The sequence below is a fragment of the Oncorhynchus nerka genome, linkage group LG25 (assembly GCF_034236695.1).
Source record: "Oncorhynchus nerka isolate Pitt River linkage group LG25, Oner_Uvic_2.0, whole genome shotgun sequence".
In the NCBI taxonomy this organism is placed as follows: Eukaryota; Metazoa; Chordata; class Actinopteri; order Salmoniformes; family Salmonidae; genus Oncorhynchus; species Oncorhynchus nerka.
Window position 1 is genome coordinate 46,888,010 of NC_088420.1, and position 144,179 is coordinate 47,032,188.

The window sequence follows — 144,179 nt, forward strand, 5'->3', positions numbered from 1 at the left end:
TATGCTCTGTATATATTTACCACGGCAGAATCCCTCCCTCTGCTTATAAAGATACATTCCCTCTGTAGATTGTATATGCCTACTGTAATCAGCCTATACTTCAGAGTTTTATGGTTACTGTTCCGATATTGTATATTCTGTATGTGGACTTCTGTATGTTCGGCGTCGTAACTGACTTCAGTGGGTAAATGCTCAACTTCGATGGCCACTGGGATGCTGGTGAAGTGTGCTCTTCACTGGCTGAATCCCGGTTTCAACTGTACCGGGCACATGGCAGACAGCGTAGCGTGTATGACGTCGTGTGGGCGAGCGATTTGCTGATGTCAACATTGTAAACAGAGTGCCCTATGGTGGCAGTGGGTTTATGGTATGGGCAGGCATAAGTACGAACACAATTGCATTTAATAGATGATCATTTGAATGCACAGAGATACCGTGACGAGATCCTGAGGCCCATTGTCGTACCATTCATCCGCCGCCATCATCTCATGTTTCAGCATGATAATGCATGGCCCCATGTCACAAAGATCTGTACTAAAAATGTCTCAATTTCTTACTTGGCCTGCATACTCACCAGACATGTCAACTATTGATCACGTTTGGGATGCTCTGGATCGACGTGTATGATAGCATGTTCCAGTTGCAGCCAATATCCAGCAACTCAGCACAGTCATTGAAAAGGAGTGGGACAACGTTACACAGGCCATAATCAATGTGTCGCGCTGCATGAGGCAAACGGTGGTCACACCAGATACTGACTGATGTTCTGATCCACGGCCCTACTTAAAAAAAATAAGTTATGTGTGACCAACAGATGCATATCTGTATTCCCAGTCATGTGAAAAGCATAGATTAGGGCCTAATTTATTTATTTCAATTGACTGATTTCCTTATATGAACTGTAATTCAGTAAAATCTTTGAAATTGTTTCATGTTGTGCTTATATTTTTGTTCAGTGTATAGTAAAAATGTAAGACCAGACAGAGGCATCATACAGGAGCTTTATACACAAGACGTGACCAGACAGGCGACCACCCATCTCCCTCTCTGCTGGCTGTCCAGCAGGTCGAACAGTGAGTACTGGACTGTCCACTTGTCTAAAACGTCATTACCAATGAATCCTTTTTACCCAGACTTATACACATCTGGGACATTTACTTTTACTTTGTGGATATAATGGGAATGACTTGTGTCAGTGTGCAAATGGAACTGAACGAGGCCTTGGGAATGCATCTCCAACAACTGTGGGCCTGCTGTGTGCATGCAGAATAAAATAATGGACATGGGTTCTGCTGTCACCAAGAGGTTCACCAGACGAATAATAACTTCATTTACAAGTAAAGGTAGGCCTAAAGGGATTTTCCTTTGTAAGCCTACTGTCGAATCATTCCAATAGACAATATACCTTTGAATGCATTTGATTTATCATGCTCGAATTTCATTTTGATTGGACTTTTTTGACCTTTTGAACTGCAGTTTTTAGTCATTTAGATTGTTGGTATGGACTTTTAAACTTGATTTATTGTGTGTGTAATATTTCACGTATTATTATTTGTGTTTGCGAGTGTCTTTGGAAGAATGCGAGTTATTCAGATAAAATGTGTCCACATATACTGTAGTTTTTTTAGTGCTACTTATCAGCGTATCTGGATGCTACATTGGTCTATGGCTGAGCTGATTGAGCAGTGTATCATTTTGTTGGATGAAATATGCCATCATCGGAGGCTTTGCATCTTGGCTACGTTGATATTTACATTTGGTGATTTGTTGTTGTTGTCAATTTCAGTTAATAGCCTATTGCTGTTGTATGGTGAACTCGGGCTTCATCAAGTTTTATTTGAGTAAATCTGGCTTTGATAATAGCCCGTGCTTACCCAGACACTAACCTCAACACAGGTCACTGCCACCTGCACTGAAACCTTGTTTGATTTAATTGTTTTTTATTGTTTGATGTATCCTCTCTCCATTTTGTGTTGAGCTAAATCTGTGGTTCATGGAAACCGAGACTGGGAGAAAATGATCGGAAGGTGTGAACTATGACCTGTCTACGACCCTCCTTCTATGTTCTTCCACTGTCTTGCCTGTGGCAACTGTTACTCAGAGCTACCTATGCTCTTGGTTTAAACCTAAGGTGGTGTAGTCGGAGCTATGGTACTGAATTGAGTTTAGTTACAACCGCTCTCTGGCAGGGTGTGAAGTGTGTGTGTGTGTCTTGGGAAGGGGCTTCTCATGCTAGCTCCATGTCTCTGCTGCTCTTGGGCACCAGGCCATGTAGCCTATGGTTACTGTTACTTTAGCTCAACAAGCAGATGCGGCCCGGACTTGGGGAGGGTTTGAGTCCCTTCAGCTCTGTGTCCATTCTCAGAGCTGAAACTTGCTATCATTCTACAAGACACAGTTTCCCACAAAATCTATCAAATAGACAAACTGAACAGTTAGTTTACTGTCTCTCCCAGTGGATAGATAGAAAGCAGCAAACAGACGGACGTTTCATGTCTCTGTGGGTATGACAGGTGTCTGTGTGTGTGTGTGTGTGTGGGTTCAAAGTCAAATAACACATTCAAGGAGTCAATTAAAAACACAAGTAGTCTGATCTGGCTCCACAGCGGTGACATGTCCCCTCAGAGTGTACTGCTTACTACACAAACACATAATGAGCTAGGCACATCAAAATGTTACTTTTTAATTGCACGAGGTCAAATTTACAGAACTGACAGGAAATATGACAGGAAATTGTTTGTAACTTGTGTTCTTTAAGCCTCATTGGGAGTGCTGCAATGTCACACCTCTATGAGTGAAATCACAGAACAAAAGCACTGACCTGGCTAAGGCTTTCGACTCTGTCAATCAGCACATTCTTATTGGCAGACTCGACAGCCTTGGTTTCTCAAATGATTGCCTCGCCTGGTTTACCAACTACTTCTCTGATAAGTTCAGTGTGTAAAACTGGAGTGCCTGTCGTCCGGACATCTGGTAGTCTCTATGGGGGTGCCACATGGTTCCATCCTCGGACCGACTCTCTTCTTTGTATACATCAATGATGTTTCTCTTGCTGCTGGTGATTCTCTGGTACACCTCTACGCAGATGACACCATTCTGTATACTTCTGGCCCCTCTTTGGACACTGTGTTAACTAACCTCCAGACGAGCTTCAATGCCATACAACTCTCCTTCCGTGGCCTCCAACTGCTCTTAAACGCAGGGGAAACTAAATGCAAGCTATTCAACCAATCACTGCCCGCACCTGCTCGCCCGTCCAGCATCACTACTCTGAACGGCTCTGACTGTGGACAACTACAAATACCTAGGTGGTTGGTTAGACTGTAAACTCTCCTTCCAGACTCACATTAAGCATCTCCAATCCAACATTCAATCTAGAATTGGCTTCCTATATCGCAACAAAGCATCCTTCACTCATGCTGTCAAACATACCCTCGTAAAACTGACCATCCTACCGATCCTCGACTTCGGCGATGTCATCTATAAAATAGCCTCCAACACTCTACTCAACAAACTGGATGCAGTCTATCACAGTGCCATCCGTTTGGTCACCAAAGCCCCATATACTACCCACCATTGCGACCTGTACGCTCTCGTTGGTTGGCCCTCGCTTCATACTCATCGCCAAACCCACTGGCTACAGGTTATCTACAAGTCTCTGCTAGGTAAAGCCCCGCCTTATCTTAGCTCACTGGTCACCGTAGTCACCATAGCAGCACCCACTCGTAGCACGCGCTCCAGCATGTATATCTCACTGGTCACCCCCAAAGCCAATTCCTCCTTTGGTCGTCTTTCCTTCCAGTTCTCTGCTGACTGGAACGAACTGCAAAAATCTCTGATGCTGGAGACTCATATCTCCCTCACTAGCTTTAAGCACCAGCTGTCAGAGCAGCTCACAGATCACTGCACCTGAACATAGCCCATCTGTAAACAGCCCATCTATCTACCTACCTCATCCCCATACAGTATTAATTTATTTATCTTGCTCCTTTGCACCCCAGTATCTCTACTTGCACATTAATCTTCTGCACATCTACCATTCCAGTGTTTAATTGCTATATTGTCATTACTTCGCCACCATGGCCTATTTATTGCCTTAACTCCCTTATCTTACCTCATTTGCACTCACTGTATATATACTTTTAGTTTTATTTTGTTCTACTGTATTATTGACTATGTTTTGTTTATTCCATGTGTAACTCTGTGTTGTTGTATGTGTCGAATTGCTTTGCTTTATCTTGGCCAGGTCGCCTTTGAAAATGAGAACTCGTTCTCAACTAGCCTACCTGGTTAAATAAAGGTGAAATAAAAATAAATAAATAAAAGAAGTAAATTATTGCCACACCGGCAGTCATGAGTCTTGACCGCAGTCAAATTCTACGTGACCATTAAGCCACGGTAATATCCTTTTATGCACTCTGGACATGCGTTGGTAGTACCCAACTAGCTAATGACCAAAATTAAACTAATTCTAGTTATCACCTTTGAGTGTGGACTGTATTATTATGCATACTAGATGGACTGCTTATCTTGTGCTCCAAACGTTCTAGTCTGGGAGAGAACGTATAGGCCTAGGCGATGCTGTTGGTTCATTGATTGTGTAAGGCGGCTTACAGAGTTAGCCTACATTGATAGGGAATTTATATTTGATTTTGAATAGCCTAGTAATAGGGAATTAAAAATATATATATTCATAATTAATAGGCTGACACATTACCTTTTAGCGACAGAATATCTCACAACCGTGCATTTCCATCTCCTCTTCTTCCTTTCATTCCTTTCTCAAGCATGCAGAGATGAGGGTTGTGAATTAAATATGTTTTGTTGTGAAAACATGTTACTGTCGATGTTCCTGAACAGATTTCACTTGGTTTCCAAAATGAAGCACTAGGCAGCTGCAGGAACATGGTTTGAGAGCCCATTGCATACGGAGTTTGTGCCAAATATCACCTGTAGCACAGCGAGAGTCTGAATGCTCCTCATACAGTGGTTGATGCATGAAGTGAAATAAGTGTTGTCATAAGCCCAGACATTTCTATATGCAATCCAGAGTGAAAGCAGAGTTTTGATGGTTGCCACTAAAAAGAGGAGGATCCCAGCAGCTACTATAGTTCTCAGCTGCTCTGCTATATACCGGAGTAGCCTCCCGGCATGATTTAAACTGCAGACGGATTACATTTAGTTTTCCCCTGCCCCTGTTCCTACCCATTCTAAATTTAAACAAATTTGACATATTAGTAAAGACAAGACTCAATTGAGAATAGTCTGATGGGTGAAAATATGATCACTTGATGAGAGAACAGAGTGTGCAGCCTGATGCAAGGAACAGAGCGCTAAGCTTTTTTTGCGAAATTATCTAATAGTCAATAGCCTATAGTCTCATCATGCATTCTTGATTTTCTAAGTTATTCTAAGGTTTGTAATCATTCACAACTAAATTTGTCAAATAACTCAATCTAGTGTTTCAAATCATCACTTTTACACTCAACATAGCCACTTCATATGCACATTCGCGCCGGAATGGGAATAATATATTTTACTTATTTTATTTAAAAATATATATATTTTTATCCCTTTTTTGTGATATTCAATTGGTAGTTACAGTCTTATCCTATCGTTGCAACTACTGTGTAGACTCGGGAGAGGCGAAGGTCGAGAGCCATGCGTCCTCTGAAACACGACCCTGCCAAGCCGCACAGCTTCTTGACACACTGCACGCTTAAGACAGTTGCACCAATGTGTCGGAAGAAACACTGTACAATTGGCAGCCGAAGTCAGCGTGCGCCCGGCCCGCTAAAAGGAGTCGCTAGAGCGCAATGACATCCCAGCCGGCCAAACCCTCCCTGCCTCATCAGTCACCCGGTCACAGCCGGCTGCGACACCGCCTGGGATTGAACCCGGGACTGTAGTGATGCCTCAAGCACTGCGATGCAGTGCCTTAGACTGCTGCACCACTTGGGAGGCCCTCCTTTCTATTTTATTAATTTAAGTTAAATTATATTATTCTTAGTAAAATCATATATAAAATAATGGCACTTGGACATATTCTTGTCAGTTAATTGAACTAGCCTAGAGCCTATGGATGGCGCATAGCCAGATAACATACAGTAGGAAATCAATTTTCTTCATATCATAATATTTATTTAGCCCTGCATAAAATAATTAATGGATTTATTATGATGTTGTATATTAAATGCATTTATTAGCCTTTTTAAATACAGATGTTTGCATCAGCGGCTTGTATGAGTGGAGGCCTGGAGATGCAAAACATGTTTATATGAATTAACCGTCAATTACCGTGAGACCGGTAGTCGTTTGCATGACAATAACCAGCTGATGTTATAACCGCCACAGTGGTTAGCGATTATGGTATGAAGGTTTGGCTTGGAGAGGTTTTTGCCCCACAGACAGCTGTTGTGTTATGCTCTGAAGTCCACAAGAAAAGGGAAAAGGTGAGAGGAGAGCACGTAGATGCGAGAAGGAATTATTGGCTACAATGAGCAAAGTGATGATGCTGTATGTGGCTGCTACGAAAATGAACTACGTGTGCGGTTGACACATTCCGCCACTTTTGTTGCAAAACGTTTCTTAAATGGAAGCAAACAGAACGAAACTAGGAGGGACCTACCTGAACTCATTTTAGATGCAATACGAAACGTTTAGCAACTGTTTGACTAATGATTATACCCCAGTTGTCACCTTGACAACTCAAATTTGTCTCTCTGCCTGTGCACCTGTGTTATAAACTTTAAATTGTGGGCTAGGTTGTAGCAACCTCATGATAGGTATAGGGAAAATGTGAGTATCATGTAGTAGCCTAAACCTGTCAATTGTGGAGTTAGGTGAATAGAATATAAATGACAGTCATCCAATGTGCAGTAATAGAAATAAGGCCATGCTCATAAAAAAAATCATCCTTCCTAGTCTTGAACGGCACAAACCGCTTCCTTTTGGGAAGGGTAGCTTTCATTGTACTATCGAACTACAAAAATCACTTCTCTCCCTCACTAGCTTTAAGCACCAGTTGTCAGAGCAGCTCACAGATTACTGCACCTGTACATAGCCCACCTATAATTTAGACCAAACAACTACCTCTTTCCCTACTGTATTTGTTTTATTTATTTAGCTCCTTTGCACCCCATTATTTTTATTTGTACTTTGCACATTCTTCCACTGCAAATCTACCATTCCAGTGTTTTACTTGCTATATTGCATTTACTTTGCCACCATGGCCTTTTTTTGCCTTTACCTCCCTTATCTCACCTCATTTGCTCACATCGTATATAGACTTGTTTCTACTGTATTGTTGACTGTATGTTTGTTTTACTCCATGTGTAACTCTGTGTCGTTGTATGTGTCGAACTGCTTTGCTTTATCTTGGCCAGGTCGCAATTGTAAATGAGAACTTTTTCTCAACTTGCCTACCTGGTGAAATAAATAAAAATATATAACATTGTAGACTTGTCCATGCAAGATGAAGGAGCCATGTAAGAACAGCTATAGAAAAAACATTAACTATCTGTCCAACTATATTCCACTGACAAACAACAACAATGACCAGTAATGAGCAACATCTGAAGAACCAAACTCTCATGACTCCTGCTCTCTCTCCTTTTTAATATGGAACACCTCTGCAGCTGTCAAACAGTGCAGGGCTCGCTCCCCAGTGATTGACATGGCTGAGTGAGGACACATGGAGAACTAACTCTCACAGAGAGTACTCATGAATAACAACACTGTTGAGGCCCTTTCCGTTTCACCCTTTGACCCACCACATAATGTCCTAGTTAGCAAACTTGCCACTCTGTGTAATACACAAGTTAGACCAGTACCAGTTTATCTGGAAGTACCCCAGAGGGCTTGAAGGCCGGTGCTGGCAGGTATTCCAAGGAGGAGCGAAGTTTGCAGGCTTTCTGTACTGTACTGTAGGTCTTCTCATCTGGAGTTGTGGTTATAGTGCTAATTTGAAGATTATAACTGGAGATCATATGTCACCACAAAATACATAACCAGATTACTTTATTACAAGAATGTTCTAAGACAAAATATAAAAATACGTATTTCCCCCCCCCGACTGAACCACAATGACGTGACAGTATAGCGTAGCTAGCGTAGCATATCATCGGTGAAGAGCTGCTATTTCAAACCTGACAAACACACAAAAGGCTTATCACTTTATGAAGGTCCAATCTTTCATTGGGATTGATACTGACCACCACTTTCTGTCCATTGTAAAAGGATGGTTCCTGATTGATGTGTAAAATAACAAGTGGAGCGCAAACCTATGGCAAGAGTGAGTGAGAGAGACATGAGTGACGTAACTGTTGGTTCCAAGCCAACCGTTGCTTGGTACCAGATGGCAACGCCTACTGTATCTGTTGGTCAGCAGTGTGTGCGTGTGTTTCTGCGCGAGTGTGTATGTGTACTTGATGCAGGGCGGGGGATGGCACCCTTAACCACAATATAAGCTCTCTTTTTGTAAAGGCAGATCAGCAACTGTATTTATTAGCCTTGAAAAAGACAATGGAATAAGTTGGAAAGAAAAGCTTATGTGTGAGACTGGTTTGATAATGATTTGATATATAGGCAGGAAACAACAAATGTATATATGATCAGTTGTTCACAAAGAAAAAAATGAAAAAAATGAACTGCAGTCTATGTGCTTCCAGACAGCTCCCATGCACCCTGGGATGCCAAGTTTTAAAAACGGTTCGAACCAAACTAGTCTAATGTCTCTAATTTGCTCATATTTTCTGTCTTTGTATGCGGCAGTCACACACCACTCTGTGCAATTGATCTTGAGTCATTTAAACAAACAAGCCATACACCTCAACCTAGAGTTTAGCAGTCATATCTTTGTATCAAGAATGTCATGGTCGAGGTTAGGCATATGTAGATAAGGTACTGATCACAGATTTGGCACATCACTGTGCACCTGTTGTTAAACCATGACATATTGTTGAGGCAAAAAATTACAACCAGTAGCCTACAATTAGCTAAATAAAAACTAAATTGATTGAACATGACATTTATTTCAAAATTAATGAAATACATATGCCTATGTAGACTATATCCTATAGGCCTCTGTAGTATGTACAGTTGAAGTCGGAAGTTTACATACACCTTAGCCAAATATATTTAAACTCAGTTGTTCACAATTCCGGACATTTAATACTAGTAAAAATTCCCTGTTTTAGGTCAGTTAGGATCACCACTTTATTTTAAGAATGTGAAATGTCAGAATAATAGTAGCGAGAATTATTTATTTCAGCTTTTATTTCTTTCATCACATTACCAGTGGGTCAGAAGTTTACATACACTCAATTAGTATTTCGTAGCATTGCCTTTAAATTGTTTAACTTGGATCATGTTTCAGGTAGCCTTCCACAAGCTTCCCACAATAAGTTGGATGAATTTTGGCCCATTCCTCCTGACAGAGCTGGTGTAACTGAGTCAGTTTGTAGGCCTCCTTGCTCACACACGCTTTTTCAGTTCTGCCCACAAATGTTCTATAGGATTAAGGTCAGGGCTTTGTGTTGGCCACTCCAATACCTTGAGTTTGTTGTCCTTTAAGCCATTTTGCCACAACTTTGGAAGTATGCTTGGAGTCATTGTCCATTCGGAAGACCCATTTGCGACCAAGCTTTAACTTCCTGAGTGATGTCTTGAGATGTTGCTTCAATATATCCACAGAATTTTCCTACCTCATGATGCCATCTATATTGTGAAGTTCACCAGTCCCTCCTGCAGCAAAGCACCCCCACAACATGATGCTGCCACCCCTGTGCTTCACAGTTGAGATGGTGTTCTTCGGCTTGCAAGCCTCCCCCTTCTTCCTCCAAACATAACGATGGTCATTATGGCCAAACAGTTCTATTTTTGCTTCATCAGACCACAGGACATTTCTCCAAAAAGTATGATCTTTGTCCCCATGTGCAGTTGCAAACTATAGTCTGTTTTTTTATGGCGGTTTTGGAGCAGTGGCTTCTTCCTTGCTGAGAGGCCTTTCAGGCCTTTTTATGTCGATATAGGGCTTGTTTTACTGTGGATATAGATAATTTTGTACCTGTTTCCTCCAGCATCTTCACAAGGTCCTTTACTGTTCTTCTGGGACTGATTTGCACTTATCGCACCAAAGTACGTTCATCTCTAGGAGACACGGTATTTTTTTAAATTTAAATTTTACCTTTATTTAACCAGGCAAGTCAGTTAAGAACACATTCTTATTTTCAATGACGGCCTGGGAACAGTGGGTTAACTGCCTGTTCAGGGGCAGAACAACAGATTTGTACCCTGTCAGCTCGGGGGTTTGAACTCACAACCTTCCGGTTACTAGTCCAATGCTCTAACCACTAGGCTACGCTGCGTGGTCACATGCTGCTTATACTTGCGTACTATTGTTTGTCCAGATGAACATGGTACCTTCAGGAGTTTAGAAATTGCTCCCTAGGATGAACCAGACTTGTGGAGGTCTACAATTTTTTCTCTGAGATCTTGGCTGATTTATTTGGATTTTCCCATGATGCCAAGCAAAAAGGCACTGAGTTTGAAGGTAGGCCTTGAAATACATCCACAGGTACAACTCCAATTCACTAAAATTATGTCAATTAGCCTGTCAATTGGATGTCAATCAGAAGCTTCTAAAGCCATGACATCATTTTCTGGATTTTTCCAAGCTGTTTAAAGGCACAGTCAATTTAGTGTATGCAAACCACTGACCCACTGGAATTGTGATACAGTGAATTATAAGTGAAATAATCTGTCTGTAAACAGTTGTTGGAAAAATTACTTGTGTCATGTACAAAGTAGATGTCCTAACTGACTTGCCAAAACTATAGTTTGTACACAATAAATTTGTGGAGTGGTTGAAAAACGAGTTTTAATGTCTCCAACCTAAGTGTGTGTAAAATCAAATCAAATCAAATGTATCTGTCACATACACATGGTTAGCAGACGTTAATGTGAGTGTAGCGAAATGCTTGTGCTTCTAGTTCCGACCATGCAGTAATATCTAACAAGTAATCTAACAATTTCACAACAACTACCTTATACACACAAGTGTAAAGGAAACTTTGGTAACAATGGTTTTGGGAAGCAGCTCTGACATTTAATGATGGTCCTACAAAGGTTCTAACGATGAACATAGCATTAAAATGCTTTTGGGAAACCGGGCTCAGATAGCTACGTAGCAAGTAAACAGTAATAGTCTTTACACAGGAATCGTATTTCTCTTTCTTTGCCAGAGGTAGCCTACTCAAGGCTTTTACCAATCACTAAGAGTTCTATCTGTATTATTAAAGCCAGGTTTCAATCCATTTCAATTGAATTTCCCGATTGAGCCAACATCTGCTGCGTTTTACCGTGAATGCAAACTCCTTGAACATGGTAACATTAAAAGCTGTATTTCCAACAACCACTGACCGGATTGAATCCCGGCCTTACACTGGCTGCTATAAATGGCTAGGCAATGCTTGACACCGGAACTAGATAAGTGTTTGCTCTCAGTAAAGCTAGCCATCTAGGACATGACTAAACAAAAGCTTGTATGAAAACTTAGCTAGCTACCAAATGAAACTGGATTCTGCGGGCAAGTAAGCATACATGGCTACAATAGCCAGGACAACTATATACTGTAGGCTATATTGCACGTTTCTTTTGTGAAACTATTACTGTATGCGAAATGGCCCCTAGCCTCTCTCGGGACTGTTTTCCACTGAGGTATAATAACAACACTGCGTCCAAGATGTCTGCCTGTTGTTTTCAAGGTCATCTACTCACGTTCGTAGACTGTCTACAGTGCCTTCGGAAAGTTTTCAGACCCTTGACGTTTTCCACAATTTGTTACGTTACAACCGTATTCTAAAATTGCTTACATTATTTTTCCTCTTCATCAATCTACACACAACACCACATAATGACAAAGGGAAAACATGTTTTTCATTTTTTTTGCAAATGTATTAAAAATAAACAGAAAAAACGTATTTACATGATATTTCAGACCCTTCGCTATGAGACTCAAAGTTGAGCTCCGGTGCATCATGTTTCCATTGATCATCCTTGAGATGTTTCTACACCTTGATTGGAGTCCACCAAGGGTAAATTGAATTGATTGGACATGATTTGGAAAGGCACACACCTGTCTATATAAGGTCCCACAGTTGACAGTGCACGACAGAGCAAACACCAGGCCATGAGATTGAAGGAATTGTCCGTAGAGCTCCGAGACAGGATTGTGTTGAGGCACAGATCTGGGGAAGGGTACCAAAAATGTCTGCAGCATTGAAGGTCCCCAAGAACCAGGGGCCTCCATTCTTATATGGAAGAAGTTTGAAACCACCAAGACTCTTCCTAGAACTGGCCACCCGGCCAAACTGAGCAATTGGGTGAGAAGGGCCTTGGTCAGGAAGGTGACCAAATACCCAATGGTCACTCTGTCAGACTTACAGACTTCCTCTGTGGAGATTGGAGAAACTTCCAGAAGGACAACCATCTCTGCAGCACTCCAGCAATCAGGCTTTTATGGTAGAGTGGCCAGACAGAAGCCACTCCTCAGTAAAAGGCACATGACAGCCCGCTTGGAGTTTGCCAAAAGGCACCTAAAGACTCAGACCATGAGAAACAAGATTATCTGGTCTGATGTAACAAAGAATGAACTCTTCGGCCTGAATGCCAAGCGTCACGTCTGGAGGAAACCTGGCACCATCCCAACGGTGAACCATGGTGGTGTCAGCATCATGCTGTGGGGATGTTTTTCAGTGGCGGGGACTGGGAGACTAGTCAGGATCGAGGTAAAGATGAATGGAGCAAAGTATGATGAAAACCTGTTCCAGTGCGCTCAGGACCTCAGACTGGGGTTCACCTTCCAACAGGACAACAACCCTAAGCACACAGCCAAGACAACACAGGAGTGGCTTTGGTACTAGTCTCTGAATGTCCTTGAGTAGCCAAACCAAAGGCCAGACTTGAACCAGATCAAACATCTCTGGAGAGAACTGAAAATAGATGTGCAGCGACGCTCCCCATCCAACCTGACAGAGCTTGAGAGGGTTTGTGGAGAAGAATGGGAGAAACTCCCCAAATACAGGTGTGCCAGGCTTGTAGCATCATACCCAAGAAAATTCAAGGCTGTAATTGCTGCCAAAGTTGCTTCAACAAAGTACTCAGTAAAGGGTCTGAATACTAATGTAAATGTGAAATGTATTTTCTTTTTTTAATATATTTCCCAAAATTTCTAAAAACCTGTTTTTGCTTAGTCATTTTGGGTTATTGTGTCTAGATTGATGAGGGATTTAAAAAAAAAAAATTTTTTTAGAATAAGGCTGTAAAAATGTGGAAAAAGTCAAGGGGTCTGAATACTTTCTGAATGCATCCTGTTGCATCTGGTTTATACGGACCAACATCACATGTGCACTAGCACTCAGTACGCACAGGGAGTAGCGCGAGCAGCGACGACGTCATCCAAAAACAATGCAGATATTGGATGAATATAAAATGTTAATATCTTCAGCTATGTGTGATGAAAAAATGGCCTCAGCAACAATTATTTGAATAATTCAATGGATTTTTTTTGTGCACAAAGGTGATGACTAAAGTGTCTTATTGAATTTTCAAATTTGACTTCTCTATGTGGCCATATATGGAAATAAAAAACATGTCACACCCCAGCCCAATCCCTCAAAGCTGATTAGTCTGTTATGGTTTTAGGTAGGTGTGAGATTGATATACAATCTCATTTTTACCACTGGGTTACATCTACATAGAAGAAAGTACATTAGATGTGGGCCATCTACTCTATGGCACATAATCATTCACCTCAAATCACTGCAGACAAACACAACTGTGTTCTATGAGCAACCATTTTGTTTTAGATCATAGCATCTCACAAAAAAATATTTATCACCAAACTCCAAATTAGGTTGCATATAATTATCAGGCCTAAAAAATGTATAGCCTTAGAGCCAGGCCAAAGAAGTGCTGTGTAGGTCAATTCACAGTTCACTGAGCTGGGTTGAACTCACTCACAATCCTCTCTGTTTAAACAGAGTAGACTAAAGCCAGCCTGGGTCAAGCCAGCCAAACAGAGGAAGAACAGAGCAGGTAAAGAAACAGAGCGAGAGAGTGATAGTGAGATGAGAGAGAGGGACGAGAGAGAGGTGAATGACTACATTTGAATCCTCTTTTCAATATCTGTTCAATAGAATGTATGCTTTACTATAGGCCTGCACCTGTTTTGCTTACTCACAAAATAACAAGAATAATGTATTACACTATACAGAATCATCTCAAAGTGCATCATTATTTGAAAAAAAATACAAATATTAATAAAATATACAAAAAAACTTTTTTTTTAAATGGACACATCTATCTATAGATCTGCAAGGTGCAATCAGTGACTGTATGCCAATTGTTTTTTTTTTGGGGGGGGGGGGTCCACAATCGTTGATGGCGTGCAGCATGTGGATTTGCACAAAATGTCAGTGAGCATTACAGAAATATCCCCCTGCTGTACTCTCCTACACGGGTACTCCCACTCCCTCCTGTGAGAGTGCAATGTTCTGGGACTACCACGCAAATGTGGAATATTTTGGAAATATCTCGAGGGACTAGGGGGAGGTGCTCTAAATTTCAGACTAAAAGTTTCACTGTTAAATGGGAGGGAACACTTCTCCAATCAGAACACCCTGCAGAGGTAACTGTGAGAGCAGGAGTCAATAGACAGCTCTGAGCAGCGTCAGTAAAAAAAGAGGCTAATCATTCCAACTCATTGTATTTCATCATTGTCATTCCTTGTTATTTTGCTTTTTTATCAGACGATAGGATAGGATATTTTCAGTAGCAGTCGTTTGCTAATGAAAAGGCAGGTATATAGATCAGGGGAAAGCAGAAGAGGTAATTGAAGCAATTTCAGCGCATCACTTTTAATGTAGCCTCTTATGGGGAGAATGGAGGACAGCTGGCACAATGAGACTGTCTGTTCTCTGCTGAGAACTGTGTTCAGAGAAATAGAGAGTCAGATGGACACAAGACACTGATGTAGCAGAAGATCTGAGGAGCAATAAGACTTAAGCCAACGGAGTGCCCACCATTTGAACACAATCTGTCCCCACCAATCTGTTTCGATAGTCAAACATTTTTCAAGGACCTCAAGTGCGTGGGTGTGCATGCATAGTTGCAGTATCTGGGTGTCAGGGTGTTTGTGCAGGCTTTAGTACACCATTTCTGTGCTCAATGCATGGTGTGTGCAGGGGCCGTGAGTGGTTTTGGTGGCAGAGGTAGGTATTGCCTGAAAAGAATCACAGCTTTTACTCAGTCAAATTGCACACCATAAACCCCAGGAAAGCTCAGTCTTGAGCAGCACCACAATATATACTTGCAAAGGAATGGTATAGCTGAATAAAAATGAAAGAAGTAGCTAAATAAAATATTGAAGAGGGCAAGCTAAAATTGTCATCCCTTACTTGCCTGCACAATCATTTTGCCAAGCAGGGGAGGGGGATGGCCGCCTCGCTTCGCGTTCCTAGGAAACTATGCAGTTTTTTGTTTTTTACGTGTTATCTCTTACATTAGTACCCCAGGTCATCTTAGGTTTCATTACATACAGTCGAGAAGAACTACTGAATATAAGATCAGCGTCAACTCACCATCAGTACGACCAAGAATATGTTTTCCGCGACGCGGATCCGGTGTTCTGCCTTACAAACAGGACAACGGAATGGATCGCATGCAGCGACCCAAGGAAACGACTCCGAAAAAGAGGGAAACGAGGCGGTGTTCTGGTCAGACTCCGAAAAAGGGCACATCGCGCACCACTCCCCAGCATTCTTCTTGCCAATGTCCAGTCTCTTGACAACAAGGTTGACGAAATCCGAGCAAGGGTAGCATTCCAGAGGGACATCAGAGACTGCAACGTTCTCTGCTTCACGGAAACATGGCTTACTGGGAAGAAGCTATCCGATGCGGTGCAGCCAACGGGTTTCTCCACGCATCGCGCCGACAGAAACAAACATCTTTCTGGTAAGAAGAGTGGCGGGGGCGTATGCCTCATGACTGACGAGACATGGTGTGATGAAGGAAACATACAGGAACTCAAATCCTTCTGTTCACCTGATTTAGAATTCCTCACAATCAAATGTAGACCGCATTATCTTCCAAGAGAATTCTCTTCGATTATAATCACAGCCGTATATATCCCCCCCCAAGCAGACACATCGATGGCTCTGATCGAACTTTATTTAACTCTTTGCAAACTGGAAACCATTTATCCGGAGGCTGCATTCATTGTAGCTGGGGATTTTAACAAAGCTAATCTGAAAACAAGACTCCCTAAATTTTATCAGCATATCGATTGCGCAACCAGGGGTGGTAAAACCTTGGATCATTGTTACTCTAACTTCCGCGGCGCATATAAGGCCCTGCCCCGCCCCCCTTTCGGAAAAGCTGACCACGACTCCATTTTGCTGATCCCTGCCTACAGGCAGAAACTAAAACAAGAGGCTCCCACACTGAGGTCTGTCCAACGCTGGTCAGACCAAGCTGACTCCACACTCCAAGACTGCTTCCATCACGTGGACTGGGACATGTTTCGTATTGCGTCAGATGGAAATATTGACGAATACGCTCATTCGGTGTGCGAGTTCATTAGAACGTGCGTCGAAGATGTCGTTCCCATAGCAACGATAAAAATATTCCCAAACCAGAAACCGTGGATTGATGGCAGCATTCGCGTGAAACTGAAAGCGCGAACCACTGCTTTTAATCAGGGCAAGGTGTCTGGTAACATGTCCGAATATAAACAATGCAGCTATTCCCTCCGCAAGGCTATTAAACAAGCTAAGCGTCAGTACAGAGACAAAGTGGAATCTCAATTCAATGGCTCAGACACAAGAGGCATGTGGCAGGGTCTACAGTCAATCACGGACTACAAGAAGAAACCCAGCCCAGTCACGGACCAGGATGTCTTGCTCCCAGGCAGACTAAATAACTTTTTCGCCCGCTTTGAGGACAATACAGTGCCACTGACACTGCCTGCAACGAAAACATGCGGTCTCTCCTTCACTCTCCTTCACTACTCCTTCCAGACGGCATCCCCAGCCGCGCCCTCAGAGCATGCGCAGACCAGCTGGCCGGTGTGTTTACGGACATATTCAATCAATCCCTATACCAGTCTGCTGTTCCCACATGCTTCAAGAGGGCCACCATTGTTCCTGTTCCCAAGAAAGCTAAGATAACTGAGCTAAACGACTACCGCCCCGTAGCACTCACTTCCGTCATCATGAAGTGCTTTGAGAGACTAGTCAAGGACCATATCACCTCCACCCTACCTGTCACCCTAGACCCACTCCAATTTGCTTACCGCCCAAATAGGTCCACAGACGATGCAATCTCAACCACACTGCACACTGCCCTAACCCACCTGGACAAGAGGAATACCTATGTGAGAATGCTGTTCATCGACTACAGCTCGGCATTCAACACCATAGTACCCTCCAACACTCTCCGAGGGTGGAGAGGAGGATTGGTTACATTCAAGTCTCGAGACCCTGGGTCTCGACCCGCCCTGTGCAACTGGGTACTGGACTTCCTGGAACAGGGTGCATCCTTTCAGGTGGTGAGGGTAGGCAACAACATCTCCTCCCCGCTGATTCCTCAACAGGTGGGGCCCCGGAAGGGTGATTGACTCCGCCTGAGCCCTCTCCTGTACTCCCTGTTCACCATTGGGGGGACAGAGCAGCGAACAGTTTTGACTGGGCTCCAACTCAATCTCAAGTTTGCGGACGACACAACAGTGGTAGGCTTGATTACCAACAACGACTGATCAGAGCCGGCCTACAGGGAGGAGGTGAGGGCCCTCAAGGAGTGTGGTGTCAGGAAAATAACCTCACACTCAACGTCAACAAAACTAAGGAGATGATTGTAGGGACTTAAGAAAACAGCAGAGGGGAACACCCCTATCCACATCGATGGATCAGTAGTGGAGAGGGTAGCAAGTTTCAAGTTCCTGGGAGGCATACACATCACAGACAAACTGAATTGGTCCACTCACACTGACAGTTAGTGAAGAAGGCGCAGCAGCGCCTCTTCAACCTCAGGAGGCTGAAGAAATGGAGTTGTCACCAAAAGCAGATCACAAACTTCTACAGATGCACCGTCTTCGAGAGCATCCTGGCGGGCTGTATCACCGCCTGGTACGGCACTGCTCCGCCCTCAACCGTAAGGCTCTCCAGAGGGTAGTGAGGTCTGCACAACGCATCACCGGGGCAAACTACCTGCCCTCCAGGACACCTACACCACCCGATGTTACAGGAAGGCCATAAAGATCATCAAGGACATCAACCACCCGAACCACTGCCTGTTCACCCCGCTATCATCCAGAAGGCGAGGTCAGTACAGGTGCATCAAAGCTGGGACCGAGAGACTGAAAAACAGCTTCTATCTCAAGGCCATCAGACTGTTAAACAGCCACCACTAACATTGAGTGGCTGCTGCCAACACACTGTCATTGACACTGACCCAACTCCAGCCACTTTAATAATGGGAATTGATGGGAAATGATGTAAATATATCACTAGCCACTTTAAACAATGCTACCTTATATAATGTTACTTACCCTACATTATTCATCTCATATGCATACGTATATACTGTACTCTAGATCATCGACTGCATCCTTATGTCACTAGCCACTTTAACTATGCCACTTTGTTTACTTTGTCTACATACTCATCTCATATGTATATACTGTACTCGATACCATCTACTGTATGCTGCTCTGTACCATCACTCATTCATATATCCTTATGTACATATTCCTTATCCCCTTACACTGTGTATAAGACAGTAGTTTTGGAATTGTTAGTTAGATTACTTGTTGGTTATCACTGCATTGTCGGAACTAGAAGCACAAGCATTTCGCTACACTCGCATTAACATCTGCTAACCATGTGTAAGTGACAAATAAAATTTGATTTGATTTGGTTAGGGATGCTGTCTCTTTTAATCTCAGTTGTGGGGAGGGAGAGGGAGCAGGAGAACCTCACTGACTAGACACCTATCCTCTCTCCGAGGGGTTTGAACTCATCTCAAAGGACAGGATCAGCTGAGAAGGTGAAAAACCAAATCCGCGAGCAGCAAGCACTGATTTCACATGCGCACTGAGGTGGTGGTGCCTTCTGTTTCAAGTAGCAAGGCTTTGAGCATCCTGTCATATCTTCAAATTCAAGCTGAGAGTAAAGTTGAACTTTCCATATGAGGCTGCCTAGCAATTCGACAAAGTGGAAATTAGATCAAGCAAAGCGTGAGCCCTTCTATGTTTTGGAGCTTCCTGCGCTGAAATGGACTCTTCTACAGTAGTTATTGCGTTATTCATAGGCTTAAATAGGCAATGCTTGCTGTATAATCTCGTGGAAAATAAAATGGCATGAACATCTGTAAGGAGTGATCAAGAGTGAGACAACCCAAAGCTTTAAGGAAATAACATGTTGCCTGCTTTTCTCCAAGACATCACAGCAATAGGGACACGGGTCTCTATTTTTAGACACCAATGTTCCGACCATAAATGAACAACTTGCTCCTAAATGTGATCTGATAGTGTGCGTTGCACCTGATCTAGAGTAGCCTACATCGCTGGAGAACATGGAACGCCGTTTACCTTATTCATTTTCCTCAAGGGTTGCAAAGTGATGAGAGGTTTCCGGAAAATCTCCTAGAAAGCGACATGGGAGACATATAACTTTTGCACAATGGAATCCAGAACACTTTTATCTGCTAATAGAGGTCGCTACTCCTGTGAGACTTTATGTCGTTTTTTTGTCTTTGAAATATAATTTCACAGTAATTGTGTCTGTAAATTACAAGTTGAGGAAAAGTGTGGACAAAAATAACTCTGACTATATCCTTTCAAAAATAATAATTTCATCCTATCGAGACCAAATCTCCTGTGCTTTTATGGGAATTAAACACTCCTCCCGCTGTATGCTGCTCAGGGGGGAAATGGCGGAGTCTGAGAGCACTGAGGTAGGTGTGCAATCTTCGATTAATTCATAGGCAACGCTACACAACAACGTGAGTGATGAATAGTCTACTGCGCTGTTACTGTCAGGTTAATTTCTCATTTCAAGCATGGAAAGCACATCGTTCACAAGTGCATGCTGGTACCTCTGCAATATACGTGTTGGTACTCTTTGGGTCCACTTTATGTGTTGGTACTCTTTGAGTCCACTTTTGTGAAACATAGACTATGCCTTGTAAAATGTCTATACCAAATGGCACGCTCCACTCATACAATATTTTTATTCTAAGCATACAGTGACTTCAAACTGTTCATTGACCATTAGTTGAGTACCGTAAACGTAATTGATTCGTGTGACACTGTGTTTAATAGGAGCTACCCTAATGATAGCCTACTCGTGTCTGCCACTAATTATTTTGGCGTGTTGGTAATCCAGAGAAAGTTGCACTCGGTCAGTCACAGGTTAATATTCAGAGAAAGGTGATTTAAGAGGCGCAAGCCCGCGTTTTATAGCTGGTGCGCTGTCCTTGGTCCTGTAGCAACCTCAAACTGGAACGGCTATTTTGGCTTGCTCCCTGAGTGGACCATCCGGCGAAACGCATAGCCGCGGTGTGTAGGGGTGCTGATAAATCACAATAAAAAACGAATTTATATACATATGAAACATTCCACCAAATTACTGCACTAGGCCTTTATTACTCCCTGCATGAGCAGAGAGAGGAGAACAATTCTCATCAGCAGAGCAGGGAGTTTACTTTAGATGTAGTTAATTGTAGCATTCTATGCTTGAGAGTAAAAGTTTGAGGAGCAGAAGATGGGTGGTGAGAAAAAGATGACTCTGGTACCCATATAGTTTTGATACACTTTTTTTTCTTGTCTCTGTCTGTTTTTGCCCATCCTGTTTGTCCATCAGTGAAAGTAATGTTTGTTGCCATGTGTCTTCCTGCTTACCCAGTATGTGACTAGAACAGGTTATTCTGTGTTTGGAGCTGCCTGTTGCTCCACCCCCTGTTGACAGACCATCCCCATTACTCAGCAAAACAAGGACAAAGACAAAGCTGCACAGTCAGAGTGGCTGCCGAGCACAAGACTGAGGAGAAGGACTGACTATCTTTAACAAGGCCAGATCAATATCACTGATAGCCATGAGAGTGAAATCTAAATCTTAAGATATATGTGCACCAGGGAACAGAAGATGACATGGGTTGAGTTGAATGCTCAAATTAGTTTTCCCCCGTTTTCCTCTCTTGATAATATGTCTGGAAGGGAAGGAAATCCTGGATCCTTTTTCTTCCGCTGAGCTATGGGCTGATCAGACAGGCTTCTGTCTGTACACTCCCAGCAGGCATTACAGGTGACAATCAGAGTTTTACAGGCACACCTTCTGTGTAGAATTCTGCATCTTCTGCTTTCCTCAGACAGACTGACAGACATACATCCTGTCAATACTGTTAGTGTTGTCTCTAGACAAATACGCTTGGTCCACTCACCTCTGGTGCTCCATGGGAAAGCCAATGACTGTTGAAAGAACAAATGAGATAGGAAAATAGCAAAGAATATAAACTGCTGCAAGATCTGTTCTTCCCGCAGATTGGGAGCAGAATGCAGAGTGTTGTGCTAACACAAAATCAATTCATTGGCTTTTACAGTTTTATCATCATACAGTATGTCCTTCACCCACTGTTTCTCTGTAGAAGACCTGACTTTTAGAAATCTGCTCCGGCCCCATGATGTCTTTATTGTGTGTTACCATTCTCTAAAAACCCTTAGCAACAGCAGCAGCCACAGCCAATCCGCATCATCCAATCTCAGCGCGTGCAGCCCACCTCGCTGCCCAAGCCTGTGCCCTCTGTCCACCATGTCCCGCGGCCGCCCCATACTCCCCACGCTGCCTCCCTGCCTAGCTGCCCTGGCCGGGGGAAGATGGCCAAGTTCCTCAACCCTGAGGAGATGACCTCCAGGGACTACTACTTTGACTCCTATGCCCACTTTGGAATCCATGAGGTAGGGCTGCCCAGGGGCTGTATGCATCAAGCTTCTCAAACTTAAAGTAGTAATGCTGATCTAGGATCAGCATAAGATTACACGGGGGGTCTTGATTTTAGATGAGCCCTCATACTATTTATTATTATTATTATTAGTATCATTATTATTATTGTTATTATTATTAGTATCATTATTATCATTATTATTATTGTAGGTATTAGTATTCTTAGTATAATTATTATTATTATTATTATTAGTAGTAGTAGTAGTAGTAGTAGCAGTAGTATCATTATTATTATTATTAGGACTAGTAGTATTATTCGTATCATTATTATTTATTTATTTTATTTTTTATTATTATTATTATTATTAGTATCATTAGTAGTAGTATTATTAGTATAATTCTTCTTCTTCTTATTAGTATTATCATTCATATTATTAGTAGTATTATTATTAATATTATTAGTATATTATTATTAGTATTAGTATCATCATTATTATTATTAGCGTCATTAGTTTTTATTATTATTAGTATTATTAGTATCATTATTATTATTAGTAGTAGTATCATTATTATTATTAGTAGTAGTATAATCATTATTATTATTATTAGTAGTATCATTATTATTAGTAGTAGTAGTATAATCATTATTATTATTAGTAGTAGTATCATTATTATTAGTAGTAGTAGTATAATCATTATTATTAGTAGTAGTAGTATAATCATTATTATTATTATTAGTAGTATCATTATTATTAGTAGTAGTAGTATAATCATTATTATTATTAGTAGTAGTATAATCATTATTATTAGTAGTAGTGCACAGTCAGAGTGGCTGCCGAGCACAAGACCCTATCTTTAACAAGGCCAGATCAATATCACTGATAGAAATCTAAATCTTAAGATATATGGAGGAACATAATCATTATTATTATTAGTAGTAGTATCATTATTATTAGTAGTAGTAGTATAATCATTATTATTATTAGTAGTAGTAGTATAATCATTATTATTATTAGTAGTAGTTGTATAATCATTATTATTATTAGTAGTAGTATCATTATTATTAGTAGTAGTAGTATAATCATTATTATTATTAGTAGTAGTAGTATAATCATTATTATTATTAGTAGTAGTAGTATAATCATTATTATTATTAGTAGTAGTATCATTATTATTAGTAGTAGTAGTATAATCATTATTATTATTATTAGTAGTATAATCATTATTATTAGTAGTAGTATCATTATTATTATTAGTAGTATCATTATTATTAGTAGTAGTAGTATAATCATTATTATTATTAGTATCATTATTATTAGTATCATTATTATTATTAGTAGTAGTATAATCATTATTATTAGTAGTAGTAGTATAATCATTATTATTATTATTAGTAGTATCATTATTATTAGTAGTAGTATCATTATTATTAGTAGTAGTAGTATAATCATTATTATTAGTATTAGTAGTATCATTATTATTATTAGTAGTATCATTATTATTAGTAGTAGTAGTATAATCATTATTATTATTATTAGTAGTATCATTATTATTAGTAGTAGTAGTATAATCATTATTATTATTATTAGTAGTATCATTATTATTATTAGTAGTAGTATAATCATTATTATTATTAGTAGTAGTATCATTATTATTAGTATTAGTAGTATCATTATTATTATTAGTAGTATCATTATTATTATTAGTAGTATAATCATTATTATTAGTAGTAGTAGTATAATCATTATTATTATTAGTATCATTATTATTAGTAGTAGTAGTATAATCATTATTATTAGTAGTAGTAGTATAATCATTATTATTAGTAGTAGTAGTATAATCATTATTATTATTAGTAGTAGTATCATTATTATTAGTAGTAGTAGTATAATCATTATTATTATTAGTAGTAGTATAATCATTATTATTATTAGTAGTAGTATAATCATTATTATTATTAGTAGTAGTATAATCATTATTATTAGTATCATTATTATTATTATTATTATTATTATTATCAGTATCATTATTATTATTAGTAGTAGTATAATCATTATTATTAGTATCATTATTATTATTATTATTATTATTATTATTATCAGTATCATTATTATTAGTAGTAGTAGTATAATCATTATTATTAGTATCATTATTATTATTATTATTATTATTATTATCAGTATCATTATTATTAGTAGTAGTAGTATAATCATTATTATTAGTATCATTATTATTATTATTATTAGTAGTATCATTATTATTAGTAGTAGTAGTATAATCATTATTATTAGTACCATTATTATTAGTATCATTATTATTATTAGTAGTAGTATAATCATTATTATTAGTATCATTATTATTATTATTATTATTATTATTATCAGTATCATTATTATTAGTAGTAGTAGTATAATCATTATTATTAGTATCATTATTATTATTATTATTATTATTATTATCAGTATCATTATTATTAGTAGTAGTAGTATAATCATTATTATTAGTATCATTATTATTATTATTATTATTATTATTATCAGTATCATTATTATTATAGTAGTTATAATCATTATTATTAGTATCATTATTATTATTATTATTATTATTATCAGTATCATTATTATTAGTAGTAGTAGTATAATCATTATTATTAGTACCATTATTATTAGTATCATTATTATTAGTACCATTATTATTAGCATCATTATTATTATTATTATTATTCTACTTTAAGATGCTTTGTAAATATATTCTCAGTTCTTACCAACTGTGTTCTTACATGACTCTATGTAAAGTTAGTTCCACTAAAGGCCAGCCCACATTAGACCACTTCACAGAACTGCAGCTCCTCCCTAGAGATGTACTGTGTTCCAGCTAGTTCCACTAAAGACCAGCCAACCAGCCTAACACTTCACAGAACTGCAGCTCCTCCCCAGAGATGTACTGTGTTCCAGCTAGTTCCACTAAAGACCAGCCAACCAGCCTAACACTTCACAGAACTGCAGCTCCTCCCCAGAGATGTACTGTGTTCCAGCTAGTTCCACTAAAGACCAGCCAACCAGCCTAACACTTCACAGAACTGCAGCTCCTCCCCAGAGATGTACTGTGTTCCAGCTAGTTCCACTAAAGACCAGCCAACCAGCCTAACACTTCACAGAACTGCAGCTCCTCCCCAGAGATATCCAACTGTTCCACTAAAGACCAGCCAACCAGCCTAACATCACAGAACTGCAGCTCCTCCCCAGAGATGTACTGTGTTCCAGCTAGTTCCACTAAAGACCAGCCAACCAGCCTAACACTTCACAGGCAGCTCCTCCCCAGAGAGAATATTTCAAGTAAGACCTGTGTTCCAGATGAGAGGAGGGTTTGAATATTTCAAGTAAGACCTGTGAGATGGGGTTTGTTCTGTGACATTTTTTGAATTCACTAGGTCAGATTGGTTTTTATACTTTCTGCTCTGTGAATGTTCCTGACAGACAGAGAATGGTTGATTTGACTTAAGATAGATATGCAGTAACAACCCCACTGTTTTTCAATGTGGACCAGTGTGTCTGAAATGGAACGGTGGGATTACAGTGACTGGCAGATTCATGTTTAATATACTGTATTTCATCCACTCACACTACACTAAGTCTACGTTCATATTGTCAGGGAAGTTAATATGGCTTTGATTGAAAAACACCTTGTTTTTCACCTGGATACACTGTTAGAAGTGGTTTTGACATCTCCCACCCTGACACCAATCATTTGTCACTGAACAGGAGATGCTGAAGGACGAAGTGAGGACGCTGACCTACAGGAACGCCATGTACCACAACAAGCACGCCTTCAAGGACAAGATCGTCCTTGACGTCGGCAGCGGGACCGGCATCCTGTCCATGTTTGCAGCCAAGGCGGGAGCCAAGCACGTGTACGGGGTACGAGAAGCTGTCTCACTCCTTGCTCCCTGTCTGGCCTCGGACTAGAATGTTATCAGGCAGAACCATCATAACCGACAGCGTCAGGAAAAGCTGTGAAGCCTAGCCTGAACAAGCCGCTTGCTCTCCCCAGACCGTGTGCGTGCGTGCGTCGCGTGAGTGTGCGTGCGTGCGAGTGTGTGTCTGTGTACTTGTATCTTTACATGTGTATACTATGCATATGTACATATATTTGTTTATGAATGTATGAGTTTGCCACGGTGCAGACTTGGTTTACCTCAGGTGGTTATTAGCTGTCTGCTTGTCGGGCAGGTTGTCTGGATAAGCTCTCTCTATTTTAGAGCTCTCAGATGCTGAGTTGTGCATTGTGGAGCAGAAGTAATTTCCACTCTAGGCAAATCTGAAAATGCATGCTGGATTTGGGCCAGTAGCTTGTTGACACCCATGTGGTTCTCATTTAGTACATTGGTCTTGGACAGGATTTTTTGTCAGTTTGTGTAACTGTGTGTGTGCGTGTGTGCGTGTGCGCATGCGTGTGCGTGCATGTATATATTTATTGTTCTGGCAATAATCACAAAAAAATGTAATTGGGAGGAAGGGTGTTTGACATGCCTTTCACATTTGTATCACAGGTGACATTTTTTGAAAATAATGACAATTGTCATTTTTAGACCTACAGTGCCTTCGGAAAGTATTCAGACCCCTTGACTTTTTCCACATTTTGTTATGTTACAGCCTTATTCTAAAATCTACACACAATACCCCATAATAACAAAGCAAAAACAGGTTTTTAGAATTTTTGCTAATTTATTACAAATAAAAAACTGATATTACATTTACATAAATATTCAGACCCTTTACTCAGTACTTTGTTGAAAGACCTTTGGCAGCAATTACAGCCTTGAGTCTTCTTGGGTATGACACTACAAGCTTAGCACACCTTTATTTGGGGAGTTTTTCCCATTCTTCTCTGCAAATCCTCTCAAGCTCTGCCAGGTTGGATGGCGGGCGTTACTGTACAGTTGTTTTCAGGTCTCTCCGAAGATGTTAGATCGGGATCAAGTACGGGCTCTGGCTGGGCCACTCATGGACATTCAGAGACTTGTCCTAAAGCCAATCCTGTGTTGTCTTTGCTGTGTGCTTAGAACTGTTGTCTTGTTGGAAGGTAAAACTTTGCCCCAGTCTCAGGTCCTGAGCGCTCTTGAGCAGGTTTTTATTGAGGGTCTCTCTGTACTTTGCTTCGTTCATCTTTCCCTCCATCCTGACTAGTCTCCCAGTCCCTACCTCTGAAAAACATCCCCACATCATGATGCTTCCACCACCATGCTTCACCGTAGGGATGGTGCCGGGTTTCCTCCAGACGTGAAGCTTGGCATTCAGATCAAAGAGTTCAATCTTGGTTTCATCAGACCAGAGAATCTTCTTTCTCAGAGTTTCTTGAGTCTTTAGGTGCCTTCTGGCAAACTCCAAGTTGGCTGTCATGTGCATTTTACTGAGGAATGGTTTCTGTCTGGCCACTCTACGACCATAAAGGCCTGATTGGTGGAGTGCTGCAGAGATTGTTGTCCTTCTGGAAGTTTCTCCCATCTCCACAGAGGAACTCTAGAGCTCTGTCAGAGTGATCAGCGGGTTCTTGGTCACCTCCCTGACCAAGGACCTTCTCCCCCGATTGCTCAGTTTGCCCAGGCGGCCAGCTCTAGGAAGAGTCTTGGTTTTTCCAAACTTCTTCCATATAAGAATGATGGAAGCCACTGTGTTCTTGGGGAGCTTCAATGCTGCAGACATTTATTGGTACCCTTCCCCAGTAACCTTCCCCAGTCTCGGAGCGCTACGGAACATTCCTTCGACCTCATGGTTTGGTTTTTGCTCTGACATGTACCGTCAACTGTGGGACCTTATATAGACAGGTGTGTGCCTTTCCAAATCATGTCCAAACAATGGAATTTACCACTGGTGGACTCCAATCAAGACGTAGAAACATCTCAAGGATGATCAATGGAAAAAGGATACTGAATACTTATGTAAATAAGGTATTTCTGCTTTTTATTTTTAACACATTTGCAAACATTTCTAAAAACCTGTTTGCGTTTTGTCATTATGTGGTGTTGAGTGTATATTGCTGAGGATTTCCCCCCCAATGTAATCCATTTCAGAATAAGGCTGTAACGTAACAAAATGTGGAAAAAGTGAAGGGATCTGAATACTTTCTGAAGGCACTGTGTATATGCCTCTTGTAAGATCTTGTGATCTGTGAACGGTACATTATGCAGACAAAATCTGATTGCCGTTATGTCCCTTAGTCTGCTCTAACATATGGAGTATGTCTAGTTTATAACCATTTTCACAAATGTATTCAACATTACAAATATGAATATGAATCTCAGAAGTGCCCTTTTCATTATAAGAGCTATTGTTTGGAACAATATGCTGCACAAGTACATCGCATTTCCAGAGTGGGCTCTCTGTTAATTCTGAAGGTCTGATACATTTTATGAGCACCAACAACACAGTGAATGGTAAATGGATTCAATTGATTTGATCTCATGGATTTGATCTCATTCCTTGCAGGGTTTTTCTTGATCAAAATGGGGCTTACAGTACCTACAGAAAGTGCAGTGCCTTAAGAAAGTATTCACACCCCTTGACTTTTTCCACATTTTGTTGTGTAACAGCCAGAATTGACATTTTATTCAATTGAGATTGTGTGTCACTGGCCTGCACACAATCCCCCGTAATGTCAAAGTGGAATTATGTTTTTAGACATTTTTGCAAAAAAAACAAGTCAATACCCATTCAATCCCTTTGTTATGGCAAGTCTAAATAAATTCAGGAGTAAACATGTGCATAACAAGTGACATAATAGGTTTTATTGACTCACTCTGTTAACATAATTTTTGAATGACTACCTCATCTCTGTACCCCACACATACAATTTTCTGTAAGGTCCTTCAGTCGAGCAGAGAATTTCAAACACAGGTTCCACCACAAAGACCAGAGAGGTTTTCCAATCCCTCGCAAAGAAGGGCACCTATTGGTAAGAGGGTAAAAAATGTAAAAAAGCAGGCATTGAATATCCGATCATGCATGGTGAAGTTATTCATTAGACTTTGGATGGTGTATCAATACACCCAGTCACTACAAAGATACAGGCGTCCTTCCTAACTCAGCTGTTGGAGAGGATTTCACCATGAAGCCAATGGTGACTTTAAAGCAGTTAAAGAGTTTAATGGCTGTGATAGGAGATAACTGAGGATGGATCAACAACATTGTAGTTACTCCACAATACTAACATAAATGACATAATTAAAAGAAGGACGCCTGTACAGAATACAAATATTCCAAAACATGCATCTTGTTTGCAATAAGGCACTAAAGTAAAAAAAAAAAAAAAATCACTTTATGTTCTGAATACAAAGCAAATCCAACAAAACACATCACTGAGTACCACTCTTCATATTTTCAAGCATAGTGGTGGCTGCATCATGTTATGGGTATGCTTGTCATCGGCAAGGACTAGGGAGTTTTTGAGATAAAAATAAATGAAATAGAGCTAAGCACAGGCAAAACCCTAGAAGAAAACATGGTTCAGTCTGCTTCCCAACAGATACTGGGAGATAAATTCACCTTTCCACAGTACAATAACTTTAAACACAAAGCCAAATATGCACTGGAGTTGCTTAGCAAGATGACATTGAATATTCCTGAGTGGCCTTGTTACAGTTTTGACTTTAATCGGTTTGAAAATCTATGGCAAGACTTGAAAATGGCTGTCTAGCAATGATCAATAACCAACTTGACAGAGTTTGAAGAATATTTTAAAGAATAGTGTGCAAATATTGTACAATCCAGGTGTGCAAAGCTCTTAGAGACTTACCCAGAAAGACTGCCAAAAGTTATTATAACATGTATTGACTCAGGGGTGTGAATACTTAAATAAATGAAAATTGCAAATAATTTAAAAAATATTTTTTCACTTTGTCATTATGGGTGAGAATTTAAAAAATATTTAATCCATTTTGAATTCAGGCTGTAACACAACAAATGTGGAATAAGTCAACGGGTATGAATACTTTCTGAAGGCACTGTATCTAGGTAAGACAACCACATATCAGCATCAAATATACAGGATACCAACATTCAATTTCAGGTAAATAATTAATAAATAGCATTTAGCAAGAAAATCATTATAATTCATATCTGAAATCTATGAATAAAACATCTGAGAACAGTGATATTTTACACACACATGAAGGTACCAGAAGCAATCATTTCTGATGACAAAGCACAAATGTGAAAATTTGGTCGATATAGTTATCATCCCTTCTCACCTTCACCTTGAATCCACTTCAATCAGTGTAGATGGGGAGAAGACAAGTTAAAGACCATTTTAAACCCCTGAGACAATTGAGACATGCATTGTGTATTTGTGCCATTCAGAGGGTGAATGGGCAAGACAAGAGATTTGAGTACCTCTGAACGGGGTATGGTAGTAGGTGCCAGGTGCACCGGTTTGGTGGGTCAAGAACTCCAACTCTGCTGTCAAGAACTGCAATGCCTTGTATGTCAGGAATGGTCCACTTCCCAAAGGACATCCAGCCAACTTGACACCACTGTGGGAAGCATTGGAGTCAATGGAACGCATTGGAACATTTTTGACACCAGAGTACATGCACCTGATGAATTGAGGCTGTTCTGAGGGTGTGTGTGTGTGTGTGTGTGTGTGTGTGTGTGTGTGTGTGTGTGTGTGTGTGTGTGTGTGTGTGTGTGTGTGTGTGTGTGTGTGTGTGTGTGTGTGTGTGGATCATCTGGTCAAATTACTGTTCTTCCAATACCGATACTGTGCAACACTTAGTTGAACAGTCTGTATGCAGATATGTGCCTGCCTTTAAGCCAACCTTGTGGAATTGATTCCTTAGAGGTAGCTATGTGACAATTGGAGACTGTCTCCAGGGAGGAGGAGCTGTGTGACTGCCTGTGGGTGAGAGACAGTTTGAGAGACAGTTCATTGGGAGCTGGGAGGCAATGTGAGGGACATTCAGATCTCTGTGGGTGAGAGCGCCCACTCAGGCATGGCACTGAAGGTAGGTTCTGGATCTGTCACTGTCTTCGAGCAAAGGGAGAAATCAGTGCCAATTAGTGTGAGCTGACACACACACGTGCACACACACACACTCACAGGCTACACATTATCGATGACATTCTCTCCTCTACATGCCATTTTACAGCAGGCCAGGCCTGGGGGAACAGATGTGTGTGGCCAGTGGTGGCAGGCTGGCAGCTGACTGATTACCATGGGCACTGCTACTAATGGGCTGTAGAGGTCCAGCTGTGCCCAGGTTGACAGCTCCAGAACAGCAATGCAAAGAGAAGGCAGGCCACAGCTGGGTCCTTCTACCCCGGCATTACCAAGGGCTCCAGCATTAGCCAGCTTCACCCTGTCCTCTCTGTTTTCCAGAGAATAAATGGGTGGTGTAGAGCATGAATCACCTCGTACAGCTCAGAGATACTTGCAGGGTTGGGGAGTAACTGATTACATGTCTTCGATTACACGTAAACTGGTTACAAAAAAACTGTAATAAATTACATTACCAGCAAAAATATTGTAATCAGATTAGAGATACTTTGAAAAACAAGATGATTACTTCTTGGATCACTTTTAAATTCAGAAAGGATGTTTGCAAAAAGTACATGACAACTTTCTGTTTTCTCAATGACATTCAATTCATAATTGAAAAAAGGTAAAGCAAAGCAGTGTGTCACAAACAACAACACAGAGTTACACATGGAATAAACAAACATACAGTCAATAATACAATAGAAAAAGACTATATACAGTGTGTGCAAATGAGGTAGGATAAGGGAGGTAAGGCAATAAATAGGCCACAGTGGCGAAATAATTACAATATGGAAATTAAACACTGGAGTGATAGATGTGCAGAAGATGAGTGTGCAAGTAGAGATAATGGGGTGCAAAGGAGCAAAATAAATATAGTGAGCTGTGTCATTTTGTAAATGGATAGTCAGTTTTACGAGGGTATGTTTGGCAGCATGAGTAAAGGATGCTTTGTTGCGAAATAGGAGGCCGATTCTACATTGAATTTTGGATTGGAGATGCTTAATGTGAGTCTGGAAGGAGAGTTTACAGTCTAACCAGACACCTAGGTATTTGTAGTTGTCCACATATTCTAAGTCAGAACCGTCCAGAGTAGTGATGCTGGACGGGCGGGCAGGTGTGGGCAGCGATCGGTTGAAGAGCATGCATTTAGTTTTACTTGCATTTAAGAGCAGTTGGAAGCCACGGAAGGAGAGTTGTATGGCATTGAAGCTCATCTGGAGGTTAGTTAACACAGTGTCCAAAGAGGGGCCAGAAGTATACAGAATGGTGTCATCTGCATAGAGGTGGATCAGAGAATCACCAGCAGTGAGAGTGACATCCATTGATACAGAGAAAAGAGTCGGCCCGAGAATTGGGTTGGCACCCCCATAGAGACTGCCAGAGGTCCGGACAACAGGCCCTCCGATTTGACTCACTGAACTCTATCTGAGAAGTAGTTGGTGAACCAGGCGAGGCAATCATTTGAGAAACCAAGGCTATTGAGTCTGCCAATAAAAATTTGGTGATTTTCAGTCTAAATCCTTGGCCAGGTCGATGAATACAGCTGCACAGTATTGTCTCTTATCGATGGCTGTTATGATATCTTTCAGGACCTTGAGCGTGGCTGAGATGCACCCAAGACCAGCTCGGAAACCAGATTGCATAGCTGAGAATGTACGGTGGGATTCGATATGGTCGGTGATCTGTTTGTTAACTTAGCTTTCGAAGACCTTAGAAAGGCAGGGTAGGATAGATATAGGTCTGTAGCAGTTTGGGTCTAGAGTGTCTCCCCCTTTGAAGAGGGGGATGACGGTGGCAGCTTTCCAATCTGTGGGGATCTCAGACGATATGAAAGAGAGGTTGAACAGACTAGTAATAGGGGATGCAACAATTTTGACGGATCATTTTAGAAAGATAGGGTCCAGATTGATCAGCCCAGCTGATTTGTAGGTGTCCAGATTTTGCAGCTCTTTCAGAACATCAGCTATCTGGATTTGGGTGAAGGAGAAATGGGGGAGGCTTGGGCAAGTTGCTGTGGGGGGTGCTGGGCTGTTGACCGGGGTAGGAGTAGCCAGGTGGAAAGCATGGGCAGCTGTAGAAAAATGCTTATTGAAATGTTCAATTATCGTGGATTTATCAGTGGTGACAGTGTTTCCTAGTCTCAGTGCAGTGGCCAGCTGGGAGGAGGTGCTCTTATTCTCCATGGACTTTAGAGTGTCCCAGAACTTTTTGGAGTTAGTGCTACAGGATGCAAATTTCTGTTTGAAAAAGCTAGCCTTTGTTTTCCTAACTGCCTGTGTATATTTGTTCCTAACTTCCCTGAAAAGTTGCATATCGCGGGGGCTATTTGATGCTAATGCAGTATGCCACAGGATGTTTTTGTGCTGGTCAAGGGCAGTCAGGTCTGGAGTGAACCAGACCAGATCTGTTCCTGGTTCTACATTTTTTGAACGGAGCATGCTTATTTAAGATGGTGAGGAAAACACTTTTAAAGAATAACCAGGCATCCTCTAGTGATGGAATGAGGTCAATAGAAAGGCCTGCTTGCTGAAGTGTTTTAGAGAGCGTTTGACAGTGATGAGGGCTGATCGTTTGACCGCGGACCCAGTGCGCACGGCATGACTGTGTCCCTGCTTTATTCATGTGAAGGCTTTCAATTGAATTCTCTAAAGTTGATAGAGGATAGCCTTTATTATATAAAAACTTCTTTATTGTATAAAAACTAAATTTTTGTCAGTTCAATAAATCAAGCACATTGGAAGTGCAGTGGGCGCAGTTGGGCGCTCCTGGTGGGGTTCCAGTCTATGTGCCTCGGGCCCCTAAAGTGTGGCCATTGTGAAATCCAGACAGGTCGGCAGACATGGGGTGAGCTGCTTTTTTTAATGCAGGCAGAGATCAAGCTGTACTAATGTGCTCTGTGTTTGTGTGTTCGTGTCAGTGTCCCTTGTGAGTGTGTCTGTGTTAAAGGGGGAGAGAGAGAGAGAGAGAGAGAGAGAGAGAGAGAGAGAGAGAGAGAGAGAGAGAGAGAGAGTGAGAGGTTCTTCAGGTCCTGCTTCCATTGGTAGGACTGCGGGCAGGCGACTTGTGAGTAACATTACCCATTACCTGAAGTACGCAGCTTTGACAGCTGGGCACAGGAAAGGACAGACTGTTATATTCTTTGTTTCTTTAACTTTACTAAAGAGCACTTCAAGTTCTGGTCTCCCAATGCTAACTACCATCTCAGACCCCACCTGGTTGGACATAGTTAGAGAGTGGCATATTCCACCATTATGATCCAAACATTCTCCACGTGTGATGCACAGTGATAACTTAAGCCTTTTTCATTCCCGTAATGAGTTCAAGCATCTCTTTATTTTGGTGATCACTGGTATTAGTGGCAAAATGTTTGAAATTATTTATGTTTTGCTTTTTCCCCAGATTGAATGTTCCAGTATATCGGAATACTCTGAGAAAATCATCAAGTCTAACCACCTGGACAGTGGTAAGAGCTGAAGGTCTTTCTTATTCACTGTGCCTATTCACTATTCTCCTCAGAGATGCAGTACAACAGGGATGTGTGGCAGAGTGTCTGAAAGTAATAGGGGAAGTTGTGTGCGATAGGTTAATTTAAAACATAATATGAAGGTAACCTCTATTCTCACTTATCTGTAGTACGGTCATATTTTATAGGGGAACAACAACACATTCATGGTCACTCAGCTATCAAATCAAATCAAATCAAATGTATTTATAAAGCCCTTCTTACGTCAGCTGATGTCACAAAGTGCTGTACAGAAACCCAGCCTAAAGCCCCAAACAGCAAGCAATGCAGGTGTAGAAGCACGGTGGCTAGGAAAACTCCCTAGATAGGCCAGAACCTAGGAAGAAACCTAGAGAGGAACTAGGCTATGAGGGGTGGCTATGAGTCCTCTTCTGGCCGTGCCGGGTGGAGACTATAACAGAACATGGACAAGATGTTCAAATGTTCATAGATGACCAGCAGGGTCAAATAATAATAATCACTGTGGTTATAGAGGGTGCAACAGGTCAGCGCCTCAGGAGTAAATGTCAGTTGGCTTTTCATAGCCGGTCATTCAGAGTATCTCTACCACTCCTGGTGTCTCTAGAGAGTTGAAAACAGCAGAATGTGAAGAAGAAAAAAAATCTAATTTCAAGAAGAGGTAAATGTTTGCGGCTAAAACAATATTCCCAGTGCAATAAGGTGCAATATATTTGAACTTCATTTAGTTTGTCTCAGAGGAGTTTTGCTTCAGAGCCCAGTCTTCAGTCATCATTGATTTGATCTGAATGACAAAAATAGCTTGTTGTGTAAAGAGAACAGAGATGTTTAATCTCTGTGCTGTAGCCAGGGTCACCTAGTTTCCCGTTATACACTAAACTCCTTGCCATTATTGCATTACACAATTTTGGTCTCTACCAGACATCAAATACAAAGTCAAAGCGTACCCAAAAGCACTTCAGCCCAACTTGAACAAAAAGGGGACTTGATAATCACGAAAAAGCTTTCCTAACCACAGGATACTTCAACAGGTGACTATGCCAGCAGCATACCACCCTGTATCCCACTGATGGCTTGCCTCTGAAACAAAGCAGGGTAGGTCCTGGTCAGTCCCTGGATGGGAGACCAGATGCTGCTGTAAATGGTGTTGAAATTCCAATCCCAATGCCCCAAGGCATTGATGGGAACATTGCCCTGTGTTGGGTGCCCTCTTTCGGATGGGATGTTAAACGGGTGTCCTGACTCTCTGTGGTCACAAAAAAATCCCCTGGTGTGATTAGAAGGTTTCGGGTAAAGGGTTAGAGCAGAGTTTCCTACACAGCTGATTCAAATGATCAAAGCTTAATGATTAGTTGATTATTTGAATCAGCTGTGTAGTGCTAGGGACAAAAACAAAAAAAACGGCACCCCCTGGGGTCCCGAGGACCGAGTTTAGAAAACCCTGGATTAGAGTTATGGTTGGTTCAATTCTTCCATTTCAGGAAGTAAACTGAAATTGCAATATCAATTCTAAATTTCCTCATTGCCAACAATGAGAAAAAAATCAGAATTGGAATTTCAGTGTACTTCCTACATTGAAATGGAGTTGGGTTAGGTTTAGGGTTAAGGTTTAGGGTTAAGGGTTAACGGGTTAAGGTTTAGGGTTAGAGGGTTTGGGTTTAGAAGAGACCGGTATAGCTGCCCCTGCAGGAGCAATTCACATGGGTGTTCCTGCTGGCCCACTGACCTTCATGTCTTAAAATAGTGATGGACTGCCATTTCTCTTTGCTTATTTGAGCTGTTCTTGCCATAATATGGACTTGGTCTTTTACCAAATAGGGCTATCTTCTGCATACCAACCCTACCTCTTCATAACACAACTGATTGGCTGAAACGCATTAAGAAGGAAAAACATTCCACAAATTAACTTTTAACAAGGCACACCTGTTAATTGAAATGCATTCCAGGTGACTACCTCGTGATGCTGGTTGAGCGAATGCCAAGAGTGTACAAAGCTGTCATCAAGGCAAAGGGTGGCTACTTTGAAGAATCTCAAATATAACACTTTTTTGGTGACTACATGATTCCATATGTGTTATTTCGTTGTTTTGATATCTTCACTATTATTCTACAATGCAGAAAATCATGAATGTGATGTGTGATAAATGGCACAAGAGGGTCATGACACCAAAAAAGTGTCAGTCAGTCAATCGGTCATTCATATAGATGATTTGTTGTGCAGTTTCCCTTATCTTGAACTCAAGCTGCAGCTGTGCTTTTCTGGCCTTGGCCTTCTCTTCCTCCTTCCTGGCTTCCTCCTGAGGCTTCTCCCTTCCCTTACTGGCTGCTTCATTAAATAGTACCCACAAAACACAAGTCTCAACGTCAACAGTGAAGGGGCGACTCCGGGATGCTGGACTTCTAGGCAGAGTTCCTTTGTCCAGTGTCTGTGTTTTTTTGCCCATCTTAATCTTTTCTTTTTATTGGCCAGTCTGAGATATGGCTTTTTCTTTGCAACTCTGCCTAGAAGGCCAGCATCCTGGAGTCGCCTCTTCACTGTTAATGTTGAATCTGCCAGTTGAGGGATTGTGACGTGTCTGTTTCTCAAACTAGACACTAATGTACTTGTCCTCTTGCTCAGTTGTGCGCCGGGGCCTCCCACTCTACTTCTATTCTGGTTAAAGCCAGTTTGCACTGTTCTGTGAAGGGAGTAGTACACCGCGTTGTACGAGATATTCAGTTTCTTGGCAATTTTTCACATGGAATAGCTTTCATTTCTCAGAACAAGAATAGACTGACGAGTTTCAGAAGAAAGGTCTTTGTTTCTGGCCATTTTGAGCGTGTAAACAAACCCAAAAATGCTGATGCTCCAGATATTCAACTAGTCTAAAGAAGGCCAGTTTTATTGTTTCTTTAATCAGAACAACAGTTTTCAGCTGTGCTAACATAATTGCAAAAGGGTTTTCTAATGATCAATTAGCCTTTTAAAATTATAAACTTGGATTAGCTAACACGACGTGCCATTGGAACACAGGAGTGATGGTTGCTGATAATGGGCCTCTGTATATTATTATATACAGAGGCCCATAAATATACAGAGGCCCATAGCTATAATAGTCATTTACAACATGTCTACACTGTATTTCTGACCAATTTGATGTTATTTTAATGGACCAAAAAATTGCTTTTCTTTCAAAAACAAAGACATTTCAAAGTGACCCCAAACTTTTGAACGGTAGTGTACTTAATGAGTATATACTGCATACTATATACTATTAGTTAATTTTTGTATACTGTAAACGAATGGTATCCTTTCAGTTGAGAGTACTAGCGCATGTCTACTGGAAGTTGATGCTGTTGCTATGCAATTTATGCTAGCTTGTTAGCGTAAGAAATTACTAGCTAGACATCTTACGACTTCGTTAGCAATGTCCATTGAGAATGCACCACGACTATACCACTTAGCTAAGCTAAGAATGACGTGAATAATCAAATCAATAAATGTTTTCCTCCATCTGTATTTGATATTTCATTATTTGTGTCCATTCCTATGTTTAACCCTAAATGACTCATCGGCACGCGATGCACTGTATGTGGCTCGAGACAGACATACCACACACAACTATGTAATAGTTAATATACTCGCAAGTTTGATGTATTAGTATCCACCTAACATTAGGGAGCTAGCTAATATACATACATACAAGCATCTGCTGTAATGATATGCTATGCAGTTTAAGGCTAATAGTGTAGCTAACAAATAATCAGCCAACATAACATGTAACATAATATATTTGAAAAGTAATTACTTTTTTATTTAATTGCTCAACATTTTCTTAACATTTGTAATAATTAGTTAAAGCAATTAATATTTACATTTTGTATTTACATTTGTATCATCTCTCATTGGACTTTCTTCAAATCTGCAAATGTTGCGAAGCCATGTCCATTTTCTTGAAGAATTGCATTATGGGCCCTAAAAGCACAGCAATAGTGTCCACTGCTTGTATATTTCGAAATTTGGCAAATTTAGTATGACATCTGGGAACTTTTGGCATGCTAACTATATCCATACTATGACCAATAGTACTCAATACATTTTTATAAGAACAGTCTAACTTTACACGCATAAAAACTGTGGATGGAAACGTGCTTAATGATTAAAATCTTTCTGTATGAATGTATCTTCCCAGCTAGCAAATCATTTTCTGAGAACCGTGTTTCTTACAGCTTGGGTAGAACATGTGGTTCTTTGCATATAACCTTCCCACAACTTTCTGGATTAAAATAAAATAGAAATTGGTAATGTTCTAGGAATGTTCTCCAACTGGTTTGACATTGAGAATGGTCTCAAATTGTTCAGAACACTTTAAGAAAGTAAGTTGAGACCCCGACTGAGTTAGAAGCAAAGCTTAAGTGATTGTGTTCTGTGCTGTGGTGTTGACCTCCTATGTACTCTTCACATAGACCTAATATGATTGGCTCCATGGTAATGGTGTGTTATGGTATGTCTTGCAGTTATTACTATCTTCAGGGGCAAGGTGGAGGAGGTGGAGCTGCCAGTGGAGAAGGTTGACATCATCATCTCAGAGTGGATGGGCTACTGTCTCTTCTACGAGTCTATGCTCAATACCGTCATCTTTGCAAGGGACAAGTGGCTGGTAGGCATGTGTGTGTGTGTGTGTGTGTGTGTGTGTGTGTGTGTGTGTGTGTGTGTGTGTGTGTGTGTGTGTGTGTGTGTGTGTGTGTGTGTGTGTGTGTGTGTGTGTGTGTGTGTGTGTGCACATGCATTAACCAGACATGCTAGCAGAACGAACAACGCTCAAACCTCACAGACTTAACCAGGGATGAAAACCATAACCTGGCTCGGTGTTTGGTTCTTCTCACATGCAGCACAGCTGATAAATGACATGTCTTGTGTGCAGGATTGATTGCAGGGTGTTTTTCCCTCCCCATATTTCACACAGAAACCCGGCGGTCTGATGTTTCCCGACCGTGCTGCACTGTATGTGGTGGCCATCGAGGACAGGCAGTACAAGGACTTCAAAATCCACTGTGAGTGTGTTTGTGTTGGTGTATGTTTAGTTGGCCCTGGGCCCTCACATAAGTCCTGCTGCCCGTAACTCGCTCTCTATTCCCAGGGTGGATCTTACCTGGCTTATGTTTCTGCTTCGCTAATAGACCGTGAATGTAGAACAACCATAGTAGCACATGCAAAAAAAAAGACACACACACACACACAAACACACATTCACACACACACATTAGTGTTGGTGCATTTGAACTTTTCAAAGGCATAAGTGGTGATTGATCTGATATTATAGGTCAACAAACCTCTCCATCTCTGTGCTAGCCCACACTAAAGCTCTCCTGGAGGATTTTGGTGGAATTGTTCATCTTAATTTCAGCACAGAGACCAGAGACAGGAGCCATGGCAGCAGAACAGAGGACAAGAAGCAGAAACAATACACACACCCATTCCACATACACACTGCCACAACTAAGGAATTACACACCATGAGACAGAGCTCCTTAGGCTTACAGAAACCCAGGCCACATGACTGAGCACTGAAGAGAAGTCCAGCTAATGCTGTTTCGCTCTCTGCGTGTGTAGAGGGATGTTTTAGGGAAAGGAAAGCTTTGAGAAGAGATAGAAGACGATTGGGGCACATTGTCCATGTTGGTCCCAGTCTGGTTCCAACAAACAGATGCTTATACTGTAGATGCCTTTTGGGAAGAGATGGCATGCTGGATCACTTAGTGCTCTAAAATAATGTTCTGTCTTCATGAGAGAAGGGCTGTATTCATTAGGGCATATAATAGCATAACATTTTGCAACAGAAAATGGAAATGAGCATTTCTTATTGGAGAAAATCAGATAGTGCCTCCCTGTTTCAGTCCATTTTCTTATGTTTAATGCTTAAGGAATATGACCTAGGACTAGACTACTTCAGTTTTAGGGCATGAGAATGCACATCAACAGCTGAGGTGCGACCTGCTCATTATTCCTTCCTCCTCCTATCGTTAAACTTAAGTGGTTCCACTTTAATGGGACACAATAGAGATGCTTACACACACACACTATCCTATCTTAAAGATGCACTCCGGGATCTAAAATCATACAAACATTTGACAGTCCATCTTTAAGTACTGTGGCCATGCATAATCTATGATCAGTTAGCCTGAGGATAAAATATATTAGGGAAGAGAAGGAGAATCTCTCTGTTTACTGCAATGCACTGCACTGCAGTGATGGTTAGCCGGCAAAGTGCAACAGAGTCTAAGGAAGCTGTCTACCCGACCCTATAGAAGGGCAATGAAATACTGTAAATCCGACCTAGAGAGGGACGAATACAACGTCTGTTTCTGAAATGGCCCTCAATTCCCTGTTTAGTCCACTACTTTTGACCAGAGTCCTTGGGCCCTGGTCAACTACATAGGGATTAGGGTGCCATATCGGATAGACACAATGGATTCCTCCCTCTCTAGGGAGGACTTATGTAATATCCCTTCTTCCACAAAGGTGTTCCATAATGAGCTGTGTTTCCACAGGGTGGGAGAACGTGTATGGCTTTGACATGACCTGCATCCGTAACGTGGCCATGAAGGAGCCCCTGGTGGACATAGTGGACCCCAAACATGTGGTCACCAACTCTTGCCTGATCAAGGTCAGATATGTCTTCACTTCACGTGTGTGTGTGTGTGTGTGTGTGTGTGTTTGTGTTTGTGTTTGTGTGTGTGTGTGTGTGTGTGTGTGTGTGTGTGTGTGTGTGTGTGTGTGTGTGTGTGTAGTGGCAAGAAAAAGTATGTGAACCCTTTGGAATTACCTGGATTTCTGCATAAATGAGTCCTAAAATTTCATCTGATCTTCATCTTAGTCACATCGATAGACAAACAAAGTGTGCTTAAACTAATAACACACAAACTATTGTATTTTTCTTGTCTATGTTGAATACATCATTTAAACATTCATAGTGTATGTTGGAAAAAGTCTCTTCTGCTGTTGCTCTCCTCTGCTGTCACCCGGCATCCGGCGAACTGTCGTGCAGTCCTGAACAGAACTACAGAGCTCACTCTGCTTCCACCCGGCATCCGGCGAACTGTCGTGCAGTCCTGAACAGAACTACAGAGCTCACTCTGCTGTCACCCGGCATCCGGCGAACTGTCGTGCAGTCCTGAACAGAACTACAGAGCTCACTCTGCTTCCACCCGGCATCCGGCGAACTGTCGTGCAGTCCTGAACAGAACTACAGAGCTCACTCTGCTTCCACCCGGCATCCGGCGAACTGTCGTGCAGTCCTGAACAGAACTACAGAGCTCACTCTGCTTCCACCCGGCATCCGGCGAACTGTCGTGCAGTCCTGAACAGAACTACAGAGCTCACTCTGCTTCCACCCGGCATCCGGCGAACTGTCGTGCAGTCCTGGACAGAACTACAGAGCTCACTCTGCTTCCACCCGGCATCCGGCGAACTGTCGTGCAGTCCTGAACAGAACTACAGAGCTCACTCTGCTTCCACTCGCTCTGGAAGATGTTACCTTGAAGATAGGCTATCCAGTGTAGTCGATGGTTCTCAGTTGTGATGAGAGTAGTAGAATACGTTGGTTTGAAGAGTAGTAGAATGGTCCCACTTAAATGATATTTTCTAGATACTTTACTTAGGACAGCTAAACAGCCATACCAGTGATTGTTCGGGAGTTGACGTTATTGTCTCTACCTCGTGTTGAGATTTCAGAGTTCAAACCATTTTGGACGTGATTTGCAGCTAAAACGTCTCTCTGGTCTGATATGTTCATTCTTAACCCACCGTTTTATGCAGTTAATTCAAAAGTGGCGGTTCGTGAGGCTCAAACGCTCTCTGACCTCACTCAAGGGGTGGTGACTACTCACTTGTACAAAGTTATAGAAACAATTTCCTCTTATAGTTTCTAAGATCACATCCCTCTCTTAAAAAAAACACTTTCATAATTTTTCATATTTCATACACAAGGTAAAGGATGGAGACTTCGTGCATATAGTGTATTTACTTTTCAAGTTACAGTATCTCCTTAATAGCATTTTGAATGACATCACAAAATAACAACCAAAATGACATTATTATTCTTTTGGTCGACTCTGAACATTCCCCAGTATTCGCTTTAAAATGTGTTAGTTTCGGCGGGGAAACAAGGCACATTCCTGTGGGAATTTGGAGAGGGAGAAAGTTTAAAAGTTCTAATCCTTGATTTACATCAGGGTGTGAACTGTCAACCCCCCACCCTCCCCACGAAGGAGAGGGGTCATCCACTGCAAAGCTGATCCGACCCATCCTCACAGGACAGTCATGACACTGTCTATAGACACTATAATATGCATATATACAGTAACAGTCAAACGTTTGGACACATCTACAGTTGAAGTCGGAAGTTTACATACAGATTAGCCAAATACATTTAAACTCAGTTTTCACAATTCCTGACATTTAATCCTCGTAAAAATTCCCTGTCGTAGGTCAGTTAGGAACACCACTTTATTTTAAGAATGTGAAATGTCAGAATAATAGTAGAGAGAATTATTTATTTCAGCTTTTATTTCTTTCATCACATTCCCAGTGGGTCAGAAGTTTACATACACAATTAGTATTTGGTAGCATTGCCTTTAAATTGTTTAACTTGGGTCAAACATTTCAATAGCCTTCCACAAGCTTCCCACAATAAGTTGGGTGAATTTTGGCCCATTCCTCCTGACAGAGCTGGTGCAACTGAGTTAGGTTTGTAGGCCTCCTTGCTCGCACACACTTTTTCAGTTCTGCCTACAAAGTTTCTATAGGATTGAGATCAGGGCTTTGTGGTGGCCACTCCAATACCTTGACTTTGTTGTCCTTAAGCCATTTTGCCACATCTTTGGAATTATTCTTGGGGTCCTTGTCCATTTGAAAGACCCATTTGCTAAGCTTTAACTTCCTGACTGATGTCTTGAGATGTTGCTTCAATATATCCACATAATTTTACTTCCTCATGATGCTATCTATATTGTGAAGTGTACCAGTACCTCCTGCAGCAAAGTACCCCCACAACATGATGCTGCCACCCCCGTGCTTCACGGTTGGGATGGTGTTCTTCAGCTTGCAAGCTTCCCCCTTTTTTCTCCAAACATAACAATGGTCATTATGGCCAAAAAGTTATATTTTTGTTTCATCAGACCATAGGACATTTCTCCAAAAAGTATGACCTTTGTCCCCATGTGCAGTTGCAAACCGTAGTCTAGCTTTTTTATGGCGGTTTGGAGCAGTGGCTTCTTTGTTGCTGGTTTCAGGTTATGTCGATATAGGACTAATTTTACTGTGTATATAGATACTTTTGTACCGGTTTCCTCCAGCATCTTCACAAGGTCCTTTGCTGTTGTTCTGGGATTGATTTGCACTTTTCACACCGAAGTACGTTCATCTCTAGGAGACAGAACGCGTCTCCTTCCTGAGAGGTATGATGGCTGCGTGGTCACATGGTGATTATACTTGCGTGCTATTGTTTGTACAGATGAACGTGGTACCTTCAGGCGTTTAGAAATTGCTCCCAAGGATGAACCAGACTTGTGGAGGTCTACAATGTTTTTTCTGAGGTCTTGGCTGATTTCTTTTGATTTTCCCATGATGTCAAGCAAAGAGGCACTAAGTTTGAAGGTAGGCCTTGAAATACATTCACAGGTACACCTCCAATTGACTCAAATGATGTCAATTAGCCGATCAGAAGCTTCTATAGCATGACATAATTTTCTGGAATTTTCCAAGCTGTTTAAAGGTAGAGTCAACTTAGTGTATCTAAACTTCTGACCCACTGAAATTAAAGACACAGTGAATTATAAGTGAAATAATCTGTGTATTAACAATAGTTGGAAAAATTACTTGTGTCATGCACAAAGTAGATGTCCTAATTGACTTGCCAAAACTATAGCATGTTAACAAGAAATTTGGTTGAAAAACGAGTTTTAATGACTCCAACCTAAGTGTATGTAAACTTCCGAATTCAAATGTACTCATTTAAGGGTTTTTCTTTATTTTTAATATATTCTACATTGTATAATAATAGTGAAGACATCAAAACTATGAAATAACACATATAAAATCATGTAGTAAGCAAAAAAGTGTTTAACTAATCAAAATATATTTGAGATTTGAGATTCTTCAAAGTAGCTACCGTTTGCCTTGATGACAGCTTTGCACATTCTTGGCATTCTCTCAACCAGCTTCATGAGGAATGTTTTTCCAACAGTCTTGAAGGAGTTCCCACATATCCTGAGCACTTGTTGGCTGCTTTTCCTTCGCTCTGCGGTTCAACTCATCTCAAACTATCTCAATTGGGTTGAGGTCGGGTGATTGTGGAGGCCAGGTCATCTGATGCAGCACTCCATCTCTCTCTTTTCTGGACAAATAGCCCTTACACAGCCTCGAGTTGTGTGTTGGGTCACTGTCCTGTTGAAAAACAAATGATAGTCCTACTAAGTGCAAATCAGATGGGATGGCGTATCGCTGCAGTAGCCATGCTGGTAAAGTGTGGCTTGAATTCTAAATAAATCACAGACAGTGTCACCAGCAAAGCACCCCCACACCATCACGTGTCTTCCTCCATGCTTCCTTTTGGGAACCACACATGCGAAGATCATCCGTTCACCTGCTCTGCAGCTCACAAAGACACGGCGGTTGGAACTAAAAAGAACCAAAGAACAGATTTCCAACAGTCTAATGTCCATTGCTTGTATGTTTTGGCCCAAGCAAGTCTCTTCTTCTTATTGGTGTCCTTTAGTAGTGGTTTATTTGCAGCAATTCAACCATGAAGGCCTGATTCACGTAGTCTCCTCTGAACAGTTGATGTTGAGCTGTGTCTATTACTTGAACTCTGTGAAGCATTTATTTGGGCTGCAATCTGAGGTGCAGTTAACTCTAATGAACTTATCCTCTGCCGCAGAAGTAACTCTGAGTCTTCCTTTCCTGTGGGGTCCTCATGAGAGCCAGTTTCACCATAGCTCTTGATGGTTTTTGCGACTGCATTTGAAAAAACGTTCAAGTTTTTTAAATGTTCTGGATTGACTGACCTTCATGTCTTAAAGTAACATTTCTCTTTACTTATTTGAGCTGTTTTTTGTGACTGCACTTGAAGAAAGATTGACTGACCTTTATGTCTTAAAGTAATGATGCACTGTCGCTTATTTGAGCTGTTCTTGTCATAATATGGACTTAGTCATTTACCAAATAGGGCTATCTTCTGCATACCAACCCTACATTGTCACAACACACCAGATTGGCTGAAACGCATTATGAAGGAAAGAAATTCCACAAATGAACTTTTAACAAGACACACATGTTAATCTGCACATCTGCACATCTACCATTCCAGTGTTTAAATTGCTATATTGTAATTACTTCGCCACCATGACCTATTTATTGCCTTAACTCCCTTATCTTACCTCATTTACACTCACTGTATATAGACTTTTTGTTTTCTTTTGTTCTACTGTATTATTGACTATGTTTTGTTTATTCCATGTGTAACTCTGTGTTGTTGTATGTGTCGAATTGCTATGCTTTATCTTGGCCAGGTCGCAGTTGCAAATGAGAACATCTCAACTAGCCTACCTGGTTAAATAAAGGTGAAATAAAAACATGTTAAAAAAAAATGAAATGCATTCCAGGTGACTACCTAATGAAGCAGGTTGAGAGAATGCCAGGAGTGTGCAAAGCTGTCATCAAGGCAAAGGGTGGCTACTTAAAGAATCTCAAATATAAACTAATTTGGCTTTGTTGAACACTTTTTTGGTTACTACACGATTCCATATGTGTTTTTTCATAGTTTTGATGTCCTCACTATTATTCTACAATGTAGAAAATAGTAAAAATAAAAACCCCTTGAATGAGTAGGTGTGTTCAAACATTTGACTGGAATTGTATTTATATTCCGGACTGACATGGTTTGTTCTGATATTTTTGTATATGTGTGTATTGTTAGATATTACTGCACTGTTGGAGCTCGCAACATAAGCATTTCACTGCACCTGCGATAACGTCTACAAAATCTGTGTACCCGACAAATAAAATGTGATTTGATTTGTATATGTGGGTAAGATTTGTTGAGGCCCTGCAGTGTTAAAGCCTACAGTTTAATCAGAAAGCACTGACTCAGCGTTGTCTCTGGGCTCATGCAGAGTGGGATTTACATAACCAGTGTTACTGTTATTTTTATAATGGGCCACCAGCTGAGATCTACCCCTCAGAATAAATAAAAAAACATGACTTTAAAAACATAAGCTCATTCAACATTAACCTATTAAAAAACATTCTGTATCAATGAAGTTTGTGCAGTAGGCTATAGGCTGAATACATTATAATTGTATATTGGCTACACTTGAATTGCCCTGCCAATGTTATTAACCTCACACCATTTTAAAAGTATATTTCAATACGTGATGTACTGGTAATAGATCATTTGTTGTATTACTTCTTGTATTTTTTTTAATTTTTCTGGTGACTGATGGTGCCTATATGTGATGGTCAGTCTCAGCGGATGGAAAGTGGGAGCGAGATGGAGTGTGTGTGAGAGTGAGAAGACCCTTAAATTGAAATTGAAAGAGAGCAGCTGATAGGCTGCCTCTCACCGTCCCTCAGCTCTTCATCCTTCCTCTGACTGACCACAAAACTGACACCGGCGAAGTTCGAGGAACACTTTATTTTTGACTCATGCACAAATTCATGTTGTTACTCGTATGACCAGGGAACGTGAAATCCTCCTCGATATTGGAAAGACACATGTCGCTAATAACAACGCAAGTCTATCGATACACTTTGTAACGCGAGTGGATGGGGAGCGCGTTTTATATCTTATAAAAGTGTTGAATAAAGTGACAGTGTTGTATTCAATCTTAAACATGAAGTCAATCATAAAAACAGCAGATATTGCTGTACTCGTTGACAGTCTCTCTCTAGTTATGGTTTTTAATGTTTCGAAATCAAATCTCACACGTTAGAGTCGACTATCACCTTCGCTGTGGGCTCGTGGAAGCTGCAGACAAAGTGATTTGATCTCATTGGTCAGCCGTAGACTATTTGCACTTGATTTGCTCTCCGGGCCGCCGGGTATGCGGAGTTTGTACCTTCAGACATGAAATGGTTGAAAATGGGAACACTTCGAGTACCTGGCTCGCAGGGCAGCTGAATCAAGTACAAATAAAATAAAACATGGTTTTTGTTTGGTGATTGACTGACTAGGAAAGCAAAGGAGATCGCGATCGAACGGTTGGTGATCACTGGGTTAAAGGGACAGTAAACAATCCACATACCAATCACAATTCAGAGTTCTATGACCTCAGCTGTAACTAGACAATATGTCACCGTAACGTGATCCTTCACATGCTGGCCATCCTTCACTACTAGGTACAGGGATTGTTCCATGCATGATGCTATGCATCTATTCCCATGTCTAGACCGCTAATTGTGTAGTTTGTCCGAGGTGCCCTTCTTATCTCGTTTATTGATTGGATTGTTCTGCCCTTTTCTCAGTTCAGATGTTACATAACTAAAATGTGTTTATATTGAACTAAAGCCATTAGATTGTAATAAGAGGAAGCAGGGAAATAATCTTTGAAACAGTCAGTGTTTTATATTCAAGATTTTGACACTGGTGCCTTATTTGTCCTTCGCGCCTGTAAACTGAAACCCCTTTGAAAAGAACAACCCACTCACAAGCTGTTGCATGTCTTCTAAATGGATTACAGGATGAATAGTGTCATTAATCTTGTACACAGACAGTGTGCAAAAAGGAGCTTAGGCTGTTAAAAAGATGAAATGAGTGCCTCATGTTCAGAACTTTACCTTTACTGTGAGTGAGATAGAAAGAGCTGAATTGAATTGTTGTCCTGCACTAAGCTGGGATTTGTTGGCGAAAAATAGCAGGGGAGCTTGACTTTGTATTGCGCACTTTTGTTGTTTGTTTGTTTACTGCTGATCGCGCGATACATAAAAGTTATTTTTCCACTGCAACTATGTGGGTCTCACCAGAACAGAGAGCTGTGTTCCACTACCATATGCTCTCCTCTCTCTCCTCTCTCCCACTGCAGAATCACGAGGCATCAGATACCCTGTTCAACTATGTGGGTCTCACCAGAACAGAGAGCTGTGTTCCACTACCATATGCTCTCCTCTCTCTCCTCTCTCCCACTGCAGAATCACCAGGCATCAGATACCCTGTTCAACTATGTGGGTCTCACCAGAACAGAGAGCTGTGTTCCACTACCATATGCTCTCCTCTCTCTCCTCTCTCCCACTGCAGAATCACGAGGCATCAGATACCCTGTTCAACTATGTGGGTCTCACCAGAACAGAGAGCTGTGTTCCACTACCATATGCTCTCCTCTCTCTCCTCTCTCCCACTGCAGAATCACCAGGCATCAGATACCCTGTTCAACTATGTGGGTCTCACCAGAACAGAGAGCTGTGTTCCACTACCATATGCTCTCCTCTCTCTCCTCTCTCCCACTGCAGAATCACCAGGCATCAGATACCCTGTTCAACTATGTCTCACCAGAACAGAGAGCTGGTCTCACCAGAACAGAGAGCTGTGTTCAGGCACTACCCCATATGCTCTCCACTCTCTCTCTCTCTCCCACTGCAGAATCAGCTGTGAGGCATCAGATACCCTGTTCAACTATGTGGGTCTCACCAGAACAGAGAGCTGTGTTCCACTACCAATTGCTCTCCTCTCTCTCCTCTCTCCCACTGCAGAATCACGAGGCATCAGATACCCTGTTCAACTATGTGGGTCTCACCAGAACAGAGAGCTGTGTTCCACTACCATATGCTCTCCTCTCTCTCCTCTCTCCCACTGCAGAATCACCAGGCATCAGATACCCTGTTCAACTATGTGGGTCTCACCAGAACAGAGAGCTGTGTTCCACTACCATATGCTCTCCTCTCTCTCCTCTCTCCCACTGCAGAATCACGAGGCATCAGATACCCTGTTCAACTATGTGGGTCTCACCAGAACAGAGAGCTGTGTTCCACTACCATATGCTCTCCTCTCCTCTCTCCCACTGCAGAATCACGAGGCATCAGATACCCTGTTCAAATATGGGATATGAACCAGGGAGGTCTATAAAGGAGCAGGACACCAGTACAACAGTGCCCTGACAATAGTTACTGCCTTGGTTCTCCAGCCAAATGACCCCATCTTCTCCTCGTTCTCCCCCCTATAGTGGGGTTTCCTTGGCTGGTCCCTCTGGGGGGAGGGGGTACTGGGGTTTGGTTTCAGCTGCGTGAACCTTGAACCCAAAGGGAGAGGTTGGAGCAGAGTAGCAGAAAGCAGAGGCTTCATCCTTGACAGAGAGAATAAGGGACTCTGGGATAATACAGGACACAGTGCTCAGAGGCACCGCCACATAGATCATATGACACGCATATAAGACCTGCACCTGGACACACTCACACCTCTCATCTCCTTACAATACTTACTGTAAGACTTGACCAGCCTCCCATGGCACACTGCTAAATGGCCACCCACAGAGGAAGAGTTAGGCCTACAGATGTAGAATCTTAATTTGACCTGTATTTTCGCAGCAAAACAAATCCTGCAGCAACATAATTTTGCTTGATCAGTGGTTAGGCTATTAGCTGGTCCAAATGAGGGTACATGAAAAGTGGAAGACTGTTAATATAACTGTGTGTTTAGTACGGGTTTTCAGTGAATTTATGTAAGTTTATGTAAATTCTCAGCAACAAAAGAGTGATAAAAATATAATCCTACATCTGTACATGTACAATGGAGAAACCACTGTGCGTGCTGGCAGTGAATGGTGTGAATAGAACCCCAATCACTATGGATTCTGTATGTGATTAGCATTAAAAATGCTAGATGTAGATGTAACAGAACAGTGTGGTTATTCTCTCTCTTCAACAGGAGGTGGACATCTACACAGTGAAGACTGAGGACTTGTCCTTCACTTCAGCATTCTGCCTTCAGATCCAGAGGAACGACTACATCCATGCCCTGGTCACCTACTTCAACGTTGAGTTCACCAAGTGTCACAAGAAAACTGGCTTCTCCACCGGTACGTCCTCAACTCTCTCTCTCTCTCTCTCTCAACTCTCTCTCTCTCTCTCTCAACTCTCTCTCTCTCTCTCTCTCTCTCTCTCTCTGTCAACTCTCTCTCTCTCTCAACTCTCTCTCCCCCCCCCCCCCCCACAGGCTTATATAATATATTAGGAACTGGGTGCTTCGATCCCTGAACGCTGATTGGTTGAAAGCCGTGGTATATCAGACCGTATACCATGGGTATGACCATTTTTTTTTTAATGCTCTAATTACGTTGGTAACCAGTTTATAATAGCAATAAGGCACCTCAGGGGTTTGTGCTATATGGCCAATATACTACGGCTAAGGGCTGTATCCAGGCACTCCGTGTTGCATCGTACATAAGAACAGCCCTTAGCCGTGGTATATTGGCCATATACCACAAACCCCTGAGGTGCCTTATTGCTTAAGTATACTATGGTATAAATACTATAGTATTTACTGTACTGCTTTTGCTGATTTTACTGTAGTATTCATTGTAGTGTTTTTGCAGACTAGAGTCAGCAAAAACACTACAGTGAATACTGTATTTTTACTGTAGTATACTGTATTTTTTTTACAGTTAACTATAGTAGAAATACTATAGTAAAAGTACTGTAGTAAATACTATAGTAATTAATGTAGTGTTGTTGTGGATTATAGTATACTGTAGTATTTACTGTAGAGTTTTTGTTTAATTATCTTTGACATAGAAGTGGAGTCTTTCTCCTTGAGGAAATGTACTGGAGAAATACTAAAATACAAATTGTTCACAACTTGTAGGTAGGTAATTCTGGGGTCTGAATGGATAGTTCAGCACTCCACTATTTTCTATAACCTGTATGGAACACAATATGATCTATACTTGGCATGTATGTTTCTCACTTATGGGTGGCACAAATTGAGATATGGGGAAGGGCAATGGGCAGGGTACTGTATATGCAAATTAAATACTGAAGTATTTACAATAGTTAAACTGTAGTGTTTTTGCGGACTGTTGTATTTTTGTGGACATTACTGTAGTATTTACAGTAATGTATATACAGTAGTATTTACAGTGTTTTTTTGTGTGAATAATGCTGTAGTTTTTACTATAGTATTCTACAACATTCTATAGTAAATACTATACATGATCAAGGGATACTACAGTGTGTAGTGCATTATTCTACAGTATACAATAGAATTCTATAGTAAGTATTGTAGTATTCTTTTCATGTGGGAGGCCAAGCTCCCTGGCATCCAGGACCTATATACTAGGCGGTGCCAGAGGAAAGCCCCAAAAATGGTCAAAGACTCCAGTCGCCCAAGTCATAGACTATTCTCTCTGCTACCGCATGGCACGCGGTACCAGAGTGCCAAATCAAGGACCAAAAGGCTCCTTAACAGCTTTTACCCCCAAATCAAATCAAATGTATTTATATAGCCCTTCGTACATCAGCTGATATCTCAAAGTGCTGTACAGAAACCCCAAACAGCAAGCAATGCAGGTGTAGAAGCACGGTGGCTAGGAAAAACTAGAGGAACCAGGCTATGAGGGGTGGCCAGTCCTCTTCTGGCTGTGTCTGGTGAAGATTATAACAGAACATGGCCAAGATGTTCAAATGTTCATAAATGACCAGCATGGTCAAATTATAATAGGTCTGGGACAGGTAGCACGTTCGGTGAACAGGTCAGGATTCCATAGCCGCAGGCAGAACAGTTGAAAGCACGGCCAGGTGGACTGGGGACAGCAAGGAGTCAGCTGACTGCTGAACAAGGAGTCATAAGACTGTTGAACAATTAATCAAATGGCCACCCAGACTATTACATTGACCCCCCCTTTGTTTTTACACTACTGATACTCGCTGTTTATTATCTATGCATAGTTACTTCACCCCTACCTACATGTAAAAATTACCTCGACTAACCTGTACCTCCGGACATTGACTCGGTACCCCGTGTATATAACCTCGTTATTGTTATTTTGTTGTGTTATTTTTTTATAATTTTTTACTTTAGTTTATTTGGTCAATATTTTCTCAACTCTTTCTTGAACTGCACTGTTGGTTAAGGGCTTGTAAGTAAGCATTTCACAGTAAGGTCTACTACACCTGTTGTATTCGGCGCACGTGACAAATAAAGTTTGATTTGTTTTGATTCATTAGCACTCTTTGTACTCTAGTACTAGCATCTCTCCAGTTCACTGTGTTGTTATCAGACCAGCTCCTGACAGACCCAGGGTTTCATCCTTTTAATTGGCAGCAGCAGATTACAGGCTAGGAGAGTCCTGTTGCTCCCTGCCCACCATCCTGCCATCCTCCCTGTGGGTCCCATCCCAATCTGTATTCACAGACAAAGACCATCCTTTAATGAGCTCTTTGATGAGTCAGAAAGGCCTGGAGTACAACAGCAAACACTGATACCACTGGAAATTAGAAGACCTTTGAGTCCCCAGTTGATTTGCATGATCCAGAGAAGTTGTGTGATGAGCTCAGTTCATTCGGCAAGAATCGTGTTTGGGTTTGTCAGTGAGCAACCTCTAGTGGTGGTATGACATAATCACTCCTCTGTGATTATATGCATAATGTCTACAGTAGTTCGCCTTCATCAGAGTTTGTGATGCAAATAGAAGACTTTAAACTGTGATTTTCTGTGGCTTGCATTATGCAGAGGCAGTGGCTAGATGACCATGTGTTGTTACTCTTAAAAGTGGACAATGTCTTACTTTTGACCTCCAATCATATACAGCTCTTCCAGCTCTTCTTATATTGATTTGAGCCTGTCCATCAAACCAAATCCCCTGAGCCAATGCTAAACCTGGCTAGCCTCACTCAACCTCTGATACACATCTAAATGCGCACATGGAGGCCTAAGTCCTCTATGGCCATTGATTTCCTATATTCTCCTGTAGGACAGGTATTTCTAGTTTCAAGTTTATTCGCCACATGCACAGGATACAGCAGGTGTAAAACAGTACAGTCAAATTCTTACTTGAGAGATCTTTCCCAACATTGCAGTGTTTATATAGATAATAGAACAACACAAGAAGTACGATATATATTGAAGAAACACGAGAATGCAAATATATACAGGTATCTTATTCAATGTACAGGGGTACTGGAGTGGTTGAGGTGGGTTTATACTGTACATAAAACGTGACTGGTAGTAGGATATACTATACATGTAAACATGGATGAAAAGTGACTGGTAGTAGGATATACTATACATGTAAACATGGATGAAAAGTGACTGGTAGTAGGATATACTATACATGTAAACATGGATGAAAAGTGACTGGTAGTAGGATATACTATACATGTAAACATGGATGAATAGTGACTGGTAGTAGGATATACTATACATGTAAACATGGATGAAAAGTGACTGGTAGTAGGATATACTATACATGTAAACATGGATGAAAAGTGACTGGTAGTAGGATATACTATACATGTAAACATGGATGAAAAGTGACTGGTAGTAGGATATACTATACATGTAAACATGGATGAAAAGTGACTGGTAGTAGGATATACTATACATGTAAACATGGATGAATAGTGACTGGTAGTAGGAATATACTGTATAAATACTTATGGTAATACACTAATGGTAATATATACAGCACATGGAAAAAGAGCACACAGAGAAACTCGGACATATGCTGTTGGAAAATATCACCCATTGATCCATCATAACAAACACAGCCTTATCTATTCCGTTCAGGTTCCCACTGAGAACAGCTTTCATAATCTGTGTGTTTATGCAGCATGATCAGCAACTCAATTCATCCATGAGCCCTCAAACGGCATGCCTTTAAAGTCTGAGGTACAAAGTTATCCCAGGACAGCCGGCTGAAATTCGATTAAAGTTGTATTGACCTTTGAGCTTAACAGCGCAGGCACAGGTGGGCGCACGTTGTTTTGGGCGGGGGTATTGGCTATCAGCAGTATGCAGCTGGAGTGAAGCTGAGACACACAAATACAAACACACGCATGTGCGCATATCGTTTATAGACCCATACAAACACACATGTCCAGTCAGGTTCAAAATGATTGGCACCGTTGATAAAGTTGAGCAAAAAAATATTACAAATAGTTAGCTATATTGTAGGCTCCAACATGTTTTATTATTATATTATTTTAGAATACAATTGATCAGAGAAAGAGATTTTGTTTAACAAGTCATATTTTATTTTCTCAAAAAGATAGGGGTCAAAATGATTGGCACCCCTGTTTTCAATGCATTCCAATACCTCACCTTGCGAGGATAACAGCACTGAGGCATTTTCTAAAATGTTTTATGAGGAGAACACATTGGGAGGGATCTTAGACCATTCCTCCATACAGAATCTTTCCAGATCCTTGATATCCTTTGTCTGCTCTGATATCCTGATTTGAACCAGAATTTTAGCATGACCGATCCTCAGTGCTGTATCTACGCTTGTAAATAGCATGATGATCATATAGTGAATCACGTATATTCACAGTCAGAACCATGGGTAACATTTTTTCAGAACCAAGAGATTAAAAAAAATAAAAAATAAAAACTTTGTCTAATGTTACAAAAGTTGTGTCTTCATGACTAATAAGTGCATCAGAGGTCCAATGTCAAAGGTGAAAAGTTACATTTGTTAGTTTTTGTTGGGGGGCAAAACTTTGGCTAATGATTGTTTTGGTTTTAAGGGTCAGGGGTCATGTCCACTCTAAGAGCCAAATGAACAGCACACTTCACTTGAGTTTCTGAACAAATCTCCCATTGACAATAATGCATTATTTATGTGAAAATATGAATTAAACATACAGATCTGAAGTTCAGATTTGGCCCTAACTGCATGCCTGTCTTCCTACAGCCCCTGATGCTCCGTTCACACACTGGAAACAGACAGTCTTCTACCTGGAGGACTACCTGACCGTAAAGAGGGGCGAGGAGATCATTGGCAGTATTAACATGAAGCCCAACGAGAAGAACATAGTGAGTGTTCTGGAATCTATGACCAGTAAAAAGTCATTCAATTTGAGACACTTGTAGGGGCGGTTTCCAGTCTTGGACTAAAAAACAAGGTTCAATGGAGAATCTGCATTGAAAATGCTTTGTAGTGCAGGAATAGTGTTAATAGTGTTCGGGAAACTGCCCCATCTAGGGACCAGAGTCCTGGGGCCTCATTTATCAACCGTGCATACATTTCATACTAAATTCTGGCATATATGAGCATTACATCCCCGACCTAGAAATTGCCCTCTATTTACCTTTTATGGTAGCAGAAACGTCATCATTTACTGTATGATTTGAAAATGTTGGAAATGTGCCATGACCGTTTCTAAAAGAAACACAACGGCAAATTTGATGACATTTCTGTAGAGGTGTGAATAGAACATTTTAATATTTTGCAGTGACTTAGTCAAACGAAAAATGCATGCTCCCAATAGCAAGTGCCAAACACTGGCCGCACATTCTGCAAGATTGATTGTCTATTCGACCGATTGTAAAGTAAATGCTACAGCCCACACTTCTATGCAAAATAAAAATTGTTCTTCAATAACTTGTTGATCAATAGATGATTGTATTTCTCCTGCCATGGTATAGGCTTTGAGATGAAATAGGCTGATTTCACGCTCCTATCGCACACCAATACTGTAGCCTACCCATACTGTCAAATAGTTTAAATAGGGTATCAGTCTATTTACTTTCAAGCATGCTTGGCTGTTGAATGAGTGAAGGATGAATGGTAGCCTAATATGTGTTGTGTAGCGAGAATAAACAAGTCATGTCAGAAAAGGAGATGTCCTGCAATGTGATTATGATTGAGGCCTATTTAATAAAATATGAAGAAACATACGGCTACCTACATGCTGCTGTGTGATCTCCTTACCAACGGCAAATGCATCATTACGTTTGAATGTTTTTATTAGCCTAGCAGTGTGCATAAAACACAATTCCCCCCAATACAGTTGTCCAACCATTAGAAGTTATGTGTACGCATGGTCTGAGCTGTGCGTGGAGATGCACACTTTTCCCATCAAGTTCAAAATGTATAAATGCCAACCTTTGTGGGAAGACTGGCGCATGCAAGGTTGAGTTTATTTTGTGCACACGCACCTTTGATAAATGAGGCCCCTGGCCCCTACCTACTGTATGATAACTACAGACACAGGTAGAGGTCATACATACATTTGTACTTGTCTAACAAAATAAAGTCATGAGGTCAAATCAAGTCATTTCAGGCAGGCGAGGCATTTAAACCAACATTATATGGCTAGAAAGAAACCCAATTCCACTACTACCTCTCCACAATAGACTGCTTGTTTGAACTTCAATCATCATCTTTTTGATAGAGGTCAAAGGAGAGAGAGCACTAATCACTCCCAGACCAAACAGCAGATGAGGATAGCAACAGCATCAGTGCCCCACTCCTGATTGAACACTCAGATTTCTCTCTCTTTTATTCCCCTGGTGAATTACCTCTCTCTCTCTCTCTCTCTCTCTCTCTCTCTCTCTCACAGCGCGACTTGGACTTCACCTTTGAGCTGGATTTCAAAGGACAGATATGCGAGGCAGCCATCTCCCACGACTACAAGATGCGCTAGCTAGGTGTCCAATAGGGAGAAGCCGGCGCGCTGCAGCCCCACAAATACACAGAGGGAAAGAAGAGGCACTCCTCTCGACAACAGACAATAATGAGGATGGGATGGAGGGAGGAGAGGGAGTGCATTGGAGGGATCAGAGAGGGTGGGATGGAGGGAGGAGAGAAGTTCAGATAGAGGTAGGAGATGAAGGGATGAGAGAGGGTGGGATGCAGGAATCAGAGAGGAGATAGAGAGAATAGATGAAGGGATGAGAGAGGATGGATGGAGAGAAATGGAGGGATAGGCTAGATCAGAGGATGATGATGAGAGAAGCTCATCAGCGCAGGGCTGACACTCCAAGCAATATCAACATGCTCACATTGACACCTCTAACTGGCACGTTACTGTTAGGCCAACTGTTCAGAGGACAACTTTGAATGTAACACCTTATGAATTCAAGAATGTTCTAGTCATTATGAATGTTATTGATTGATCTATACTGTATGTGAGAGGTGGCAACCAATGTTATCTTCTACAGCAAGTTTGGAGCCCATATGATCAATTACTGTATTTTTCAATTTGAGCACATCTGGGACATCATGTCTCGCTCCATCCACCAACGCCACATTGCACCACAGACTGTCCAGGAGTTGGCGGATGGAGCGAGACATGATGTCCCAGATGTGCTCAATTAGATTCAGGTCTGGGGAACGGGCAGGCCAGTCCATAGCATCAATGCCTTCCTCTTGCAGGAACTGCTGACACACTCCAGCCACATGAGGTCTAGCATTGTCTTGCATTAGGAGGAACCCAGGGCCAACTGCACCAGCATATGGTCTCACAAGGGGTTTGAGGATCTCATCTCGGTACCTAATGGCAGTCAGGCTACCTCTGGCGAGCACATGGAGGGATGTGCGGCCCCCCAAAGAAATGCCACCCCACACCATGACTGACCCACCAACAAACCGGTCATGCTGGAGGAATGTTGCAGGCAGCAGAACGTTCTCCACGGCGTCTCCAGACTCTGTCACGTCTGTCACGTGCTCAGTGTGAACCTGCTTTCATCTGTGAAGAGCAGAGGGCGCCAGTGGCGATTTGCCAATCTTGGTGTTCTCTGGCAAATGCCAAACGTCCTGCACGGTGTTGGGCTGTAAGCACAACCCCCACCTGTGGACGTCGGGCCCTCATACCACCCTCATGGAGTCTGTTTCTGACCGTTTGAGCAGACACATGCACATTTGTGGCCTGCTGGAGGTCATTTTGCAGGGCTCTGGCAGTGCTCCTCCTGCTCCTCCTTGCACAAAGGCGGAGGTAGCGGTCCTGCTGCTGGGTTGTTGCCCTCCTATGGCCTCCTGATGTACTTGCCTGTCTCCTGGTAGAGCCTCCATGCTCTGGACACTACACTGACAGACACAGCAAACCTTCTTGCCACAGCTCGCATTGATGTCCCATCCTGGATGAGCTGCACTACCTGAGCCACTTGTGTGGGTTGTAGACTCAGTCTCATGCTACCACTAGAGTGAAAGCACCGCCAGCATTCAAAAGTGACCGAAACATCAGCCAGGAAGCATAGGAACTGAGAAGTGGTCTGTGGTCACCACCTGCAGAACCACTCCATTATTGAGGGTGTCTTGCTAATTGCCTATAATTTCCACCTGTTGTCTATTCCATTTGCACAACAGCATGTGAAATTTATTGTAAATCAGTGTTGCTTCCTAAGTGGACAGTTTGATTTCACAGAAGTGTGATTGACTTGGAGTTGCATTGTGTTGTTTAAGTGTTCCCTTTAATTTTTTGAGCAGTGTATATAAAATGTGTATTTGCAGTCAGGCGAAGTACTGTAGCTTTTCAGGTAGGTGCAAAATAACAGTATGAGAGCTCACATTTGCGCAGCTTGCACTCCAAAGTGGTGGTCTGTGGTTTCTGTTAGAGCTGTGATGTCAACATTGTAATCAGTATAGACCGGGGCCTTTGTCTAGATGCCTGCAAAAGCTCCTGGCTACAAAGCCTACATCTCTAGTGCTGTAATTTATCATACTATAGATAATTAGGTAATCACAATTTTCAACAATAACCATGATCTCTTAAGTCCTGTAAAATGGTTGATGTGGAGACACTGAAGCCACACCAGGGGAAGATCTTCATTCCATAATTCTCATGTCTTCTTGCCTCGCCTCCTCAAAACCCATTGGATGAGAAAGCCAGAGGTCCCGTCCCTCTGACCAGCTCCACTGGGTTTTGAGATGCAGACGAGGAGAGAGGACACAAGGATTATGCAATTGAGATCGCTCCCAGCATTCAGTGGGTGGGGCCTCACATCGTTACCATTTTTTCCTCTGGCTCCACTGATCTCAGCTCTGCGACTGGCCTGTCCTCAGAGCCTCACAGCTCTCATCAGTTAGTCCCGTCCTTAGATCAGTAGCAAAGTGTTCATTCTGGCCTCTCTGCTCGGTGCGTCAGTTGACAGCAACTCCTTCCCTTAACCTGTGGTCTTACTAAGGTCATCTCCAAGGCAACAACTGGAGGTGTCCTCCAGTCCAACTGTGACCTCTCCTCGCAGTTGTGTAGTACTGTTACACCAGAGGTGTCAAACTCTTTCCACGGAGGGCCGAGTGTCTGCAGGTTTTTCCATTCAATTAAGACCTAGACAACCAGGTGAGGGGAGTTCCTTACTAACTAGTTACCTTAATTCATCCCTCAAATAGAAAAGGTGGAGTGAAAACCCGCAGACGTTCGGCCCTCCGTGGAATGAGTTTGACACATGCGTTTACACCATCCTTCCTTTACGCAGCCAAGATCCTCACTCCCAGTCCCCTCGCTCTCCCATGCCTTTCTGTGAAGCTCATCAGCACAGCACTTATGACTGTTTAGATGATATAGGACATGCCATGTATGAATAGACCAGTGGCCAGTAATGAGTGAGTCACATTTGATGGATGTACAATCTGTTCAGTAAAGTGTCCGACTATGTTCAGTTTCATGTTGAGCGCTTACTTGTGAGAGCATAGATTTGTATAGTATTCTATTGCAGATGCTGTGCTATACACACAGTAGATGAATAATAAACTAAACCTGTAGATTAACAAGTTGATACTGGATCAAAAGCAAAAGTAGTTAGAAAGACTAACTTCAATAGAATCCATTTAATCATTTTCAGTAGCATGCACTGTTGTCTTTGGAATTAAGTCAGTGATTTAAGCTAACTTTAAGATTTGGCCTTTAGCAGATCTAACACAACTAGTATTATTCCAGTTTACCGCTCATGGCATTCAGTTGGTTATTTACACCAAGTACTAAAACAACATGGTTGCCCATTTCATGTCAGCTACTGAAATTGTGCTGTGTGTGTTAATTTGGTATGACAATTCTGAGTTGAAAAAGTTATATTCAAGCTTTGTATTGTATTGTTAATTTTACCTCCCGTCATGTAACAGTTAAATAAAAGTTAATCGCTCAAGATCAACATTGTCCACTAGGTGGCATCTGAAATTCAAGTTTCACAATTGCATCCACTTTCCTACTTCAAGGAAGTGGTGTTTTAATTTGTTACATTATTTCATTTAAAAGATCACTGAAATATACAATATCTGTTTATTATTCAGAGAAACCATACAACATTTTTCCTATTTACATTTTCACATACATTATTGTGCAAGAACACAGGCCCAGTAGCGTGGCGCAAATGCAACTGAATTGGTTCATTTAGAGTAGTCATGGCGCTATGGCACACTGTCAAATACATAAGGAATACTCTATATCAGAGGGCTCCAAATTACAATCTCAGTATCCTTCAACATCACAGAACATACACATACAGTACAGTACGTATCTAAAGATACCTCTAGTCTCTCATACGGATCTATCGGTATCTGAGGTACTTTACAGGTACAGTGATGGCATACATTGCAATGTGTTAGATTTAAAATGGAACATTTGTTCAAGGATACTTGGCACAATATACATTCTTATGGAATTATTAGGAGAACTGTTTTAGTGCGCCCACAAACAAATACTTCTAAGAGAAGGCAAATCTCTTGGCAAAATTAAGCAAACAACTACAGTACAACAGAACTCATTCATAGAAATAACACTGTGCCAATTACATAAAAAAGCTAAATAGTGGTGACGGTTTATATGCAAACGCTTTGAGGTATAGTATGTCAGAGCTTTACTACCTTCCACTGTCAATGCAAAGTGTAAAACAAACATTTGTGTAAAAGGAGAAGCTGCCAATTAGACTTTCTAGACACGTACAGATGTAGGATCTTCACTTGATCACTGCTGTTGCTGAGAATTTCTGTGCCCCAGAATTGACATAGATTCACTAAAAACTCACATTATATTAACAGTATTGCACTTTTCATGTAGCCTAATCATGTAGCCTAATCTAGCAACATTACGTCGGCAGAAAAGTTAATGGACTAAACGTTCAAATGCTGCGACAATACTGGTCGAATTAGGATCCCACATCTGTAGTTGACTTCTGGTAAATCGTCCCGACATTACATATACAACACAGTAAACCTTATTACATTTGAGGGATAAGCTAATCTATTCATCAAATTGATCTGAGATGATGTCCAAATCTGACAAATGTTATAACCCTTCCTTACTATTGGAAAATGTTAAATTGGTCCTGAACGAAATTCAGATTTCACGAAACCTAACCCAACTATTAACAAGGTTTACTTTTATTTTTTCAGTACATTTGTCAGTGTAAACTGTACTGAATTAAATATAAAAGTAGTATAGTTACTGGTTTTGACTTAGCTAGTTGAAAATACATTTTCATTAAAAATAAGTTGTCATTAAGGAAAATCTATATTTTATTATTGTAGTGCAAGACTGTCGTTTTAAAAATGTCATTATCCATGTATGGCTGTGTCAGCACCTACCCTGGCCCTTTCATCGTGTGAAATGCTAAGACATGTTTATTTTTTTACCCCCTCAAAGACGTGTTTTTGTTTTTAAAAAACCACAGATTCAAGAAACAGGTGTTCACACCGTAGGTGGACTGGGTGACAGTGAGAGGTATAGTGCTGTAAATCTTTGAGTTCTGAAGGAACTCTAGTCAGAATATACTGTATACATAATTAGGTGAGTTCACCATCACCTTGTGTGTTGAGTAGCTAGTAGACTTCTTGTTGCTAGCAGCAGGACCTCTTCTTATGTGAAGAGCCGTTTACCAGTTGGACTGTCTTCTCCTTCTCTCTGTCCTCCTGCTCTTTCAGAATTCTAGGGGACACAGAAGAGATTTTACTCAGAAATGAGCCAAAGTCACATACTGTAGGTTAATTGTTTATTACAGAGTGTGAGAACCCAACATAAATTACAGTGCAATAGACTTGACTAAAGAAATGTCACAACATTAGATTCCGATACTATTATTGAAGTTGGGAGCATTAACTGCTAGGATAAAGTTGTTTATTATGTGTGTTAAGTGTGTATTTAGGAATGATATGATTGGTCATTGTTTTCCTTTCTTTCCCTGTACTTGTTAATATCAACACAGAGTTTTTTGTACCTCCAGACACATTTGGCCTAAAGTGAGCGTCAGATTTCACTGCAAACCACATAAAGCCTAGCTTGGATGAAGCCCAAGCAGACAGTTATTACATTTTTGGCCTGACAGTATTAAGCTTGCTTTTCCCTTCGTATAGCCTTGCTAATGTCCCACATTGAAATGACAAACAGTCATGTTAAGACAATAGTAAGAGGTGGAAGTAGTAAGACTTATGTCCTGTTAAAACGCTGGGCAGAATCCCACACAGCGCTCAACTTAACTCACCTTGCCAAATGTACCAGAGAGTGTACAACATTTTGTCCAGAGCAAGCACTGCACTCATAGAAAATCAACTGGCAGTCCTGCAAAGGAGATTTCATAACTGTCATTAGCAAATGAAAGACCGGGAAGTCAATGGGATGTACAGTAGAGTGCTCTGATTGGAACTGGCTGTAGTAGGTCGATCATGCTCTCCTCTTTCACACAGCCTCCTACTCAGGCCTGTTTAGTAACATTAAAGGTAATCATTGTCTGGACTAACGGCCATTGGAGCAAAATGAAAAATAAGAGCAGCTCGACTGATCTAAGGCACTTAGCAATTATCTATCACCATAGAAACTACAGACCCAAAAGGGGGAAAAAAATGGAATATACAAATATACAAAATTATAGAGGGATGATAGAAGTTTTTTTTAAACTCCTAGACCTTTAAGGCCAACACACACATCTTGTTAAAAAAAATAATTAAAAAAAACAATTTTCTGTTGCTTTTTCTTATTCAGTGAGAAGATGGCCTACTACTTTGTGGCTGTGGGTACTGAGAAGCCTGTGGGTTGAAGACAACGCCCAGGGAATTGCCGATAGACAGACCTTGGCCAATTTTTCTCCTACTCTCGTCTGAACCTCCCGCTCGCTCTCCTTGTCAGTTTTGTTTCCCAGCAGCATGATGGGAATATCCTCGCCGGCCCCCTCCTGTGAAGAGAGATGGAGATGTTGGGCACTGATGCACTCCATTAGGGCTAGAACCTCAGCGGTCTCTTTCAGATACCCTGTGGGTGAGTAGCATTCAGCGTTGCAGGTTTTTAACATCAGTGTTACACTGAGCAAGGTCACGGACAAATAACGGTACAACTTCCAGGTTGGAGCGAGCGGTCGCATCCGAGCGCGTCGGTCTGCAGGTAATATAACTTTTCATTACATTTCATTATAGTACAACGGTTTGATTTGTCTAATCTTAGCTAGCTACATAGCCGTCTTTGTATCAAAGATAATTGCGTAATTATCGTATTTCGTCGTCCTAACATAGTCTACACTGCTATCTGCCCAGCAGCTAGCCAGCTAGCAAACGTCCACCGTCTTCCGAATAGCAGCACTGTAAAAACTATTACACTCAACTGAACGACTTGATTAGTGTAGTGTAGTGTTAGCTAGCTACATAGTTGTCTTTGCTGTCTTCGTATCCAAGATAATTGTGTAGTTTAGAGTGTGTAGTCTTAGAGTGATTATCTTAATTTACAGAGGTTAGCTAGCCAGCTATTTGTCGTCCTTAACGTAGGAGACACTGCTAGCTAGCCAACAGCTAGCCAACGTCTACCGAATAGAACTTCCTCACTCAACAACCCGGTCGCATTCGCTCCACAGGTAGTATCACATTTTCATTTCATTTCATTACAGTACAACGGTTTGATTTGTTTGATCGTAGCTAGCTACATAGCTAGCTACATAGCCGTCTTTGTATCAAAGATAATTGTGTAGTCTAGAGCGATTTTCTAGGTTAGCTAGCCAGCTATTGTCGTTCTTTTAACGCATAGCGTAACGTAATCAACGCTGCTAGCTAGCCAGCTAGCCCCGAATAGCACCACTGTAGAAACTATCACACTCAACGGAACGACTTGATTAGTGTAGTGCCAACAACGCGCAGCCACTGCCAGCTAGCCTACAAAGTCAACAACGCAGCCACTGCCAGCTAGCCTACTTCAGCAGTACTGTATCATTTTAATCATTTTAGTCAATAAGATTCTTGCTACGTAAGCTTAACTTTCTGAACATTCGAGACGTGTAGTCCACTTGTCATTCCAATCTCCTTTGCATTAGCGTAGCCTCTTCTGTAGCCTGTCAACTATGTGTCTGTCTATCCCTGTTCTCTCCTCTCTGCACAGACCATACAAACGCTCCACACCGCGTGGCTGCAGCCACCCTAATCTGGTGGTCCCAGCGCGCACGACCCACGTGGAGTTCCAGGTCTCCGGTAGCCTCTGGAACTGCCGATCAGCGGCCAACAAGGCAGAGTTCATCTCAGCCTATGCCTCCCTCCAGTCCCTCGACTTCTTGGCACTGACGGAAACATGGATCACCACAGATAACACTGCTACTCCTACTGCTCTCTCTTCGTCCGCCCACGTGTTCTCGCACACCCCGAGAGCTTCTGGTCAGCGGGGTGGTGGCACCGGGATCCTCATCTCTCCCAAGTGGTCATTCTCTCTTTCTCCCCTTACCCATTCCATGCTGTCACAGTTACCAGCCCTTTCAAGCTTAACATCCTTATCATTTATCGCCCTCCAGGTTCCCTCGGAGAGTTCATCAATGAGCTTGATGCCTTGATAAGCTCCTTTCCTGAGGACGGCTCACCTCTCACAGTTCTGGGCGACTTTAACCTCCCCACGTCTACCTTTGACTCATTCCTCTCTGCCTCCTTCTTTCCACTCCTCTCCTCTTTTGACCTCACCCTCTCACCTTCCCCCCCTACTCACAAGGCAGGCAATACGCTCGACCTCATCTTTACTAGATTCTGTTCTTCCACTAACCTCACTGCAACTCCCCTCCAAGTCTCCGACCACTACCTTGTATCCTTTTCCCTCTCATCCAACACTTCCCACACTGCCCCTACTCGGATGGTATCGCGCCGTCCCAACTTTCGCTCTCTCTCCCCCGCTACTCTCTCCTCTTTCTTCCTATCATCTCTTCCCTCTGCTCAAACCTATCTCCTGATTCTGCCTCCTCAACCCTCCTCTCCTCCCTTTCTGCATCCTTTGACTCTCTATGTCCCCTATCCTCCAGGCCGGCTCGGTCCTCCCCTCCCGCTCCGTGGCTCGACGACTCATTGCGAGCTCACAGAACAGGGCTCCGGGCAGCCGAGCGGAAATGGAGGAAAACTCGCCTCCCTGCGGACCTGACATCCTTTCACTCCCTCCTCTCTACATTTTCCTCTTCTCTCTCTGCTGCTAAAGCCACTTTCTACCACTCTAAATTCCAAGCATCTGCCTCTAACCCTAGGAAGCTCTTTGCCACCTTCTCCTCCCTCCTGAATCCTCCTCCCCCTCCCCCCCTCTCTGCAGATGACTTCGTCAACCATTTTGAAAAAGAAGGTCGACGACATCCGATCCTCGTTTGCTAAGTCAAACGACACCGCTGGTTCTGCTCACACTGCCCTACCCTGTGTTCTGACCTCTTTCTCCCCTCTCTCTCCAGATGAAATCTCGCGTCTTGTGACGGCCGGCCGCCCAACAACCTGCCCGCTTGACTCTATCCCCCCTCCTCTCTTCTCCAGACCATTTCCGGAGACCTTCTCCCTTACCTCACCTCGCTCATCAACTCATCCCTGACCGCTGGCTACGTCCCTTCCGTCTTCAAGAGAGCGAGAGTTGCACCCCTTCTGAAAAAACCTACACTCGATCCCTCCGATGTCAACAACTACAGACCAGTATCCCTTCTTTCTTTTCTCTCCAAAACTCTTGAACGTGCCGTCCTTGGCCAGCTCTCCCGCTATCTCTCTCAGAATGACCTTCTTGATCCAAATCAGTCAGGTTTCAAGACTAGTCATTCAACTGAGACTGCTCTTCTCTGTATCACGGAGGCGCTCCGCACTGCTAAAGCTAACTCTCTCTCCTCTGCTCTCATCCTTCTAGACCTATCGGCTGCCTTCGATACTGTAAACCATCAGATCCTCCTCTCCACCCTCTCCGAGTTGGGCATCTCCGGCGCGGCCCACGCTAGATTGCGTCCTACCTGACAGGTCGCTCCTACCAGGTGGCGTGGCGAGAATCTGTCTCCTCACCACGCGCTCTCACCACTGGCGTCCCCCAGGGCTCTGTTCTAGGCCCTCTCCTATTCTCGCTATACACCAAGTCATTTGGCTCTGTCATAACCTCACATGGTCTCTCCTATCATTGCTATGCAGACGACACACAATTAATCTTCTCCTTTCCCCCTTCTGATGACCAGGTGGCGAATCGCATCTCTGCATGTCTGGCAGACATATCAGTGTGGATGACGGATCACCACCTCAAGCTGAACCTCGGCAAGACGGAGCTGCTCTTCCTCCCGGGAAGGACTGCCCGTTCCATGATCTCGCCATCACGGTTGACAACTCCATTGTGTCCTCCTCCCAGAGCGCTAAGAACCTTGGCGTGATCCTGGACAACACCCTGTCGTTCTCAACTAACATCAAGGCGGTGGCCCGTTCCTGTAGGTTCATGCTCTACAACATCCGCAGAGTACGACCCTGCCTCACACAGGAAGCGGCGCAGGTCCTAATCCAGGCACTTGTCATCTCCCGTCTGGATTACTGCAACTCGCTGTTGGCTGGGCTCCCTGCCTGTGCCATTAAACCCCTACAACTCATCCAGAACGCCGCAGCCCGTCTGGTGTTCAACCTTCCCAAGTTCTCTCACGTCACCCCGCTCCTCCGCTCTCTCCACTGGCTTCCAGTTGAAGCTCGCATCCGCTACAAGACCATGGTGCTTGCCTACGGAGCTGTGAGGGGAACGGCACCTCAGTACCTCCAGGCTCTGATCAGGCCCTACACCCAAACAAGGGCACTGCGTTCATCCACCTCTGGCCTGCTCGCCTCCCTACCACTGAGGAAGTACAGTTCCCGCGCAGCCCAGTCAAAACTGTTCGCTGCTCTGGCCCCCAATGGTGGAACAAACTCCCTCACGACGCCAGGACAGCGGAGTCAATCACCACCTTCCGGAGACACCTGAAACCCCACCTCTTTCAGGAATACCTAGGATAGGATAAAGTAATCCTTCTCACCCCCCTTACTAGATTTAGATGCACTATTGTAAAGTGGCTGTTCCACTGGATGTCTTAAGGTGAACGCACCAATTTGTAAGTCGCTCTGGATAAGAGCGTCTGCTAAATGACTTAAATGTAATGTAAATGTACATGACACACAATCCGTAACGATAATGAATGGTAACTTGTATCGTGCCTCTTTACAAATATCTAGTAAGAATTACAATAATTAGCGCATTTGAGCTGATATTGTATATAAAATATTCTGTAAGCCTACATTGAATGTGCTATTGAGCAGGAGGAGGCTCTCCGTATGATCTACGTTTCTCTGAGCTTGTATGTGTAGGCCTGCTATTTCAGAGGTGAGCAGTGAAGTGCTTGGGCTCATCTTACCTGTACACTGGTCAGCCACTGTCTCACAGCAGTGAAGCTCTGCTCATCAGTGATGTCATACATGACTACCACACCGTCAGCCTTGCGGAAGAACTGCTTGGTGATGCTGCGATACCTGAAGGGGTGGAGAAGGAAAACTGAGAACTCCCATTTGTACCTTATCCTCAAGCATAACAAAATAATTATGGAATTTGATCTTATACTAAAAATGTTGTCTCATTAGATACTATTTTCAAGTGTCATGTGCAACATGGTCTCATTAGAAAATACTGTAAAAAAGAAAAAAAGGAAAAGCACTGCAGTAATATTTCCCTTCACTGACATTAGCAATGTGCCATACAGCATAACTGCATGTAGCAAAACAAAAGCTGCTCAGGTAAAAAGTTGAATGCGTGTAAATTCACTTAATATGGTCAAGCTCCCACCTCTCCTGTCCTGCTGTATCCCACATCTGCAGCGCCACCTGGCTGTTGTCCACCGTTATCGTTTTCACACTGTAGTCTATGCCTGTTGATGCAGGATGGACAAGATAATATTCCTCTGATTTAAGTCACCCAAGTCATTTACTAGATTTTTCCTTCCAATTATATATTTTCTTGTAATTTTCTGTCAGTATTATTTGTAGAAGTGCTGGGTTTGTAGCAAAATAGAAAAGGTTGAACAATGTTGAAAGCAACCAACAATTGATTTCCGGGCAAACTCTGGTAGAACAAGGAACTTCAAAAGGATATGTCCTTCTCTGAGTTTTTGAAATGTTACTCCCATCGATGGTTGCAATCAACAATATTTGTCCCCTGTGCTCAAATAGAAAAGGAGAAACATGTTTTTTTGTCAATGATTGCATCACAATTGCGTCAATGAGAGTTGAGAGTATATTGCCCATTGTTCTAGAGGGACCATACAATTCAAAATCCATCTGACTCTCTCCTAAAAATGACTATTTTCAGAATCAAATAATTTTTGTGTGCTTCCAAACAGGGTCTAAATAGAGAGGAGATTAGAGTTCTGGAGCTGTTCATACTAGGATTCTGAATAATTCAGTATGCTCGCAGTCAGTCAAAGAACAAACTAGGTTAGGGTGTGTAAAAATCTACTGTACAACAGAAAGGCCAATTGGAAGTATCCAGTTATGGTCTGTGTGACTGCAAGTCAGTCAATACAACAGTACCACAATATGGTTTATCCGCTTAGGCTGTTGCCTATGTAGTGCAAAATCAACAACAGTTGGCCTTCCACAGTGTAAGCAATCAGCATTTAAAAGAGCTTAATGAGTAAAGCCAGTATGAGGTGTGAGAGGGAGGGTGAGGTCAGCCAGCCACATGTCTGTGGGCTCAGCTCTGCCCTGCCCTGGGTCATGTTGATTAGAACCACACCGTATCAAAACAGTTTGCAACATAAAACTAGAGATTCTTATTCTTAAGTCCAGGTAGTTCCTCCCGGGTTTCCGTCCACTTTGTTCCGTTGGTGCCTAATGAAAATCCTGCTCTGCAGTAGAAAAGGAACCCTGGAGGCGCCAGCCACTACTCACCCACGGTGGCAGAGGTGCCTGGGTAGAAGCAGTCGTCACAGAACCTCATGAGGAGGGAGGTCTTCCCCACGCTAGAGTTCCCTATCAGAACGATCTTAAACAGGCGGTCCGGGGGTGGTGCTGCAACCTCCTGGAAACAACACAGAGAGATAAAGCAGAGGGAAGAGGTCATTCTATAAGTTTCATTGCATTTTGCCATACTCCCTTTTGTGCTTAAGTTAACTTTTCCTCAAGTAATAAGCAAGATATTTCAGATTGCGGCTATCCAAGTCGACATATGCTGGGAGAGGGTATACTAAAACGATGACATGGCCCTAGCAGATGCACCAAATATTTGAGCAACATATTTTAGCATATTTTGAATACATCATATACACCCTAATTCTAAGTCCACAACACAACTACTATCCTAGAAAACCATCAAGTTGTACATTTCTTGAAATACAGTGCATTCGTAAAGTATTCAGACATACAGTGGGGCAAAAAAGTATTTAGTCAGCCACCAATTGTGCAAGTTCTCCCACTTAAAAATATTAGGCCTGTAATTTTCATCATAGGTACACTTCAACAGACAAAATGAAAAAAATAAAAATAATCCAGAAAATCACAATGTAGGATTTTTAAATGAATTTATTTGCAAATTATGGTGGAAAATAAGTATTTGGTCACTTAAAAACAAGCAAGACTTCTGGCTCTCACAGACCTGTAACAACTTCTTTAAGAGGCTCCTCTGTCCTCCACTCGTTACCTGTATTAATGGCACCTGTTTGAACTTGTTATCAGTATAAAAGACACCTGTCCACAACCTCTAACAGTCACACTCCAAACTCCACTATGGCCAAGACCAAAGAGCTTTCAAAGGACACCAGAAACAAAATTGTAGACCTGCACCAGGCTGGGAAGACTGAATCTTCAATAGGTAAGCAGCTTGGTTTGAAGAAATCAACTGTGGGAGCAATTATTAGGAAATGGAAGACATACAAGACTGATAATCTCCCTCTATCTGGGGCTCCACGTAAGATCTCAGCAAAAATCCCAGAACCACACAGGGGGGGGGGGGGACCTAGTGAATGACCTGCAGAGAGCTGGGACCAAAGTAACAAAGCCTACCATCAGCAAGGGCATTGAAGATTAAACGTGGCTGGGTCTTTCAGCATGACAATGATCCCAAACACACCGCCCGGGCAACGAAGGAGTGGCTTCGTAAGAAGCATTTCAAGGTCCTGGAGTGGCCTAGCCAGTCATCAGATCTCAACCCCATAGAAAATCTTTGGAGGGAGTTGGAAGTCCGTGTTGCCCAGCAACAGCCCCAAAACATCACTGCTCTAGAGGAGATCTGCATGGAGGAATGGTCCAAAATACCAGCAACAGTGTGTGAAAACCTTGTAAAGACTTACAGAAAACATTTGAACTCTGTCATTGCCAACAAAGGGTATATAACAAAGTATTGAGATAAACTTTTGTTATTGACCAAATACTTATTTCCACCATAATTTGCAAATAAACTCATAAAAAAATCCTACAATCTGATTTTCTGTTTTTTTCTCTCTCATTTTGTCTGTCATAGTTGAAGTGTACCTATGATTAACATTACAGGCATCATCTTTTTAAGTGGGAGAACTTGCACAATTGGTGGCTGACTAAATACTTTTTTGCCCCACTGTATACATGTTAGCCTTATTCTAAAATGTATTCAATTAATGGTTTTCCTCAATCTACACATAATACCCTATAACGACAAAGCAAAAACGGGTTATTCAAAATTTTAGCAAATTTATTTAAACAATGGGTTAGGGTTACAGAAATAACAGAAATATCTTGTTTACATAAGTATTCAGATCCTTTGCTATGAGACTCAAAATTGAGCTCTGGTGCATCCTGTTTCCATTGATCATCCTTGATGTTTCTACAACTTGATTGGAATCCACCTATAACGTCCCACAGTTGACAGTGCATATCAGAGCAAAAACAAAGCCATGAGGTCGAAAGAATTGTCCGTAGAACTCAGAGACAGGAATGTGTCGAGGCACAGATCTGGGGAAGGGTCTAAAAAAAAACATCTGCAGCATTGAACACATTCTTAAATGGAAGTTTGGAACCACCAAGACTCTTCCTAGAGCTGGCCACCCGGCCAAACTTTGCAATTAGGGGAGAAGGGCCTAGGTCAGTGAGGTGAACAAGAACCCGATGGTCACTGACAGAGCTCCAGAGGTCCTCTGTGGAGATGGGATAACCTTCTAGAAGGACAATCATCTCTGCAGCACTCCACCAATCAGGTCTTTATGGTAGAGTTTCCAGACGGAAGCCATTCCTCAGTAAAAGGCACATGACAGCCCGCTTGGAGTTTGCCAAAAGGCACCTAAAGGACTCTATTTATTAACTAAATTCTCTGGTCTGATGAAACCACGATTGAACTCTTTGGTCGGAATGCCAAGCGTCACATCTGGAAGAAGCCTGGCACCATCCCTAGTGAAGTGAAGCATGGTGGCAGCGTCATGCTGTGGTAAGGTTTTTCAGCGGAAGGGACTGGGAGACAGTCAGGATCGAGGGGAAGATGAACGGAGCAAATTACAGAGAACCTTGATGAAAACCTACTCCAGAGCGATCAGGACCTCAGACTGGGGTGAAGGTTTACCTTCCAACAGGAGAACGACTCTAAGCACACAGCCAAGACAACGCAGGAGTGGCTTCGGGAGCTTGAGAGGATCTGCGGAGAACGGGAGAAACGCCCCAAATACAGTTGCGCCAAGTTTGTAGCATCAAGAAGACTCTAGGCTGTAATCGCTGCCAATTGTGCTTCAACAAAGTACTGAGTAAAGGGTCTGAATATTTATGTAAATGTGATTTAAGTTTAGCAGAAATTTCTGAAAACCTGTTTTTGCTTTGTCATTATGGGGTACTGTGTGTAGATTGAGGGAGGGGAAACAATTTAATCAATTTTAGAATAAGGCTAACTTAACAAAATGTGGAAAAAGTCAAGGGGTCTGAATACTTTCCAAATGCACTGTATATAGAGTAAGTTCCTAGATGACATTAAATCATGAAAACCTCCTGAAACATTCATTCAACACAAGTAGCTAAACCTGTTGCCAGGGTAACTGTGGGGTCAAGTCACTCAAAGTGAAAAACCCAACCCTGTGACCGCTGTTCTATCTCAGGTCTGCTCAGACAGAAAAACAGGACTTTGAAAACACATTGTGCTGTACATCCACCTTCACCCCTCTCTATACGGGGTCAGGAGAACCAACAAAAACACACTGACCTATAAACAACCCTGAAGGACTGAAGAGGAAGGTAAGGTTCTTTTAAAGGGAAGGTTACTAGGCCAACTGACACCTTCTCATTGTCTATTGATCAGAGACAAAACAAAGCCTGTCCACATTATGACCAATCAACCTCGTCTCTGAGCATAAAAGTCTTACGTTCACCACGGTCTCCTTGCCGACAGGCTGGCCCCTGGGGGATGTAGGCGTCTCTGACTCTCTGGTGTCAGCTGGCTGCTGCTCCCTAGTCGGAAGAGAACTTGGAGGATATATTGAGTTCATCTGCAGCTCTATGTGTTCTTCCTCCGCCTCCTCGCTCCACTCACAGAGCTGGGCATGGTAGTCATCCTGCAAGAGCTGGGGTAGGTGGTCCTCCTCTATGGAGATGATCCTCTGTAGGGGTATGTTGGGGGGTTTGGAGGCTACCACATCCTCCAGGCTGTAGCCATTCACTCCCCCTGGGCTCTTCTTAGAGTGGGGGAGCCCTACCTCTTCCTCACTGGAGAGACAGGGATGAGATGGTAATTGGAGGGACAAATGTGAATTGGCTGACAATTGCTTTTTTTTTTTGGAACATAACGGTATGACTGTAGAATGTGAAGCGACTTGCATATTTATATAAGCATTTGCATATTCAGAACAATGTAAATACAGTACGGACATGTTCTGCACAGAGTTACAACTGCAGCCCTATTGAACAGCTTTCTGTCCTACATTTGCATTCTGTGTCACGTGCTTTGTTCTACTTTGTGTAATACCATCTACTTAGAAAATATGAATCATTCACCATTAATAACTACTCAAACTACAGTCAGTCATACTGAAGTGTGTATTGTAGGTGAATTGAACATTTGTATAAATGAAGGCCTCCACGACTGAATCAGACAGTATTCACTCAATTTGTATTAAAAGCATTTCAGAGCAAACGGTTTACCATTTAAAGGCCTTTTTGTCAAAGGGATTCAGAGTATTTGATCCAGGCCTCGGGTTCCAAGCAGGATTTTCAACAGTATTCCTCAGTTTCTGCAAAACAAATTTAAATCTACAGTTGGATTGCAATTGGATTAAAAAAAATGTTTTCTAGGTTCCATGCTTTTTCACATTTTTAGGATTGATCTATCAAACAGAGCAGACAGACATGGGATTTCACAAATGGACAATGAAAAAATGCATGTGAATACTTACTTGATACGAGGACATATCTCGTTCATCTCGTAAGTGTTTGTTCATTTCCCTGGAGACAATATAACAAGGAATGGGTTCATTGCAAAAAATAAACGTTTTCTAAGAACAAGTGATAAAGCGCTTCGAGGAGTTTGCCTGAGGTCAATGCTATATGCTTTGCTATCTGCTCGATGGATGCGTGGCCTTGGTTTGTAGTGAAAATGACATTGTACACTATTGTACAGTATGCTATTTGCTCATTGATTTGGAGAACAGTGGCCCCTGGACTGATATAACCCATTGCCTCTCTCCTAGTGTGCGTCTGTCTGTCTCCACTCAGCCACTCTTACCTCAGCAGGTCAAGTTGTTTCAGCAGGCTTGCTCGCTCTCTCTGCAATCCCTCTGTGACCTGGTACATTTCCCTGTGTTGGAAAACAAAGGAGACCCAATCAGGATCCCAGACAGTCAGCTAGCCGACCAGACAGCCAGCCACAAACAAGCAGACTTACCTCTCCCTCTCCTTGTGCAGGCGTGACGACTGCTCCTGCAGGAGGCCCAGCTGATCCTGGGCCAGGCTCAGCTCCTGACTGGTGTGCTCCAGCTCTTGGGCCAGATCCTCATTGGTCTGCTTCAGCTTCACATTCTCTACCTTGGTCACGTGCTGCTCGCTGTGAAGCTCCCGACACTGACACTCCAACTGGGGGAGGGGGACACAGGGGAGAGGGGCCACAGTCACACAGAGGAGAATGGCAGAGGGGACAACACACAAAACACTACGGCCAAAAGCAGACACCCTACAAAACGCACTTTCATCTGATCATATACAGCTTTTAAAACAATTTCCCAGACACTACTATGCAGTAACAATCATAGAATGATCGTCCTTAGCAATCAGTCTCTATTGTGTGATTGCTATGATACACCGAGCATTGATGAATGGAAAAGATGAAACAAGTGATATCTACCACCCTGGTCTGACCCACACACATCCATTAAATCCAGGAGCTGTGTGAAGACACTCATAAGGCTGCTGTCTTGACTGTAGCCTCAAACACTACTATCACTGTTCTACATATATAAGCCAAAGTGCTCCAACAGGAGATCTAAAACAATAGATTTTTTAAATTGAGCGACACTGCGATGAGGCCAGCCAGCATAGGATCTGGATGCCTCCTTTACAGACTGTTGGCAGCATAGAAATAGAATCTCTAGAACAGACATTCCCATTAAAGTCAATGTTCTGCCATTCTATTTCCATGATCGGCAGAGAGGAACATGAAATGTGAATTACATTTACAATAATTAGAGGCGCTCAGGTACCTCTGAGAGAAAGCCTTGGTGACTTGGGTACAGTAGGAACTAAGGCCTTATTCCCCTTTGTAAAGCAAATGAAGAAGTACTGGTAAGACTAATTGTTGCCAATTAGTTTACTCCAGTTAGGGGAGATAGGGGAAAATAGTGGAAATTATGCAGACAATTACATTGATGAAAGCCACAATCTGTAATATTAAAGCTATTAAATAAAAAATTAGACTAATTTCCAATAGACAAATTAGTCTTAAAAGCTTCAGTGGTGTTCTGTTTGTGAGAGTGTGATGGTTACACATGATCCTCTCTTAGTTTCCATTAAAGAATATGCTGCAGACAGACACTCAGCAACAACTCTTAGAGTCTACTAATAATAACACCTGGTGACAATTCGGTCACCAAAATTAGATTTAAATCTAAAATAATATGTTTTGCACAGTGCAAATCTACCCATCAGTGTGATGCCTGTGATCATCAAGGACTCATCATTCGTGTCCTGACTCACCCGCCTCTGTTTCTGGAAGATCTGCTCCAGCTCCCGCTCCTTACTGGAGAGCTGATGCTCTAGGTCCTGGCTCCTAGACAGGAAGCGCTCAGAGTCCTGCAGGGGGGAGAGAGAGAGAGAGCGGGAGGGAGAACAAGAGGATCTTCCCCAAAACTGAGGTTACTAACAAGGCGTATGCAGTGGCAGATCTCTTCCTTTACCTGCAGGAGGATCCTGTCCTTCTCATTTTTGATTTGCTGCTCCATTTCTTCATATAAGCGCTGGATCTCGTCGTCATGTGTTGCTGCTTTTCTGTTCGGATGTAGAATTCTTGTTAATGCTAATAAAGCATTTTCCATTAGCTTTGGCAGCACATAAGAAAATGGGCCACTCAAGCGTTATCAAATGTTTAGTTAAGCTTTCAGTCTGCCATTTCAAATCATACAGTAGGTCAACTGTAAGCTGGTATGACGCATTCCAAACAGGCATAGCAACAAATAACAGGTTCAGATGAGTACCAGAAAAAAAGTATTATTATTTGCAGTGTAGTTCACATCTGAAAATCAAAAAGGATAACTATAATTACTTAACCATTCAAGGCCTGACCACTCCGGCCAGCTTAATATTTAAAACATTTAATCCCTGCGTCTCTACAGCTCTGAATAGAGCAAGAAAGACGTTCACGAGTTTTGAAACAGCTGCAGTGTGAGCCACCTGTCATAAAACCCAACCATAGCAGCCTCATCCAACATTTGCATTCCTTTCACTTAGAAACGGCCTCAAAAACAGGTTGTTGTTCAGCTATGGGTAACTATGTAATGCACCACTATGGTACAAAAGCTAAGCTGTGCTCAGTTGAAACATGACATAATAAACCAGTAGGTAGAGATTGTCAAGTAGTATTCCTTTGAGTAAAATTGCTATGATCATTGTCTGTCACAATTTGGAGAAAGTGAGAGTTTTGGGAGCACATTCACAAGCACTTAATATTGCTTTGGAGCTGGGAGGTTAGGCACATCCCAACGGTGGACTAAAAGTTTTCCACCCACACTGTAAAACTTTAACACTTCTCCCTTCCCAAGGCAGCACTAGCTCTTAATGTGTGGAATTTAGCAGGCTTAACTAAGGACTACAAATATGTCAGTCAGAAAAAGTTATACTTTTAGTAATAAACATATTTTTTTAAAGGGGGAGAAAAACACAGAAAAAACAGATACCTGGGGATGATCATTCTATAGATGCCCTAATGCAAAAAAGGTTTAAATGACATTCATATCGTAGCAAGCATATACAACAAGCTACTTTGCCATTTGTTACTCCTGCAGAGGTTATCTGTAAAGGAACATTGAGCTAGCCTGGTCTCAGATCTGTTTGTATCATGTAGCCAATGACTATTTGAGTTGGCAAGACCGCACAAACAGATCTGGGACCAGGCTACAGTGAGCTACTAATTGCTTAAATTCTACATAGGTACCAATACCTGAAGAATGGCGATATTTCTACCTTTTAAGGGCGCTCTCCATCTCCCTCTTCTCCTGGTTGGCCTCTTTGATCTGGAAGGTGACCCTAGCCAGGAACTCCTCAAAGTTGGACAGGAGATGCGGCTCATCTCTTCTCAGCTGGGCCCACAGACTACGCACCTCACCAGGTCTGATGGGAAGGGGGTCAGAACAAAGATTAGTCTGAATGACAAGACCTGGAATACAGTCTGTACTCAGGTTTCTGTGTAGAACAACTGTACTGAGGTACTTCTTGGTGTGGGGGAAAGAAAAAGAAACACTTTAAGTCGAATGATACTTTTAGGTCAATGTGAACCATGTAGGCAGGCAGGCAGTGGGTAGCTGTGGGCTGCCTGCAGCAGTGCTGACTTGCAAAATTGACATTTGGTCAAGATGATCTTAGCCTAGAAAATCCCATTTCCTGTTAGTTGAAAATAGTGCTATTTTGATACAACAGTTTAAACACAATCTTCGTCTGTGCCATGGTCTTCACGTCAGTGTTCAGATAATGACTGGAATCATTTATTTACGTAATTTTTTGGCAGGGCAATATGTGGAAAGACCAATTGAGAAAATGATTTCATACAACGCATGTTTGATGGATCTCGGTTCATAGAAATTTGGACTGATTGATAAGACTCCTATACAAATATGGAAACTTTCTAATCCTCACAGTAGAGTTACATGCCGTGTCAACTTCAGGAAAACACACCGGAGGTTGAAGCAAATTGATCTGATGTAAATTGTCAGCATTCCTTTCTGGTTCTAACCCAGGTTTGCAGACTGTCAATAGGATGTACTTATCAAGTTGACATCCTCACCTACTACCGTTTACTTTTATTGAGCCACATTTGTTTGCTAAAGGTGAGTCTAGTCATGCATTAAACGAGGCCCGGCTCTCTCGTTTCTCTCCTCTGAATGCCTGGAGTTCAAATGGCCAAAAGCACTGGTGCCAGCACCCACCAATGTCTGGAATACATCCATAGACATGAACGTCAGTGACGATAATGATTTGTTCAAGGTTAAATAACCCAACTCAATTTAGACAAACTTTTCCAATGTGAGGTTTTTTGGGTAGACGAGTGACCCCAGGTATTTCATCTGTTTTCTACTTAAACATGTCTGTAGACGTTATGCTTGTTTGTTAAGCTTATAGAATGAGAAATATCAAAGCAAGCATGATTGAAACAGATTGGCTAGCACTACTTTGGAGCGGCAATTTAGCGCTTTTTGTTTTGCACAGCTGACTTCAATCAATCTAATCCTTCTAAAGGAATAGACTGGTCATTTGAGAGCATTATTGAGGGTTGGACAAAGATTCACATAGTATGGACGTCACAGACAAAAACAAACACTCACTCCTCAAAGACGTTGCTGGCGCCCAAGCTCTCCATGAGCATGCAGAAGTGCCTCTCTTCCTCGTCCTCGCTGCCCATCAGCCTCTCCTCCCACTGGGTCTGGTAAAGTGAGTCTGGGGGGCCCTGGTTGGCTTCCTTGGCAATGGGGCTGGCCTCCCCCATCCCTTCTGTTACAGAGATCCTTCGGCCAAACAGGAATTCACCTGGAGAAATAAAGAGTCCAGGAGATGATTTATAATACCCTTTACTCCCTCTCTTTCTATGTATCTGTACCTACTCAGAGCTGCATAATCTGCTTGCACTAGCACAGTTCATGTTATTATGTAGAAAGGGAAGATGCATCAAATCAAACTACATCACTTTTTCAAAACAAATCACTGAACATCCAACATACATTGGACAGTAGAAAGCGAGAAGAGGACATAATCAACGTACTGAACCCTGAGGAGAACTCCTGCAGGGTGAGGTATCCGTTGCCGTCAGAATCCAGGGTGTCGAAGACATTCTCCAGCTCCTCTGCACTGAGGGGCAGCTGTCCATGGAGCCGCTGCGGAGCAGGACACGCAACACAAATCAGGTGCCATGGACACAACTGGGGACCTGAAGGACTCAAGAGTCTTTACGTTAAACGGACACCGTAATTGGGGGAGAACATGCTCATAGTAACAGAATAAATGGAATTGTATCAAACTCAAAAAACACACGGCTTCCATGCGTTTCACGCAATTCCATTCACTCAATTCCAGATGTTATTGCGAGCCATTATCCCTCAGAAGCCTCCTGTGCCAACAATACAGTACGGTACAACAGCTGCCAGCCAAGCACAAAAACCTGGGAACACACTCAACAGTATCATCAGCATCAGAAGAGAAGGTCATGTACCCAAGTACAGGAGAGCAGATGTTCTTCCTGTTCATAAAGTGTAGGATGGTGTATCATTTGCATTCACACAACCGATGGAACGTGAGTTCATGACAAAGGAACCGTTAACAACTAGGACATGCTGCTCCATAAAACATTTATATTAATAAACTTGACATTCATTCGTTCAGATTGAACTCAAAACATTATAGAAATGAACATTTCTGCCCAAAGTCAAAAACAAACAGTCAGCATTCGCCCAAACTGCCATTTACACGACAAGGCCAAGCTGTGTGTGAAAGCAAACAGACTATGAAACCGTGAAAATAAGCAGTAAAGACCACAACGATGCAGAAAAGTCTAAGCCGCTGCCTCACCTCTGTGAGCTGGGCATGTCTATGTTTACACCGAAATCACTTGTGAAATTTGTGGTAGGAACTCCTTGTTAAACTCTCTTATCTGTGCTGAACACATCCCTTATGTCAGCAGACAGAGATCACAGCCGGAGACACCACTGCCACCCTAATGGTCACGGTGTGAGAAACATCGTAAGGCTGTTTATGCAATCAGCAGAAACAGAGTAATGCTGGCAGTCGCTAGAAAACATTCATGAAATGTATTTATTTTATTTTAAAAAATGGATGTGTTCATAACTTTTCCAAATGACTTTTTCTATCCACTTTGCCCTTATGGATAAACAAGGTAAGCCTAATCAGGCATCGTAAATACCCGACTACATCTAAAACCAACTTGCATATGGCAGAGAAATACATTTCTACACAGGTCGTATAAGGATAGACCAGCAGAAATGCATTTCAATTGCATAACACATTCACGCAGACAATTGTAGTGTATTACACAGGAGTGCACACAGTTATGCACTGCCGTTATTACAAACAAAAAAATGTTTGGCCTGAATTCATTACTTTCACAACTCAATAATGAACACGGGGAGTTGGTATAGGGACATTTTTTGTATATCTCCATTAACATCGGATCAAAGGGATCTATTCTATTGAGACTCTCGTCACGGCGTGGGCTCACAAGTGCTCGATCAAAGGAATACTCTGCCCATCGATGAATATGTAAGAAGCGTTCGGATCTGCACAGTCACGCAAATGAAGTTGCTGTATGACAAAGCACGGCTCGGTGTGGCTCTTTGCTGCCCGTATGTCTCGTGGGTTCCTGTCACTCTTTCACATGCTCTCCTGAATAAGATAGATACAGGCTACGTCCTCAGAATCATCTCTAATGAGCACGCCAGAGATATAAAAGTGTCCCATTTAATTCTATGGAGCAAACGCAGGCCCTGTCCTCCACATGCAGCCTTGTGAAATGACCAGATTGTTGTCTCCAAATCTAACAAAGGGTCTATGGAGGATTTGTTGCTGTTGTTAGGTTTGGAATTATTTATCATAATGTACAGTGCCTTCGGAAAGTATTCAGACTCCTTCCCTTTTTCCAGATTTTATTACATTACAGCCTTATTCTAATATTGATTTGTATCAGTCTACATACAATACCCCATATTAACAAAGCAAAAACAGGTTTAGAAATTTTTGTAATTTATCCTTTTTTTTTTTAATGAAAAATAAAGTATTCAGACCCTTTACTCAGTACTTTGTTGAATCACCTTTGGCAGCGATTACAACCTCGAGTCTTCTTGGGTATGACTCTACAAGCTTGGCACACCTGTATTTGCGGCGTTTCTCGCATTCTTCTCTGCAGATACGCTCAAGCTCTGTCAGGTTGGATGGGGAGTTTCACTGCACAGCTATTTTCAGGTCTCTCCAGAGATGTTTGATTGTGGTCAAGTACGGGCTCTGGCTGGCCACTCAAGGACATTCAGAGACTTGTCCCTAAGCCACTCCTGCGTTGTCTTGGCTGTGTGCTTACGGTCGTTGTTCTGTTGGAAGGTGAACCTTCGCCCCAGTCTAAGGTCCTGAGTGCTCTGGAGCAGGTTTTCAAAGATCTCTGTACTTTGCTGTATTCATCTTTCCCTCGATCATGTCTCCCAGTCCCTGCCACTGAAAAACATCCCCACAGCATGATGCTGCCACCACCATGGTTCACCGTAAGGATGGTGCCAGGTTTCCTCCAGACGTGACGCTTGGCATTCAGGCCAAAGAGTTCAATCTTGGTTTCATCAGACCAGAGAATCTTGTTTCTCATGGTCTCAGAGTCTTTAAGTGCCTTTTGGAAAACTCCAAGCGGGCTGTCATGCGCCTTTTACTGAGGATTGGGTTCCTTCTCACCACTCTACCAAAAAGGCCTGATTTGTGGTTGTGCTGCAGAGATGGTTGTCCTTCTGGAAGGTTCTCCCATCTCCACAGATGGACTCTGGAGCTCTGTCAGAGTGACCAATGGGTTCCCAGTCACCTCCCTAACCAAGGCCCTTCTACCCATTTGGCCAGGCAGCCAGCTCTAGGAAAAGAGCAGGAGTTCCAAACTTCTTCCATTTAAGAATGATGGAGAGCACTGTATTCTTCAGGACTGTCAATGCTGCAGAAATGTGTTGGTACCCTTCCCAAAAACTGACACAATCAACAATGTGAGCTCTACAGACTATTCCTTCAACCTCATGACTTGGTTTTTGCTCTGACATGCACTGTCAACTGTGGGACCTTATATAGACAGGTGTGTGCCTTTCCAAATCATGTCCAATCAATTGAATTTACCACAGGTGGCCTCCAATCAAGTTGTAGGAACATCAAGGATGATCAATGGAAACGGGATGCACCTGAGCTCAATTTCATAGCAAAAGGTCTGAATACTTATATAAATAAGCTAGTTCTGTATAATTATTATTTGTATGAATTTGCTAACATTTCTAAAAACCTGTTTTCGCTTTGTCATTATGGTGTATTGTGTGTAGATTGCTGAGGATTTAAAAAATAATCAATTTTAGGATAAGGCTGCAAAAGAACAACATTTGGAGAAAGGTCAAGGGGTCTGAATCCTTTCCGAAGGCACTGTATGCCATTGTCAACAGTAGTCATTCAGATGCCCTGACAAAAGCCTAAATTACAACAATTAGCTATGGGAGCTGGTGCATAGGATAGGATGCATCCACAGAGTAATCCACAGAGTACCATGTATTCTCTATCAGAGTAGGTCAAAGGAAACAATTATGCTAGCACTAGGCTGGGCCAATTCTTACTGGTTTCTCAGGGTAAAGAGGCTAACAGGAAATATGAATTATTCTTATGAATTAAGCAGGTGGGAAAAGCCTCAAATGGTACAGAATGCAACTCCAACAAACCCACCACAACTCATGATTGATTCTTGCTCTGAAGGATCAAAACACAGTTAAAAAAAACAACTACAACAACTTGCAATGTCAATCAATATCAAAAGTCAATCAGTTGAAATGTGTTACTCTGAAATAATGACAAAAGTAACATCTAGGGTATACATGACTAGGTAACTAATATATACACAGTAATAAGGATGGGAACATGCATAATGCTGGCGTAGCCTAAAATTGTCAATAACTCCCATGGGACGGTTTGGTCACACTCAGTGAGCCCCATAGACAGTAGGTGATCTCACCTGCATGTCCCGGTGGGTGATGAAGCCTTTGTCCTCGATGTCACAGATCTGGAAGAAGTCCTGGGTCTTCTCCAGCATGGTGCTGTGTCCTGTAGATCTCTCGTCGCCTCCAGCCTCACAGTCCTTCCAGTCACACTCGGCCGGGCTCTGGTCCCAGTCTCTGTGCCGAGGAGCACTCCTGGATCTCACTTTGGGGGTACTGGTGAAAGCTGCCATGGCGTGTGTGGTGTGGCTTCTCTCGCTCCCTCTCCCCCTACTCCTTCACATGGGTCAGGTGTAGTCAGGTCTAGACAGGGGTTGAGAAAAGAGACCCAGAGTAGAGACGCAGGTTCAGGCTGCAGCACAGAGGCTCTCAGCAGCGATGTCACCGCTTGTCATCTCTTAGCAACCGCCTCTTTAATTAGTCGATGAAGCCCAGGCTCTGAGCGAGAGAGAAAAGGTAAAATGGATCCCTTCAAAATAACCCCGTCTCTGAATGATGGAGTGTGACATCTCAGACTATGGTCTTTCTTCACATAGCATTGTATGTTGTTCATTTTGTGGTGATAACATAAACTAGGTCTTAATACAATATAATGACTTGTAGTCTAATAACGCAGCCAACTAAAAAAAAAACGTACAGTACAACAAGCCTAGAAGGAGCGATGCAAAATTCATAGCTCACAAGGAGAGAGTTAGCCTGCTTTGAACACAACAAAGAATGGTGCTAAAGAGAAGAGCCCATAAACAGTTTAGACAAACAGATCCAATTTAGGCAGACTACTGGGACAAAGAGGAGCACCGAGTGTGTAACTAGATATTAGGCCCATCTTCGAAAAACCCACAAAGTAAAATTCACAGAGCAGATGGCAGAAGTCCCAAGTTCGAACTTAGTTCCCTCCCCCCCATCAGTGGGAAGTAGCATGTTCTCTATCAGAGTAGTTCAAAGGAAACTATGCTAGCACTAGGCTGGGCCGATTCTTACTGGTTTCTCAGGGTAAAGAGGCTAACAAGAAAGAGACATTATTTTGAATTAAGCATCCAGTCCACAGGGGCAAAAGCCTCAAATGGTACAGAATCCTACAATTCTTACAACACAGTATCATGCAATGCATCAACATAGACCTTTGAGACTGTTGACCTCTCAATCCAACAAGGTTGACTGTGTTGTGCGTCCACAAAAGACCACAGTACTACTGTTCTCTAGGTATGGCACACATTGTGACCACAGCACGCACGAGTGAATGGATTGATGATCGGCGACAAGTTGAGAGCCGGAGGAGTACTTTGGCCTGTCTGGAAGGGCCGTGCATGGAAATATTGACTGGTAAAGGCACACGACGGTTAGGTCTATATGGGCTCCTGTGTGCACTGGTATGGAAGACTGCCTTAAAGGGGCTGACCCCCTCCTGTAGGCTGCAGGCTGAGTCACTGCAGGGCAGGCAGAGAACAGACAGCGCACGGCCACACATACACACCAATTCAGACACACACACACACACACACACTTCAGACTGTCTGCAGCTGGAATACATGTGCTCACTATTCCTCCTCATGCTCCAACTAACTTAATGTCTGATGCTCCACATCAACATTTTTGGATGGTTATTTTGTTGACAAAAAAACCTGCTCACTCCAAAGTAAGACAAAACTTTGTAGCCTAAACCCTGAAAGCCGAACCAGAAGATTCTGAACACTATTAAATATAGAATATGAAACACTTTTTATTGTGCATTGCTCTGAAGTTGACACTTTTCTTTTGCACAGGACCAGTAATCCTATAATTTTTAATCGCGTGACAACACGACTATCATGAATAGACATGCTCAGTTTATGATCTCGACCAAGAATCTCATCATCCTGGATGCATCTCGACCCACAGGGATCAGACAATATTTGACACGGAAGTTGAAAACTTGAGATCTTATGTAGTGGTCTCATAACAATCCACATGGCATGATGACACGTCGCCAACTCAAACATAGGCTATTTACAATGCAATGAATGACAAATAGTACACCCTCTGTTGAATAGAATAAGAGACCGTGCGTCTTAGCTAGGAGTCTATGACCTACAATGTAGGCTAATGAGAGAAGTAGAACAGAGTAGAATATGCCTTGTGCAGTTTCCATAACAATTGAATTTCAAACAGTCTAAGCTAAATGTTGCTGTAAGCTATTGGCTTGTTTCAATGGTCAACTTAGGAAAATAACCTGCTGTACTACTTTGCATACAGTTAGCTAACTTATCTTCCAAGTTGCTGCATCAAACCAGAAGTAATTCAGGGAGGCAACATAGGGCCTTCAATGTATGACATTATTTGATTAAGCGAGATACTAAAATAGACAACACTAAATCAATATAGGAAGCAAAAACTGTGTAAAGTCACACATTCATTAAAGTAAAAAAAAAAACAACAATGCACTAAGTTCAACAGAAAATTGTGATTGCCTACAAATAGGCTGCCTATGAAAGTGACTCACCCCCGGAGCAGAACTGTTACTGGGCTACCTCTGAAGCGCTCAGACTCTGTGCTGCCAGTCTCACTACTCTACATCTTTTATTTGAACTACACTGCTCAAAAAAAAACACTTAAACAACACAATGTAACTCCAAGTCAATCACACTTCTGTGAAATCATACTGTCCACTTAGGAAGCAACACTGACTGACAATAAATGTCACATGCTGTTGTGCAAATGGAATAGACAACAGATGGAAATTATACACAATTAGCAAGACACCCCCAATAAAGGAGTGACTCTGCAGGTGGTGACCACAGACCACTTCTCAGTTCCTATGCTTCCTGGCTGATGTTTTGGTCACTTTTGAATGATGGCGGTGCTTTCACTCTAGTGGTAGCATGAGACGGTGTCTACAACCCACACAAGTGGCTCAGGTAGTGCAGCTCATCCAGGATGGCACATCAATGCGAGCTGTGGCAAGAAGGTTTGCTGTGTCTGTCAGCGTAGTGTCCAGAGCATGGAGGCGCTACCAGGAGACAGGCCAGTACATCAGGAGACGTGGAGGAGGCCATAGGAGGGGAACAACCCAGCAGCAGGACCGCTACCTCCGCCTTTGTGCAAGGAGGAGCACTGCCAGAGCCCTGCAAAATGACCTCCAGCAGGCCACAAATGTGTATGTGTCTGCTCAAACGGTCAGAAACAGACTCCATGAGGGTGGTATGAGGGCCCGACGTCCACAGGTGGGGGTTGTGCTTACAGCCCAACACCGTGCAGGACGTTTGGCATTTGCCAGAGAACATCAAGATTGGCAAATTCGCCACTGGCGCCCTGTGCTCTTCACAGATGAAAGCAGGTTCACACTGAGCACATGCAACAGACGTGACAGAGTCTGGAGACGCCGTGGAGAACGTTCTGTTGCATGCAACATCCTCCAGCATGACCGGTTTGGCGGTGGGTCAGTCATGGTGTGGGGTGGCATTTCTTTGGGGGGCCGCACAGCCCTCCATGTGCTCGCCAGAGGTAGCCTGACTGCCATTAGGTACCGAGATGAGATCCTCAGACCCCTTGTGAGACCATATGCTGGTGCAGTTGGCCCTGGGTTCCTCCTAATGCAAGACAATGCTAGACCTCATGTGGCTGGAGTGTGTCAGCAGTTCCTGCAAGAGGAAGGCATTGATGCTATGGACTGGCCCGTTCCCCAGACCTGAATCCAATTGAGCACATCTGAGACATCATGTCTCGCTCCATCCACCAACGCCACGTTGCACCACAGACTGTCCAGGAGTTGGCGGATGCTTTAGTCCAGGTCTGGGAGGAGATCCCTCAGGAGACCATCCGCCACCTCATCAGGAGCATGCCCAGGCGTTGTAGGGAGGGCATACAGGCACCTGGAGGCCACACACACTACTGAGCCTCATTTTGACTTGTTTTAAGGACATCACATCAAAGTTGGATCAGCCTGTAGTGTGGTTTTCCACTTTAATTTTGAGTGTGACTCCAAATCCAGACCTCCATGGGTTGATAAATTTGATTTCCATTGATCATTTGTGTGATTTTGTTGTCAGCACATTCAACTATGTAAAGAAAAAAGTATTTAATAAGAATATTTCATTCATTCAGATCTAGGATGCGTTATTTTAAGTGTTCCCTTAATTGTTTTGAGCAGTGCATGACAAGAGCCATTTGCCCTAAAAGAATACAACTTATCCTGGGTGTGCTGGTCCACCAGCAGGTCAAAGTCATACTGGAGTTTATGACCACAGGTAAAGTTATTGAAGAGTACCAGAATGAACAGTCGGCAACCCCTTTTGACCGCTTCACTAGGTTAAGCCTAATCAGCAAGTGTTTGGATGTTGAAGTGCAACAAAATAGCAAGAGGGAGCCAACCAACCTTTGCAAGGGAAAAAAAAGTTACGAAGCAAACTTTTTTAAGACAATTACTGGATTGTGGAAACAGGATAAATGTGTAAATATGATGTGGTAACAGAGCATTATTCCACCTCCTACCACCCCAATTCATCCATCAAAGTTTGAAAAGTGCAGAATGGGTATATTGTCATTTGACAATTACTTTTCACTATGACATAAGTAACTAGGTCAATGTGTGGTAACTAAACCACTTCCTGTCTTGATATGTGATCTAATCTTTGTTCTTGGGACTGTACAAACAAACGCTGGCCTGCCTATCAGGCCGTGTCAGTCAGTGGTTTCAGCACATCCGACCTGGTCATAGGTTTTTCAAGTTTACCCAGTCAGATAACTGGCAATTGAAAGTCACTTCCTGGTTTAGGCCACTTCTCAGTTTAACCATCATGGATAGTGAAAAATTATACAATTCCAATGTGGTGTAGTGCAATTGTCTAACAGGTCTGCAATGTAATCTTGTGATGCAATGGCAAACCAGTGTTGCAGGTCATCATAAAAGTAATGACTGGATGAAAAATGTGGTTCTGATCTGCATTTTCTAAAGATGTAGTAGACTAACCTTTTTTGTGAACTTTAGTGATAACCCATTCATGTACAAAATCAATCAACAATATTCTGGCTGGCACAGTGCCCAGCACACCCTATGAGACAGATGCCAAAATCACTGAATATTAAGTTTAGACCTCTAACAGGTCATCAAACCAGAAGCGTGTTCATTACGCCGATTTTGTTGCAAAACGTAGAGGGACCTAGCTGAATTTGTCCAATAGAAATTTGTTCGGGCTAATGATTAGGCCTAGACCCGACCGCATGTGACACTTCCAGTTCACAACACGTAAAAAACAAAACAAAAATGCCACTTTTAAAACAACTGGGAACTCGGAAATCTCGACTTCCTACTTGGAAGTCGGAATAAACGAACTCCGACTGTGAAAAATATTTTAACGGTCATCCAACTCGGAATTGCAAGTCGGGAAACTCTGGCATCTTTCTAGTTACGACTTTCCGAACTGAAGATCACTGACGTAATACATTGGCCTTTTTTTGTTGTTGTTTAAGTTATCAGTTGTCTGGAAAGCACCAACAATAAATCTAATTGTATTGGTCGCATACACATTTATCAGATGTTATCGCGGGTGTAGCGACATGTTCCTAAAATTAAAAAGCATTCTTGTCACTTCAGCCAAAAATAACATATTTAGCACCAAGGCAAAATAGAAATGAAAGAGTTGCCGACAAAGTTAACAAAGAGTGACCCTTCTCAAACTGGTAACGTTACCCGCCACTTGAACCAGAATCTGAGGAGAACGTCTCCCGTAAACCCAGATTCTGGTTCCCCCGTCACTGCAGATAGTTGTCCAGTCCAACTAGCTAGCTAAAGTAGGCTACTTTCTAAAATAGTAAGCGAAAGTAAAGTAATACATTACCATGTGTTACTGGAAGGCACTAAAGACAGTCAAACGTGTATCTGTCACAACTTCAACAAGCTGCATTTCCTCTGTTTACAACATAACTGGAGGAATTTCACAGACCTGCCTGCGGGGAGGGACTCCAAGTCGATTCGCGTCTGTAGATATAGGGCAATTCCATGGCAACAGTGTGACTCAGATTCTTTAAATTGAAATGTTATTTCAAACTAAAAATCAGTAATTGCAGTTAAACGAACCACATCTATGCACAATGACTACTTTTAACAATTTCCACTGAACATTTGTACAAAAAAACTTTACTTTAAGAACAATGCTGATGCAAAGTAACAGTGAGTGTTCGTGCCATCATTCTGTTACCAAAATGCATCTGCATTGTTATTCAAGTATATGTGTTGTAAACTTTTCAGTGGAAAGTAGGGTTTGTTTTTATGTCCAAAAAAGCCATTTTTTAATCTCAATATCAAATCATTTCTGGGTAACAATTACATACCTTCCTGTGATTGTTTTAAATTAAAATGGTCAAAAAGAATCCCCCCCCCAAAAAAAGCTTCTTAAGCAAAGAGCAATTTATCAAGCAAGAATTTTGCTAGGACTGTTTGGGAGTGGACTGAGTGGGTAGAGGAAAACTGAAAACCAGCTGTAATTGGCAGAGTGGTTTGGAACTCTCTTTCTTATTGGTCTATTCTAATTCACCAGGCTTGCCAAAACTCCTTCACACCATAACAGGCTCAAATTTCAGGTGTTCGTTTCAAACAGCTCTTTATTATAATTTTCACAATTTCAGTATTATTCCAACCTCATAGTGTAATATATATGTATATATATATATATTAAAGGCCCAGTGCAGTCCAGTTAAACAAAAACCAATGATTGCAAAGTTTGACACATTTTAAAGTGAAAAATCTGAGTCTCAATGTCACCCTCATGGAATTGAACATGGAATTGCCCTATAGTAAAGTGCCATATTTGACTACCTGGTTTTTCAGGTGGGATTATCTGTCTAGAACAGGAATGTCACTCTTTTCCCACATCCCGAGCAAAACAGGTGATTAAACTAATTGCAATTCTAAACAGAAGATCATGATTAGTTGATTATTCATGATTAGTTGATTATTAGAGTCCGGTGTGTTAGCCGGGGAAAAGTGAGACACCAGTGAAGCCCCTAAGGACTGAGGCTGCCCATCCCTGGTCCCTAACAAATCCGGTGCAGCAGCTGGACTTTCTCAAATCATGTTATGCATATATATGCAGTGTACACTATCCAGAGAAGAAGAAGAAGAAATGAATGAAAATGTGTTTTTTGACATCATAATCAGACCATGACCTCCATGATCTGTATGCCTCACATTTGCAGCTGAATCCCATTCACAGCTGGCAACTAATTACAGAGGCTGATTAATTAACAGAGCGCTATGACAACCCTGACACTTTTCCTCTTCAAAGCCATAGATACCTTTGAAATGCTTATTGACATGGGCAATAATTTATGCTCACTTACTCTTCTCCCCAGACGAGACAAGCATTATAAATAAAATGGTCACTATGTTGATGAATAAAACAATAATAAGTTGTTGTATAGACATTTAGGCCTACTCCATCTCAAAATAAGGAGAGCATTCAATAACCTGAACATTCTTGGAAAGAGTTTCCTGGCTTTTGTCCATTCGACAAAAGCTTATGTCCTCTTGGCTTGCAATGATGCTCCATATGGGATGCTGATGCTTATCTTAAGATGCCAACAAGTTGTGTCAAATGAAACAACACCTCAAATTGATGGAACGTAATCAATTGGTCTAGTAGTGAGAACATGACAGAATAGCTAACTAAGATACTCGTAATGAACAAGGTGGGTTGTAATGTCACACTCAATGTATTTTTGTTATTTTTTTTACAGAATGGTACAGTATTTGTATGGTGACTGTACTCAGCAGATCAGAGGTATGAGTTGTAATGCCGGCAATGTTCAGATGAGGGCATTAGAGGAGCATGTACAGTACCATACAGCCTGTATAAAATGTATGTACACTAGAGCTTTCGAGAATTAAGTACAGAACAGTATGGTAAAGGCCTTTGTGAATAGGAAACAGAGACGTTATGCATCTTTGATTCGAGGCATTGTTTTTGGAAAACTGAGGTTTGTGCCGAGCATCTGGAAACTGCATTAGTTTTTCATGTGGAGGAACATATAATCATCCAAACAGAATTATACCCTCTTAAGTTAACTGGACCAAGTCTTTCATAGCCTTTAGTGAGAATTCATTTGTCTTTGAGAGAATCAAAGACCAATAAATCAGAGTAGATAATGGTTCCATGGTTCATGATGGCTATGAAACTGTATCTATAGACATTTCTAAATAGGTCAAACTTGGCATTCAGTAGCAGTATTACTTGCAGGCAATTAGCCAGGCTTGGCAACTGTATATACTCTGACAAAATAACTCATTTAATTTACAGTAACACTGGCATGTATCCATAAACAACTTTTGATTACATTTGAACCTTTGACGGTTGATCGTTATTTAAAATGTGAATGTTCATCAACTTGCCAAAGTGCTGTTTTATATGTGGCTGTTTCACAGATATAATCCAATAAATGCTGCATGGATTAGTCTTGTGCCGGTGGGGTCTCCACTTCAGGCAAGCAGCCTGATGCTATAAAAATGTGTCCGCTCCATCTCACAGCAGCCAAGCAGGTGTAAAAATACTCTCTCCAGCCATGTCTGTCACTGGACTAGACTAGGCCTCCAGAATGTTCCACATATTTTGTGATGATTAAGGCCCTAGAGAGCTTTGAACATCTTCTGAAATGTTGTTTTGTGAGTCTGGTGCTGCTGACAGATACAGGTGGGATTCCACATTAGATTCTAAAGCCAGATGCATGTAAGGAGTTTTGAACAAAAAATATTGCCATTGCAAGAAAGTACACAGACAACTATTTTAGGATGCACAGCACTGATGAAGGTTGTGATGGTGACTGCACTAGAAGCTAGGCTACAGGCCTCCTCTATATCTTGCTTACACAATTGATGGCTGTGAAGAGCACCAGTTTCCGCTGTCTTCCAAGGGCTCAAGGTTTACAGCTTTGACTCATCCAGCCCTAACACTTCGGGAGGAACTCAGGAGACTGAAGAGAGGAACGGGAAGCTCTAGAAGTCATCTGAAGCTTACCAAAGAAAGGCACTACTAGACCCCTGGGAGCCATCTCACTGAGTGGAGAGGAAAAGCAGACCGCAGGAAGAGAGTGACAACGCTGCCAGGTCAGGGTCACACCGCACGGGTATAAAGGGCGTGGAAGGACTGACATCACACTTGGAGTTTCCCTCTGTCTCGCTGAGAATGAGAGGGGCAGTGGCCAGGGTCTGAGGACCAACCACGGTATCCCTGTTTCCGGAGAGGATACAGGAGAAGAGCCCACTTCTCTTTCAATCTGCTACATCACAAAAGAGAAAGACAACAATATAAACCATGTGTAAAGAGCAACCCATGCCTAATTGTTTTAGTGTACCACTGCAGTCTCTGCACTGCGAATAAATAGTCTGGTCATGAAAGGCTAGTCATGGCTCACATCAACTCCATCATCCGGGAAACCCTAGACCCACTTCAATTCGCATACCGCCCCAACTACCCTATGTAGAGCTTACGGTCGGGTGCAGAGCAGTTGCCATACCAGGCAGTGATGCAACCAGTGCAGCTGTAGAACTTTTTGAGGATCTGGAGACTCTTGCCAAATCTTTTCAGTCTCCTGAGGGGGAAAAGGTGTTGTCGTGCCCTCTTCACCACTTTCTTGGTGTGTTTGGACCATGATAGTTTGTTGGTAATGTGGACACCAAGGAACTTGAAACTCTCGATCCGCTCCACTACAGCCCTGGTACTGTAGCTACTAACGCACCTACTCATTCAAGGGTTTTTCTTTATTTAGACTTATTTTCTACATTGTAGAATAATAGTGAAGACATGAAAACTATCAAAACTGTCAATGTGTTTATGAAATATTGGAAATATGAGGAATCATTTGCTTATTACCACCCCTAGGTGGCAATCTTTAGCAGTGATAATCATGGTCGGTGGCAGAATTTTCCGTTGAGCACCTGACAATGGCTTCCATGCCCTAACTCTGACGTTACCCTGCAAGAGTGTCATTTTTATTTTCTTCCATTTATAGTTGAGCAAAATGTTTGACTTAAAGTGAATTAAATAAATATATTAAGTGAATAAATCTACACTAAACAAAATGCAACAAGTTATAGTTCATACAATGAAATCAGTCAATTGAAATAAATTCATTACTCCTAAAATATGGATTTCACATGACTGGGAATACAGATATACATCTGTTGGTCAAATATACCTTCAAAAAATGTCACGCCCTGATCTGTTACTCCGGTTCTTGTGCTTGTCTCCACCCCCCTCCAGGTGTCGCCGATCTTCCCCATTATCCCCTGGGTACCTATATCTGTTTTCCATCTGCCTGTTTGTCAAGTCAACCAGTGGTTTGTCTCAGCTCCTGCTTTTCCCCAGTCTCTCTTTTTCCTCGCCCTCCTGGTTTTGACCTTGCCTGCCCTGTCTCTGAGCCTGCCTGTACCTTTACCCCACCTTTGAATTACCGATCTCTGCCTGACCTGAGCCTGCCTGCCGTCCTGTACCTTTGCCCCACCTCTGAATTACCGATCTCTGCCTGACCTGAGCCTGCCTGCCGTCCTGTACCTTTGCCCCACCTCTGAATTACCGATCTCTGCCTGACCTGAGCCTGCCTGCCGTCCTGTACCTTTGCCCCACCTCTGAATTACCGATCTCTGCCTGACCTGAGCCTGCCTGCCGTCCTGTACTTTTGCCCCACTACTCTGGATTATCGACCCCTGCCTGCATTGAGCTGTCGTTTGCCTGCCTTGAGCTGTCGTTTGCCTGTCCCTGTTGCTGTAATAAACATTGTTACTTCGACACAGTCTGAATATGGCTCTTATCTTCAAACCTGATTTAAAAAAGGTAGGGGCGTAGATCAGAAAACCAGTCAGTATCTGGTGTGACCACCTTTTGCCTCATACAGAGTGACACATCTCCTTCACGTAGAGTTGATCATGCTGTTGACTGTGGCCTGTGGAATGTTGTCCCACTCCAGATTTTTATCGCTTTACTTCTGACTTGTATGATTAACCATGTGACAATGATTTTGACAAAGGAAAATGTTATTGAAATTAAACTGTTCCACAAAAATGCGCATCTAAAATGTTTTTATTAATAATACCTGGCACACAGATCCGTAGAAATGGTAGGATAAATTGTATGCTTCCCCATACTTGAAACTCATGAACCACCTATGGCTTTTAAATATAACACCCATCAAAAAAAATGTGCACGCGCTTGAGGTCCCTTGAGAAAACGTGCATGCCTAGTTCTGGCGCCTGAAATGCGTAGATGTTGTAGACCCTCCACAAGCCAGCACCACTTTGGCACTCAACGAACAGGCAGTATTTCTGGTGGGCGGAGACTGTAACGTAGGGAGACTTAAAGCCGTTCTACCTCACTTTTACCAATACGTCACATGTTCATTATGGGTGCTGAAACTTTGATTCTACCCACAGAAATACATACAAGGCCCTCCCTCGTCCTCACTTTGGCGAATCTGACCATGACTCTATTTTCTCCTGCTTCCTGTTCACTTCAATACGGAAGTGGTCTGATGAAGCAGACACAAGGCTACAAGACTGTTTTGCTAGTACAGACTGGGATATGTTCTGGGTTTCATCCGAATGCATTGAGGAGTTTACCACAGTCACAGGCTTCATCAATAAGTACGTAGACTATGTTGTTCCCATTGTGACTATATGAACGTATCCAAACCATAGATTACAAACACTATCCGCGCTAGGCTAAAGGCTAGAGCTACCACTTACAAGGAGCGGGGAGCGGACATGGACGCATACAAGAAAGCCAGCTACAACCGACAAGACTTCAAACATGCAAAAGGACAATATAGGAGAAAGGTGTAATCCTATTACTATTACACCAGCTCCAATGCTTGACATATGTGGCAGGGCTTGCAGACAATAATGGATTTACAATGGTAAACCCAGCCGTGAGAAGCTAATTGCCTTTTATGCTCTCTTCGAGGAATACAACACTGAGTCTTGCGTGAAAGTCCCTGTTGTGTAGCCCTTTACAGGTTGAAAATTGCAGATTTGGACACTAAGCGCCTACATTGGAACGCCGTGGCTGTACAGTAACATGCTATACATGACGCTAGAGCTCTGGTGAGGCCTGTCCCCTCCAAGCTCATTGCCAAGTTTGGGACCCTGGGACTGAACATATCCATCTGCAACTGGATCCTGGACTTCCTGACTGGCCGGCCCCAGGTGGTGATGGTAGGCAACACCTCTGCCACGCTGACCCTCAACACGGGGGCCTCTCAGGGGTGTGTGCTTGGTCCCCCTCCTGTACTCCCTGTTCACCCATGACTGCGTGGCCATGCACGACTCCAACACCATCATCAAGTTTGCTGTCGACCCGACGGTGGTAGGCCTGATTACTAACGGTGATGAGACAGCCTACAGGGAGGAGGTCAGAGACTTAGCAGTGTGGTGCCAAGACAATAGCTGATCTTGGACTACAGGAGAAGGAGGGGAGAGCACGCCCCCATCTAAATCGACCAGGGATGCAGTGGAGCTGGTCGAGAGCTTCAAGTTCCTTGGCATCCACATCACTAATGATTTAACATAGTTCACACACACCCGCACAGTCTTGAAAAGGGCATGACAGTTTCTCTTCCGCCTCAGGAGGCTGAAAAGATTTGACATGGGTCCTCAGATCCTCAAAAAGTTCTAGAACTGCACCATCCAGAGCATATTGACTGGCTGCATTACTGCTGCGTATGGCAAATTCACCACCCTGCAGAGGGTGGTGTGGACAGCCCAGTACATCATTGGGGCTGAGCTCCCTGCCATCCAGGACCCCTATATCGCAAATTGCTAGACTCCAGCCACCCACGCCATAGACTGTTCACTCTACTACTGTCTGGAGCATCGGCTCTCGGACCAACAGGCTCCAAGACAGCTTCTACTCCCAAGCCATAAAATTGGTAAATAGCCATAAGACTGCTAAATAGTTCATTAAATGGTTACCCGGACTATCTGCACTGACCCTATCTTGCATTGACTTTACGCACACTCACAAGACTATATACAGTATACACTCTATATATATATACACACACACTCTATATATACACACACACACACACACACACACACACACACACACACACACACACACACACACACACACACACACACACACACACACACACACACACACACACACACACACACACACACACACACCTGCCTTCATGTACATATCTACCTCAAACACCTTGTACCTCTGCACATTGATCTGGTACTGGTACTCTCTGTATTTAGCTCCACATTGATCTGGTACTGGTACTCCCTGTATTTAGCTCCACATTGATCTGGTACTGGTACTCCCTGTATTTAGCTCCACATTGATCTGTAACTGGTACTCTCTGTATTGAGCTCCACATTGATCTGGTACTCTCTGTATTTAGCTCCACATTGATCTGGTACTGGTACTCTCTGTATTCAGCTCCACATTGCTCTGGTACTGGTACTCCCTGTATTTAGCTCCACATTGATCTGGTACTGGTACTCTCTGTATTTAGCTCCACATTGATCTGGTACTCTCTGTATTTAGCTCCATTCTTATGTATTTGATTTCTCTTGTGTTACTATTTTTATTTTTATTATAATTTTTTAACTCTACATTGTTGGGAAGGCTCATAAGCAAGCATTTCATGGTAAGGTCTACACCAGTTGTATTTGGCGCATAGATTTGATTATCCCAGGATGCGGTAGTGGTTGGCCTGCAGTCATTCGGCAACCTGGCTCGTAACCGTAGCCAAATTAAAGCTTAGGGCTGCATGCAGAGTAATTTGCTTTCCTCGCTGCTATTGCCTCTTATCGCACAAAGCTTTATTGTGCAAGACAAGCTATTACACGCACCATTTTCAGCCTGGCTGCAGATACGATGTGGAAGGCCAAAGTTGCCAGATAACTTTGTGATAAGGTAGCAAAACTGCCCGTTACAGAGCGTTACCAATCCAGCCACTTAGCCTGGATTCGATCAAGATTAGCGTACTAAAATGACAGCTAATTGATTAGCCAGGCACCTACTGTAGGGTACGTTGTCCTGTATTTCTGCTCACCCTTACAGTACATGAATGAGCATCAGGGATTTCCATCGCCTCTTGAAACTGGACTACACCATTAGACATGATTGCATGTAAGCACCAGTCCCCATAGGCCTATCCCTTGAGAACATGTGTTTTCCATTGCTGAGTGAGTTCCACCATACAGTACAGCATTTTGGACTCTCTAGCTTTCCAGTGTCTCATATGCCTCCATAGCGCTCCTCTCTCTGTATTTACAGACTCATTTCAGCACCTGAGTTTAGTAGCGCATTGCATGCTTTGTGTATTGAGTATCTAATCTAGCGTGAATCAACCACATTAGCTCTGTTGCGTTACTTTCATTTAGTAGAGTGGCAATTGGTGAGCTGAAAATTTGAGATTTATGTTGGTTTATATAAAAATTCCAGTTTCCAACATATTTCATTCTAATTAAGAGTTGAGGTGATCTGAAGGGGAAAATGGTGGTTAAGGGAATACTGCAAAGTGTTCCTCGTGTCAGAAGAGAACATTTAAGCCATGCACAACTGTTTTTCCAGTTGGTCGCTAAGTGTGCCATACTGCAGTTTCAAACATCTGTCTGAGTTCCTGCAATCCCTTTAATTTCAGCCCCAATGATAACCTAGGCAAGTGAAAACATTATCTTTTTATATTTTATTTGGCTCAGCCTCTCAAAAACCCCTTTAAACAACCCACAGGAGTCAAAACCTCATACTCAAAGGAGGAAAAAAGGCAACTCTTCTGGCCCGCACAGTTTAAAGGTAAATGTTATATGTAGAAATGAATTGTTATTTCAATCATGTAACGGCCCTGTTTTAAGATGAATATTTGAAGGATTTGGTTCAACCGAACAAAACGTAGCTAATGATTTTGTATGTGCACCAAAAATATGACTAGAGAAAGTGAACTGTAGTTCCCCTCCCTTATAAAGAACAGTTCACGCTCTAACTTTGTGAATACATGTCTCCCAGACCAGTGCCTCCCTCACTGTCCTCCTGCGCCTACATTAAAATACAACCAGAAAATCTCAAGATGAACTAGAACCATTGGAATTTCACATTTAAAATGCCAGTCATTTTTTTTGTTAGTTCTGCATTTTTCCCACCTCGGATTTGGATACGTAAACACACTACACTAAAGCATTATAGCATGGTAAGATGTGTGGCTAATTATTTTCTAAGAGTTTTCTAAGAAATCTTAAGCCTTGTCTCAAGGCGTTATTTGGTACACCAAATAAAAATGTGATTCACATTTTCAAACAGTCCATTTAGAGTAGCCTCGTTTCACTGCCCAAAATAAAATTAAACCATCTGGTGTTCAGAAAAATAACAACACAATGTCAAATACAGGTAGCCTAGTCAAATAATTCACATCCAATCACATTAACCGTTACTCTCTCGCAGGAATTCCACTATGTAGCCAAACGTAGCTGCTGCTCATTCCGTTTGCTCGAAAATTGATAAATGGTTCAAAAAAAGTAAGGCCCGCATCCATAGAGACACATACCAGCTCTACTGGTAGTACTGCTACTGGCAGCAGTACTACACCTGCACCTGTCGACAACACAAGTTGTTCTGCTTCCAAGAGCACATCCAATGCTAGCATCAGTAATTCTACATTTGTTGCTAGCCCAGCTAGCATGGACACTGACAGTTGTGAATCTGACGCAGCCGAAGAGCTACTGCCCCTTACCCGGGAAAGCACTGAACAACAGACAGGGACGTTGGACCATCGAAGAGGCGCAAATATGATGAGAACTACAGTGATTTGGAGTTCACTTATATTGGGAGTAGTGCCTTGCCTCAGCCACAGTGTGTGATATGTGCAAAAGTACTATCTCACAACTCGATGAAGCCTTCACTCTTGCGCAGACATTTAGAAACAAAACCTGCCCATTTGAAAATAAGCCACGGGACTTTTTTGAGCGAGAATTAAGACGACATTTGAGAAGTATAAAAGTAACAGATACCATTAATAATAAGGGGCTAGAACAGACATGGGCAAACTACGGCCCGCGGGCCACATACGGCCCGTTAGGCTTTTTAATCCGGCCCGCCGAACTTGTCCAAATTATAGTAAAAACCTCATTTTTTCCCCTTTCCCTGCAATGCCCACGTTTCCCCAATAGATGGCACACTCAAAACACATTGACCGTTGTTGGAGTGGCGCGTATTTCTCTTTATTTCACTTTAATTTTCACTTCGTTTCACGTCACCATTAAGCCCTTCTGTGAAAATGAGCGGACCAAAGAGAAGGAAAGTGGACAGCGAATGCCGAGTGTTTAATAAGGAGTGGACAACAAAATACTTCTTCACTGAAGTCCGATCAACGGCTGTATGTCTGATATGCCAAGAAGCTGTTGCGGTTTTCAAAGAGTACAATATCAGCCGTCACTTTGCCACGAAGCATGCAAACTATGCTAGCAAGCAGTCAACACAAGAACGGGCGGCTACTGCTCAGAGGTTGGCAGCTAATTTACAGAGTCAACAGAACTTTTTTCACCGACAAACTGCAATTCAAGAGTCAAGTACCAAGGCAAGTTATTTGCTGGCATTCAAATTAGCAAAGGCTAGCAAGCCTTTCTCTGAAGGCGAGTTTTTGAAAGAGTGCATGGTAGAGACAGCAGGTCTCTTGTGTCCGGAGAGCAAAGCCAAGTTTGAAAAAATCAGTTTAGCACGCAGGACAGTGACTCGCCGCGTGGAACTGATTGACGAAGATATAGTCAGCGAGTTAAACAAAAAGGCGGAGTCCTTTAAGTTATATTCACTAGCACTGGATGAAAGTAACGACATAAAAGACACTGCTCAGATCCTAATTTTTATCCGAGGGATTAACGACAGTTTTGAGATAACGGAGGAGCTTTTGAGCATGGAATCACTGAAAGGGAAAACGCCAGGAGAGGACTTATATGAACAGGTGTCTGCTGTCATCGAGAGAATGAAGCTACCTTGGAGTAAACTTGCTAATGTCACCACGGATGGATCGCCAAATTTAACTGGAAAAAACATCGGGCTGCTGAAAAGAATCCAGGATAAAGTGAAAGAAGAAAACCCTGACCAGGGTTATTTTACTTCACTGCATCATTCATCAGGAGTCTCTGTGTAAGTCTGTATTGCAGCTTAATCACGTCGTGGATCCAGTTGTAAAACTTGTTAACTTCATACAAGCAAGGGGACTTAATCATCGTCAGTTCATTACGTTCCTGGAAGAAACTAATGCGGATCACCAGGACCTAATTTACCACTCTCGCGTCCGCTGGTTAAGTTTGGGGAAAGTGTTTCAACGAGTCTGGGAGCTCAAAGACGAGATTCGCTCATTTTTTTATTTAATGGGGAAATCCGAAGAATTCCCCGAGCTGAGCGACACAAACTGGCTTTGTGACTTTGCGTTTGCTGTGGACATATTTTCACACATGAATGAGCTGAACGTGAAGCTACAGGGGAAAGATCAGTTTGCGCACGACATGTACACAAATGTGAGAGCCTTCAAATCCAAGCTGGTTTTATTCTCCAGGCAAATGTCAAACAAATCTTTCGCACATTTCCCCACACTAGCCGTGCAGAAAGAGGCCGCCCGAAATGCGAAGAAATACTGCAAATCACTGGACGATCTGCACAGAGAATTTTGCCGTCGGTTCTGTGATTTTGAAAAAATTGACAAGTCACTTCAACTGGTGTCCTGTCCCCTGTCACAAGACCCCGAATCAGCACCGCAAGAGCTGCAATTGGAACTGATCGATCTTCAGTCTGACTCTTAACCTCTTCAGTCGACCCTCTACTTTTTTGAACATTTTGTTAAAAATCGCGCAACATTTCAGCGCCCTGCTACTCATGCCAGGAATATAGTACGTTCATATGGTTAGAATGTGTGGATAGGGAACCCTCGGACGTTTTTAAAACTGGTTAAATCACGACTGTGGCTATTACATAACGTGCGTTACATCGGAAAGCGCAGGAAAACCTGATCACAGAAAATGGAAATAAATATCCTTGCGCCACTTCCAGCAATTGTTAACAGTGAGCCGAATTAGATAAGACCGAGCATTCAACTCCCACAGCATCCCCATGTTGTCGAGTATCTTGTGAATTTAATCATCTTTGATTCTTGGTTGAACCGAAAGAGGGGCACGACGTGCCTCCGGTCTCCGCCCAGATCATTCCGGAAGAGCTCTCTCCTGAAATTTTTTCCAAGACGACAGCTAATGATATGTACATCGCCTACGGATGATTTTTATCGCTTATTAACGTTTACTAATACCTAAAGTAGCATTACAAACGTATTTCGAAGTGTTTTGTGAAAGTTTATCGTCTACTTTTTGAATTTTAAAAAATGACGTTACGTTGTGAAATCGCTGTTTTTTTCGTTTATCACACAGTCTACATATAACGATATCTTGGCTTTATATGGCCCGATTTAATCGAAATAAAGACCCAATAGTGTTTATGGGACATCTAGGAGTGCCAACAAAGAAGATGGTGAAAGGTAATGACTGTTTTCTATTTTATTGTGCGGTTTGTGTAACGCCGAAATGCTAATTATTTTGTTTACGTCCCCTGCTGTGCTTTTCTGTTGTAGTGTATTGGTGCATGCTATCAGATAATAGCTTCTCATGCTGTCGCCGAAAAGCATTTTAAAAATCGGACTTGTTGCCTGGATTCACAACGAGTGTAGCTTTAATTTGATACCCTGCATGTGTATTTTAATGAACTTTTGAGTTTTAACTAATACTATTAGCATTTAGCGTAGCGCATTTGCATTTCCAGAGCTCTAGTTGGGACGCAAGCGTCCCAAGTAGAAGCAAGAGGTTAAACTGAATTACTTTTACGCTTCACTTAACGAGACCAGTTTCCAAACCTCCGGAGGACGGGGCAGAAGATGCTGGTGTTTGGCTCGACCTACGTGTGTGAGCAGACGTTTAGCGTCATGAAAATCAACAAAGCCCATCACAGATCCAAGTTAATTGACCAACACCTCAGATCTGTCCTGAGAATTGCCACAACAAAACTAACTCCAGACTTTGATGCACTGGCAAAAAAGGGAGACCAACAACACTGTTCCCACTAAAATGGTGAGTTTTTCTGCTGTGTTATGAAAAAATGCATATGGAAAGTTTGGAAGTGCGTCTTTTAATTAAGAGCAATGCGCATTTATGCACAGCAGCGGTACAGTAGCTTAATTAACACGCCGCACATCGCTCTTAATTTAAATTTAAATTTTCAGCTGCAGGTAGGATATTTAATACAGCCTATGTCTGTGTGCTTGGCAACGATACATGTGTACTGTTTGCGCGTGAAGGCGAGGGCGTCCGTGGCGAGTTTGTAGAGCGCGCGGTCAGGACAATCCATCCATGATTTTGCCGGAGTTTAACACAAGTAGATATTATTGAGCTTGAGTATTTTGTTGTGTAATAATATGTTTTGAATGTTGAAAGTGATTCCATTTTTCAATAAATGTTGATTTCTTTAACTTTGCACCTTCGATTGAAACTTATTAAAAACAGACGCAATCTTGATAAATCACAGTGCGTATGTTATTTTAATCTATTTACATTTCCTCCTCCCAGTATCTGCGAAATAGTATGTAAATGCCATATCTTGCATATTCCTTGAGACAAATTTATTAACTGATAAGGGCTATTTTTCACATTTGAAAGACAGTTAATAAATTGGGTTGTAGTGTTCTTACTGTGCTATGAGGTTTGCACACACTACATTTAATGCTTTAGTATATCCGGCCCAAACACTCCCTCCAAATGCTCCTGGCCCGGCCCCTCTGTCAAATTTTAGAACCCATTGTGGCCCGCGAGTCAAAAAGTTTGCCCACCCCTGGGCTAGAAGCATCTTATATGGTGAGCTACCGAGTGGCTAGGACAGGCCAGCCCCATACAATTGTGGAGGACTTCATTTTTCCTGCTGCGGCAGATATGGCTCGGACAATGCTGGTTGAAAAGGCCCCAAAAAACTATACAATGTCTTCATCGAACACTGTTTCATGACGCATCAGTGACATGGCGACCTCGTAGGAGATGTTTTGAAGAAACTACTGCTTCGCATACAAGCCAGTGTTACACTATGCGTTACAGTTGGATGAGTCAACAGACGTGGCGGGCCTGGCACAGCTCCTGGTATTTGTCTGTTATGTTTATGCAGGGTCAATTAAGGAAGACATCCTCTTATGCAAACCCCTGGAAACCAGGACAACAGGAGAGGATATTTATAAAGTACTATAAAGTACATCAAATGGACTTGTGGTCAAGATGTGTTGGTATCTGTACTGATGGAGCTAAAGCCATGACAGGGAGTGGAGTGGTAACGCACGTGCAAGCATTTGCTCCCGACGCCACTGGGGTACACTGCAGCATCCACAGTGAGGCTATTGCTGCCAAGGGAATGCCTGACAGCTTGAAAGATGTTTTGGACAATGCAGTGAAAATGGTCAACTTCGTTAAAGCAAGCCCCCTGAACTCTCGTGTATTTTCTGCATTATGCAATGACATGGGCAGCGACCATGTAATGCTTTTACAACATACCGAAGTGTGCTGGTTATTAAGGGGCAAAGTATTGACATGTTTTTTTTTATTGAGAGAAGAGCTTAAAGTTCTCTTTACTGACCATAATTTTCACTTCTGACCGCTTGCATGATGTTTTTTCTCAGCAGAATGATCTGAATCTAGGATTACTGTAAGGGTTTTCCTGTGGTGAAGGAGAAGCGGACCAAAATGCAGCATGGTGGTTATTCATGTTCTTTAATCAAGGAACTAGACATGAAATAACTAGCAAAACAACAAACGTGTGAAAACCTAAAACAGCCCTATCTGGTGCAAAACACAGAGACAAGAACAATCACCCACAAACACACAGTGAAACCCAGGCTACCTAAGTATGATTCTCAATCAGAGACAACTAATGACACCTGCCTCTGATTGAGAACCATACTAGGCCGAAACATAGAAATACCCAAAACCTAGAAAAACAAACAGACTGCCCACCCAACTCACGCCCTGACCATACTAAATAAATACAAAAGAAAGGAAATAAAGGTCAGAACATGACAGTACCCCCCCCCCCCCAAAGGTGCGGACTCCGGCCGCAAAACCTTGCCCTATAGGGGAGGGTCTGGGTGGGCGTCTGTCCGCGGTGGCGGCTCTGGCGCGGGACGCGGACCCCACTTCACCATTGTCTTAGTCCGCCTCATTGTCCGCCTCCGTGGCTCTCTAACCATGGCAACCCCTCTCAATGACCCCACTGGACAGAGGGGCAGCTCGGGACAGAGGTGCAGCTGCTCGGGACAGAGGGGCGGAAGCTCTGGCGCCTCTGGGCTGAGGGGCTCTGGCGCCTCAGACTCCGGCAGCAGCGCCGGACAGGCGGGAGACTCCGGCAGCAGCGCCGGACAGGCGGGAGACTCCGGCAGCAGCGCCGGACAGGCGGGAGACTCCGGCAGCAGCGCCGGACAGGCGGGAGACTCCGGCAGCACTGGGCAGGAGGGAGGCTCTGGCAGCGCTGGACAGGCGGGAGCCTCTGTAAGGATGAGCCGGAGAGACAGCCTGGTGCGGGGGGCTGCCACCGGAGGGCTGGTGCGTGGAGGTGGTGACGGATAGACCGGACCGTGCAGGCGCACTGGAGCTCTTGAGCACCTAGCCTGCCCAACCTTACCCGGTTGAATGGTCCCGGTCGCCCGGCCAGTGCGGCGAGGTGGAATAGCCCGCACTGGGCTATGCAGGCGAACCGGGGACACCGTGCGCAAGGCTGGTGCCATGTAAGCCGGCCCAAGGAGACGCACTGGAGACCAGATGCGTAGAGCTGGCTTCATGGCACTTGGCTCGATGCCCACTCTAGCCCGGCCGATACGCGGAGCTGGAATGTACCGCACCAGGCTATGCACCCGCACTGGGGACACCGTGCGCTTCACAGCATAACACGGTGCCTGCCCGGTCTCTCTCGCCCCCCGGTAAGCACAGGAAGTTGGCGCAGGTCTCCTACCTGGCTTCACCACACTTCCTGTGAGCCACCCCCCAATACATTTTTGGGGCTGACTCTCGGGCTTCCATCCGCTCTGCCGTGCTAGCTCCTCATAATGCCGCCTCTCTGCTTTTGCTGCCTCCAGCTCGGCTTTGGGGCGGCAATATTCCCCTGGCTCTGCCCAGGGTCCTTTCCCGTCTAGAATCTCCTCCCAAGTCCATTTCCAAGTAGTGCAGCCTCTCCCACTGCTGCTGCTGCTGCTCCTGCTGCCTCTGTTGCCTCTCCTGCTGCTGCTTTTGCTGTTGCCCATCACCACGCCGCTTGGTCCTGTTGTGGTGGGTGATTCTGTAAGGGTTTTCCTGTGGTGAAGGAGAAGCGGACCAAAATGCAGCGTGGTGGTTATTCATGTTCTTTAATCAAGGAACTAGACATGAAATAACTAGCAAAACAACAAACGTGTGAAAACCTAAAACAGCCCTATCTGGTGCAAAACACAGAGACAGGAACAATCACCCACAAACACACAGTGAAACCCAGGCTACCTAAGTATGATTCTCAATCAGAGACAACTAATGACACCTGCCTCTGATTGAGAACCATACTAGGCCGAAACATAGAAATACCCAAAACCTAGAAAAACAAACATAGACTGCCCACCCAACTCACGCCCTGACCATACTAAATAAATACAAAAGAAAGGAAATAAAGGTCAGAACGTGACAATTACAGGGACTCTCTGCAACTATATTCAATGTGCGGGACAAAATTGAGGCTACAATTAAGAAGTTGGAACTCTTGTCTGTCTGCATTAACAAGGACAACACACAGGTCTTTCCATCATTGTATGATTTTTGGTGTGCAATTAACTCAAGCATACGGACAATATCAAATGTGATATAGCGAAGCACCTGAGTGAGCTGGGTGCGCAATGGTGCAGGTACTTTCCCGAAATGGACGACACAAACAACTGGATTCGTTATCCCTTTCATTCCCTTTCTCCAGTCCACTTACTGATATCTGAACAAGACAGCCTCATTGAAAGTGCAACAAGCGGTTCTGTGAAAATTGAATTTAATGAGAAGCCACTGCCAGGGCTCCTGAGTGGCGCAGTGGTCTAAGGCACTGCATCATAGTGCTAGCTGTGCCGCTAGAGATCCTGCTAGAGTCCAGGCTCTGTCGCAGCCAGCCGCTACCGGGAGACCAATGGGGCGGCGCACAATTGGGCCATGGTCGTCCGGGTTAGGGGAAGGTTTGGTCGGCAGGGATGTTCTTGTCCCATCACACACTAGCAACTCCTGTGGCGGGCCGGGTGCAATGTACGCTGACACGGTTGCCCGGTGTACAGTGTTTCCTCCGACACATTGGTGTGGCTGGCTTCCGGGTTCCAGGCATTGTGTCAAGAAGCAGTGGGGCTTGGCTGTGTTGTGTTTCGGAGGACGCACGGCTCTCGACCTTCGCCTCTCCCGAGTCCGTACGGGAGTTGCAGGACAAGACTGTAACTACCAATTAGATACCGCGAAATTGGAAAGAAAAAGGGGCATAAAAAATAAAAGGAGCGACTGCCACATTTCTGTTTAGAGCACCACTCACAGTATCCTGCCTTATCAAATTGCGCTGTTAAGACACTGATGCCCTTTGCAACCTCGTACCTTTGTGAGAGTGGATTCTTGGCCCTCACTACCATGACAACTAAATACAGGCACAGACTGTGTGTGGAAAATTATTTAAGAAAGACTCTCTCCAATACAACCCAACATTGCAGAGTTATGTGCATCTTTTCAAGCACACCCTTCTCATTAACCTGCGGTGAGTTATTCACAATTTCGGATGAACAAATTAGGTTTTATATGTAAGATGGCTAAATAAAGAGCAAAATGATTGATTATTATTACTATGTTATTATTTGTGCCCTGGTCTTATAATAGCTCTTTGTCACGTCCCACAAGCCGGGTTGTGACAAACTCACACTCATTCTTATATTTAATAAATTAATCGTATAGTGTGTGTGTGCCAGGCTTACATGGCAAAAAACTTGAGAGTGCGCTGACCCTGGTGCTAGAGGGGGTTGGCAGCTGGAGGTTGAATGTTTGAAGGGGTAAAGGACTATAAAACGTTTGAGAACCACTGAATACTGATTGAAGTGGGCTCCCGAGTGGCACAGTGGTCTAAGGCACTGAATCTCAGTGTTAAATCAAATCAAGTTTATGTGTCACGTGCGCCGAATACAACAAGGTGTAGACCTTACAGTGAAATGCTTACTTACAGGTTCTAACCAATAGTGTGAAAAAAAGGTATGTGTGTTTGTGTGTGTGTGTGTGTGTGTGTGTGTGTGTGTGTATAGGTAAGGAAAGAAAGAAAACAACAGTAAAAAGACATTTGAAAATAAGAGTAGCAAGGCTATATACAGACACCGGTTATTCAGGCTTATTGAGGTAGTATGTACATGTAGGTATGGTTAAAGTGACTATGCATATATGATGAACAGAGAGTAGCAGTAGCGTAAAAGGAGGGGTTGGCGGGAGGTGTGACACAATGCAGATAGCCCAGTTAGCCAATGTGTGGGAGCACTGGTTGGTCGGGCCAATTGAGGTAGTATGTACATGTAGGTATGGTTAAAGTGACTATGCATATAAGATAAACAGAGAGTAGCAGCAGCGTAAAAGAGGGGTTGGGGAGAGGGCACACAATGCATATAGTGCGGGTAACCATTGGTTACCTGTTCAGAAGTCTTATGGCTTGGGGGTAAAAACTGTTGAGAAGCCTTTTGTCTTAGACTTGGCACTCCGGTACCGCTTGCCATGCGGTAGTAGAGAGAACAGTCTATGACCAGGGTGGCTGGGGTCTTTGACAATTTTTAGGGCCTTCCTCTGACACACCGCCTGGTGTAGAGGTCCTGGATGGCAGGTGGCTTTGCCCCAGTGATGTATTGGGCCGCACGCACTACCCTCTGAAGTGCCTTGCGGTCAGACACCGAGCAATTGCCATACCAGGTAGTGATGCAACCAGTCAGGATGCTCTCGACGCTGCAGCTGTAGAAGCCTTTTGAGGATCTCAGGACCTATGCCAAATCTTTTTATTTTCCTGAGGGGGAATAGGCTTTGTCGTGCCCTCTTATCGACTGTCTTGGTGTGTTTGGACCATTCAAGCTTGTTGTTGATGTGAACACCAAGGAATTTGAAGCTCTCAACCTGCTCCACTACAGCCCCGTCAATGATAATGGGGATGTGCTCGGTGCTCCTTTTCCTGTAGTCCACAATCATCTCCTTAGTCTTGGTTACGTTGAGGGATAGGTTGTTATTCTGGCACCACCCGGCCAGGTCTCTGACCTCCTCCCTATAGGCTGTCTCGTCGTTGTCGGTGATCAGGCCAACCACTGTTGTGTCGTCTGCAATCTTAATGATGGTGTTGGACTCGTGCCTGGCCATGCAGTCATGGGTGAACAGGGAGTACAGGAGGGGACTGAACACGCACCCCTGGGGAGCACCAGTGTTGAGGATCCGTGTGGCAGATGTGTTGCTACCTACCCTCACCACCTGGGGGCGACCCGTCAGGAAGTCCAGGATCCAGTTGCAGAGGGAGGTGTATAGTCCCAGGTTCCTTAGCTTAGTGATGAGCTTTGAGGGTACTATGGTATTGAACACTGATCTGTAGTCAATGAATAGCATTCTCACATACTGTAGGTGTTCCTTTGTCCAGTTGGGAAAGGGCAGTGTGGAGTGCAATAGAGATTGCATCATCTGTGGATCTGTTTGGGCGGTATGCAAATTAGGGTGGGTCTAGGGTTTCTGGGATAATGGTGTTGATGTGAGTCATTACCAGCACCAGAGTCAAAGCACTTCATGGCTACAGACGTGAGTGCTACGGGTCTGTAGTCATTTAGGCAGGTTGCCTTTGTGTTCTTGGGCACAGGGACTATGGCGGTCTGCTTGAAGCATGTTGGTATTACAGACTCAATCAGGGACATGTTCAAAATGTCAGTGAAGACACCTACTAGTTGGTCAGCACATGTGCGGAGCACACATCCGGGTAATCCGTCTGGCCCCGCAGCCTTGTGTATGTTGACCTGTTCATAAACTTCTTATTCACGTCTGGTACGGAGAGCGTGATCACACAGTCGCCCGGAACAGCTGATGCTCTCATGCATGCCTCAGTGTTGCTTGCCTCGAAGCGAGCATAGAAGTGATTTAGCTCATCTGGTAGGCTCGTGTCACTGGGCAGCTCGCAGCTGTGCTTCCCTTTGTAGTCTGTAATAGTTTGCAAGCCCTGCCACATCTGTCGAGCGTTGGAGCCGGTGTAGTATGATTCAATCTTAGCCCTGTATTGACGCTTTGCCTGTTTGATGGTTCGTCGCAGGGCATAGCGGGATTTCTTATAAGCTTCCGGGTTAGAGTCCCGCACCTTGAAAGCGGCAGCTCTATCTTTTAGCTCATTGCGAATGTTGCCTGTAATCCATGGCTTCTGGTTGGGGTATGTACGTACAGTCACTGTGGGGACGACGTCCAGTGACTGATGTAGTGTATTCCTCAATGTCATCGGAAGAATCCCGGAACATGTTCCAGTCTGTGATAGCAAAATAGTCCTGTAGTTTAGCATCTGCTTCATCTGACCATTTTTTTTATAGACCGAGTCACTGGTGCTTCCTGCTTACATTTTTGCTTGTAAGCAGGAATCAGGAGGATAGGGTTGTGGTCAGATTTACCAAATGGAGGGCGAGGGAGAGCTTCGTACCCGTCTCTGTGTGTGGAGTACAGGTGATCTAGATGTGTTTTCCCTCTGGTTGCACATTTAACATGTTGATAGAGTTTAGAGGCATCAATACAAACACCCTGGTTCACAACTGTGATTGAGAGTCCCATAGGGTGGCACACAATTGGCCCAGCGTCGTCCGGGTTTGGCTGGTGTAGGCTGTCATTGTAAATAAGAATTTGTTCTTAACTGACTTGCCTAGTTAAATAAATAAAAGTGGATTTTACAAGTGAAATCAATAAGGGATCATAGCTTTCACTTGGATTCACCTGGTCAGTCTGTCATGGAAAGAGCATGTTTTGTAAAGTCAGTGTATTTCCATAGGTTGTCAGTTTTTATTCTCTACTGGTCCCTTGCCCAGTTTTGTGCGAAAAGGTGAGAGTGTTTGATGAGGTGGAGGGATAGAGGGATAGAGGGAGGTATCATGGAGTAGGGGTGGAGGGATGAGATCACAGGTTTTCCTATGTAAAAAGACATCTGATAGGTCCCCCCTGTAGAGGGCTGTATAAATTGTAGTGACTAATAAATAAAACAGACACTTGGTTTGGAAAGTGTCAAATGTTTATTGGCAGTAAAGCCAGCATTAAATGTGTCATATATATATATATATATATATATATATATATATATATATATATATATATATATATATATGTGTGTTTTCTGAATAAATTACAGGCATGATATTACGTCCCAAAAAATTATGAGTGTTACTGTATGTGGATGCATGTGAGGATGAGCGTCTATATAATATTGAGTGCTGTATTGTTTTTACTATATTCTCATTGATAAGATATTCTTGTCTGGTTGACATGGGTCACCTGTGTCACCTGTGTCACCTGGGTCACCTGTGTACTTTTGTTAGTTTGTCTCTTTATTTTTTTGTCAACAGTTTGAGACAACTGCTTTTATGTCCCTGCTACATTTCAAGATGTACAGTCCAACATTAAACAAGGAAATTCCAGGCCCACTATATTCTTTACAGGCCCAGCCATAAATAATTGATTGATTTATGAGATTGATAGCGAGCCAGATGAAATAGTCCTGTTCCGTCTCGCAGGTCATACAGACTTTATATGTTATTTTAATTATATTCTGACTCAGCTCTTTACGCCGTCTGAATGGGTTATATTTCCCATTTGACTGGTTAGAAGGACTTCCTAGGTCAGTGGATTCAAGTCGTTGTTAAATGCATCTTCAACTTCAAAAGGTATCTCAACGTTTTTTTTACTCAGCACATAAAAGTGGTATTTTTTTTTCTTCTTCGAATCTTTTCATTGGCACAAGAGGGCACTTGTTCATCTTTTTACCAGACCCGGTTGAATGACTTTACATAGTCAGGTAAAATTCACGGCCTAAACTCACAACTCAACTATTCAGTCTTGTATGTTGTATTTTTGTATAATATTTTTCTTTTCATCTCTTAATCCATATCATGCATTCCTCATGAGCGGCAGGGTAGCCTAGTGGTTAGAGCGTTAGACTAGTAACCGTAAAGGTTGCAAGTTCAAATCCCCAAGCTGACAAGGTACAAATCTGTCATTCTTCCTCTGCACAGGCAGTTAACCCACTGTTCCTAGGACATCATTGAAAATAAGAATTTGTTCTTAACTGACTTGCCTGGTTAAATAAAATAAAACATGTTATGCTCACAAAGTGTCAGTAGATTTTACAGTCAGAAATTTCAATGTTGGAAAAATGGTAACCGTATATCAGACTAAAAAGAATGGAACATACATTTGCTTTATATTCTTGGTATAGGCTACTACTATATTTTTTGATCAATTAACAGTGGATTTTCACTATAAACACTGCTGAAAAGCAGGAAAAAAGCTCCACCTAAAGATATAACTTTTAAAAATATATTTAATGTACTGTAGGCATCTGTTGAAGCAAAAGGCACTTGTGCAACATTCTCAATTTGTATCATTTTTTAAATCTCATTAAAATCCATGTAATGTCTTCACTTATTGTAACTTGTAACATATTTAATTTAATTGCAACATATTAAATTAGATTTGAAGAACTAATCTGGTAGTCAACCTCTTGGTGCTATATGAACAACCTGAACCTGATGTCTCAATGCTTCTATATCAACCTACTACCGTTCCGTCTCATAATTGTGGAGATACCTTACACCAATGTGCCGTCATTATCCCTGTTTCCATTATCTAACATTCCAGCCATTACATTGATTTATGGAGAGAAACATTTGCAGGTGCAACAGAAACAATAGCCAACGTCATTTTATAGATTCTGTTATCTGTCTGAATGTAGAGGCCGTGATTAGAATAGTCACTTGTGAATGACATATCTTTGTGAACTTCTGAAATGGAAATACTTTTATTGACAACTATGATGTTTGATCTCTCATAGTTGAGATACTGCTGTACTCTGGCATTGTCTGCTTGTTGAATTGACTAGGATTTTGAATATTCCCAGTTTGGTAGGTCTGCAGACAGTATCCAACTCCCACACAGTCCCCTCAATGACATACAGTTTGCCAGGATATAAAGGATGCCAGAAACTAAGACGGTCCATTCATTGGTGTGTGTGTGTGTGTGTGTGTGTGTGTGTGTGTGTGTGTGTGTGTGTGTGTGTGTGTAAAAAACAGAATATTCTTAAAATCAAGGATAGATGACGAGCCCGAGGCGGAGGATATACGGCTCCCTCAGGAACAGGCCCCAAAACAAGTGATCTGCGTGAAGAGTAGGTGGAGATAGAGAGGCCGGAGGGCGGGCTGACTTCTGAGGAGTCAAAGAAAATCAAATAAACTCCCACTCCCCTCAATTCTGCTAGCAAACATGCAATCTTTGGACAATAAAATGGACGAGTTATTGGGAAGATTAAACTACCAACGGGATATTAAAAACTGTAACATCGTGGCTGAACGACAACAATATCAACATACAGCTTGCTGGCTGGTTATACAATGTACCGGCAGGATAGAACAGCGCCGTCTGGTAAGACAAGGGGCGGAGGTCTATGTATTTTTGTAAACAACAGCTGGTGCACGATATCTAAGGAAGTCTCGAGTTATTGCTTGCCTGAGTTAGAGTTTCTTATGATAAGCTGCAGACCACATTACCTACCGAGAGAGTTTTCATCTATATTCTTTGTAGTTGTTGATATACCACCACAGTCAGAGTCTGGCACTAAGACAGCATTGAATGAGCTGTATTCCGCCATGAGCAAACAAGAAAACGCCCACCCAGAGGCGGCGCTCCTAGTAGCCTGTGACTTTAATGCAGGGAAAATTAAATCAGATTTACCAAATTTCTATCAACATGTTAAATGTGCAACCAGAGGGAAAAGAACTCTGGACAACCGATACTCCACACACAGAGATGCATACAAAGCTCTCCCTCGCCCTCCATTTGGCAAATCTGACCATAATTCCATCCTCCTGATTCCTGCTTACAAGCAAAAATTAAAGCAGGAAGCACCAGTGACTAGATTAATTTTTTTTTTTTAAGTGGTCAGATGAAGCAGATGCTAAGCAACAGGACTGTTTTGCTATCACAGACTGGAATATGTTCTGGGATTCCTCCAATGGCATTGAGGAGTACACCACATCTGTCATTGGCTTCGTCAATAAGTGCATTGATGACGTCGTCCCCACAGTGACCGTACGTACATACCCCAACCAGAAGCCATGGATTACAGGCAGCATCCGCACTGAACTAAAGAGTAGAGCTGCCGCTTTCAAGGAGCGGGACTCTAACCCGGAAGCTTATAAGAAATCCCGCTATGCCGTCCAATGAACCATTAAACAAGTAAAGCGTCAACACTACACCAAGTCGTACTACACCGACTCTGACAGTCGTCGGATGTGGCAGGGCCTGCAAACCATTAGACTACAAAGGGAAGCACAGCCGAGAGCTGTCTAGTGACACGAGCCTACAGGACAAGCTAAACTACTTCTATACTCGCTTCGAGGCAAATAACACTGAGACATGCATGAGAGCACCAGCTGTGTGATCACGCTCTCCGCAGCCGATGTGAGTAAGATCTTTCAGCAGGTCAACATTCACAAGGCCGCAGGGCCAGACGGATTACCAGGATGTGTACTGCGAGCATGCGCTGACCAACTAGCAAGTGTCTTCACTGACATTTTCCACCTCTCCCTGTCCGAGTCTGTAATACCAACATGTTTTAAGCAGACCACCATAGTGCCTGTGCCCAAGAACACTAAGGTAACCTGCCTAAATAAACTACCAAATCATAGCAATCACGTCTATAGTCATGAAGTGCTTTGAAAGGCTGGTCATGGCTCACATCAACACCATCATCCCAGAAACCCTAGACCTACTCCAATTTGCATACCGCCCCAACGGATCCACAGATGATGCAGTCTCTATTGCACTCCACACTGCCCTTTCCCACCTGGACAAAAGAAACACCCATGTGAGAATGTTATTCATTGACTACAGCTCAGCGTTCAACACCATAGTGCCCTCAAAGCTCATCAATAAGCTAAGGACCCTGGGATTAAACACATACCTCTGCAACTGGATCCTGGACTTCCTGATGGGCCTCCCCCAGGTGGTAAAGGTAGGTAACAACACATCCGCCATGCTGATCCTCAGCAAAGGGAACTCAGGATTTCCTGCTCAGCCCCCTCCTGTACTCTGTTCATTCATGACTGCATGGCCAGGCATGACTCCAACGCCTTCATTAAGTTTGCCAATGACACAACAGTTGTAGGCTTGGTCACCGAGAACAATGAGACAGCCTATAGTGAGGAGGTCAGAGATATGGCCGTGTGGTGCCAGGACAACAACCTCTCCCTCAACGTGATCAAGACTAAGGAGGTGATTGTGGACTACAGGAAAAAGAGGACCGAGCATGCCCCATTCGCGTCGACGGGGCTGCAGTGGAGCAGGCTGAGAGCTTCAAGTTCCTTGGTGTCCACATCAACAACAAACTAACATGGTCCAAGCACGCCATGACAGTCATGAAGCAGGCACGACAAAACCTATTCCCCCTCAGGAGACTGAAAATATTTGGCATGGGTCCTCAGATACTCAAAAGGTTCTACAGCTGCGCCATCGAGAGCATACTGACAGGTTGCATCACTGCCTGGTATGGCAACTGCTTGGCCTCAGACCGCAAGGCACTACAGAGGGTAGTGCGAACTCCGCACATTGACTCGGCACCCCCCTGTATACAGTTTAAGTTGTAAGTTTACATACACATAGGTTGGAGTCATTAAAACAAATTTTCCAACCACTTTCCAACTATAGTTTTGGCAAGTCAGTTAGGACATATACTTTGTGCATAACACAAGTCATTTTTCCAACAATTGTTTACAGACAAGTGAAATAATCTATAATTCCCTTTATCACAATTCCAGTGGGTCAGACGTTTACAGACACTAAGTTGACTGTGCCTTAAACAGCTTGGAATATTCCAGAAAATGATGTCATGGATTTAGAAGCTTCTGATAGGCTAATTGACATCATTTGAGTCAATTTGAGGTGTAACTGTGGATGTATTTCAAGGCCTACCTTTATTCTCAGTGCCTCTTTGCTTGACATCATGGGAAAATCAAAAGAAATCAGTCAAAACCTCAGAATCTTTTTTGTAGACCTCCACAAGTCTGGTTCATCCTTGGGAGCAATTTCCAAACACCTGAAGGTACCACGTTCATCTGTACAAACAATAGTACGCAAGTATAAACACCATGGGACGCAGCCATCATACTGCTCAGGAAGGAGACACAATCTGTCTCCTAGAGATTAACGTACTTTGGTGCGAAAAGTGCAAATCAATCCCAGAACAACAGCAAAGAACCTTGTGAAGATGCTGGAGGAAACAGGTACAAAAGTATCTATATCCACAGTAAAACGAGTCCTATATCGACATCAGCCTGGCGAGGAAGTAGCCCCTCCTCCAAAACCACCATAAAAAAGCCAGACTACGGTTTGCAACTGCACATGGGGACAAAGATCATACTTTTGGAGAAATGTCCTCTGGTCTGATGAACCAAAAATTTAACTGTTTGGCCATAATGACCATCGTTATGTTTGGAGGAAAAAGGGGGAGGCTTGCAAGCTAAAGAACACCATCCCAACCGTGAAGCACAGGGGTGGCAGCATCATGTTGTGGGGGTGCTTTGCTGCAGGATGGACTGGTGCACTTCACAAAATAGAGGGCAATATAAGGAAGGGAACTTATGTGGATATATTGAAGCAACATCTCAAGACATCAGTCTTAAAGCTTGGTCGCAAATGGGTCTTCCAAATGGACAATGACCCCAAGCATACTTCCAAAGCTGTGGCAAAATGGGTTAAGGACAACAAAGTCAAGGTATTGGAGTGGCTATCACAAAGCCCTGACCTCAATCCTATAGAAAAGTTGTGTGCAGAACTGAAAAAGCATGTGTGAGCAGGGAGGCCTACAAACATGACTCAGTTACACCAGCTCTGTCAGGAGGAATGGGTCAAAATTCACCCAACTTATTGTGGGAATCTTGTGGAAGGCTATCGAAACGTTTGACCCAAGTTAAACAATTTAAAGGCTACCAAATACTAATTGAGTGTATGTAAACCTCTTCTTTTTTTACCCCTTTTATCTCCGCAATTTCATGGTATCCAATTGGTAGTAGATACAGTCTTGTCTCATCACTGCAACTCCTGTACGGACTCGGGAGAGACAAAGATCAAGAGCCACGCGTCCCCCAAAACAAAACACAACCCAACCAAGCCACACTGCTTCTTGACACAATGCACATCCAACCCGGAAGCCAGCCGCACCAATGTCAGAGGAAACACTGTACACTTGGTCAGCATGCACTGAACCCAGCCCGCCACAGGAGTCACTAGTGCTCGATGAGACAAGGATCTCCCTGCCGGCCAAACCATCCCTAACCCGGACAACGCTGGGCCAATTGTGCGCCGCCCCTTGGGCCTCCCAGTCACGGCCTGCTGTGACAGAGCCTGGGCTCAAACCCAATGCGATGCAGTGCCTTAGACCACTGTGCCACCCGGGAGGCCTGAGTTTATGTAAACTTCTGACCCACTGGGAATGTGATGAAACAATTAAAAGCTGAAAAAAATGATTCTCTCTGCTATTATTCTGTCATTTCAAATTCTTAAAATAAAGTGTTGATCCTAACTGACCTAAGACAGGGAATATTTACTTGGATTAAATGTCAGGAATTGTGAAAAACTGAGTTCAAATTTATTTGGCTAAGGTGTATGTAAACTTACGACTTCAACTGTTTATTGTTATTTTTTACTTCTGCTCTTTAATTACTTGTTACTTTTATCTCTTATTCTTATCCATATTTTTTGAAACTCCACTGTCGGTTAGGGGCTCGTTGTCACGCCTTGGTCAATATGTTTTGTGTTTTCGTTAATTATTTTGGTCAGGCCAGGGTGTGACATGTGTTTATGTGTTGTGTACGTATTGGGGTTTTATAGCATTGGGATTGTGAATGATTAGGGGTGTGTCTAGTTAGGCTTGGCTGCCTGAGGCGGTTCTCAATCAGAGTCAGGTGATTCTCGTTGTCTCGGATTGGGAACCTTATTTAGGGAGCCTGAGTTTCACTGTGTATTTCGTGGGTGATTGTTCCTGTCTCTGTGTAGTGTTCACCAGATAGGCTCAGGCACTTGGTTTTTTCTTTTCAATTGTTTTGGAAGAGAAGAGAACGAGCGCCATTCTCCTTGCGGAGATGGTGCTAAATACATCAACACGGTCGGTCCCTGGGATTGGGCTGGCCAACACGATTCGGTTTGCTTGGAAGGAAAAGGAGTTTGAGCCTTTAGGACGGGAATCCTTTGGAAGGATAATATTGATGGGGATTCTAAAGCTGACGGTGAAGGACGTGTTTTGTTTCCAAGGCAACTCGTTGGAGGGAGCATACGACGTTGCACTATATACAGAGGAAAAACACGATGATATCCTGAGAAGGGCAAGAGCAGTGGGAGGTGAGAGGCCGATGTGCCACTACGAAATAACAAGCCTGGCGAAGAATAACTTTAGGGTTGTAACTGTAAACATTTACAACCCTTACGTTAAGGACGAAGAGGTGAGGGCTTTTCTGGGGAGATACATGGATAACGTCTCCTCAGCAAGGCACCTCAAAGACTCCCTTGGGTTTTGGAATGGGAGGAGAGGCTTCCAGGCCCTCCTCAGAGAGGACCCAAGGGGACATGGTGGCTACCTCCATCCTCCTGCTATGTTCTCCTAGGGGCTGACAGGGGACGTTGTATTATGCACGTCAGCCCCCATTTTGCAGACGCTGTATGGCCTATGGTCACATTTTCGCCTCATGCAGTGCAAGAAAATGCAGATTTTGTGCATCTGAGGATCACGAGGCGAGGATTGTGACAAGCCTAAGACGTGCCATGGGTGTGGCTCGTCAGCACACCTGTGGAGGGGTGCCCGGCCCGTCAGAGGTCATATGCGTCTGCTGCTGGGGGAGCAGGAGCGGGGGATGGGGGAAGAAGAGGAGGGGAAGGAAGCACGCCTCATGACCAGAGATCAGGTCCAGAGGGGAAGGCCACAAGGAAGGAGGAGGAGCCAGAAGCGGCGGATGGAAGAGAGAAGGAAACGGAAGGCACGGGAGTAGGAGAACCAGAAAAAGCGGCGGAAGAAGGCAACCGAGTGGAGGAGCATGAGAGAGAAGAAAGCGAGGGAGGAGTGGTGGAGAAGGAGACGGTGGAAGAGAAAGTGGACTGGGGGAAAGTGCCATGGTGGAAGAGATGAGGGGTATGGTGGAGGAGCTGGCAGGGGGAGGGTGGTATCTCTTCACTGCCGCCATCACCAAAGAAGAGTATGAAGAGGAGGGGGCGATTGGCCGACAGTGAGGGGGAAGGGATGGCCAAGAGAGTGATGGGGCGGGAGAAACCTCTGGGTTGCTGCTGGTTTCCCCAGGCCCTCAACTTCTGTTGGGTGGGGACACACATAACAAGACTCAGGACTGGGTACAAGAGGAGGTGGGGAGTTTTTTGTTTGGGGACTCAGCCTCCCCAATTTTTTTTTCCAAACCAGCTGCAACACTGGGGAGGGGGAGGATTGTGGGGGTAGACCCAGGGTGCAGGGCACTCCGGAGCCAAACACTATTCCTGCATCCTGGGAGGGTGTGATGGAGGAAGAGGGGGATGTCGGGATTACGGATGGTGTTCTCACCGGTAGATATGGAGCAGGGGAGCATCGGGTGAGTCTCCTGTTTTATGTTTTTTTCTGTCTGGGTTTAGAATTTGAGTGTATTACATGTATTTATTTTTCATGGAGTCTAATTTTACTTTTGTTAGTTTAAATGTAAGGGGTTTAAGGGATTTTGTTAAGAGGAGGGCGGTTTTTAGTTATTTGGAGGGTGTGGGGTTTGATTTTGTTTTTACAGGAGGTTCACCTGAGGGATGGAGGGGATGTTATTAGGTTTAAGAGGGAGTGGGACAAGGGGGAGTCGGTTTGGGGTGTTGGGGGTGCACTCATCGGGGGTAGGGATTTTGTGTGGGCACAGGGAGGTAAAAGTGGAGGATTCTTTCGTGGTAATGCAGGGGAGGGTTATAGGGGTGGATGTCACGATAAGGGATTGTAAATTTAGATTAGTGGTGGTGTATGGGCCACAGGTGGTGGCAGACAGAAGGGAGATGGTGGACTGTCTGACGCCCTGTGTGTCACAAATAGGAAATTAGTGATAGGGGGATTTTAATACAGATTTAGGAAGAGGGGGGATAGCAGTGCGGGCGCCATTGCCAGGCTAATGGCTTGCCATGGTCTGGTAGATGGTGGTCTGCACACTACTCCGAAAATGGACGGTCCTACATGGCGTAACTCCAGGGGGTTGAGCGGAGGCTCGACTATATTTTTGTACCCAGGTCTTTGGGTAAGTTGTCTGGGCGGCTGTTGCCTGTTTTCTTTTCGGATCACGACGGGGTGCTCCTGCAGGTGGGGTCGCCAGTCTGCCTCTTTGGTAGAGGGTACTGGAAGCTAGATCGGGATGTGCTGGAGGAGCAGGCTTTTGTTGACGGGTTTTATGGTTTCTTTTGAGGCTTGAGGGCCTCCGGTCCATGTGCGAGGGGTGTTAGAGTGGTGGGAATTAGTTAAGGTGAGGATTAGGGCTTTTATAATAGGGTATTGCAAGAGGAAAAAAGGGAGGAGAGGAGGGAGGTGGATCGTATCCAGAGGTTAATTGAACTCGAATACGAGGCAGGCAACCTCGGTGGGTCGTTTGACTGGGAGAGATCCGCAACCCTAAAGGCGCAGCTCAGGGAGTTGCAGGAGCGGAAGGCTCGAGCTTTCCTTGAGCGAGCGCATAGTGGCTTTCTAGAACATAATGAGACTTGTTCTGCTATGTTCTTTAAGTTGGTTAGGGCAAGACAGAGTAGGAAGGTAATGCATGGTGTTAGGGAAGAAAATGGTAGTATAGTTAGAGAACCAGAGGATATGGTCAGGGTGACAACTGATCATTTCCAAGGTTTATTTAAGGAAAGGGAAATAGATGTAGAGCAGGGAAATGTGTTTTTAGAACACTTGTCCAGGCGGTTGCCGGAGGACATTAGAGAAGTGATGGAGGCCCAGATCTCACTAGAAGAGGTTGAGAGCGCTCTTAGGAGGATGGGAAAAGGGAAGGTGCCTGGGATAGATGGGCTGCCGGCTGAGTTTTATCTCAAGTTTTGGGGTATACTTGGACCAGTGGTCCTCGAAGTCTTGAAGGCCATCCTTGAGACGGGGTCCCGGGGGGATCAATGGCTGTTGGTGTGCTGTCACTTTTATATAAGAAGGGGGAAGTAACAGACCTTGGCAACTGGCGGCCGTTGACCATGCTGTGTGTAGATTACAAGCTACTTGCAAAGGTTTTAGCAGACCGGTTGCGACAGCCCTTCCCTACGTCGTTCATGAGGATCAGACGTGCGGGGTAGAGGGCCGCTCTATTCGATGGAACCTACAGTTAATCAGGGACTCCATCGCTTGGGTTGAAGATAGAGGTCTGCCTTTAATGGTAGCAGCGCTAGATCAGGCGAAAGCCTTCGATCGCGTGAATAGATCCTTTTATTCAGAGTGTTAGGTCGATTAGGATTTGGGGAGAAGTTTATAGGATGGATTCGTACATTATATGTCGGAGCGGGGTGCCGAGTTAGTGTAAATAGTCACTTGGGTGATGTTTTTGACCTCTCGTCTGGGGTCAGGCAGGGTGCCCACTCTCGGCTCTCCTCTTCGTTCTGTACATGGAGCCTCTGGGGCTGCCATTAGGGCAGACACAGGGGTGGAAGGTTTGCTGATCCCTGGAAGTGGTGGGCTGCGTGTTAAGATGACGCAGTACGCCGACGACACTTCCTTGCTGTTGTGCAAGGACTCGTGCCTGACAAGGTCCCTTGCCATCTTTGGGGATTTCACCCGAGCAGTTCTGAACCATGCAAAGTCTTCAGTCAAGTTTTTCGGAAGATGGCGCGGTAGAACGGATGTGCCTGGGGGGTTATCTCTCTGTGAGGGGGCCCTGAGGATTCTCGGGGTCCATTTTGAGACCTCCGGCTCAGCGACGCTAAACTGGAACATGCGTATCGCAGTGGTACAGAGGAAGCTAGCAATGTGGAAAGCTAGGTATTTGTCTTTTATGGGCAAAGTCCTGGTCCTAAAGGTGGATGTGTTGCCGTCTCTTTTGTATTTGGCATACATCTACCCATTGCCGGCTTGTCTGAGGAGGCCTCTAGTGAGGCTTGTGTTTCAGTTTATGTGGAGTGGCAGGTGCGAGTGGGTCGCCAGGGCACGCATGATCTGTCCCATCGGGAGGGAGGTAGGGGGTACCACATTTCCCCCTCAAGCTGGACTCAATTTTTGTTTCCTTCTTGTTAACGGAGCTTGCTCAGCCAGTGATACACCCGTCCGGTTACCTCCTACGGGTGTTTTTCTCGTATCAGGCGAGAAGCATAATGGTGTGGTCTAACACGGGTCCTCGGGCGGAACAGCTGCCGTGGCACTTTGGTCATGCGGCCAAGTGGCTGCGTGCGCACCCTGAGGTTGAAGTTGCCCGAGTAGGTTTAGATCACAGGCACCTGTACGAGGAGGTCAGAAGGGCAGGGAGTCCGGCGCCTGTAGTGGGCATCTCCGAAGTGGTCTGGGAGGGAGTGCAGGCGCGGGGTCTGGATAACAGGCTCAAGGACCTGAATTGGTTGAGCCTTCACAAGTGTTTGCCGGTACGTTCCATCTTGTACCGGTATAATTTGGTGCAATCCCCCACCTGTCTAAGATCCTCTTGTGGCAGGGAGGAGACTGTGCGCCATGTCTTTTGGGACTGTGCCTTTGCCGGAGTAGTATGGGCTAGGGCACGGGTGTTGTTAGGTTTGGTAAAGGGGGATTTTGTATTGACGTGGGCCAGGTTAGAGAGGGGTGTAGGGAGAGCGAGAGGGACGGATAGGGACAGGTTTCTGCTCTGGCTTCTCATGAGTCTCTTTAAACGGGGCTGTGGGAAGCAAGGCAGAACATGGTGAAGACAGGGAAAGATTGGGGGTGGAAGGGATAGTGAGGAGGGTGGAAGGAGATTTGAGGGGGAGGATGAAGAGGGAGGAGAGGAAGTGGGGGCAGCATGCTGCTCGGGAGAGGTGGAAGGGGGGTTTAGGGCTGGGTGTCATTTAGATTTGTAAGAGGATAGATTAGGGACGGGGAGATAGGGAGAGGTATTTTGTAGGGTAACGGGGAGGGAAGATGCTCCCCTGAGGTTTTGTTTGTGGTTTATGTTTTAGTTTAATTAGTTTATTTAAAATACCATTATTTGTGTATGTATGTAAATTATGAGTTGTAAAGAATGAATGGTATTGAAGATAATAAATTATTTTTATAAAAAAAAAAAAAAGATAGGCTCAGTCACTTGGTTTTTTTCTTTTCAATTGTTTTGGAAGAGAAGAGAAGAGAACGAGCGCCATTCTCCTTGAGGAGATGATGCTAAATACATCAACGCGGTCGGTCCCTGGGATTGGGCTGGCCAACACGATTCGGTTTGCTTGGAAGGAAAAGGAGTTTGAGCCTTTAGGAAGGGAATCCTTTGGAAGGATAATATTGATGGGGATTCTAAAGCTGACGGTGAAGGACGTGTTTTGTTTCCAAGGCAACTCGTTGGAGGGAGCATACGACGTTGCACTATATACAGAGGAAAAACACGATGATATCCTGAGAAGGGCAAGAGCAGTGGGAGGTGAGAGGCCGATGTGCCACTACGAAATAACAAGCCTGGCGAAGAATAACTTTAGGGTTGTAACTGTAAACATTTACAACCCTTACGTTAAGGACGAAGAGGTGAGGGCTTTTCTGGGGAGATACATGGATAACGTCTCCTCAGCAAGGCACCTCAAAGACTCCCTTGGGTTTTGGAATGGGAGGAGAGGCTTCCAGGCCCTCCTCAGAGAGGACCCAAAGGGACCTGGTGGCTACCTCCATCCTCCTGCTATGTTCTCCCTAGGGGCTGACAGGGGGACGTTGTATTATGCACGTCAGCCCCCATTTTGCAGACGCTGTATGGCCTATGGTCACATATTCGCCTCATGCAGTGCAAGAAAATGCAGATTTTGTACATCTGAGGATCACGAGGCGAGGGATTGTGACAAGCCTAAGACGTGCCATGGGTGTGGCTGTCAGCACACCTGTGGAGGGGTGCCCGGCCCGTCAGAGGTCATATGCGTCTGCGGCTGGGGGGAGCAGGAGCGGGGATGGGGGAAGAAGAGGAGGGGAAGGAAGCACGCCTCATGACCAGAGTTCAGGTCCAGAGGGGAAGGCCACAAGGAAGGAGGAGGAGCCAGAAGCGGCGGATGGAAGAGAGAAGGAAACGGAAGGCACGGGAGTAGGAGAACCAGAAAAAGCGGCGGAAGAAGGCAACCGAGTGGAGGAGCATGAGAGAGAAGAAAGCGAGGGAGGAGTGGTGGAGAAGGAGACGGTGGAAGAGAAAGTGGACTGGGGGGAAAGTGCCATGGTGGAAGAGATGAGGGGTATGGTGGAGGAGCTGGCGGGGGGGGGTGGTATCTCTTCACTGCCGCCATCACCAAAGAAGAGTATGAAGAGGAGGGGGCGATTGGCCGACAGTGAGGGGGAAGGGATGGCCAAGAGAGTGATGGGGGCGGGAGAAACCTCTGGGTTGCTGCTGGTTTCCCCAGGCCCTCAACTTCTGTTGGGTGGGGACACACATAACAAGACTCAGGACTGGGTACAAGAGGAGGTGGGGAGTTTTTTGTTTGGGGACTCAGCCTCCCCAATTTTTTTCCAAACCAGCTGCAACACTGGGGAGGGGGAGGATTGTGGTGGTAGACCCAGGGTGCAGGGCACTCCGGAGCCAAACACTATTCCTGCATCCTGGGAGGGTGTGATGGAGGAAGAGGGGGGGATGTCGGGATTACGGATGGTGTTCTCACCGGTAGATATGGAGCAGGGGAGCATCGGGTGAGTCTCCTGTTTTATGTTTTTTCTGTCTGGGTTTAGAATTTGAGTGTATTACATGTATTTATTTTTCATGGAGTCTAATTTTACTTTTGTTAGTTTAAATGTAAGGGGTTTAAGGGATTTTGTTAAGAGGAGGGCGGTTTTTAGTTATTTGGAGGGTGTGGGGTTTGATTTTTGTTTTTTACAGGAGGTTCACCTGAGGGATGGAGGGGATGTTATTAGGTTTAAGAGGGAGTGGGACAAGGGGGAGTCGGTTTGGGGTGTTGGGGGGGTGCACTCATCGGGGGTAGGGATTTTGTGTGGGCACAGGGAGGTAAAAGTGGAGGATTCCTTTGTGGTAATGCAGGGGAGGGTTATAGGGGTGGATGTCACGATAAGGAATTGTAAATTTAGATTAGTGGTGGTGTATGGGCCACAGGTGGTGGCAGACAGAAGGGAGATGGTGGACTGTCTGACGCCCCTGTGTGTCACAAATAGGAAATTAGTGATAGGGGGATTTTAATACAGATTTAGGAAGAGGGGGATAGCAGTGCGGGCGCCATTGCCAGGCTAATGGCTTGCCATGGTCTGGTAGATGGTGGTCTGCACACTACTCCGAAAATGGACGGTCCTACATGGCGTAACTCCAGGGGGTTGAGCGGAGGCTCGACTATATTTTTGTACCCAGGTCTTTGGGTAAGTTGTCTGGGCGGCTGTTGCCTGTTTTCTTTTCGGATCACGACGGGGTGCTCCTGCAGGTGGGGTCGCCAGTCTGCCTCTTTGGTAGAGGGTACTGGAAGCTAGATCGGGATGTGCTGGAGGAGCAGGCTTTTGTTGACGGGTTTTATGGTTTCTTTTGAGGCTTGAGGGCCTCCGGTCCATGTGCGAGGGGTGTTAGAGTGGTGGGAATTAGTTAAGGTGAGGATTAGGGCTTTTATAATAGGGTATTGCAAGAGGAAAAAAGGGAGGAGAGGAGGGAGGTGGATCGTATCCAGAGGTTAATTGAACTCGAATACGAGGCAGGCAACCTCGGCGGGTCATTTGACTGGGAGAGATCCGCAACCCTAAAGGCGCAGCTCAGGGAGTTGCAGGAGCGGAAGGCTCGAGCTTTCCTTGAGCGAGCGCATAGTGGCTTTCTAGAACATAATGAGACTTGTTCTGCTATGTTCTTTAAGTTGGTTAGGGCAAGACAGAGTAGGAAGGTAATGCATGGTGTTAGGGAAGAAAATGGTAGTATAGTTAGAGAACCAGAGGATATGGTCAGGGTGACAACTGATCATTTCCAAGGTTTATTTAAGGAAAGGGAAATAGATGTAGAGCAGGGAAATGTGTTTTTAGAACACTTGTCCAGGCGGTTGCCGGAGGACATTAGAGAAGTGATGGAGGCCCAGATCTCACTAGAAGAGGTTGAGAGCGCTCTTAGGAGGATGGGAAAAGGGAAGGTGCCTGGGATAGATGGGCTGCCGGCTGAGTTTTATCTCAAGTTTTGGGGTATACTTGGACCAGTGGTCCTCGAAGTCTTGAAGGCCATCCTTGAGACGGGGTCCCGGGGGATCAATGGCTGTTGGTGTGCTGTCACTTTTATATAAGAAGGGGGAAGTAACAGACCTTGGCAACTGGCGGCCGTTGACCATGCTGTGTGTAGATTACAAGCTACTTGCAAAGGTTTTAGCAGACCGGTTGCAAGACAGCCCTTCCCTACGTCGTTCATGAGGATCAGACGTGCGGGGTAGAGGGCCGCTCTATTCGATGGAACCTACAGTTAATCAGGGACTCCATCGCTTGGGTTGAAGATAGAGGTCTGCCTTTAATGGTAGCAGCGCTAGATCAGGCGAAAGCCTTCGATCGCGTGAATAGATCCTTTTATTCAGAGTGTTAGGTCGATTAGGATTTGGGAGAAGTTTATAGGATGGATTCGTACATTATATGTCGGAGCGGGGTGCCGAGTTAGTGTAAATAGTCACTTGGGTGATGTTTTTGACCTCTCGTCTGGGGTCAGGCAGGGTGCCCACTCTCGGCTCTCCTCTTCGTTCTGTACATGGAGCCTCTGGGGCTGCCATTAGGGCAGACACAGGGGTGGAAGGTTTGCTGATCCCTGGAAGTGGTGGGCTGCGTGTTAAGATGACGCAGTACGCCGACGACACTTCCTTGCTGTTGTGCAAGGACTCGTGCCTGACAAGGTCCCTTGCCATCTTTGGGGATTTCACCCGAAAGGCCGGGAGCAGTTCTGAACCATGCAAAGTCTTCAGTCAAGTTTTTCGGAAGATGGCGCGGTAGAACGGATGTGCCTGGGGGTTATCTCTCTGTGAGGGGGCCCTGAGGATTCTCGGGTCCATTTTGAGACCTCCGGCTCAGCGACGCTAAACTGGAACATGCGTATCGCAGTGGTACAGAGGAAGCTAGCAATGTGGAAAGCTAGGTATTTGTCTTTTATGGGCAAAGTCCTGGTCCTAAAGGTGGATGTGTTGCCGTCTCTTTTGTATTTGGCATACATCTACCCATTGCCGGCTTGTCTGAGGAGGCCTCTAGTGAGGCTTGTGTTTCAGTTTATGTGGAGTGGCAGGTGCGAGTGGGTCGCCAGGGCACGCATGATCTGTCCCATCGGGAGGGAGGTAGGGGGTACCACATTTCCCCCTCAAGCTGGACTCAATTTTTGTTTCCTTCTTGTTAATGGAGCTTGCTCAGCCAGTGATACACCCGTCCGGTTACCTCCTGCGGGTGTTTTTCTCGTATCAGGCGAGAAGCATAATGGTGTGGTCTAACACGGGTCCTCGGGCGGAACAGCTGCCGTGGCACTTTGGTCATGCGGCCAAGTGGCTGCGTGCGCACCCTGAGGTTGAAGTTGCCCGAGTAGGTTTAGATCACAGGCACCTGTACGAGGAGGTCAGAAAGGCAGGAGTCCGGCGCCTGTAGTGGGCATCTCGGAAGTGGTCTGGGAGGGAGTGCAGGCGCGGGGTCTGGATAACAGGCTCAAGGACCTGAATTGGTTGAGCCTTCATAAGTGTTTGCCGGTATGTTCCATCTTGTACCGGTATAATTTGGTGCAATCCCCACCTGTCTAAGATCCTCTTGTGGCAGGGAGGAGACTGTGCGCCATGTCTTTGGGACTGTGCCTTTGCCGGAGTAGTATGGGCTAGGGCACGGGTGTTGTTAGGTTTGGTAAAGGGGATTTTGTATTGACGTGGGCCAGGTTAGAGAGGGGTGTAGGGAGAGCGAGAGGGACGGATAGGGACAGGTTTCTGCTCTGGCTTCTCATGAGTCTCTTTAAACGGGGCTGTGGGAAGCAAGGCAGAACATGGTGAAGACAGGGAAAGATTGGGGGTGGAAGGGATAGTGAGGAGGGTGGAAGGAGATTTGAGGGGGAGGATGAAGAGGGAGGAGAGGAAGTGGGGCAGCATGCTGCTCGGGAGAGGTGGAAGGGGGTTTAGGGCTGGGTGTCATTTAGATTTGTAAGAGGATAGATTAGGGACGGGGAGATAGGGAGAGGTATTTTGTAGGGTAACGGGGAGGGAAGATGCTCCCCTGAGGTTTTGTTTGTGGTTTATGTTTTAGTTTAATTAGTTTATTTAAAATACCATTATTTGTGTATGTATGTAAATTATGAGTTGTAAAGAATGAATGGTATTGAAGATAATAAACTATTTTTATTCAAAAAAAAAAAAAAAGGCTGTAAATAGGTTTCACGTTCCGTTTGTTGTTTTGTTTATTCAGTTATTTCATGTATCGTCATTTTCTTAATTAACATGAGTAACCACCACGCTGCATTTCGGTCCTCTCTTTCAACAAACGAAGAACGCCGTTACACTCGTATGTAAGCATTTCACTGTAAAGTGAATACCTGTGGTATTCATGTGATGAATAACATTTGATTTGATTTGATTTGAGATGAAGAAATAAATGTAGCTATGTTTCCTTCCTACACATCTTGAGGTTATTGTGTTTTTCCTTGTAGTCAGCAGTTTGCCAGCGTCTCTGTGCACTACAGTTGACCTGTTATTAAACCAACTAAGATCTGACAACCTCCGTCTTTAGTAGAGTGTGGTTGATTACAGCTTTAAGCTTATCTTTTGGTATTCAACAGATAGAAATTAAGGTGGCAGGTTGCTCTGAAATTCTGCTTCTCTGTCAGTGCTTTTGGATGATTTATTGCACAACTTTTAGCCCAAAGAAATTGTTTATCAGATCGTCCAGATCTCAGTCTAAAATGTCCTAGGAACATAATGGATTGAGCAGCGAAGCTTCACCTCAGCGTTCCTATCTGAGTGTAAAGCTGTTTGAGGGTATAGCCAGTCTCCAAACCACTGATCAAATAGTTTCGCTGGAAATACTGCACATGTAGAATTCTGTATGTGGATTTATGTTCTGTCAAGGTCTCAGGTCTGCTTCGGTCTGCTTGAGGCCACAGAACAACATGAACTGATTTGAAATGGAGCTTTATTTCAATACACTTAAATGAAGACTGTGTAAGAATCAACAACACAATAAAAAAACTGTCTGTCCCATATTCCTACTGGTTATTTTTAGTTATAGTGTCTGTCTGTCCCATATTCCTACTGGTTATTTTTAGTTATAGTGTCTGTCTGTCCCATATTCCTACTGGTTATTTTTAGTTATAGTGTCTGTCTGTCCCATATTCCTACTGGTTATTTTTAGTTATAGTGTCTGTCTGTCCCATATTCCTACTGGTTATTTTTAGTTATAGTGTCTGTCTGTCCCATATTCCTACTGGTTATTTTTAGTTATAGTGTCTGTCTGTCCCATATTCCTACTGGTTATTTTTAGTTATAGCCACATAATCCTGAGATTCAAAGGATAAGTATATTGGAGATCAAACTGCTTTCTCGCTCTGTAAATACTTCCTGCTGTTGCTCTCGAACATCGTAGAACAAGTAACACATTTTTTTTTAACCAATTACAAGTGTTTCAGTTTTTGTAAGGAACTGGACTCTTTCTTTGCCTCATAATTATTTTCAGAATTGAACAGAGGAATAGTAACTGCTGTTGATGGAATCAATGCAGTGTAAGAGCACAAATGTTATGAAAGCATACTTTGAAACTCTGGACTTACGCAGCCTAATTAACTGGGTTCTGAAAGTTCTGATTTAACCTCTGTTTCTGTGACTGAGAGCGAGATATGGGTTTTGGAGGCGTGCTTTGATGTGGGTGTCTCGTGTGTGTGTTCAAATGTGGGAAGCGTTTGTACTTTCATTCTGTCAAAAATAGTACACATTTACAGTCACTCTTCTAGATAACTTGAAACAGTCTAACCAGGTTGTGATTGGAAGTAGCCTAGACTACTTCTTTCACCAACTAGCTTCAGCCAGGCCGGTGTGCGATCGTGGCAAAATTGGTTTGACTTTGAGGCTAGTTAGGGACCGGCAATACATGACAATCACACAATAGTTATGTAATTAAATGCTTTTAATATTTGTACATTAATATCTACAATTTATAGTTGGTTTTAAGTTTTTAAGCCATTGAAATTTGGAGCTATTGGACATTTAAAAATATTGTCCCATGTACATTGTGTAATTTACTGATGGTAATAAATGAGCCGCATAGGGATATAAAAGGTCAAACCTAAACTATATAGAACTCGGCTGGGGTGTTCAGAGATTATTATTTTATGTACACCATTTATTTTCCTTTTATGTGAACTCAGCTGTAACTACTATCCACTTTTACCCAGCGATGACTTGCACTAAAGTTTGATTACTGTTTGATGACGATGACTAGCACCTTAAATCTATTGACATGGAACTGCCATGGTCTAGGTCATGCAATAAAACGGATGTTTATGTGCTCTAAAAAAGGAAATATCAGACATCGCGCTATTACAAGAGACACACCTCCTGTGATGCTGAACATGCCAAACTCTGCAGAGCTTGGGTGGGACAGGTGTATTTCTCATCTTTCAAATCTAACAGTAGAGGCACAGCCATACTTATCCATAAAAATGTTCCATTCATAATTGACAAAAACATATCTGATCCGGAGGGGAGATTTATTTTGATAACTGGGTCACTATATGGTCAACCAATTACTATTTTAAATATATACGCCCCTAACACAGATACTCCTGCCTTCATGTCAAAAATGAGAACCCTGTTCAATGAGCATTGTGTTTCCTTTGGCGTGGTGGCCGGAGATTTTAATTGTACCCTTAACCCAACCCTAGACAAATCATCTCAAGTCCCCACCACAAATCCTATATCTGCAAAGATGTTGAACTCTCTTACTAAAGAGATGGGACTGATAGATATCTGGAGAGAGACTAATAGCTCATCTATGGACTATACATACTACTCTAATGTCCATAACACCTACTCCCGTATAGATGACATTTTTATCCCAAAGAGATTCATAAATTCAGCCACATGTACAATCGGACCTAGCACTTTCAGATCATGCCTTTGTCCACCTCCGCTTTGACCTCTGCAAAAACATCCCGAGGTCAAAGAGCTGGAAATTCAACACCTCCATGCTATCAAACGAAGCGTTCCATACATTGGTAACTACATGGATAGACAACTACACACAAGACAACAAAAAGCCACACTAAGAGGTCATCTAAGTGCATATGCTTCCTCTAAGAAAAAAGCAATGGAAGCACACAGGCTAGATCTTGAGAGGGAGCTGGAATGCTGTGAAAAAATACACAAACAATCCCCAGACAGCACCTCCTGGAGTCATCTTAAAGCAGCCAAAGCCAAACTGAATTTGGACCACACTCGGGAGCTATTTCTTTCTTTCTTTACTAAACAGAAATACCATGAGTACAGCAATAGGCCCAGTAGATTGCTTGCTTACCAATTAAAAAAGGATCAGTAGTCAGAGCTTACAATCATGGCTATCCGAACAGCAGAGGACGAGGTCACATATGACCCAAAAAATATCAATTTAACTTTTCATGATTTTTACTGCAAACGATATACCTCTGAGATAAAACACACTCTTTCCTAGAGGGAATCTCGCTACCTAAACTATCAGAGACCGACCAAGAAGATCTCAACTCTCCCTTCACTCCTGAGGAGATCCTGAGGGCAATTACCTCCATGCCACCTAATAAGTCCCCAGGCCCAGATGGATTCCCCAGAGAGTTCTACAAAGCTTTTTGGCCCCAGCTCAGCCCTATCTTCATGCCAATGCTGGAGGATTTTTTGCAAAAACTGAGTTCTCCCAGACTCCATGCACACAGCTCGCATTACAGTGTTTCTCAAAAAGGACAAGGACCCCCTATCCTGCTCGTCCTTCCGGCCCATAAGCTTGTTGGATTTCGACTATAAAATAATTGCTTGCCAAAAGACTAAACACTCTTCTTCCCAAAATAATAAAAGCGGACCAAACTGGATTTATTAGACAGATACTCTTCTGATAACATTCGCCGTCTTTTTGATAGATGCCAATGTCCTCCCTAGACTGAACTACTTATTTCAGATGCTCCCATGCTATCTCCCAGTTTCCTTTTTCAAAACAACTAACCAAAGCATCACCAAATTTATATGGGGCAATAAAAAACCTAGGATCAAGTTTTCCACTCTATCGAAACCTGAATCTAAGGGTTGTCTTGCCCTTCCCTCCCTTCAATTGTACTACTGGTCTGCCCAAATCCGCAACATGCTAACATGGATCACAAACAGACGAGTCAACGTGGATTCAGATAGAAGCCCAATCCTGTGGTTCATTGCCCTTAAGCTCAATTATATTCATTAATAACTTTAGTGAAGTGGGCAACATAGCCAAAACCTTTGTGATTTCCAGCACCCTACTAGCGTGGAGGGACTGTAAGAAATACCTGGGCATTTCCTCCCAAATATGTTCTCACTCGCCTATAGTAGGCAACCCAGACTTGCCAAAAGCCCTGAGGGATGTCAACTTTAATCTTTGGCATACTCTAGGAATCAGGACCTTTTCAGACGTATTTCATCAGAAAATCACTACACTGAAATCCTTTCAAGAGCTCTGCAGTGAATTCAATGTGCAAGATCCCATTTTTTTTTATCTTCAAATTAGACATGTAATTTCCTCATTTACCTCCAAGAGGAGGTTTAGAACTCAGTTGAATGAAGTTGAAACCCTTCTTGTCACAGCACAATCCATTAAAGGCAAAATATCTTACATCTATAGACTCCTTTCTGAGAAAGGAGGCTTCTTCTTTACTCTTTTGAAAATCATTTGGGAAAAGGTCCTTGGTCTGACTATCAGTGAAGAGTTATGGGCGGAGGTTTGCAACAGTGTATACTGCACCTCTACTAATGTAAAAATGAAAATCTAATTACAAATTTTTGTACACTCCTTTGAGACTCCATAGAATGAAAACAGATATGTCTCCTAACTGTAAAAGATGTACCTCTGAAAGTGGAACCTATATGCATGTATTTTGGATTGTAGAGAGATTGCCAGAATCTGGCAATCTATACATACTGCTGCACAGAAAATACTGGAGGTACAGTTTGATATGACCCCATTTATCTATCTTCTTAATGCCCAGCAGGACTTTGTTCTTGATCCTGACAGAGATAATTTGCTTATGACTATTACATACTTTGCTAAGAAATGTATTCTTCTATTGTGGGCCTCTAATACCTCTCCTACTTTTAAAATGTGGATTGACCAGATTGTTGACTTTCTTCCTCTTGAAAAGCTCACTTATGACCTCCACAAGAGACAGCCCAAGTTTGATAGACTCTGATCTCCACTATTCAACTATATTTCAAACTGGACAGAGTGAACGGGGTGACTAGGGAAATGTGCAGATACATGTTGTGTAAGGTGCTGTAAAACCTAAAAACTAATTATTGGCTCGTCGTCTCAGCGAAGGCTAGAAATAGTTAATAAGAACCTTGATAGTACTGCTGCAAGTTTTATATATGTTTTTTTGTGTTTTATTTTATTCTTGAGTATGTGTAGGTATGTAGGATATATGTGTGTGTGTGTGTGTGTGTGTATGGGTGTGAATTTATGTATGTATATGTGTATTTCTGTGTATGTATGGATTTATATATATATATATATATACACCCCAACAAAAAAAAACATTTTAAAAATGATTTTTCTTAATCTTTTATTTTAATTGTATTTTTTTAAAAATGTATTATTATACATTTTCTTTTTTTCTTCTTTTTTTTAAGCCTGTCACATCTGTGAATGTGGAATATGTTTTGTTGGTTGAAAAACAAGAAAACTTCATAAAACTTTAAATTGAAAAAAGTAGTGACACAAGGTCACCGACTGTTTAATTATTTATTTTCATATTTTTTGTGGGGGGGTCTCCTGAATGTCTCATGAGTAAGTACAGGGAAGATGGATTGTGCTGTTGAATTGTATACAAGATTATTTGGTATTGTCACGGGTTTCCTCCTGGGAAGGAGAGGCGGACCAAAATGCATCGGGCTTATAGTTCATGTTTTTTAATAGGTAAACTCAACATGAACATAATACAAAAACAATAAATGTGGCAAAACCGAAAACAGCCCTATCTGGTGCAACAAACACAAAGACAGGAAACAACCACCCACAAAACCCAACACAAAACAGGCTACCTAATTATGGTTCCCAATCAGAGACAATGACTAACACCTGCCTCTGATTGAGAACCATATCAGGCCCAAACACAAACAGACAAACTAGACATACAACATGGAATGCCCACTCAGATCACACCCTGACCAAACAAAACATAGAAACATACAAAGCAAACTATGTTCAGGGTGTGACAGGTATGCTGTTGAATTATAGATTATATGGTATCATGCTAAATTCAGTGCCTTCAGAAGGTATTCTCACCGCTTAACTTTTTAGAAATGTTTACAAATGATAAAAAATGAAAAGCTGAAATGTATTGAATAAATAAGCATTCAACCCCTTTGTTATGACAATCCTAAATAAGTTCAGGAGTAAAAATGTGCTTAGCAAGTCACATAATAAGTTGCATGGATCACTCTGTGTGCAGTAATAGTGTTTAACATGATTCTTGAATGACTACCTCATCTCTGTACACCACACATACAATTATCTGTAATCTCCCTCAGTCGAGCGGTGAATTTCAAACACAGATTCAACCACAAAGACCAGAGAGGTTTTCCAATGTCTCGCAAAGAAGGGCACCTATTGGTAGATGGGTAAAAAAAGCAGACATTGAATATTTCTTTGAGCATGGTGAAGTTATTAATTATGTTTTGGATGGTGTATCAATACACCCAGTCACTAGAAAGATACAGGCATCCTTCTTAACTCAGTTACCGGAGTGGAAGGAAACCGCTCAGGGATTTCACCATGAGGCCAATGGTGACTTTAAACAGTTACAGAGTTCATGGCTGTGACAGGAGAAAACAGAGGATGGATCAACAACATTGTAGTTACTCCACAATAATAACCTAATTGACAGAGTGAAAAGAAGGAAACATGTACAGAATAAAAATATTCTGTTTGCAACATTGCATGAGGCTTGGTGCTCATGAAATCAGTAGGCTATCAAACAAATACTCAAACAGGCACCAAAAGCAAGATCTGTCTTATTTATTTATAAAGCCAGGCACATTAAACGGTTAGGCTATTGATTATAGACCTAATTAAGTTGGGGTTTCTTCTCTACTAAAGTAATACTAAAAGAAATATGGCAAAGAAATGTACTTTTTGTCCTGAATACAAAGTGTTACGTTTGGGGGCAAATCCAATACAGCACATTACTGAATGCATCATGTTATGAGTATGCTTGTAATTGTTAAGGACTGAGGAGTTTTTCAGGATAGAAAATAAACAGAATGAAGTTAAGCACAGGAAAAACTGCTTCCGTCTGCTTTCCACCTGACACTGGAAGACGAATTCATCTTTCAGCAAGACAATAACCTAAAATCAATTTAATCCATTTTGAATTCTGTCTGTAACACTACAAAATGTGGAATAAGTCAAGGGTTATGAGTATTTTCTGAAGGAACTGTGAGTAGGGGTAAAAGTGACTAGTCTTTCAGGATATATAATAAACAGAGTAGCAGCAGAGTATGTATAATGTGTCTATGTATGAGTGTGTGGCGTCAATATACGTGTGTGTGTGTGTGTGTGTGTGTGTGTGTGTGTGTGTGTGTGTGTGTGTGTGTGTGAGAGTACGTATGTAGTGTGTGTGCATGTGTGTTGGAGTGTCAGTGTAGTATGTGTGAGTGTGTGGGTAGAGTCTAGTGAGTGTGCATAGAGCCAGTGCAAAACAAGATAATTCACATTGACCCCATTTATTATTTATTTATCTGGGTAGCCATTTGATTAACTGTTCAGCAGTCTTATGGCTTGGGAGTAGAAGCTTTTCAGATGCCTTTGGGTGATAAAGTCCCTTCCATCTACTGTAAGTAATGTATTACAGGTTATGGACAGGTGCAGCCAGGTGGCAGGAGAGGTGGAATGCATGACACTCCATCCTGGATATGACAGAGTTTGCCTCAACCCATGGGTCCAGCAGGCAGAGTTCAATAACTACAGGTAGATGTGAGATGCAGGAGGATGGCCCTCTTCTCATACCACTCCGTAGGCTACTGACCAATTCAAAGCCTCCTCCAGGAGGATGGCCCTCTTCTCATACCACTCCGTAGGCTACTGACCAATTCAAAGCCTCCTCCAGGAGGAAGCATTGTATTGGCCAGTAGCCTGCAGAGTAATATGAGAAGAGAGCAATTGCTGAACTTATGTAGATATTCTAAATAAGGTGTTTTGATAACTTTCAAGTGTGACAGTTCCATGTAGAACAAACCATACTTCACATAATACTGTAGAAGCAGTGTTCTGCTAATTTAACAATGTGCAAATAGTATACCTCCCTGTATGGCAGGGTTCCACAACTTCATTTGGACCCCCAAGTTTACTGAGCAAAAAATATCCACCAGGTTTTAGCATGTGATTGAAATCAAATATAATCACTCAATAAACATATAGCGAGAAAAATAACTTTCTCTACTTTGGAAGTCATTCATATGCTGATAGAGGAACTGTAACTACAGAATAGATTCAAGCTGGTGATGCTGACGCTGTTACTGTGCAACCAGCTGGTTACGTTGCTGAATGCTTGTTGATATGTTTTACTATTTGCTGCCAGAGCCATAGCTATATTTGTAGTAGACAATTACCCCCCACAAAGTCAAAATTGGCAAAATTAACAAAAACAAAAATGTGCCTTTTGGTTATAATTTAAGGTTAGGCATAAGGCCAGCAGTATGGTTAAGTTTAGGTTAGGTTTAAAATCACATTTTAAGAAGAGAAAATGTAGAAATAAGAGGGGTTCATAGTGCTGAGCGATTAACCAAAATGTTGGTTATTTTCCATTGTTTAACAACTAATTGACCAATGTCGGTTCAATTATTTGAAATCCATTTCATTCAGTTTTTTTTCCCTGCAAGCTCAAAGCACAGTTTCTCTAGAGATAAATCTGATCCAGCCTGAACTGTGCGATGTAGTATTAGTTTCCAACAGGCCAATATTCTCAATATAGTTTAGGGCACAAAACGTGGTAATTAACAACAATGATCATAATCCATTGCACATCTACTTGTCTGGTATGTGTTTCTTTCAGGGCCGGCCTGCTCTTTAGGCAGGATTAGGCGGCCACCTATGGCGGCAGATTGACGAGGGCAGCATTTTCCAAGCTAAATTAACCAAATCACATTTCATTGGTTGCATACACATATTTAGCAGATGTTATTGCGGGTGTAGAGAAATGCTTGTTTTCCTACTGTAGCTCCAACAATGGAGTAATATCTAACAATACACACAAATCTAAAAGTAAAGAATGGAAATAAGAAATATTAGGAAGAGCAATGTCGGCGTCTGGAGTATAAATATATAAATATATATACAGTATATGTGTGTGATGCATAGACATTATGGACAGTATATGGATAGAATATGTAGTATATCTGAAGAATAGTTAGGATAGAATAGTATATGTATATCAATAATTGAATAGGATGGCCTTGACTACAAACCAGTATATAAATATGAAATGGGTAAAACATGATTAAATTGACCAGTGTTCCATGTCTATGTACATAGAGCAGCAGCCTCTAAGGTGCAGGGATGTATATCCGGGTGGTAGCTAGTGACAGCGACTAAGTTCTGGGTACTGGGTAAATGATCAGTGGTTTTAAGTTTGTATCCGTAGATTTTTTAAGAGCTGATCATAGCGGGGGAAAAAAATACTTTTGCATTTCCCGCTGTGTAAACACATTGCAAATAGGCTGAGGATTACTCTTCCTAATAAAGTTTGGTAGCTGATATTCAGATCTTAAATAGCCAAATTGGTTAGTCACAGAAGTCAGGACTGATAAGGCCAATGCAATGGCCTGTTTTAAAAACAGTGGGCCTACCACATGGATGGGCATTCACAAAATTCCATTGCGGGCTGACATGTTAGGCTACACCCCACTAAGCACGGATGCCGACGTCTTTGGCCGTCTTTTCTGGTCCTATCTGGACCGGACTTCTTTTTTTTAGGGGGGGGGGGGGTTTACAAACGGTGGACCAACCACATAGATGGGCATTCCTCAAATGTAATTTCAGGCGACACTGTAGGCCAGGGATGGGCAACTCCAGTCTTCTGGGGCCTGATTGGTGTCACTCTTTTACCCCAGCCCCAGCTAAAACATCTGACACCAATAATCAACTAATCATGATCTTCAGTTTAGAATGCAATTAGTTTCAGCTGGAGTTGCCCATCCCTGTTATAGGCTATAACTCAGTAAGCACGGACCAATGCTGATGCCTTTTGGACATCTTTTTTTCTCCTTCCGTGACAGGGCTTGGTGTGGGAAGCGGAATGCAGCAGGAGGAGAGTGAGAAATATGACTCAAGTTGCAAACTGAGTAAACATTGACATACCCTTATAGAAGGTAAAGTACAAACCCAAAGCAGTCTGCGCATCAATACCAGTGTATAGTAAAATACAGTATACCGCCCAGCCCCAACGTGATCTAATTTGTATGATATTGTACACTGCTATTCCAGTAATAATGTAACCTAATGTAACGTAGTATACAGTATAATACTAAACGGAGGGAAACAAAGGTATGTACCAACTCCTACGAATTGGGTAGGTTGCAAGGATAGCCCTTTAAAAAATAGAAGCTTGTGAGTGAGTGGCTAAACAGTTTTAATGATGGTGGCAATAGGAAATGCTGTTGTAGTGGTTATGTTTTTTGGTAAAAATACACCCACCAGGTGGTGCATTTATTGGGCAATTCAACTCTGGTTGCCTGGTTTGGTCTGCAAACACATGGGGATAATTTATTGCTGCCCGTTTCAAAGTGAAATCCTGCAGCTGCACAGGCCTGTCAAATGAAGAAGAACAGACTGTAAATAAGAGAAAAGGGTCTGTGGAAAATATCACTTGAGTTGCACACTGAGATGTATCTTTTCACTTCCATGATCCAAGTTCTAAAAATACAATCTGCCTCCTGTTAACAATCAATAGCAAAGATATCAAGGGTATCAGACAGAAGTTTAAAGGGTGCTTTGGGTCTAAATGTTTACTGTTTGGCTTGATGTAGGCTAGTTTCCATGACAGTAGTGTTCAATTTAGTTCTGTATGGAAAGACACCCTCTAAAAAAATTGATGTTGGATCTTAAATTACTTTATGGTTGGTGTTACAATTCACACACAATAGTTGTGCATGTCCCAAGTTCATAGATTGTCAATACTTTTTTTACATTGTCATTGACCTTCACGATTGTGAAGATGATTAATGAACTTCTTACTTTTCTTCCTTGTGGCAAACTATTGATGCCATTTACTTTTACCGGTAAATTCCACTTTTTTTCCTCTTGGAGATATCAAATGTTAGCTGGATTCACAATAGGTTTGGTATCAGGCTGAAAGCTAACAGAATGAGAGTGTGGTGAGAGTCATATCGCCCTCTGGGGAGGGCAGGGCTTCAGATCAGGTGCACAGTTTCTTTTTCCAGCCGTCTTCAACTGATTCTTTCCATTCCGGCCCACAGTCACCACCTCTGCCAAAACACCATCTTTTTCACATAGCGTAGACTTACTGCACAGAGACTACTGATCACATAGCATCCTCAGAGACCTTCAGTCTGTTGAAGGACAAAACGTCTATGCATTTAATGGTGGGCGGTGTTAGCTATCTGTATAGTGCTTATTAGTTGGTAGTAGCCCTTCCTGGATGCTGTCTGAATGTATAGGCAATGTGTCTATCCACACATATTACTGTGTCATGTAATGGGTAGCCACAAACTGCTCTCTCAACCACAATGATGCCCTGCCTTAGGTAGCGAGACCACCCACCGGTACGCTGAGTGAGCATTGCTGTCTTTATGGGTGGCTTAGCTTGTAAAAAAAAAAGCTGACCTCACAAGACAGGCAGACAACCGCAATCAGGCCAACACTGTGTTTTGGTTGGTTAGGGCTCATGAAGGCCAAGACATCAGTCAGACAACAGCTTGAGAAAGCTCCCTGTGATAGGGTTCCAAACTAAATGGGAGGTGACCTAACCCAAGGCCAAACGGCTTAGAGGTTGATGTATAGGGCGGCATTATGAGGGTAGACGGGGCGATTTCAACACCCTGTTTTCTGTTGAAAGATGTGAGTGTTCATCATTTTCTCGTTGGATATGTCAGACATGGATTATTGGGAGAATGGAGATTTGCCTTGCTGGCTATAAATCAAGAGCCAGCTCATCCAGGAGATAAAGACATTGTAAAAATGAAATGCACTGAACAAGTGTTTTGTAAGCATGCATTCATGTATGTACTGTAACTATGCCTCATATTCCAGAAATTGATTTGATATACAGTATGATTTATATATCTCTCAGCCTCAGCAGTCCATGATGTCACTCTGTGGAAATTTCCTTCACGCCAGTCATTAAGTACATTTGTCCTACTGAGAACTTTAAAGATCATTTAGAACAATTGGATCTATTAACTTTTGGCTGCGGATGGTAACTGTAAACGTCCACCAATATGCCATAACTCACATGGTTTTCTGGATGAGTTTTGTGAAAGCAGTCTGCAGTTTTATAGATGAGAGAACCGTACTGAATACTACTCTGTTCTTACTGTGCCTTGGAGACACTTCTAATGCTATCACAGGCCATGTGTGGTAGTTTGTTGGAGGTGGTAATGTGGTGATACTGTCGGTATTCCAGAGGGTGGCACAATTTGACCTCTTAGAATCAATGGCTTCTCTACATTGGAAACACAGTAACAGTGAGAGAGTGGTATTCTTGTGGGTTTGTCACGGGAAGAATTACAGTATATTTTCATAACTTTATTTGTCTTGTTTTTTTCACAGCAGGTAATGTGGTAGCAGTTACCCTTAAATAACTGTGGGTTGGTTGGTTGGTTGGTCTCTGCACCTTTTAGTGCCGTTTATATCTTTCATGATAAAAGCTCTGAATATACTGTCATTAAATCTGTTAAGGCTTTAAATGGAGTTGCTGTTGTCTGAGGAGTATAGTTATTGGCAGACCAGACATGAATATTAGGAATGTAAAAGTGTCTGCCTTCATGCCATGTGAGTCCATCCAGGTACTGCTGCTCTTACATGGAGTTACATTAGTTTCGTAAGTTTACTTCACTTTAGATCATTTGAGATTTCAAATCAATTCTGTATACTTGATTTGATTTGAGCTCTCGACATCGGGCTTCTCACTACCATAATGCAAAAATGAATATGCCACATTCAAAAGAAACCTGGGTATAGCTAGAGGTTAGGTTTAAAATAACATTTTAAGACGATACATTGCAGAAATCGGAGGGGTTTATAACGTTGTGGCTGTGGTAACTAATGACAACCCTTCCTCATATCAAGCAATGGGACAGCACTGACCATCAAGCCATGAAACGTCCCTCTTGGAGGATGCATGTACTCAAAAACACTTGGCTGCTGTTAAAACAGCCAACTGATTCTAGCCATCCCTTCTGGTTAGTTTTAGTCGGGCATCCTAAGTCTCCCATCCAGAGAACCCCCACTTTTCTTAGTGTCTTATTGGCCAAGGTCACGCCAAATCCTTATCACCACATGTCGATCAGCCTACCAGTGACCTTCACGGATCTTCAGTTTCAGTTGGTCTAACACGCTGTGTGGTCAGAAATGTGCTTTCCCCATCCTGATGAGCACTTCCAGTTTTCCCTCCTACTGAACTTTTACTCCTGTGGGCTGAATCTCTTTATGACTGATTGTGTGTGCATCTAAACGTAAGTGCCTTGAGATCTGTGTACTATTATGTGGAGCTAAGTTTTGTGGTCTATTGTATGTAATTACCATGTGTTGAGCTTGTTAGCTAGCTCCTGCACCCGCTAGCGTTAGCACTATCTTTAGCATTTTGCATTGGAATACATGAGCATTTTAGCATGACTGTTTGGGATTAGCTGTTGATTAGCGATGATAATTTATGGAGCCATCTAGACAATCGTAAAAACAAAATCAGTAACTCATATGGATACTCTGCCCTGCATTCTGCTGAGCAAACACTTATCCTTTCCCAGCTAGCAATGAGGAATCACCCCAGAAGCGGCCCTCTTCCGGGGAGCCAGAACTGACTGAATCGGCCTGGAATCGGGTGTCATACTTGGTCCGACTCAAAATGACTGTCCAGAATCGGCCCAAGTACGGACCGTTTCAGTCTACCGGAATTCAGCCGACTTTGCCTCAATCCCCCCAGAAGCGGCCTGATGCAAATGTAAATACATGTATACAAAATTACCCTATTTAGTCATTTTAAATATTATTATTATTCATTTTCTACACACAAATTGTACACATCTACAAAAAAACATTTTGTGTCGGAGGAAACACCATACACCTGGTGACCATGTCAGCGTGCATGCGCCTGGCCCGCCACAGAAGTCGCTACAGCCGCGATGGGACAAGAACATCCCAGCAGGCCAAACCCTCCCCTAACTCGGACCACGCTGGGCCAATTGTGTGCCGTCTCCCGGTTGAGGCCGCTGTGCCACTCGGGAGGCCCCATCCACAAAGTTTGTAATGCTTATCAATTGTCTTGCACAAAGTATCAAAATACTAAAATACTACACTGGACTCTTAAAGATTTTAATATAAATGCTAATTGTATTTTTTGATCACGCAAACAATGAGAATATATGGAAAAATAAATAATGAAATGTTAATTATATAAAGCACCCCGTGTAACCATCTGCCAGAGTGTATCCCCAATTGTCCCGAGCTCCAATTAATACATTTGGGCCAGATAACTCTCACCGGAATTGGCCTGAGCTCAATCCCTGCATCCTAGCCATAAGTAATACTACACATGACGTCGGCCGAGTCTGACTCACAGCCGAGTGCCCCGACTCTCAGCCGGAATCGGCCCAGATCCACTGTGCTAGCTGGGTTGGCTTCAAACAAGCTGTCAGCAGTAATGGAAAAAGTACTAAATTGTCATACTTGAGTAAAAGTAAAGATGCCTTTAATAGAAAAATACTCAAGTAAAAGTGAATGTCACCCGGTAAAATACTACTTGAGTAAAAGTATTGGTTTAAAATATACTTAAGTATCAAAAGTAAATGGAATTGCTCAAATTTACTTAAGTATCAAAAGTATAAACCATTTCAAATTCCTTATATTAAGCAAACTAGATAGCACAATTATATGTTTTATTTACTGGCAGATAGCCAGGGGCACACTAACACACAATAATTTACAAAAAGCATTTGTGTTTCGTGAGTCTGCCAGCTCAGCGGTAGTACGGGATGACTATGGATGTTCTCTTGATAAGTGTGTGAAATGGACCATTTTCCTTTCAAAATGTAATGAGTACTTTTGGGTGTTTGGAAAAATGTATGGAGTAAAAAGTACATTATTTTCTTCAGGAATGTATTGAAGTGAAAGTAATAGTTGTACTTTAGAGTATTTTTACTTAGGTACTTTGTACCACTTGCTGTCAGTAGGTGTATGTCATGAAGAGCTTAGCCTATGTGGAGTCGCCCTGGTTTTCAGTGATACAGTATTATCAAACCAACTTCCCTTTCCCCTGAAAACGGAAGTGGGAACTCCGCTCAGACTTCTTTCTACGCCTGCTAAATTAAATAAACTTTTTAAATGATTATTACCCCGCCTGTATGTTAATATGCTTCCATTGACAAAGATGTATGTCTGATTCACTGATTCAGGTGTGCCACGATTTATGTGATGTTGCATTAACCCTTTACACTTATGAGAATTTGTCTATATGGATAAATAAAACTTATTTTTTTTACAGAAGAAATATGAAAAGCATAAGCCTGGTAGCAATTGAAAGGGAACAGTTGGGAGATTATGGGAAAAATTATTAGACCAAAGTTGTGGACAACAACTTCACCTGACACAAGACTGAATCCAAACATTAAACTGTTGAGTTTATGTGCATTTTTAATTTCCTGTTTTCAATGCATTTGATAATAACGAAATTAAAAGAATACTCTGGATACATTTACTAACGTGATAAGACTATTCCTAGAAAATGTGGGGTAGGTGCAACATAAGACAAACACACGAGAAGGGTATGAGTGAGAGGACTAGGTGGTGTCTCCAAGTGGCTTCACCCCTCTCCAAAGTGTGCACAGTTCCTAAGCAATTGAAATGCATTTTTATGACTCAAAGAGTCTTCAACTACAAGGTACTTTTTTTGTGCTTTCCTAACTGTGCAGTTGAGGAATTAGAAGAAGCACACTTGTAGTTGTTTTGTTTGGAACACAATCCTGCATCCCAGCCATCACACAATGTTGTTGTTTATGCATCCCAAAAACAGCCTGGGTCAGGTGGGCATCATTTGAAAGCTTGTTCCATTGACAACATGACTAGCTAAGTAATAAAATACGATATTACACAATGAAAGGAGTCATGAGTGCATTTAGGTGTTTGTCCTGTGGCAATTTTCTTTCACAATAGACAAACGTCTCATTCTGTTCAGAACAACGCAGGGTATGACGCCATGTCATCTTGTATACTGTACATCAAACATAAATGTTGACACTGTATATGACATGCATGGTAGGATATGGAAATGTGAAGTGCACATTTGGATTCACAGGCGTTTGGCTTGACACCAAAGCTGTGGTATTTAATATTATCCTCAACGTCTCATCTTCTAAAA

General features: G+C 42.9%; 2 protein-coding genes across 7 annotated transcripts; one reads left to right on the forward strand and one right to left on the reverse strand.

Annotated features, from left to right (window-relative positions):
* Positions 1-19,929: 19,929 nt before the first annotated feature.
* LOC115109584 (protein arginine N-methyltransferase 8-B) lies at positions 19,930-57,302 on the forward strand. 3 transcript variants are annotated; one of them, XM_065009971.1, is made up of 10 exons: positions 19,930-20,013; positions 21,779-22,012; positions 25,760-25,915; positions 34,431-34,494; positions 39,010-39,152; positions 39,459-39,546; positions 41,044-41,159; positions 50,409-50,559; positions 55,393-55,514; positions 57,044-57,302. In XM_065009971.1, exons 1-10 carry the CDS (start codon positions 19,945-19,947, stop codon positions 57,125-57,127), a joined length of 1,227 nt encoding a protein of 408 aa, XP_064866043.1. In that variant the 5' UTR covers positions 19,930-19,944; the 3' UTR covers positions 57,128-57,302. The 3 variants fall into 3 exon arrangements, with proteins under 3 accessions (XP_064866043.1, XP_029490508.2, XP_064866042.1); XM_029634648.2 differs by having other exon boundaries at positions 21,788-22,012; XM_065009970.1 differs by having other exon boundaries at positions 19,945-20,013; positions 21,791-22,012.
* Positions 57,303-60,683: 3,381 nt separating this feature from the next.
* Positions 60,684-88,930, reverse strand: cracr2aa (calcium release activated channel regulator 2Aa). Of its 4 annotated transcripts, none has more exons than XM_029634649.2 (18): positions 88,832-88,930; positions 83,036-83,321; positions 79,058-79,169; positions 78,624-78,825; positions 77,269-77,415; positions 75,987-76,077; positions 75,787-75,882; positions 74,483-74,670; positions 74,324-74,395; positions 73,995-74,043; positions 73,744-73,832; positions 72,969-73,308; positions 69,547-69,676; positions 68,444-68,525; positions 68,019-68,133; positions 63,480-63,581; positions 62,895-62,971; positions 60,684-62,341 (listed from the first exon to the last, which is right to left on the reverse strand). In XM_029634649.2, the coding sequence occupies exons 2-18, from the start codon at positions 83,249-83,251 to the stop codon at positions 62,254-62,256; spliced, it is 2,196 nt and encodes a 731-aa protein (XP_029490509.1). In that variant the 5' UTR covers positions 83,252-83,321; positions 88,832-88,930; the 3' UTR covers positions 60,684-62,253. The 4 variants fall into 4 exon arrangements, with proteins under 4 accessions (XP_029490509.1, XP_029490510.1, XP_029490511.1 ...); XM_029634650.2 differs by having other exon boundaries at positions 83,036-83,456; XM_029634651.2 differs by lacking the exon at positions 88,832-88,930 and adding an exon at positions 85,498-85,859.
* Between the last annotated feature and the right edge of the window lie 55,249 nt (positions 88,931-144,179).

Bases quoted from the DNA above. Each gene is read 5' to 3' on its own strand.
- cracr2aa (XM_029634649.2), bottom strand. From the start codon at position 83,251: ATGGCAGCTTTCACCAGTACCCCCAAAGTGAGATCCAGGAGTGCTCCT. The intron at 77,416-78,623 runs GTGAGTGTTTGT...CCTTCCCATCAG, and splicing joins GCCAGCAACGTCTTTGAGGA to ACCTGGTGAGGTGCGTAGTC. The intron at 62,972-63,479 runs GTCTGTCTATCG...TCTCCTTTGCAG, and splicing joins TAGGAGAAAAATTGGCCAAG to GACTGCCAGTTGATTTTCTA.
- LOC115109584 (XM_065009971.1), top strand. From the start codon at position 19,945: ATGGGAATTAAACACTCCTCCCGCTGTATGCTGCTCAGGGGGGAAATG. The intron at 20,014-21,778 runs GTAGGTGTGCAA...AAAAACCCTTAG, and splicing joins CGGAGTCTGAGAGCACTGAG to CAACAGCAGCAGCCACAGCC. The intron at 34,495-39,009 runs GTAAGAGCTGAA...TATGTCTTGCAG, and splicing joins GTCTAACCACCTGGACAGTG to TTATTACTATCTTCAGGGGC.